At 38.6% G+C, this 144,179-nt stretch overlaps 1 protein-coding gene and 2 pseudogenes across 2 annotated transcripts; 1 reads left to right on the top strand and 2 right to left on the bottom strand.

Moving 5' to 3' along the window:
- Positions 1-42,326: 42,326 nt before the first annotated feature.
- Positions 42,327-114,343, bottom strand: LOC110288296 (vomeronasal type-2 receptor 116-like). Of its 2 annotated transcripts, none has more exons than XM_085842953.1 (6): positions 114,115-114,343; positions 64,991-65,282; positions 63,398-64,207; positions 61,564-61,791; positions 57,433-57,556; positions 42,327-46,149 (listed from the first exon to the last, which is right to left on the bottom strand). In XM_085842953.1, exons 1-6 carry the CDS (start codon positions 114,330-114,332, stop codon positions 45,221-45,223), a joined length of 2,601 nt encoding a protein of 866 aa, XP_085699079.1. In that variant the 5' UTR covers positions 114,333-114,343; the 3' UTR covers positions 42,327-45,220. The 2 variants fall into 2 exon arrangements, with proteins under 2 accessions (XP_085699079.1, XP_085699080.1); XM_085842954.1 differs by lacking the exon at positions 114,115-114,343 and adding an exon at positions 79,586-79,846.
- Positions 114,344-132,153: 17,810 nt separating this feature from the next.
- LOC110287996 (small ribosomal subunit protein eS6 pseudogene) lies at positions 132,154-132,900 on the bottom strand (annotated as a pseudogene).
- A 296-nt stretch (positions 132,901-133,196) lies between these two features.
- On the top strand, positions 133,197-133,961 carry LOC110287995 (TATA-box-binding protein pseudogene; annotated as a pseudogene).
- The last annotated feature ends 10,218 nt before the right edge of the window (positions 133,962-144,179 follow it).

The raw sequence follows: 144,179 nt of genomic DNA, 5'->3' as shown, positions 1-144,179 counted from the left end.
AACAAGAGCTTGCTGACAGGACCCTGATATAGTTGTCTCCTGAGAGACTCTGCCAGTGTCTGACTAATACAGAAATGAATGCTCACAGTCATCCACTAGACAGAGTACAGAGTCCCCCATGAAGGAGCCAGAGAAAGTACCCAAGGAGCTGAAGGGGTTTTCATCCCCCTAGGAGGAACAACAATATGAAGTAACCAGTAACCCCAGAGCTCCCTGGGACTAAACAACCAATCAAAGAAAACACACAGAGAGACTCATGGTTCTAGCTGCATATGTAGGTGAGGATAGTCTTGTCGGTCATCAATGGGAGGAGAGGGCCCTTTTTCTGTGAAGTTTCTATGCCAAAGTATGGGGGATTGCCTGGCCAGGAAGCAGGAGGGATTGGGTTGTGGAGCAGGGGTGAGAGGATAGGGGATTTTCAGAGGGGAAACAGGAAAGTGGATAACATTTGAAAGTAAATATAGAAAACATCTAAGTACAAAAAGATGTAGAAACTCATGTTTTAGTTAAGATCAGAAAAATACAGAATAATGAGAGAATAGTTGAGGTTTTAAGAGAAAATTGGTAAATCACTTCCAAAGGCATTGTCATGACAATAACGTGATTGTATGTTACAAATCTTAAAAGTTTGAGAGACCTAGGAAGATGCATTTGAATCAAGAGAAACCAGAAAATTTAACATGTACTAATATATTCTGCAAAGCTACTTTTTGAAAAAGAAGTAAGAATAAGTTTATGAATAGGCCTTGAATTCCTGATCTTTCCAAGACTTTCATCATGAATGGGTGTTGGATTTTGTTAAATGGTTATATATAAAGAACTCAAGAAGGTGGATTCCAGAAAATCAAATAACCCCATTAAAAAATGTGGCTCAGAGCTAAACAAAGAATTCTCACCTAAACAATACCGAATTGCTGAGAAGCACCTGAAAAAAATGTTCAGGATCCTTAATCATCAGGGAAATGCAAATAAAAACAACCCTGAGATTCCATCTCACATCAGACAGAATGGCTAAGATCAAAAATTCAGGTGACAGCAGGTGCTGGTGAGGATGTGGAGAAAGAGGAACACTCCTAAATTGTTGGTGGGATTGCAAGCTTATACAACCACTCTGGAAATCAGTCTGGTGATTCCTCAGAAAATTGGACATGGTTCTACCTGAGGATCCTGCAATACCTCTCCTGAGCATATATCCAGAAGATGTTCCAACTAGTATGAAAGAACCATGCTCCACTATGTTCATAGCAGCGTTATTTTTAATAGCCAGAAGCTGGAAAGTACCCAGATGCCCCTCAACAGAGGAATGTATACAAAAAACGTGGTACATTTACACAATGGAGTACTACTCAGCTATTAAAAAGAATGAATTTATTAAATTCCTAGGCAAATGTTTGGACCTGGAGGGCATTATCCTGCGTAAGGTAACCCAATCATAAAAGAACTTGCACAATATTTACTCACTGATAAGTGGACATCAGCCCAGAAATTTAGAATAACCAAGATCTACGATACAATTTGCTAAACGCATGAAACTCAAGAAGAACAAAGACCAAAGTGTGGACCCTTTGCCCCTTCTTAGAATTGGGAACAAAACACCCATGGAAGGAATTACAAAGACAAAGTTTGGAGCTGAGATGAAAGAATGGACCATCTAGAGACTGCCATATTCAGGGATCCATCCCATAATCAGCTTCCAAACACTGACACCATTGTATACACTTGCAAGATTTTGCTGAAAGGACCCTGATATAGCTGTCTCTTGTTATACTATGCCTGGGCCTAGCAAACGCATAAGTGGATGCTCACAGACAGCTATTGGATGGATCACAGGGCCCCTAATGGAGGAGCTAGAGAAAGTACCCAAGAGCTAAAGGGATCTGCAACCCTATAGGTGGAACAACATTATGAACTAACCAGTATCTCAGAGCTCTTGACTCTAGCTGCATATGTATCAAAAGATGGCCTAGTAGGCCATCACTGGAAAGAGAGGCCCACTGGACTTGCAAACTTTATATGCCCCAGTACAGGGGAATGCCAGAGCAAAAAAGTGGGAGTGGCTGGTTAGGGTGGTGGGCAGGAGGGTATGGGGGACTTTTGGGATAGCATTGGAAATGTAAGTGAGGTAAATACCTAATAAGAAAAGAATATATAAAGAACTCAAGAAGTTAAACTCCAAAAACCCAAATAACCTACATAAAAATGGGGTTCAGAACTAAGTAAAGAATTAAAAACAACGAAATCTAGAAAAGTAGAGAAGCATTTAAAAATGTTCAAAATTCTTAGTTGTCAGAGAAGTACTAATCAAAACATCATATTCCACCTCACATCAATCAGATGCTAAGATAAAAGTTTAATTATCAGCCGATGCTGGAAAGAATGTGGAGAAAGTGGAACTCTCCTCCATTGCTAGGATTGTGGGATTACAAAATGGTAAAACTACTGTGGAAATCATTCTGGCAGTTCGTCAGAAAATTGGAAATAGATCTACTGGAAGAACCGTCTATATGTCTATTGGGCATATACCTAAAAGATGCCCCACCAACTTTTCAGTCAGTGCCAGCTTTGGGCCACCTTGGGCACAAACTCGGTGGATGGTCCCAGCCCTAGCAGGCCCAGGATCTTAGGATCATTGGTGAGTATAACACAACATCTGTTCCAAACCAAATGTGTCTGGCCTGTGATAGGAGGAGCCTGCTTGAGCATTGGCTCAGCTTCCTTCTGATTGGTTATTGTATACCTTGGTTTTGAACACACCAGACAGACCCATGGACCCCAGAGCAGACACCATTTCCAGGCACTGTAACACACCCAGGATCTTAGGGTTCCAGGATCCAGGATAACAGGCAGTTGGTCACACCAGGTTCTCAGGGTCTCAGAGGAAGCTTGTCTGCCAAGAACTCTGACACACCCAGAATCTCAGGTTCACAGGAGTTTAGAATCACAGGATCACAGAGAAAGCTGGACACTGAGGAGTCCTGAATCAACCAGGGTTATAGGAAGGACAGGCTCCAATCAGATATATTGAGGGCAGCAAGCACTTAAGATAATCAGATGGCAGGAGGCAAGTGTAAGAACAGAAGCAACAGAAACCAAGGTTACTTGGCATCTTCAGAACCAAATTCTCCCACCATACCAAGTCCTGGATACACCATCATACCAGAAAAGCAAGATATAGATCTAAAGTCACTTCTCATGATGATGATTGGGGATGTTAAGAAGGAAATAATTAAATTGCTTTAAAAAATACAGGAAAACACAGGTAAACAGCTAGAAGCCCTTAAGGATGAAATACAAAAATCCCTTAAAGAGTTCCAGGAAATCACTGCCAAACAGGTGAAAGAATTGAAGAATGAAATCTAGGTTCTTAAAATGGGAGTACAAACAATAAAGAAATCACAAAGGGAGACAACTCTCAAAATAGAAATCCTAGGAAAGAAATCAGGAACCATAGATGCGAGCATCAGCAACAGAATACAAGAGATGGAAGAGAGAATCTCATGTGTAGAGGATTCCATAGAAAACATGGACACAACAATCAAAGAAAATGCAAAATGCAAAAAGATTCTAACTCAAAACATCCATGAATTCAGGACACAAGGAGAATACCAAACCTCAGGATAAAAGGTATACATGAGAATGAAGACTTTCAACTTAAAAGGTCAGATATATCTTCAACAAAATTATAGAAGAAAACGTCCCTAACCTAAGGAGAAAGAGATGCCCATGATCATACAGGAAGCTACAGAATTCCAAAAAGACTGGATCGAAAAGAAATTCCTCCAGACACATAATAATCAGAACAATAAATGCACTAAAGATAGAATATTAAAAGCAGTAATGGAAAAAGGTCAAGTAACATATAAAAGCAGACTTACCACAATTACACCAGACTTCTCACCAGACATTATGAAAGCGAGAAGATCCTGGACAGATATTATACAGACCCTAAGCGAACACAAATGCTAACCCAGGCTACTATACCCAGCAAGACTCTCAATTATCACAGATGGAGAAACCAAAGTATTCCATGACAAAACCACAAATCCAGCCCTTCAAAGGATAATAAAGGGGAAAAACCAGAACAAGGAGGGAAATGATGACCTAGAAAAAGTAAGAAAGCAATCCTTCAACAAAACTAATAGAAGACAGCCAAAAGAACAGAATCAAATCTCTAACAATAAAAATAACAGGAATTAATAATTACTTTTAAAGTATCTCTTAATATCAATGGACTCAATTCCCCAATAAAAATACATAGACTAACAGACTGACTACATAACCCCACCCAACATTTTGCTGCATACAGGAAACCCACCTCAGGGAAAAAGACAGACACTATTTCAGATTAAAAGGCTGGAAAACAGTCTTCCAAGCAAGTGGTCTGAAGAAACAAGGTGGAATAGCCATTCTAAAACCGAATAAAATTGACTTCCAACCCAAAGTTTTCAGAAAAGACAAGGAGGAGCACTTCATACCCATCAAAGATAACATCTTTCCAGATGAACTCTCAATTCTGAATATCTATGCCACAAATGTAATGGCAGTCACCTTCAATTAAAATTTTTTTAGTAAAGCTCAAAGCACACATTGCACCTCACTAATAATAGTGGGAGACTTCAACACCCCACTCTCACCAATGGACAGACATGGAAACAGAATCTAAACAGAGACACATGGACCCTAAGAAAAGTTATGAAACAATTGGATTTAACAGATATCTACAGAATATTTTACCCTAAAACAACAGGTATACCTTATTCTCAGCACCTCATGGAATCTTCTCCACAGTTGACCCTATAACTGGTCACAAAAAGGCCTCAACAGATAAAAAAAATATTGAAATTACCCCATGCATCCTATCAGGTCACCACAGACTAAGACTGATCTTCATTAACAACATAAATAAAATAAAGCCAACATTGATGTGGAAGCTGAACAATAATCTACTCAATGACAACTTGTTCAAGGAAGAAATAAAGAAATTAAAGACTTTTTAGAATTTCATGAAAAAGAAGCCACAACATACCTAAACTTATGGAACACAATGGAAGCAGCCCTAAGAGGAAAACTCATAGCTCCGAGAGCTGCCAAAAAGAAACTAGAGATAACACACAAGCATATTGAAAGCACACCTAAAAGCCGTAGAACAAAAGGAAGCAAATTCACCCAAGAGGAGGAGACAGCAGGAAATAATCAAACTCAGGGCTGAAATCAACCAAGTAAAAACAAAAAGAACTATGAAAAAAATTTAACCAATCCAGGAGCTGTTTTTTGAGAAAAATCAACAGCTAGATAAATCCTTAGCCAGACTAACTACAGGGCACATAGACAGCATGCTAATTTACAAAACCAGAAATGGAAAGGGAGAGCCTGAGAAAATATAAAGCATTGTCAGATCCTACTACTAAAAGCTGTGCTCAACAAAACTGGAAAACCAGGATGAAATGGACATTTTTCTAGAAAGTTACCAGGTATCAAAGTTAAATCAGGATCAGATTAATGATCTAAACAGCTCCATATCCCCTAAAGAAATAGAAGCAATCCTTAGTAGTCTCCAAACAAACAAACAAAAAAAAAAAAACCAGCCAAACAAACAAAACAACAACAACAAGAAAAACAAACCCTCCAGGACCAGATTGGTTTAGTGCACAGTTCTATCAGACCTTCAAAGAAGACCTAGTTAAAATTCTAAAAATATTTAACAAAATAGAAACAGAAGGTGCTCTATGCCATTCATTCTATGAAGCCACAATTATTCTGATACCTAAACCACATAAAGACCCAACAAAGAAAGAAAACTTCAGACCAGTTTTCCTTATGAATATCAATGCAAAGACACTCAGTCAAATTCTTGCAAACCAAATCCAAGAACACATCAAAATGATCATCCATCATGATCAAGTAGGCTTCATCCCAAGGATGTGGGGATGGTTTAATATACAGATATCCATCAATGTAATCCACAATTTTAGTAAACTAAAGACAAAACCACATGACCACCTCTTTAGATGCTGAGAAAGCATTTGCCAGTCTTGGAAAGACCGGGAACTCATGGCCCATAAGTAAACACAATAAAAGCAATATACAACAAACCAGTACCCAACATCAAACTAAATGGAGAGAAACTTGTAGCAATCCCACTAAAATCAGAAACTACACATGGCTGCCCACTTTCTCCCTAACTACTCAATATAGTAATTGATGTCCTAGCAAGATCAATTAGACAAATAAAGGAGAACAAGGGGATACAAATTGGAAAGGAGGAAGTCAAAAGTCAGTATTTGAAGATGATAGTATAAATAAGTGACCCTAAAAATTCCACCAGAGAACTCCTAAACCTGATAAACAGCTTTAGTGCAGTAGCTGGATATAAAATTAACTAAAACAAATCAGTGGACTTTATCTACACAAGGATGAACAGGCTGAGAAAGAAATTAGGGAAACAACACCCTTCAAAATAGTAACAAATAATACAAGATAGGTTGATTTAGTCTAACTAAGGAAGTGAAAGATCTGTATGATAAGAACTTCAAGTCTCTGAAGAAAGAAATTGAAGAAGATCTCAGAAGATGGAAAGATCATCCATTCTCATGGATTGGCAGGGTTAATATAGTAAAAATGGATATCCTGCCTAAAGGAACCGACAGAGTCTATGCAATCCCCATCAAAATTACAACTCAAGTCTTCACAGAGTTAGAAAGGGCATTTTACAAATTCATCCGGAATAACAAAAATCTAGGATAGCAAAAACTATTCTCAACAATAAAAGATGTGGGAAGCCACATGTGCCGTTGCAGAATGGCGCTGGCTACCACTGGCCACTGCCCATGATTATGGGTAAACAACTAATGTGCGCATGTGCATAAGAGGTTTTTGCCGAGTCACTGCCTCACCCGATGCATATTAATGAGGTACTGGTAGCATAACCAATCAGGTATGGACACGTCACTCCTAGGCCTATATAAGCAGCACCATTTCTGGGCTCAGGGTCTTTCGCCTATGCAATCAATTCTCTCCCAATAAACGTGTGCAGAAGGATGCTGTTGTGGCGTCATTCTTGCTGGCGAGACAGGCGCTCACAAAAAGAACCTCTGGTGGAATCACCATGTCTGACCTCAATCAGTACTACAGAGAAAGTGTGATAAAAACTGCATGGTACTGGTACAATGACAGACAGGTTGATCAATGGAATAGAACTGAAGACCCAGAAATGAATCCACACGCCTATGGTCACTTGATCTTTCACAAGACAGCTAAAGCCATTCAGTGGAAAAAAGACTGCATTTTCAACAAATAATGCTGGCACAATTGGCAGTTATCATGTAGAAGAGTCTTAATTGATCCAGTCCTATCTCCTTGTACAAAGCTCAAGTCTAAGTGGATCAAGGAACTCCACATAAAACCAGAGACACTGAAACTTATAGAAGAGAAAGTGGGGAAAAGCCTCAAAGATATGGTCACAAGGGAAAAAATCATGAACAGAACATCAGTGGCTTATGGTGTAAGATCTTGAGTCAACAAATGGGCCCTCATAAAATTGCAAAGCTTCTGTAAGGCAAAAGACACTGTCAATAAGATAAAAAGACCACCAACAGACTGGGAAAGGATCTTTACCAATCCTAAGTCAGATAGGGGCCTAATATCCAATATATACAAATAAATCAAGAAGGTGAACTCAGGAAAAGCAAATAACCCTATTAAAAATGGGGAACAGAACTAAACTAAGAATTCTCAACTAAGGAATACTGAATGACTGAGAAGCACTAGAAAAAATGTACAACATCCTTAACCATCAGGGAAATGCAAATCAAAACAAACCTGAGATTCCACCTCATACTAGTCAGAATGGCTAAGATAAAAAATCCAGCTGTCAGCAGATGATGGCGAGGATGTGGAGAAAGAGGAACATTGCTACATTGTTGGTAGGATTGCAAGCTGGTACAACCACTATGGAAATCAGTCTGGTAGTTCCTCAGACAATTGGACATAGTACTACAGGAACATCCAGCAATACCACTCCTGGGCATATATACCCAGAAGATGTTCCAATTTGTAATAAGGACACATGCTCCACTATGTTCATAGCAGCCTTATTTATAATAGACGGAAGCTGTAAAGAACCCAGATTTCCCTTAACAGAGCAATGGATACACAATGGAGTACTACTCAGCAATTAAATACAATGACTTCATGAAATTCTTAGGCAAATGGATGGATCTGGAGGATATCATCCTGAGTGAGGTAACCCAATCACAAAAAAGATGTCATTAGATATGCACTCACTGATAAGTGGATATTAGCCCAGAAAGTTAGAATATCCAAGATACAATTTGCAAAAGCATGAAACTCAAGAAGAAGGTTGACCAAAGTGTGGATACTTCACTTCTTCTTAAAATGGGCAACAAAATACCCATGGAAGGAGGTACAGAGACAAAGTGTGGAGCTGAGATGAAAGAAAGACCATACAGAGACTGTCCCACCTGGGGATCCATCCCATATACAACCACCAAACCAATACACTCTTGCATATGCCACAAAGATTTTGCTGACAGGTCCATGAAATAGCTATCTCTTGTGAGGCTATGTTAGTGCCTGGCAAACACAGAAGTGGATGCTCACAGTCAGCTATTGAATGGAACACAGGTTCCCCAATGTCCCAGAAGTAACATAGCTTCTGGGACAGGGCCCATTCCAGGGTGTCTTATTCAGACAGAAAGCAGATCTGAGCTCCAGACCCCTGAACTCCTTCTCTGCCAGAGAAGAGGTGACCTGCAGAGAGTACTCTGACCACTGAGACTCAGGAGAGAGTTGGAGTCCCAGGAGTACTGACAGAGGCTAACAGAATCACAGGTGTAAAAAGGTCCAGCCAGCAACTGCTATAACCACTAATGCCAGGGATTACCAGATGGCTAAAGGCAAATGTAAGAATCTTACTAACAGAAACCAAGACAGCTCACCATCATCGGAACCCAGCACTCCACCTCAGCAAGCCCTGGATACCCCAACACACCTGAAAGCAAGGAGCTAGAGAAAGTACACAATGAGCTAAAGGGGTTTGGAACCCTATTGGTGGAAAACCAATATGAACTAACTAGTACCCCCAGAGCTCCTGTCTCTAGCTGCATATGTAGCAGAAGATGGCCTAGTCAGCCATCATTGTGAAGAGAGGCCCCTTGGTTTTGCAAACGTTTTATGCCTCAGTACAGGGGAACACCAGGGCCAAGAAGTGGGAGTGGGTGGGTCGGGGAGTGGGGGTGGGGAAGGCTGTGGGGGACTTTTGGGATAGCATTTGAAATTTAAAATAAGAAAATACCTAATAAAATTATTTTAAAAATGCAACCTTAGTTTAGGTACAACAGCCAGAATTGGGCAGAAGTCCAAAACACCTCTCCCTTCAAAGAATTTTATGGAAGCTTAGCCAGTCACAATATACCATCAGAGTTAAAATACAGCAGACCAATGAGTTAGAGACATGTAGAACACATGTAGAAAAAGCCTGGCCTAAGAAATATATTCAGTACAGGAACCTCTGCTGATTATATAAAACTACTTGAACAGGACAGTCTAAAATTTGAAATGACGATCTTGTATCCCATGTCCTTCAGAGACCAGTCTGTGCAGGAGAGCATGCGGACTGCAGAAGCAACATAGCTTCTGGGACAAGCCCTGTTTCGGGCCCTCATCTTCAGCCAGGAAGCATATCTGAGCCCCAGACCCCTACATTTCTTCCCCACCAGAGGAGAGGTGGCCCTCAGGGATGGCTCTAACCTCTGGAGAAGGTGAGAGAGACATCTTGTGCTTATGTCCCTCAGAGACCAGTCTGTGTTGGATACCCTGAAGACTGCAGAAGTAACATAGCTTCTGGGACAGGGCCCATTCCAGGGTGTCTTATTCAGACAGAAAGCAGATCTGAGCTCCAGACCCCTGAACTCCTTCTCTGCCAGAGAAGAGGTGACCTGCAGAGAGTACTCTGACCACTGAGACTCAGGAGAGAGTTGGAGTCCCAGGAGTACTGACAGAGGCTAACAGAATCACAGGTGTAAAAAGGTCCAGCCAGCAACTGCTATAACCACTAATGCCAGGGATTACCAGATGGCTAAAGGCAAATGTAAGAATCTTACTAACAGAAACCAAGACAGCTCACCATCATCGGAACCCAGCACTCCACCTCAGCAAGCCCTGGATACCCCAACACACCTGAAAAGCAAGACTTGGATTTAAAATCATATCTCGTGATGGTGGTAGAGAATTTTAAGAAGGGTATTAATAACCCACTTAAATGCAGAAGAACACTCTGAAACAGGTGGAAACCCTTAAATAATTACAGGAAAACATTGCTAAACAAGTAGAAGCCCTTAAAGAAGATACACAAAAATCACTTCAACAAAATCCCTTCAAAATAGTAACACATAATACAAGATAGGTTGATTTAGTCTAACTAAGGAAGTGAAAGATCTGTATGATAAGAACTTCAAGTCTCTGAAGAAAGAAATTGAAGAAGATCTCAGAAGATGGAAAGATCATCCATTCTCATGGATTGGCAGGGTTAATATAGTAAAAATGGATATCCTGCCTAAAGGAACCGACAGAGTCTATGCAATCCCCATCAAAATTACAACTCAAGTCTTCACAGAGTTAGAAAGGGCATATTACAAATTCATCCAGAATAACAAAAATCCTAGGATAGCAAAAACTCTTCTCATGGATAGAAGAACCTCATGCCTGACGTAAAGCTTTACTACAGAGCAATTGTGATAAAAACTCCATGGTACTGGTATAGCAATAGACAAGTAGACCAATGGAATAGAATTTAAGACCCAGAAATGAACCCACACACCTATGGTCACTTGATCTTTGACAAGGGAGCAAAAAACATCCAGTGGAAAAAAGACAGCATTTTCACCAAAGGGTGCTGGCACAACTGGTGGGTATCATATAGAAGAATGTGAATTGATCCATTCCTATCTCCTTGTACTAAGGTCAAATCTAAGTGTATTAAAGAAATCCACAAAAAACCAGAGACACTGAAACTTATAGAGGAGAAAGTAGGGAAAACCCTCAAAGATATGGGTACAGGGGAAAAATTCCTGAATTGAACAACAAAGTCTTGTGCTGCAAGATTGAGACTTGATAACGGTACCTCATAAAATTGCAAAGCAAGGCAAAAGACACTGTCAATAAGACAAAAATGCCACCAACATATTGGGAAAGGATCTTTACCTATCCTAAATCAGATAGGGGACTAATATCCAATATATAAAGAACTCAAGAAGGTGGACTCCAGAAAATCAAATAACCCCATTAAAAATGGGGCTCAGAGCTAAACAAAGAATTCTCACCTGAGGAATGTTGAATGGCTGAGAAGCATCCGAATAAATGTTCAAAATCCTTAATCATCAGGAAAATGCAAACCAAAACAACCTTGAGATTCCACCTCACACCAGTGAGATTGGCTAAGATCAAAAATTCAGGTGACAGCAGATGCTGGTGAGGATGTGGAGAAAGAGGAACACTCTTCCATTGCTGGTGGGTTTGCAAGCTTGTACAGCCACTGTGGAAATCTGTCTGGCGGTTCCTCAGAAAATTAGACATTGTTCTACTGGAAAATTCAGGACTACCTCTGCAGGGCATATACCCAGAAGGTGTTTCAACTTGTCATAAGGACACATGCCCCGCTATATGTATAGCAGCTTTATTTATAATAGTCAGAAGCTGGAAAGAACCCAGATGTCTCTCAACAGAAGAATGGATACAGAAAATGTGGTACATTTACACAATGGAGTACTACCCAGCTATTAAAAAGAATGAATTTATGAAATTCCTATGTAAATGGATGGACCTGGAGGGCATCATCCTGTGTGAGGTAACCCAGTCATAAAAGAACTTGCACAATATTTACTCACTGATAAGTGGATATTAGCCCAGAAATTTAGAAAACCCAAGATCTAAGATACAATTTGCTAAACACATGAAACTCAAGAAGAATGAAGACCAAAGTGTGAACCCTTTGCCCTTTAGAATTGGGAACAAAACACCCATGGAAGGAGTTACAGAGACAAATTTTGGAGCTGAGATGAAAGGATGGACCATCTAGAGACTGCCATATTCAGGGATCCATCCCATAATCAGCTTCCAAACGCTGACACCATTGCATACACTAGCAAAGATTTTGCTGAAAGGACCCTGATATAGCTGTCTCTTGTGAGACTATGCCAGGGCCTGGTAAACACAAATGTGGATGCTCACAGTCAGCTATTGGATGGATCACAGGGTCCCCAATGGAGGAGCTAGAGAAAGTACCCAAGTAGCTGAAGAGTTCTACAATCCTATAGGTGGAACAACAATATGAACTAACCAATACCCCCCCCCCCGAGCTCATGTCTCTATCTGCATATGAATCAGAAGATGGCCTAGTTGGCCATCAGTGGAAAGAGAGGCCCATTGGTCCTGCAAACTTTATATTCCTCAGTAGAGGGGAACACCAGGGCCAAGAAGTGGGAGTGGGTAGAGGATCGTGTGGGGGACTTTTGGGATAGTATTGGAAATGTAAATGAAATAAATACCCAATTAAAAAAAAAAGACATAGACTAATAGATTGGCTACACAAACAGGACCCAACATTTTCCTGCTCACAGGAAACCCACCTCAGGGAAAAAGACAAACACTACCTGAGAGAGAAAGGCTGGAAAACAATTTTCCAAGCAAATGGTCTGAAGAAACAAGCTGGAGTAGCCATTCTAATATCTAATAAAATCAACTTCCAACCCAAAGTTATAAAAAACAACAACAACCACCACCAAAAAAACCCGAAAAACCAAACCAAACCAAACCAAACCAAACCAAACCAAACCAAACCAAACCAAACGAAACGAAACGAAACCAAACCAAACCAAACCAAACCAAACCAAACCAAACCAAACCAAACCAAACCAAACAAAACAAAACAAAACAAAACAAAACAAAACAAAACAAAACAAAACAATGAGAGGTACTTCATACTCATCAAAGGAAAAATCTACCCAGATGAACTCTCAGTTCTGAATATATATGCTCCAAATGCAAGGGCAGCCACATTCATTAAAGAAACTTTAGTAAAGCTCAAAGCACACATTGCACCTCATACAATAATATTGGGAGACTTCAACACCCCACTCTCATCAATGGACAGATCCTGAAAACAGAAACAAAACAGAGACACATGGACACTATGAGAAGTTATGAAACAAATTGTTTTAACAGATATCTACAGAACATTTTATCCTAAACCAAAAGGATATACCTTCTTGTCAGCACCACATGAAACCTCCTCCAAAATTGACCATGTAATTGGTCACAAAACAGCCTTCAACAGATACAAAAATATTGAAATTATCCCATTTATCCTATCAGATCACCACGGTCTATAGCTGATTTTCAATAATAGCATAAATTATAGAACACCAACTATCACGTGGAAACTGAACAACACTCTACTCAGTGATGTCATGGTCACGGATGATATATACAAAGAAATTAAAGACTTTTTAGAGTTTAATGCAAATGAAGCCAAAACATACCCAAACTTATGGGATATAATGTAGGCAATACTAAGAGGAAAACTCATAGCCCTGAGCGCCTCCAAAAAGAAACTAGAGAGAGCATACATCAGCAGCCTGACAGCAGCACACTTAGAAGCTCTAGAACTGAATGAAGCAAATTCACCCAAGATGAGTAGACAGCAGGAAATAATTGAACTCAGGGTTGAAATCAAACAAGTGGAAACAAAAACTATTCAAAGAATCAACAAAACCAGGAGCTGGTTCTTTGAGAAAATCAACAAGATAGATCAACCCTTAGCAAGACTAACTAGAGGGCACAGGGACAGTATCCTAATTAACAAAATCAGAAATGAAAAAAATATATATATATAACAACAGAACCTAAGGAAATCCAAAACATCATGATATCCTACTCCAAAAGGGTATACTAAACAAAACTGGAAAACCTTGATGAAATGGACAACTTCCTAGAAAGATACCAGGTACCAAAGTTAAATCAGGATCAGATTAATGATCTAAATAATCCCATTTCCTCCAAAGAAATAGAAGCAGTCATCAATAATCTACCAACCAAAAAAAAAACCCAGGACCAGATGTGTTTAGTGCAGAGTTCTATCAGACCTTCAAAGAACCTAATTCCAACTCTTCTCAAACTATTCCACAAAATAGAAACAGAGGGTACTCTACCCAATTCATTCTATGAAGCCATAATTACTCTGAAACCTAAACCACACAAAGATCCAACAAAGAGAACTTCAAACCTACTTCCCTTATGAATATCGATGCAAAAATACTCAATAAAATTTTTGCAAATCAAATTCAAGAACACATCAAATCATCATCCATCATGACCAAGTAGGCTTCTTCCCAGGGATGGTTTAATATACGGAAATCCATCAAAGAATTCTACTATATAAACAAACTCAAAGATGAAAAACACATAATCATCTCCTTAGATGCTGAGAAAACATTTGACAAAATCCAACACCCCTTCAGGATAAAAGTCATGGAAAGATCAGGAATTAAAGTTCCATACCTAAACATAATAAAAACAATATACAGCAAACCAGTAGTCAACATCAAACTAAATGGAGAGAAACTGGAAGAAATCCCACTAAAATCAGCGACAAGACAAGGCTGCCCACTTTCTCCCTACCTATTCAATATAGAACTTGTAGTCTTATCAAGAGCAATTAGACAACAAAAGGAGATCCAGGGGATACAAATTGGAAAGGAGGAAGTCAAAATATCACTATTTGCAAATGATATGATAGTATGTATGAGTGACCCCAAAAATTTCCCCAGAAAAATTCCTAATCCTGATAAACAGCTTCAGTGCAGTAGCTGGATATAAAATTAATGCAAACAAATCAATGGCTTTTCTCTACACAAAGGATAAGTAGGCTGAGAAAGAAATTAGGGAAACAACACCCTTCACAATAGTCACAAATAATATAAAATACCTTGGTGTGACTCTAAGAAAGTGAAAGATTTGTATGATAAGAACTTCAAGTCTCTGAAGAAAGAAATTGAAGAAGATCTTAGAAGGTGGAAAGATCTCCCATGCTCATGAATTGGCAGGATCAATATAGTCAAATTCTGTATCCTGCCGAAAGCAATCTACAGATTCAATGCAATCCCCATCAAAATTCCAACTCAATTCTTCATTGAGTTAGAAAGGGCAATTTGCAAATTCATCTGGAAAAATAAAAAACATAGGATAGCAAAAACTATTCTCAACAATAAAAGAACCTCTGGTGGAATCACCATGCCTGACCTCAAGCTGTACTACAGTGCAATTGTGATAAAAAAAAAAAAAAAAAAAAAAAAAAAAAAAAAAAAAAACTGCATGATACTAGTACAGCAATAGACAGGAAGATCAATGGAATAGAATTGATGACCCAGAAATGAGTCCACTCAGCTATGGTCACTTGATGTTTGACAAGGGAGCTAAAACAATCCAGTGGAAAGAAGACAGCATTTTCAACAAATGATGCTGGCAAAACTGGCAGTTGTCATGTAGAAGAATGCGAATTGATCCATTCTTATCTTCTTCTACAAAACTCAAGTCTAAGTGGATCAAAGAACTCCAAATAAAACCAGAGACACTGAAATTTAAAGAGGAGAAATTGGGAAAAGCCTAAAAGATATGCGTACAGGGAAAATATTTCTAAACAAAATAGCAATCGCTTGGGCTGTAAAGTCAAGAATTGACAAATGGGTCCTCATAAAATTGCAAAGCTTTTGTAAGGCAAAAGACACTGTCAATAAGAAAAAAAAAGCCACCAACAGATTGGGAAAGGATTTTTACCAATTCTAAATATGATAGGGGATTAATATCCAATCTATAGAAAGAGCTCAAGAAGCTGGATTCCAAAAATTCAAATAACCCCATTAAAAAATGGAGTACAGAGCTAAACAAAGAATTTTCAACTGAGGAACGTTGAATGGCTGAGAAGCACCTGAATAAATGTTCAAAATCCTTAATCATCAGGAAAATGCAAACCAAAACAACCTTGAGATTCCACCTCACACCAGTGAGAATGGCTAAGATCAAAAATTCCGGTTACAGCAGATCCTGGTGAGGATGTGGAGAAAGAGGAACACTCGTATATTGCTGGTGGGACTGCAAGCTTGTACAACGACTGTGGAAGTCAGTCTGTTGATTCCTCAGAAAATTGGACATTGTTCTACCGGAAGATCCAGGACTACCTCTCCTGAGCATATACACAGAAGGTATTCCAACTTGTAATAAGGACATATGCCCCACTATGTGCATAGCAGCTTTATAATAGTCAGAGGCTGGAAAGAACCCAGATGTCTCTCAGCAGAAGGATGGATACAGAAAATGTGCTACATTTAAACAATGGAATACTACTCAGCTATTTAAAAAATGAATTTATGAATTTCCTAGGGAAAAGCATGGATCTGGAGGGTATCATCCTGAGTGACGTAACACAATCACAAAAGAACTCACATGATATGTACTCACTGATAAGTGGATATTAGCCCAGAAATTTAGAACACTCAAGTGATGATTTGCAAAACACATGAAACTCAAGAAGAATAAAGACCAAAGTGTGGATACTTTGCCCCTTCTTAAAATTGGGAAGAAAACACCCATGGAAGGAGTTACAGAAACAAAGTTTGGAGCTGAGACGAAATGATGGACCATCTAGAGACTGCTGCACCTGGGGATCCATCCCATAATCAGCCTCCAAACGAAGACATCATTGCATATGCCACCAATATTTTCCTGAAAGGACCCTGATATAGCTGTCTGCTGTGACGCTATGACAGTGCCTGGCAAACACAGAAGTGGATGCTCACAGTCAGCTATTGAATGGAACACAGGTTCCCCAATGGAGGAGATAGAGAAAGTACCCAATGAGCCAAAGGGGTCTGCAACCCTATAGGTGGAACAACAATATGAACGAATCAGTACCCCCCAGAGCTCATGTCTCTAGATGCATATGTCATTGGGCCTAGCTGGCCGTCATTGGGAAGAGAGGTCCCTTGGTGGTGCAAAATTTATATGCCCCAGTACAGGGGAATATCAGGACCTAGAAGTAGGAGTTGGAAGGTAGGGGAGCAGGGTAGGAAGAGGGTATTGGGGAGTTTGGGGAAAGCATTTGAAATGTAAATGAAGAAAATACCTAATTAAAAATTGGAAAAAGTTTTTAAAAAACTGAGTAGTAACTGAAGAAAAAAAAAAAGAAAGAAAGAAAAGTAGGCTAGCAAGAACTATTCTCAATTTCTTGTGGAATTATCATCCCTAACCTCAAGCTATACTCCTGAGCAATAGTGATAAAATCTGCATGGTACTGGTACAGAGACAGTTAGGTGGATGAATAAAATAGAATTGAAGATACAGAAATGAATCTACACACCTATAGACATTTAATGTTTAAGAGAGAAGCTAAAACCATCTAGTAGAAAACACACAGCATTTTCAACATATGGTGCTGGTTCAGTTCACCATCAGCATGTAGAAGAATGAAATTCCACCCATTTTATCTCCTTCTTCAAAGGTCAAATTTAAGTAAATCAAGGACCTCCCAATAAAACCTGATACACTAAAACTAATAGAAGAGAAAGTGGGGAAAACCTCAACACATGGGCTCAGGGGAAAATCTCCTGAACAGAACACCAATGGCTTATGTTCTAATATCAACAATTGACAAATGGCACCCCATAAAATTGAAGTCCCTGCAAGGTGAAGGATACTGTCAATAAGACAAAATGGCAACTAACAGATTGAGAAAAATCTTTACCAATAATATATTCGCCGGAGGACTAATATCAAAAATATATAAAGAACCCAAGGGAACCAAATTACCCTATTTAAAAATGGGTACAGTGCTAAACAAAGAATTCTCAACTGAGGAATCTCAAATGGGCAAGAATCACCTAATGAAATATCAAACATCCTTAGTCATCAGGGAAATTCAAATCAAAACAACCCAGAGATTCTACCTTACACCAGTCTGAACTGCTAAGATTAAGAACTCAGATGATAGGAGATGCTGGTGAGAATATGGAGAAAGAGGAACACTCCTCCATTAGTGGTGAGATTGCAAACATGCAAACCCTCTATGGAAATGAGTTTGGCTGTTCCTAAGAAGGTTGGATGTAGTACTACCTGAGGACTTAGATATAAATCTCCTGGGCACGTACTCAAAAGGTGTTCCAACATATAAGAAGGACACATGCTCCTCTATGTTCATAGCAGCTGTATTTATAATAGAAGTTGGAAAGGACCAAGATGTCCCTCAACAGATAACTGATACAGGATATGTGGTACAATTATACAATGTAGGACTACTCAACTATTAAAAATATGACTTCGTGAAATTCAGAGAGAAATGGATGGAACTAGAAAATATCCCTCAACAGAAGAATGGATACAAAAAATGTGGTACATTACAGAATGGAGTACTAATCAGTTATTAAAAACAACGGATTTATGAAATTCTTGGACAAATGGATGTATCTGGAGGATATCATCCTTAGTGAGGTAACCCAACCACAAAAGAATCCATTAGATATGCACTCACTGATAATTGGCTATTAGCACAGAAACATAGAACAGCCAAAATACAATTTTCAAAACACAAGAAAATCAAGACGAGGGAAGACAAATGGGTAGATACTTCATTCCTCCTTAAAATAGGGAACAAAATACCCATGAAAGGAGTTACAGAGACAAAGTTTGGAGCTAAGACAAAGATGGATTACCCAGAGACTACCCCACCCAGGGATCCCTCCCATAATCAGCCACCAAACCCAGACACTATTGCATATGCCAGCAAGATTTTGCTGAAGGGACCCTGTTATAGCTGTCTCATATGAGGCTATGCCAGTGCCTGGCAAATACAGAAGTGGTTGCTCAAGTCATTTATAAGATGGAACACAGGGTTCGCAATATAGGAGCTAGAGAAAGCACCTAAGGAGCTGAAGGGGTCTTCAACCCAATAGGTGGAACAACAATATGAACTAACCAGTACCCCCAGAGCTCATATCTCTAGCTTCATATGTAGCAGAAGATGGCCTAGTTGGCCATCACTGGGAAGCGAGGCCCGTTGGTATTGCAAACTGTATATGCCCCAGTACTGGGGAATTCCAGGGCCAAGAAGCAGGAGTGGGTGGGTAGGTGAGCAGGGCAGAGGGAGGGTATAGGGAACTTTTGGGATAGCATTTGAAATGTATATAAAGAAAATATCTAATAAAATATTGAAAAATAAATAAATAGAAGAAAATATCATCCTGAGTGAGGAACCCAAGTCACAAAAGGACTCACATGGAATGTACTCAATAATAAGTTGAGAGTAGGCAAAAATCTCAGAATACCAACAATATATCTCAAAGACCATATAATGGCTCAAGAAGAACCAAGACCAAGTGTGGTCCTGGTTCAGTCCTTCTTAGAAAGGGGAACAAAAGACTCACAGGGGTTAGAGGTTGGGTGGTTCTTTAGAGGAAGAAATGAGGGGGTGGGGAAAAAGGAAGCAGGATGAGGTATGGGAATACAATACCAAACAGAGGGGAGGGAGAACCTGTGGAGACCATATCTACATGTTAAGCAAGGCCCTCATTTGAGGGCTGGGGCCACCCATTCATCTCCAAATTTTTATCCCTGATTTTCTTCTTTGTGAAGGAAATACATAGACAAATTGTGGAGCAGAGACTGAAGGGAAGGCCAACCAGATAATACCCTCTTGGGGATCTATCCCATATACAAACACCAAACCCAGACCCTATTGCTGACACCAAGAGATGCTTGCTGAAAAGAACCTGATATAGCTGTCTCCTGAGAGCTCTGCCAGAGCCAGACAATGGACGCACATAGCCAAACATTAGACTGCATAGGGGGACCCCAAAAGAGTAGTTAAGGAAAGGACTGAAGGAGCTGAAGAAGTTTGCAACCCCAAAGGAGGAACAACAATACCAAACAACCAGATGCACCAGAGCTCCCAGGGTCTAAACCACCAACCTCCTAGTACACATGGAGGGACCTAACATTCCAGCTTCATATAGAGCAGAGGATGGCCTTATCTGGCATCAATGATAAGAGAGGCCCTTTTCCTTTGAAAGCTCAATGCCCCAGTGTTGAGGAATGCCAGGTTAGTGAGGTGAGAGTGGGTGGGTAAGTGGGGGGGTCACCCTCATAGAAGCACGGGGAGGGGGATACAAGTGGAGGCTTGGAGAGGAAACTAGAAAAGGGGAAAGCATTTGAAATGTAAATAAATAACATATCCAATAAAAATGATTTTTAAAATACACTAGAGATGAGTCACAGAACTTCAGGAGCCAGGAATCGGCACAGTTTTAGTAATAGAAAGGGGGTCAGGGATGTTCATGTTCTCACTAGACAACATTTTGTGCCATCTATCAGGTAAACATTGTTGGAAGAAAAAGTTAGTTGTAAATTTCATCATGTAGAGTGTTGGGAGCCGGCCTGTGGCTAACATGAACTGGGTTTTACCTGGGAGGCAAGCTGGAGCTGAAAAGAGAGGGGAAACTAGGCGGTCAACAAAAAAAAAAAAAAAAAAAAATGGAGCTAAGTCAAGATTCCTGATCAAAGCTCAAATGTTTAATAAAAGTCTGCGCTTATAAAGGGGGAAACCCATCCCCTGCAACGCCAAGTTTCATGATGTCGTGATGCCAAGTTGTCAGCACAGCCTTTTAGCAGTAAGTGACCAAATTCACAGGTTGTAGTTAACTCCAGAAAATCTCAGAGGACTCCTACCTGGAGTTATGGTGGCTGGCGGCCGCACCTGTCTTAAGAAATCTTTGATCTTCCCGAATCATCCAAATTCCATCAGTGAGGCTACATGCAGCTTGTTTGTGTTTATTTCACATAACACATGGCTGTTGATGTGTTATCAACAGCCACTGCCTTTTGGCATGAACCTCTGTCTTAGATTGGTATGGTTCTGAGATCTGGGTGCCCTACATTGACTTCCCGGCCCTCATTAGCACACCTTATTCCCAATTCAGACCAAAGCCACAATATGTACTTAGAATGCCTCCTCATGAAGGTTAATAACTGCTACCTGCTCTGTTGGAGGCAAGGCTGCATACCTGCTGCAGTCAGGCTGAAGGGCATTGACTGATGTTCTTGAAAAACAAAGTCAAGACAGTGAAAAGCAACAGTATGAAAGCTTCTTTGGGGAAGTCCAGGTACTCCATTCAATTGCAAATTAGCAATGATCAAGCTTAGACTTAGAGCTCCTGGTGTGGGGGAGGTTGGCTTTGAGAATTGAAGAAAGGCTGCAGCTTCTCTGGGAGTGGAGGCTGTGCTCCAAATTTACTTTGCTAGGTAATTAAGATTTTAGCTATCTTCCCTAGGAATTTATAGTACTGGAATTATTACTAGACCAGTCCAAGATTGAATTAGAATAACTGGTCACAATGAGGAAAGGAGAAGAATCACTATAACTCTTTCTTGTGACTAATCTTTCTAAGTCAGATTACAAGGTCTCTAATGTTCTATGTCCCATAAGTTTTAAAAAGCTTGAATCAAGGCAGCTTAGCTTGTCCAAACTGGGAAAATGGCAAACAAGGGTGGGTCAAAAACATATACCCAATTCAGCTTTCTTGTCACTATAGTCAGGGCACTCAGTGAACTCACCTGTCAGCTTGTCACACGAATTAGCCATCATCCTTCTGCAGCATTCTGTGAAGAGAACCTATGCTTTTCCCTTTCCCAATAAGGTAGCTGTTCAGGATCAAGCCATATGCCAATAAGTAGATCCTTTTCATCTCACCTAGACATGATTATGTCTGGTTTTAAGATACTATGAGGCATTTATTAAGTTCTTCACATCCAAATTTCAAAATTCTTAAAATAAAAGTATGAATAAAATAATGTGCATGGTGATATATTAAATAATGTGCACGGGATATAATTTCCCCCTTTCTTTGTTTTTTAAGAAGAAGAGTTTTTAAAGTTCCATAATACTTTGTCTTTGAGAATTATTAAATTGTTGACAAAACATCTCAAATATTTGACTGTTAATTCTGCTAATTGAGCTGAGAGGCCAGGAGTCTTTATGATTATCTGTTGATTATTTATAACATATCCAGCTCGCCCTTTTGATGAGCCACTGTAAACACCAGAACAGCATTGTGTATGGGTAGTAAAGAGGTCATATTAGGAAATATCACCTCATATACATTAAAAAATGTTATTAACCTATCTTGAGGGTCGTGGCTGTCTATAGTTACTTTAAATCCTATTTGAGCAAGCAACCCATCTGTACTGTGCTGTTTCAGCCAAGTGTCTTGACCTATGCTGTAAGACTGAACAATAATATCTGGCTCTTTGCCAAAATAAGTTAGTGCCTGCTTCCTTCCAAGGATAATCGTCTGAGTTACTGCTTCATAACATGGCAAGATATTACATTTAGGAGAAATCCTCGAATGTATCCACATTAGAGGAGACTTTTGCCATAACAATCCTGTAGGCATATGAATCATATTAAAAATTAACAGATGTAAAGGCAAAGAGTAATCTATATAAGTGACAAATTGTTCTTCAATTGCTTTTTCCACTTGTTGTAATGCCAGCAATCCTTCTGAGGTTAAATATCTAGAGGGGAGTGTAGGATCAGAACTCCCTTTAAGAATATCAAATAAAGGTTTCAACTCCCCTGTAGTAAGCTTTAAATAGCGGCAAAGCCAATTAATATCATCTAACAATCATTCATAGTCCTTAAGTTGTCTCTGAGAATAACTATCTTCTGGGGAAAAACAGTTCGATTAGTAAGTCTAAAACCCAAATAATTATAAGGATCCTGAGTTTGTATCTTTTTTGGAGCTATTTGTAATCCTTTATCAGCTAAAGCTTTATGTAAACCTCTATAACACAAAACCAAATCCTGGGGTTCTTTTCCAGGCAACCCAGGACAAATTCTTAACTGTCCAAAAACAGTCTTCTTAAAGGAACAGTATTTTTTTCTTATGAGTAGCATAAGCAATCACAAACTTGAGAATTAATAGTATCTGAGGGATGAACAATTTTAAGCAATTGTAAGCATATATATATATATATATATATATATATATATATATATATATATCTTTATATATATAAAGATACAAATTAAAGCTTGATTATTCAACATTTTAAAACACCATCTACAGCACACAATTTAATTATCTTTGCTGAAGCAGGAGGAAACTCAGAAGAATAAGCGTGTGATCCAATTCACATACACTTTTCTCCCGTAAAAGGGCTGTTTTTAAACACAGTAATTTGGATGCATGCATGCATGAATTTATAGAAGATACAAAAGCATGCATAAAAATATTTTTTAACTTATCTTTGGGATAATGGTTGTCAATTTTATTTAAAATGATGGTATGCAATAGATCAAATATTAATATTCTGTAATAACCAAATTAATTGCTGTTTTGAACAAGGAACAGACGCTTAGGTTCTTAAGACACATTTTTTGTTGTAGGTTTTCTAAATTATACGAATTTATCTTACAATTCTTTATTACCACAACAGCAGTCTTAATAGGATGTTAAAACTTTGCTGTGAGGTGAAGAAGGCTGATTTTACAACAACATTTTCTCTTGTCAGAGAAAACAGAAAATAAAGGGGGTAGGACATCACAGCAGGCAAAGTACATTGAAGTTACCTGACAGGAAACAAAGGAATGACTTCAAAAGGACTTGCAGGAACCAGGTAAATGTTTACAGTAAAGAAAAAGCAGCTCTGCTTAGGGTCAGCTTAATGACAGAGAAGAGTTTTACACCCTAGTGACAATTTGTGCTACCCCTTTGAGCCTTGTGAAAGCTAGCACCAGAGGGTTCTGCTCTATTTGATCTTCTCATGAATAATGTAATACCACAACCTCCCTCTTTCCCAGGCCTTGATAAATTCCTGTATGAGTGTAACTTTTTTTTTTAATTTTTAATATTTTTATTACATATTTTCCTCAATTACATTTCCAATGCTATCCCAAAAGTCCCCCATAGCGCCCCCCACTTCCCTACCCACCCATTCCCATTCTTTTGGCCCTGGCATTCCCCTATATTGGGGCATATAAAGTTTGCAAGTCCGATGGGCCTCTCTTTCCATTGATGGCCGACTAGGCCATCTTTCCATACATATGCCGCTAGAGACAAGAGCTCCGGGGTTCTGGTTAGTACATCATGTTGTTCCAACATAGGGTTGCAGATCCCTTTAGCTCCTTGGTTACTTTCACTAGCTTCTCCATTGGGAGCCCTGTGATACATCCAATAGCTGACTGTGAACATCCACTCCTGTGTTTGCTAGGCCCCGGCATCATCTCACAAGAGACAGCTATATTTGGGTCCTTTCAGCAAAATATTGCTAGTGTATGCAATGGTGTCAGCGTTTAGAAGCTGATTATGGGATGGATCCCTGGATACAGCAGTCTCTAAATGGTCCATCCTTTCATCACAGCTACGAACTTTGTTTCTGTAACTCCTTCCCTGGGTGTTTTGTTCCCAATTCTAAGAAGGTGCACAGTGTCCACACTTTGGTCTTCATTCTTCTTGAGTTTCATGCGTTTAGCAAATTGTATCTTATATCTTGGGTATCCTAAGTTTTGGGCTAATATCCACTTATCAGTGAATACATATTGTGTGAGTTCTTTTGTGATTGTGTTACTTCACTCAAGATGATGCCCTCCAGGTCCATCCATTTGGCTAGGAATTTCATAAATTCATTCTTTTTAATAGCTGAGTAGTACTCCATTGTGTAAATGTACCATAATTTCTGTATCCATTCCTCTGTTGAGGGACATCTGGGTTCTTTCCAGCTTCTGGCTATTATAAATAGGGCTGCTATGAACATAGTGGAGCATGTGTCCTTTTTACCGGTTGGGACATCTTCTGGATATATGCCCAGGAGAGGTATTGCTGGATCCTCTGGTAGTTCTATGTCCAATTTTCTGAGGAACCACCAGACTGATTTCCAGAGTGGTTGTACAAGCTTGCAATCCCACCAACAATGGAGGAGTGTTCCTCTTTCTCCACATCCTCGCCAGCATCTGCTGTCACCTGAATTTTTGATCTTAGCCATTCTGACTGGTGTGAGGTGGAATCTCAGGGTTGTTTTGATTTGCATTTCCCTGATGATTAAGGATGTTGAACATTTTTTCAGGTGTTTCTCTGCCATTCGGTATTCCTCAGGTGAGAATTCTTTGTTCAGTTCTGAGCCCCATTTTTTAATGGGGTTATTTGACTTTCTGGAGTCCACCTTCTTGAGTTCTTTATATATATTGGATATTAGTCCCTTATCTGATTTAGGATAGGTGAAGATCCTTTCCCAATCTGTTGGTGGTTTTTTTGTCTTATTGATGGTGTCTTTAGCCTTGCAGAAGCTTTGTAGTTTCATGAGGTCCCACTTGTCAATTCTCGATCTTACAGCACAAGCCATTACTGTTCTATTCAGGAATTTTTCCCCTGTGCCCATATCTTCAAGGCTTTTCCCCACTTTCTCCTCTATAAGTTTCAGTGTCTCTGGTTTTATGTGAAGATCCTTGATCCACTTAGACTTGACCTTAGTACAAGGAGATAGGAATGGATCGATTCGCATTCTTTTACATGTTAACAACCAGTTGTGCCAGCACCATTTGTTGAAAATGCTGTCTTTCTTCCACTGGATGTTTTTAGCTCCCTTGTCGAAGATCAAGTGACCGTAGGTGTGTGGGTTCATTTCTGGGTCTTCAATTCTATTCCATTGGTCTATTTGTCTGTCACTATACCAGTACCATGCAGTTTTTATCACAATTGCTCTGTAGTAGAGCTTTAGGTCCGGCATGGTGATTCCACCAGAGGTTCTTTTATCCTTGAGAAGAGTTTTTGCTATCCTAGGTTTTTTGTTATTCCAGATGAATTTGCAGATTGCACTTTCTAATTCGTTGAAGAATTGATTTGGAATTTTGATGGGGATTGCATTGAATCTGTAGATTGCTTTTGGCAAGATAGCCATTTTTACAATGTTGATCCTGCCAATCCATGAGCATGGGAGATCTTTCCATCTTCTGAGATCTTCTAGAATTTCTTTCTTCAGAGACTTGAAGTTTTTATTATACAGATCTTTCACTTCCTTAGTTAGAGTCACGCCAAGATATTTTATATTATTTGTGACTATTGAGAAGGGTGTTGTTTCCCTAATTTCTTTCTCAGCCTGTTTATTCTTTGTGTAGAGAAAGGCCATTGATTTGTTTGAGTTAATTTTATATCCAGCTACTTCACCGAAGCTGTTTATCAGGCTTAGGAGTTCTCTGGTGGAATTTTTAGGGTCACTTATATATACTATCATATCATCTGCAAAAAGTGATATTTTGACTTCATCTTTTCCAATTTGTATCCCTTTGATCTCCTTTTGTTGTCGAATTGCTCTGGCTAGGACTTCAAGTACAATGTTGAATAGGTATGGAGAAAGTGGACAGCCTTGTCTAGTCCCTGATTTTAGAGGGATTGCTTCAAGCTTCTCACCATTTACTTTGATGTTGGCTACTGGTTTGCTGTAGATTGCTTTTATCATGTTTAGGTATGGGCCTTGAATTCCTGATCTTTCCAAGACTTTTATCATGAATGGGTGTTGGATCTTGTCAAATGCTTTTTCCGCATCTAACGAGATGACCATGTGGTTTTTGTCTTTGAGTTTGTTTACATACTGGATTACGTTGATGGATTTCCGTATATTGAACCATCCCTGCATCCCTGGGATGAAACCTACTTGGTCAGGATGGATGATTGTTTTGATGTGTTCTTGGATTCGGTTAGCAAGAACTTTATTGAGGATTTTTGCATCAATATTCATAAGGGATATTGGTCTGAAGTTTTCTATCTTTGTTGGGTCTTTTTGTGGTTTAGGTATCAGAGTAATTGTGGCTTCATAGAATGAGTTGGGTAGAGTACCTTCTGTTTCTATTTTGTGGAATAGTTTGTGAAGAACTGGGATTAGATCTTCTTTGAAGGTCTGATAGAACTCTGCACTAAACCCATCTGGTCCTGGGCTTTTTTTAGTTGGGAGACTATTAATGACTGCTTCTATTTCTTTGGGGGATATAGGGCTGTTTAGATCATTAACCTGATCTTGATTCAACTTTGGTACCTGGTATCTGTCTAGGAACTTCTCCATTTCATCCAGGTTCTCCAGTTTTGTTGAGTATAGCCTTTGGTAGAAGGATCTGATGGTGTTTTGGATGTCTTCAGGATCTGTTGTTATGTCTCCTTTTTCATTTCTGATTTTGTTAATTAGGATGCTTTCCCTGTGCCCTCTAGTGAGTCTGGCTAAGGGTTTATCTATCTTGTTGATTTTCTCAAAGAACCAGCTCCTTGATTGGTTGATTCTTTGAATAGTTTTTCTTGTTTCCACTTGGTTGATTTCACCCCTGAGTTTGATTATTTCCTGCCGTCTACTCCTCTTGGGTGAATTTGCTTCCTTTTGTTCTAGTGCTTTTAGGTGTGTTGTCAAGCTGCTAATGTGTGCTCTCTCTAGTTTCCTCTTGGAGGCACTCATAGCTATGAGTTTTCCTCTTAGAAATGCTTTCATTGCGTCCCATAAGTTTGGGTATGTTGTGGCTTCATTTTCATTGAACTCTAAAAAGTCCTTAATTTCTTTCTTTATTCCTTCCTTGACCAAGGTATCATTGAGAAGAGTGTTGTTCAGTTTCCACGTGAAGGTTGGCTTTCTATTATTTATTTTGTTATTGAAGATCAGCCTTAGTCCATGGTGATCTGATAGGATGCATGGGACAATTTCAATATTTTTGTATCTGTTGAGGCCTGTTTTGTGACCAATTATGTGGTCAATTTTGGAGAAGGTACCATGAGGTGCTGAGAAGAAGGTATATCCTTTTGTTTTAGGATAGAATGTTCTGTAGATATCTGCCAGATCCATTTGATTCATAATTTCTGTTAGTTTCACTGTGTCCCTGTTTAGTTTCTGTTTCCATGATCTGTCCATTGGTGAAAGTGGTGTGTTGAAGTCTCCCACTATTATTGTATGAGGTGCAATGTGTGCTTTGAGATTTACTAAAGTTTCTTTAATGAATGTGGCTGCCTTTGTATTTGGAGCATAGATATTCAGGATTGATAGTTCCTCTTGGAGGATTTTACCTTTGATGAGTATGAAGTGTCCCTCCCTGTCTTTTTTAATGACTTTGGGTTGGAAGTCAATCTTATCAGATATTAGAATGGCTACTCCAGCTTGTTTCTTCATGCCATTTGCTTGGAAAATTGTTTTCCAGCCTTTCATTCTGAGGTAGTGTCTATCCTTTTCTCTGAGATGAGTTTCCTGTAAGCAGCAAAATGTTGGGTCTTGTTTGTGTAGCCAGTTTGTTAGTCTATGTCTTTTTATCGGGGAGTTGAGTCCATTGATATTAAGAGATATTAAGGAAAAGTAATTGTTGTTTCCTGTTATTTTTGTTGTTAAAGTTGGCATTTTGTTCTTGTGGCTGTCTTCTTTTAGGTTTGTTGAGGGATTACCTTCTTGTTGTTTCTAGGGCGTGGTTCCTGTCCTTGTATTGGTTTTTTTCTGTTATTATCCTTTGAAGGGCTGGATTCGTGGAGAGATAATGTGTGAATTTGGTTTTGTCGTGGAATACTTTGGTTTCTCCATCTATGTTAATTGAGAGTTTGGCTGGGTATAGTAGCCTGGGCTGGAATTTGTGTTCTTTTAGTGTCTGTATAACATCCGTCCAGGATCTTCTGGCTTTCATAGTCTCTGGTGAAAAATCTGGTGTAATTCTGATAGGCTTGCCTTTATATGTTACTTGGCCTTTTTCTCTTACTGCTTTTAGTATTCTATCTTTATTTAGAGCATTTGTTGTTCTGATTATAATGTGTCGGGAGGTATTTCTTTTCTGGTCCAGTCTATTTGGAGTTCTGTAGGCTTCTTGTATGTTCATGGGCATCTCTTTCTTTAGATTTGGGAAGTTTTCTTCTATAATCTTGTTGAAGATGTTTGCTGGTCCTTTGAGTTGAAAATCTTCATTCTCATCCACTCCTATTATCCGTAGGTTTGGTCTTCTCATTGCGTCCTGTATTTCTTGGATGTTTTGAGTTAGGATCTTTTTGCATTTTACATTTTCCTTGATTGTTGTGCCGATGTTCTCTATGGAATCTTCTGCACCTGAGATTCTCTCTTCCATCTCTTGTATTCTGTTGCTGATGCTCGTATCTATGGTTCCAGATTTCTTTCCTAGGGTTTCTATCTCCAGCGTTGCCTCATTTTGGGTTTTCTTTGTTGTGTCTACTTCCCTTTTTATGTCTAGTATGGTTTTGTTCATTTCCATCATCTGTTTGGATGTGTTTTCCTGTTTTTCTGTAAGGACTTCTACCTGTTTGATTATGTTATCGTGTTTTTCTTTAAGGATTTGTAACTCTTTAGCTGTGTTCTCCTGCAATTCTTTAAGGGATTTTTGTGCTTCCTCTTTATTGTCTTCTGCCTGTTTAGCAGTGTTCTCCTGCATTTCTTTAAGTGTGTTATTAAAGTCCTTCTTGAAGTCCTCTATCATCATCAGGAGATATGCTTTTAAATCTGTGTCTAGCTTTTCCGGTGTGTTGGGGTGCCCTGGACTGGGCGAAGTGGGGGTGCTGGGTTCTGATGATGGTGAGTGGTCTTGGTTTCTGTTAGTAAGATTATTACGTTTACCTTTCGCCATCTGGTAATCTCTGGGGTTAGTTGTTATCGTTGTCACTGTTTAAAGATTGGAGCAGAAGCTGTGTTCCACTCACCAGCAGTCCCAAAATCCTGCGGCGGGCGTCGTGGGTAGCTGGCGGGTGTCAGGCAACCCTGCGCTCCCGCTACCCCGGTGCTGATCTGGCCGGATGAGGCCTGTGGCCCTACTCAGGCCGGTTTCTGCTTCCCTAACTAATGCAGTCTCAGGTCCCGAGCACTTGGATTGGAGCAGAAGCTGTGCTCCACTCACCAGAAGTCTTAAGATCCTGTGGCGGGTGTTGTGGGTAGCTGGCGAGTGTCAGCAGACCCTGCGCCCCAGCTGCCCCGGTGCTTTTCTGACCGGAAGAGGGTTGTGGCCCTATGTAGGCCGGATTCCTCTCTCCCCAACCAGAGCAGTCTCAGGTCCCGCGTGATTGGACTGGAGCAGAAGCTGTGTTCCACTCACCAGCAGTCCCAAAATCCTGCGGCGGGGGTCGTGGGTAGCTGGCGGGTGTCAGGCAACCCTGCGCTCCCGCTACCCCGGCGCTTATCTGGCCGGATGAGGCCTGTGGCCCTACTCAGGCCGGTTTCTGCTTCCCTAACTAATGCAGTCTCAGGTCCCGTGCAATTGGATTGGAGCAGAAGCTGTGCTCCTCTCACCAGAAGTCTTAAGATCCTGTGGCGGGTGTTGTGGGTAGCTGGCGAGTGTCAGCCGACCCTGCGCCCCAGCTGCCCTGGTGCTTTTCTGACCGGAAGAGGGTTGTGGCCCTGTGTAGGCCGGATTTCTCTCTCCCCAAGCAGAGCAGTCTCAGGTCCCGCGTGATTGGACTGGATCAGAAGCTGTGTTCCACTCACCAGCAGTCCCAAAATCCTGCGGCGGGGGTCGTGGGTAGCTGGCGGGTGTCAGGCAACCCTGCGCTCCAGCTACCCTGGTGCTGATCCGGCCAGATGAGGCCTGTGGCCCTACTCAGGCTGGTTTCTGCTTCCCTAACTAATGCAGTCTCAGGTCCCGAGCACTTGGATTGGAGCAAAAGCTGTGCTCCACTCACCAGATGTCTTAAGATCCTGTGGCGGGTGTTGTGGGTAGCGGGCGAGTGTCAGCAGACCCTGCGCCCCAGCTGCCCCTGAGTGTAACTTTTAAGTATCTGTGGAGAATCTCTATTTGTCAGAAGAATTCACCAACTTGCTTCTAATATGCAATGCAGGCTGCTAAAGAATTGCTGTGGGCACATTTAATAACCATTAACTAACATAGGCAGCCAATATTTAATTACCATTGATTATAATTGATAACATTTATAAAAGCTTTCTTTATTTTCTGCAAAGCCTTTTGTGCTTTGCCAGTTAATTTGAGTCTCACTTAATAGCACCTAACAAAGGCTTAAGTTCTCCTGTGATGAGTTTAAGGTGAGGTCTTAGCCAATTAACATCTCCTGGAAGCTTTCGAAAATAAAATTTTGAAGCAAATCAATTTTTCATTCTTAGATTTTCTGTACCACAATTTTATAGTATAACTAAAACCCTAAGTATTCAAAAGATAATGCCTCTGACTCTTTTCTGGAGCAACAGCTACTCCCCAAAACTAAAAAGCTCCTTGTGTGAGAGCAAGGATTTAAAGTAAACTTCCCATGAGAGGCATTAGCTAATAAAATACTTTCCACTTAGGAAACAATATACACTGAAAGATTCAAACTCTTAGCTTCTTATATTGAAGCAGAGACACTAAGAATTTTTCTTACATGAGGTAAGGCTATATAAGCCATACCTAGAGGCAAAACTTTCCAGTGATTACAAGCTCACTAGAAGCAAGCTCTTTACAATTTTCCAGATGCAAAGGAAAAGAAAAACTCTTAACTCTATAATAAATTTACATGAAGTAGGCAAGTCAAATCGCAATGTCCTGATAAATTCTACAGCCTGATTGACCTTTTATAAACTTAGAATTTAAACTTTATTTAGAACAATATCTGTATAGAACTGCAAAGGTGCTCTTTTAGATAAAATGAATTTTCCCTGAAGGCAAGGAGAGGCAAGTTTGGAGAGCTTCCTTATGCACTGTTTGCAAGACAAAAGAAAGTCACCCCCCCCCCCGCCCCCCGCAATAAGCTGCTCTGAGCTTAGTTCCTCTTGATGTGAGGACAGATTTCAGAATATTTAAGTTTCTTCTGCAATATTAGACTATAACTACAACCTTGGGAAAGCAAAACCCAATTTCAAAACAATTTATCACCTTAGAATAAACATCAAAACTTCACTATCACGTTGCAAAATTTGGCTGCCAATTAATACTTATGAATGCATGACAGTGCAAGTTTTAATACTTCATTAAGGAGATATTGCTTTAAATCTTATCTTTAATTCTACTTTCTAGGATAAGAATCACATTAAATATTATCTCAACTAGAAGTATCCTTAGAGGCCCAGCCTCTTGGCCTTCCTTATGCCACATGTTTGAAAGACTCCAAACCTGAGTGATCAATTTAAAGCTAACTTTCTAGTAACCAGTGTCATACCTTTTTGATCATACCCACTAACTTATCAGCTAATACTCTTGTGATGAAGACACACAGAGCATATTACACCTCTAAGACCAGTAAAAAAAAACAAAAAAAAAACAAAAAAAAAACAAATGAAGTGGCTACATGAGTCTAATAAATTTAGACCAATCAAAGAATTTCAAATTTTCTAGCTATAATTAAAAGACAAAAAGCACCTTGTCATTAGCTAAACACAATAATCACGATTGCAGAGAACCCTCCAGGAAAAAAAAAAAAAATCTATCAGCTTTTTTTGCCCCAAAACTAAGAGGCTGCAGACTCCCTCTCTTTGAGAGGACCTTTTCCAGCAGTGGCTCTCCTGCTGTGCCTGATACTGGCTAAAACATGTTGCCACTCTCTTGCTGAACCAGCAGATAAAGTTTTAGCCATCTTTATTTACCAACATGAAACACAGAACATTCAGTTATTCAGACAACTAAACAGGAACACACATGGATTGACACATGAATGGACCGGTGCACCATGCATTAGACTAGACATTAGACAACACAACGAAGGCAGAGAACTTCTGCTGTAAGGGCCAGAGAGAAAAAGGCAGGGTGTTCCTCGAATTTTTCTCTGGCTCTGGGAGAGTTTCAATATCCATTTTCCTCTATTTTATTTTGTTATTACAAATGCTGTTTCTGCCGCCTGATGCAGCTCCTGACTGTGGACATCTGCCTGATTATTTAATTTAAACTCTTTTTCCTCTCGCCTAAAGCAGATTTAAAAAACTGTGGACAATCGCCTGATCAGTTCCTAGTTCCGATAATTCGCTGCTGACCTAAGTGAATCCAGCGCTGGGTTAGCACTGATTCAAGCTTAGCCCATATCTTTCCTCACCTCCAGCAAAACTTTACCTGTTGCTCACTGTGTACCTGATACGATTCTCTTCTTTTTCTTCTCATGGAGCTCCATACCAGGCAGTGTTCCTCCAGCATTTTTCTGCCATTCCCAAGGCCCCACGTTTGGATGCCAAACTGTTGGAAGCCACCCTGTGGCTAACATGAACCGTGTTTCACTTGGGAGGCAAGCTGGGGCTGAAAAGAGAGGGGAAACTAGGCAGTCGATAGAATAATGGAGCTAAGTCAAGATTCCTGATCAAAGCTCAAATGTTTAATAAATGTCTGCGCTTAAAAGGGGGAAACCGGTTCATCCCCTGCCATGCCAAGTTTCTTGATATCATGATGCCAAGTTGTCAACAAATCCTTTTAGCAGTGTCCAAATTCACAGGTTGCAGTTAACTCCAGAGAATTACAGAGGACTGGTTTGGCCTCACGGCAGGTGGTAGGCAGTGTCACATCAAAGGAAACTAGCTGAGTCAGAGGAGCTACACCACAGGTGGCCTCACTTCAGTGGCCTAAGGTCTGAACCAGCCTGCCTTAGGCTGGAGGAGGTTACAGTAGAGCAAGAATCAACATAATGACACTGACATAGAAGAACATTTGATTACTGAAGGCCAGTAGAGACACTCATATTAAATGCTGTTGTCTTGTCTAAAACATTGTCAAGTTGAGTGTTTTATGTCAGTGTTGAGTGTCCTTACCCACTCAGTGAACCTTCTTTCTGCTACAATGGCTCCTGCTGTTCCTTCATCTCTCATTGCCCAGAAAAAAGGAAATACGATCTTGAACTAAAGACCAATCTTTGTTCATAAGACCCAGATACCAACAAATACCTACTTACTCTCAGATATATAAACATTTTAAAATATTTTATTCTTTATTTTATTTATTTATACTTCAAATATAATCCCCTTTCCCAGTTTCCCCTACACCAATGCCCAACTCCACCCCTCTCCCCTTGCTTCTATGAGGGAGCTCCCCACCCACCCACCTGTCAGAGACCATCCCATGAGAAAGTGAGCCCTTCACAATCTCCCTGACAGGCCAAATGGCCTCATGTTAGGAGCTGGTTATCTCTCCTTCCTCCCTGTTCCCTTCCTGGCACCTGAGGCTGTAAAAGCTGAACTATAGTCCTCTCTTCCATGTCTCTTCCTGACTCTCATGACTTCCAATGACATGAGTTACACCTAACTCTGGCCTGATACCCCAAGGCTGCTGAGGAGGATATTTGTTCCGGAGATAAGATGCAGAATGCTCGCTACCTAGAGCGTGACTTTGGCCCCCATTCAGCAGATGCCTGCTTCTTTGTTCTTTGTAAAATTCCCCCTTAACCCCTCCCTATTTCCCGGGTCAGTATAAGTGGTGCTTGACGTGAGGGGGAGGTTCAGATCATATTTCCTTCCAGTGGAGGTTCCAGAGAAGTTCGTCACGACCCCAAGAATTTAGAAGTAGTGAAGGACCACTTCTGCCACTAATGGGAATAAGAAGTCCTTGGTGAGTTGATTCATCTCCACTCCAGGAAATGGGAAATAAGCTAACTAAAGAGGCATCCTTCGTTAAAGGCTTAAAGATAGTAATCAGGGAAAGAGGAGTTAGAGTTAAATAGAAAGATTTGATAAACTTTTATTTTCATAGACCAAGTATGTCCATGGTTTATTATAGATGAGGGTCCCAATGCAGTCCCTGCAACCATCTTTTCTTATTGAGGAGTAACTATCAGAAGCTGTCACTGTGCCTCCTCTCCCTTCTCTGGCAGAATTCCCAGAAGAAGGAGATAAAGAATTAGAGTCTGAACATGAGAGAGAGAAAATAAGTTTCAGAAAAGCAGTTATCCCCTGTTTAGGACCTTTTATCAAAAAAGAAGGAAAATGAAAATAAGCTATTTCAGAGCTCTCCTAGGGACAGAAGGAAAACGGGAGACGTCCTGTTTCCTCTCTGTTCCTATGGAGATATTCTTAGCTCTGGTTAGGATATCTGGGTCCCTTTGAGACATCAAGTTCTATTCCCTGTCTGTCTATTGTCTGTTTTTGGTAAACCAAATTGTCCATATGTCTGTCTATTTATGTTTGCTTTTGTTTTGTTGTTTGAATGATTGTTGTTCTGTGTTTCATGTTGAAAAATATAATTGGTTAAACCTTTATCTGCTGGCTATCCATCCTTTGATTTAGTTTAACTTGTTTAAAAAGCAGTCTCAATTTGCACAGCAGAAACTGATAAGTAATGCTGCACTGTGGCTGGGAGGCAAGTACAGCTGGAAAAGCCCTGCTGAGATCTGATTGCAAACAGAGCTCTTAAAGGGGCAGGCAGCCTTTTGCTTATAACAGAAAGTTAGCTTAAAATTGGTAACTCAGTGTTGGAGTCATGAACCCAAGAAAACAGGTCTTTAAAGATACTTCAAAATAGGGATAATCTTTGGGCCAAGATTCTGTCAGAGTGTTCAGATTGAGAAAAGTTTGTGTTTGTGTTGACTCTGAGCTCAGAGGGGAGCAGCCTCAGTGAGGCTTGTGTGGCACTTCTTTTGTTTTGCAAACTGTGACTAGGGAATCCTGGGACTTCAGCACAGATAATTAAATTGTGTGTTGTAGATGGCGTTTTAAAATGTTGAACAATCAAACTTTAAGTTGTATATTAATAGTCAACATTATATCTAAGAGCTTGCAATTGCTTAAAATTGTTCATCCATTAGATGCTATTAATTCTCAAGCTTGCAATTGCTTATACAACTTATAAGAAAAAATACTGTTCCTTTAAGAAGACTGTTTTTGGGCAGTTAAGAAATTGTCCTAGGTTGCCTGGAAAAGACCACCAAGATTTGCTTTTGTGCTATAGAGGTTTACATAATGCTTTAACTGATAAAGATTACAGATAGCTCTTGAAAGGATACAAACTCAGGATCCTTATAATTATTTGACTTCTCTTCAAGAGAAACAATTGAAGTGTAATTAGTCACTGCCCATGTTATATTAAAACCGACTATAACAGTCCAGTGTTTAAGATGTTTTGTCAACAATTTAATAATTCTCAAAGACAAGGTATTGTGGAACTTTGAAAACTCTATCTTCTTCAAAACAAAAAAGGGGAGAAATTATACCCCCGTGCACATTATTGAAATCATACTATTTTAAAAAAGAATTTTTGAAATTTGGATGTCAAAGAAGTTAATGAATGCCTTATAGTATCTTAAAACTAGACATAATCATGTCTAGGTGAGATGAAAAGGATCCATTTATTGGCACATGGCATGAGCCTGAACAGAAAGTTAATATGGGTAAAGGGGGGTGGTGTTTCTGTTTCTTCCACAGAATACTACAGAAGCATACTAGCTTCCAGAATGATTTGTGTGACAGGCTGACCTGTGAGTTCCTGAGTGCCCTGGCAGTGATGACAAGTAAACTGTGTTGAGTGCACAGAGAAAAAGGAATCAGAGAGAGCAGCCACTTACAAAGTAGATGAAGAAACTTCCTATTTCCGCCATGGACTAAAGCAAGGAGAGCTGACCTGGTGTCAATTTGAGGACAACAATAAATGATGACCCGTGAGGCAGAGAGACGGTTACAGTGTATTTAATAAGATTTCATCAGAGACACTGGTTTGGCCATTCAGGCCAACTACCCTATAGTTGTGAAAGTACTTATATGCTATATTGTTAGACAATTTTAAGAGTTAAGACCACCAATCTTGACAAGTCTTTTCATATTCATTGTAATTGTTGTCAATTAATTAATGGTGTAGATCCTAATTTAGATAAGGAATCTGCTATTATGATTTTGTTAAAGGGACCTGCTTATCCAGAAGATGTTCCAACCGGTAAGAAGGACACATGTTCCTATGTTCCACTATGTTCCACATGCTCCACTATGTTCATAGCAGCCTTATTTATAATAGCCAGAAGCTGGAAAGAACCCAGATGCCCCACAACAGAGGAATGGATGCAGAAAATGTGGTACATTTACACAATGGAGTACTACTCAGCTATTAAAAGGAATGAATTTATGAAATTCCTAGGCAAATGGATGGACCTGGAGGGCATCATCCTGAGTGAGGTAACACAATCACAAAGGAACTCACACAATATGTACTCACTGATAAGTGGATATTAGCCCAAATGTAGGCAGCCACACGCCCAAAAGATGGCGCCAACCTCTAGTACACCGGCGCCATAAACAACGCCATTGCACAGGCGCCAGCCCCAATCTGGCACCAGCCCCTCCCGAGCGGGTGTTACATATCAAAGTGCCGACAGACTGATGAATCCCAGGATGACACGTAGCTCTCTCCAGTGCTAGGGTGGATATAAGCAGTCCTTCCGGGGTTTCCTGAGTTCCCCCTTAGCATGGAGGTGTTCCTGAAATAAAGAAAGCCTGTTGAGAAGAATCCAACCGTGTTGCTTCTTTTGTTGCTGGACAAGGTGAGCGCAACACCCAAAAACTTAGGATACCCAAGATGTAAGATACAATTTGTTAAATGCATGAAACTCAAGAAGAACAAAGACCAAAGTGTGGACACTGTGACCCTTCTTAGAATTGGGAACAAAGCACCCATGGAAAGAGTTACAGAGATAAAGTTTGGAGCTGTGATGAAAGGATGGACCATCTAAAGACTGCCATATCCAGTGATCCATCCCATAATCAGCTTCCAAACGCTGACACCATTGCATACACTAGCAAGATTTTGCTGAAAGGACCCAGATATAGCTGTCTCTTGTGAGACAATGCCGGGGCCTAGCTAGCAAACACAGAAGTGGATGCTCACAGTCAGCTATTGGATGGAACACAGGGCCCCCAATGCAGGAGCTAGAGAAAGTACCCAAGGAGCTAAAGGGATCTGCAACACTATAGGTGGAACAACATTATGAACTAACCAGTACCCCAGAGCTCTTGACTCTAGCTGCATATGTATCAAAAGATGGCCTAGTCGGCCATCACTGCAAAGAGAGGCCCATTGGACTTGCAAACTTTACATGCCCCAGTACAGGGGAACGCCAGGGCCAAAGAGTGGGAGTGGGTGTGTAGGGGTTGGAGGCAGGGAGTGTATTGGGGCCTTTTTGGATAGCATTGGAAATTTAAATGAGGAAAATACCTAATAAAAAAAATTCTAAAAAAAAAAAAAAGGAGACCTGCTTATGTTTTGCTGCCTGTTAGAGTTAGGAAATGATTCTTGGTTTAAAAATCCGGGAATGCAAACTTGGAAAAGGTCAAATGAGCAATTTTTAAGATTTACTGCTTTAATTGCAATTTTAACTTCAATATTTACTACTTCTTTAGATCAACAGCTTCATACTGCTCATTTTTGTTAATGATATGTATAAAAATATTAGCAACTCATTGTAGATAAAAATTGGAGGCAAAGGTTAATGTCTTAAAAGTAGTGGTCTCAACAATGAGGCAGGATATAACAAATATTAAGGCTACAAAGACAGAAATTTCAGATATTAAAAGAATGTTGTTTTTATTCTGGTAAGACTGCCTTAGTTCAAGATAGCATAGACAAAGTTAGAACTAGTTTAGAAGAGAGAAAACATAACAGAGAGAAACAAGAATATTGGTATAAAAATTGGTTTTCTACTTCTCCCTGGCTCACTACCCTACTTCCCATCCTTTTGGGACCTTTCATGGGTATTCATGGGTATTTTACTGCTTTTGTCTTTTGTCCCTTGGGCCTTTAAAAGATTAACCAGTTTTGTTAAGTCACAGATTGAAGCTGCTTTAAGTAAGCCAGTTGCAGTCCACTACCATCAGCTGGATATCCAGGACTCAGACGAAGAAGATCCTCCTCCCACCGAGGCCGAAAGGGCTACCGACCGGTCTCCAGTTTTCCAATCTTGCTGCTAATGCACGGTCCCCTTGATTCCTCAGGCTTTGGAGACAATAGAGACGAGAAAGGGTGACCTCCAGCTCCTAATATAGTTTAAGAGCCACAAATTGTGGTGTTACAATTGGCGTAATTCTTGTAGAGACCGTACTAAACCTGAGGTTGACAATTCTCCTTTAGGAGCTGCACAAAACTTAGAACTGTGCATGCTGGTTTGTAATAATGCGAATCCAGTATGGGCACAAGCATGGATGCAAGCTAAGCATTGCAGGGGAAGGTCCAAATAGACTGTTTCTGAGTTCCCTGAGAGACACACCTGGTTTGGATGGCGGTTGGTATCTAGTTTCAGTAGCAAATAAAGAATTTTTCTAAGGCTCTGCCTCCCCTTCTGAAAAGATACCAAGAGCCACAAGTGTGGGTCTGTGACAATACCCACGGTTGGAATCGGGTCAATGTCCCCCCAGCCGTGGTTAAAGCCCACTCATCCAAGGATGAGAAGATTATTTGATCACCTCAGTTAAGAGTGGCCTTATTAAACTTAATTCAAAAGGGGGAGATGTCAGAGACCATCCCGTGAGAAAGTGAGCCCTTCACAATCTCCCTGACAGGCCAAATGGCCTTGTGCTAGGTGCTGGTTATCAATCCCTCCTCCCTGTTCCCTTCCTGGTACCTGAGGCTGTAAAAGCTCAATTTTAGTCCCCTCTTCCCTATCTCTTTCTGACTCTCATGACTTTCAAGGACATGAGTTAAGCCTGAGCCCGGCCTGATACCCCAAAGCTGTTGAGGAGGACCTTTGTTCCAGGGATAAGACACAGAGCTTGCCGCCTAGAGCCTGACTTCAGCCCCCATGTCAGCAGATGCCTGCTTCTTTGTTCTTTGTAAAATTCCCCCTCGACCCCTCCCTATTCCCCGCAATGTATGCTTTAAAACAAGGCACCTCAACATAATAAACGGAGACATTGATAGGCACCCTTCTTGGTCATCCACTTCTCTTTTCTCTTCCAATCCCATTTCCTTACAGGTTTGCGGTCCCCCTGGCACCCACGAATAACTCAATCCCACGGGATGGGATACCCACCTACTCCTGATTCACCTCCCTGGAATTCCCCTATGTTGTGACATAGAGCTTTCACAGGACCAAGGGCCTCCCCTCCCAATAGTGCTAGATAAAAACATCCTCTGCTACATATGCACCTGCTGCTATGGGTGACTCTATGTATACTCTTTGGTTGGTGGTTTAATCCCTGAGAGTTTTGGCACATCTTGTTGTTTGGGATTGTTGTTCTTTCTTTGGGGATGTAAAGCCATTCAGCTCCTAGAATCTTTGCTCTAACTTCTTCTTTGGACTCCCCATCCTGAGGCCCATATTTGGCTGTGTGCATCTGCATCTGTATTGGTCAGTCTCTGGCAGAGACTCTCAGGGGACAGGTTTCTGTCAGCAAGTGCTTCTTGGCATCAGCCTAGTATCTGACTTTGGTGGCTGCATATGGGATGGATCTATAGGTGGTCTGTCCTTTGATGGCCTGTCCTTCAGCCTCTCCTCTTCTCTTAGAGCATGCATTACATTTAGAGATGAGCAACTCTGGGTTAAAGTTTTTGAGATGGGTGGGTGGTTCCTCCCTTAAGGGGAGGTCATGCCTATCCTCTGGATATGGACTTTAAAGGTTCTTTCTACCCTTTAATAGGTATTTCAGCTAATGCCATCCCTGTTGTGTCAATGGATCCTCTTGCTTTCATGGTATCTAGGAATTTTTGGTGGCTATACCTCACCTTTGTTCATGAGAACCAGACAGCAACAAATATATACAAAATCATCCTTTGGCATGTGGACTGAGTGTTAAGGAGGGAAGGACAAGGCACATATACAGATAATGGTAAATGTGTTAGGATTTGGTTCATTCTTTTTACATTGTGGTTTTTAAGATTAGCATAATGTATGTAGACTTGGTTGCAAGAATCTTTACTCATTGAGCTGCCGTTCATACAATGCAGAACCTGGAATTCTACCTATTTCTATCACTTATCATGGATGTATGGAACCCTCCCAGTGGTGGAATGTGGTTAGTCATTACATGGCCTGTCATTGAGTTACAATTTTTGCCCACTAAAGCAAACAATCCTATTATATGAAATGTATGGTACTTTATTTGGCAAGGACTGGTGATGGAACAATCTTCACTGTGTTCCTTCTGGAATTAGTAACTCTTAAGAATGTCTTCACCACAGTGACCCGCTATTGCATTTATTTGACAAGTGAAGTCCTTTTTGCCAGAACTCCTAAAAGTGAGAGCTTAAGCACTGAAAGAACAATTACAATACACAGCCTCACAAAAAGATTAGCCTAGATCATATATATGTATTGATTCAGACACTATTTTGTCTAGAGCCCATATAGTGTTCTTTCACCCCCCCCCTTTTTTTTTTTTTTTTTTGGTTTTTTGATACAGGGTTTCTCTGTCTATCTCTGGCTATCCTGGTACTCACTCTGTAGACCAGGCTGGCCTCGAATTCAGAAATCCTCCTGCCTCTGCCTCCCAAGTTCTGGTAGTAAAGGCTTGTGCCACCACTGAATGGCCTATATATAGTGTTCTGATTAACAATGATCCATTTGGTGACAATGGGAGGGTTTTCTCAGTTGTTCAATACCAGGTCTATAAACAACAATTTCTAATGGAGTATCATGTTGAAGAATAGCTTTTTTTTCCCTTTCTTTTTGAGACAGGTTTTCTCTGTGTAGCCCTGGCTGTACTGGAATTGTAGACCAGGCTGGCTTTGAACTCAGAAATCCACCTGCCTCTGCCTCCCAGGTTCTGGAATTAAAGGCTTGCGACACCACACTCCAGCTGAAGAATAGCTTTTAACTGACCAATAACAATATGATATTGGAATATAAGTAAATGTCTTTCATTTCTATAAACAGGGCACAGGATGTATGAAAGTCTCATTGTTGTAGCCTGTTTGATGTGGTGAAGTGATACACATGAAATTCTACATAAGGCAATTGAAGAGTATGCATTAGTCCTTGGACATTATATTTCATTTTATTAAGAAGCTTTAGGATCAAATAATTGTACATATGCTGTACACCTTAATATAAACTTTTAGATCTATTCAAAGAAATTCTTCTCATAATGGGTCAATCCTCTTTGTAGTTTTATGGCAAGTGAAGAGTTCTTTAACATAGAGCTTATCCATCCAACAGAAAATTTCACATCTACCTGTGAAATGGATGTCTATTGTTGTCAAGTGTAAAAAGCCACATATGTACAAAAGTTATCTGGGGAAATTCTTTGATGAGAGCTTCTTTGACAACTTAAAAATAAAGGCACACACTGAAGTTCAATGTCCACAGAAGATGAGTATAGATTATCAAAGTTATCAAGCAATATGGGAGCAGACACTTTACATTCATCATAGAAAATAATCTACCAAGAGAAAGTCTAAGTCTGAACACCTATGCCCCAAATTGAAGGGCATAAATACTCATAAAACAAAATTTATTGAATCTCCAAACACACATTGAACACCAGACAATAACAGTGGGATAAATCAACAGAGACACAGTAAAACTAGCAGAGGTTATGAACAAATGGATTTAACAGGTATCTACAAAACATTTTACCTTGAAACAAAAGAACATACTATCGTCTCAGCATCTCATGGTATCTTTTCCAAAATTGACAATATAAGGGGTTATATAACAAACCTCAACAAAGACAAGATGATTGAAATAATCCCAAGCATCCTATCAGATCACCACAGATTAAGGCTAGATTTCAAAAAGAACAAAAACAAAAGAAAGCCCACTTAAATGGAAACAGAACATATCAGAGCAGAAATCAAGAAAATAAAAACAAAGAGAACTGTACAATGATTCAACAAAACTAGAAACTAGTTCTTTGAGAAAATCAACATGAGAGATAAATTCCTATCCAAACTATCTAAAAGACTCAGCGACATTATGCAAATTAACAAATCAGAAATGAAAAGAAAAACATAACTACAGAAATTGAGGGAATTAAAAAATCATCAGGTGCTATTACAAAAGCATATACTCAACAAAACTGGAAAATCTAGATTAAATGGGTGATTTGGTAAACAGATAACACACATGAAAGTTAAATCAAGAGCAGGTAAACTATCAAAATATACACATATTACCTAATGAAATAGATGTCATTATAAATCGGCACCTCCCATCCATCCCAAGAACAAATAAACAAACAAACAACCCAGGGCTTTTGTGCAGAATTCTACCAGACCTTCAAAGAAAACTTAATTCTTTAAACTATTCCTTAAAACAGAAACAGAAGAAACACGACATAATTCATTCTATGAAGCTAAAATTACTCTGATAACTAAACCAAAGAAGAACACAACAACAGCAAGAACAACAACAAAACACATCAAACTAAATAGCTTCAGATCAATTTTGCTTCTGAATAACGATGGAAAAATTCTCAACAAAATTCTAGGAAAACTGAATAAAAGGACACAGCAAAACAATCATTAAACACTGTCAAGAAGGCTTCATCATATTGTTTAGGGTTGGTTTAATATATGAAAATCCATTTATGTGACTCACTAAATAAACAAACTCAAAGTAAAAACAAAAATTACATAAAAAGTATTTGATAAAATACAACACCGCTAAATTATAAACATATTGAGGAGATCAGGAATTCAAGGCCCATACTTAAGCTTAGTAAAAGAAATTTACCGCCAACCAACAGCCAATATCAAATTAAGTGGTGAGATAGTTGAAGCAATCCCACTAAAATCAGAAACAAGATCAGGATGCACACTCTCCCCATATCTATTCAATATATTACTCCAAGTTCTACCTAGAACTATAAGACAACCAAGAGAAATCAATGGGATAGAAATTGGCAAAGAAAAAGCAAAAGAATCACTATTTGAAGATAATATGATAGTATACATAAGTAATCCTAAAAATTCTTCTAGACAACATCTTCAGCTGATAAATAACTTCAGCAAAGTAGCTGGATATAAAATTAACACAAATAAATCAGTAGCCTTCCTGTATACAAATGATAAGCAAGCTGAGAAGGAAATTAGGGAAACAATTCTCATCACAATAGCCACAAATACTATAAAAGATCTTGGGGTAACTGTAAACAAACAAGTGAAAATCTGTCAGAAGATAACTTGAGGTCTCTTAAGATAGAAATCAAAGAAGATCTCAGAGAATGGAGAGATACCCATGGTCATAGGAATAGGGCCAAAGCCCTGAGGGTCAGCAAAAAGAATAAAAACAGGCAACCAAGGGAGGTAGGATGTGGGGGGATCCTCTAGAATGCATATTAAGCCAGGGAGGTTGAGACTCTCAGGTCTGAAAGGGAGGGACCTTAGATGAAATGTCCAACATCCGGGAATGGGAACTTGTAAATTCCACCTTCAGAGGACAGACAGGAGGTCAACTGGATGGATGGGGCTGCTATCTCACAATGATATACTCTGAACAAACTGCTGGGACAAAATTGGAGAAGATCCTGAGAATAAGGATGTCCGGAGACAGGCCCAAATTGAGATTAAGTTCAAGTGGATGCTCCAAGGCTTGACACTATGAGATCATGTTGTGCTCACAAAATGGGGTCTATCATGGTTCCCCTCTGAATCACCCAATAGGCTGATGAAAGAGTCAGATCCAGATATTTATACACAACCAATTGAAACAAGCTCCTGACCCCTGTGGTGGAATTAGAGAAAAGCTGGAAGAAATTGAGGAGGAGGGTGTCCCTGTTGGAGAACCAGCAATCTCTACTAACCTTGACTCCAGAGATCTCAGACACTGGGCTACAAACCAGGCAGCATACACTAGCTAATATGAGACCCTCAACACATATACAGTAGAAGACTGTTGGGGATGGACTCTGAAGATATACGTAGCCCTCAAAGAACAGGAGGATCCAGAGAGTGTGCAGGTTTGTTGGGGTGGAGGATTGTGGGGTGGAGACTTCCTCATGGAGACAGGGAAGGAGGTGTGGAATGTGGAACAGACAGAGAATGGAATATGAGGGGTATAAAATCTGTACTGACAAAAAAAAAAGATTTAAAATTAAAATAAAAGATTTGAAAATATGAAATGTTATGAGGAATATTGTGGTATGACGATTAACGTGGCAGTCATAGTGTGTGAAGTTTGTTACTTATTTCATCATGGGGTTCTAGGGAATCAAGCTACAGATAGAATATTTGGTGAGAATGTATATCCACAAAGCTATCATAAGAACAACATGCCATAACTTTACATTTGATAGTCAAACTTGTTGAGATATTGAAAAATTCAATTTAGTTGAAGAATCATGTGAGCTATGTTTTAAGTAAAGTTTTGCTCCTGTGGTGTCTTTTATCCCTGTTGTGAGTAAGTGTGTTCAACTCTGGCCTAAACAAAACGATGTAGCACTTAGGAGCAAAGACTATGATAAGAATGCTTGCACTGGAAGCCAAGATAGAGAACATTTCCATAGCCACCATGACCTTCCCAGAGGTGCTGTGGCAGACAGGGAGGAACATGACCCATACACTGCAGAACACAAGCATGCTGAAAGCCAGGGACTTAGATTCATTAAATCTGTCAGGCAGTCTCCTGGATAAGAAAGCCAAGAGGTAACTCCCAAAGGCCATGACTCCCAGGTAAGCCAGAGTGCAGTAGAAGTAAATATATGAGCCCTTGTTGCAAAGAATGATGATGTGTCCATGTTCAGAGTGATAATCCTTGTCAATAAATGGAGGAGATGTCCCCAGCCATATACACGACAGAAGTACTTGTATCAGTGTGCAAACTGGAATGGCAAATTTAGGAACCTGTGATGTCAGCAACCATCTTATCTTTCTTCCTGGAGCAGTAATCTTGAAGGCCATAACTACAGTGATGGTTTTGGCCAACACTGTGGATAGGGCCACAGTGAACAGAAGTCCAAACATGTACTGTTGCATTATACATGTTGCTGTATTTGGAAGGCCAATGAAGAGCAATGGACAGAGGAAACAGAGGATGAGAGTGATGAGCAGGATGTAACTGAGAGATCTATTATTGGCCTTTATAATTGGAGTGCCTCTGTGTTCTACAAATACCCAAATAACAAGAGCTGTGAGTGTTGAGAATCCAATGGAAAGAAGTGTGATTCCCTTCCCCAGAGGATCATTATAGGACAGAAAAGTTACTCTTTTCTTCAGGCAGTGTCTCTTCTCTCCATTTGCATAATGAGTTTCTGGACAGTGCACACACTGATCCAAACCTGGTATAAATAAAATTGGTTATGAATCCATGGTCAAGTTTTCCCTTTATATTAATATATTTTAGAGTTCAAACTCATTGCATTGTTATTACAACCATGTTCTATTGTCTCTTTTGGTGTAGAGAAACATGTATTCTAAAGTGAATAATCCTACAAGTTAAGGTTTATACTCCTTTCAAAAAAAACACATGAGGAAATGCCCCTTCTGGAGATATGGGTGTTTTTCACATTACCCATTATGAATATATCACTGAGCAAACAATGAAGGAACTGAAGATATGATAAGGAGGTAAGAATTCAGTCTGAATACATTGGGGTGTGGTTTGCCTGCCCTGCCTCTACCATATTCCTCAACCTGATTTGTTAAGTAGCTCATGGTCACCTCCTCAAAAATCACAACAGCCCAGTGTGGCTGTCTAGCCCACACAATCACTAAATACAATGTGTGCAAGAGTTTTGCCTACAATCCAGCCCTTGAAAAGATTTTTAATATTGGTTTTCTTTTATTCCATAAATATTGATTGTGTCAAACAGACAATGAAAATATGCAGGAAACCATATCACTAAAGCCCATTTATTTAACTCTATATTGAACTGTCCTTAAGTTTTATCTTTCATTTTTATTAGATATTTTCTTCATTTACATTTTAAATGCTATACCCCAAATCCCCTATATCCCCCCTCACCCTCCTTCTCCAACCCACCCACCCCCACGTTCTGTTCCTGGTATACCTCTGTACTGGGGCGTATTATCATGATGGTAAGACCAAGGACCACTCCTTCCATTGTTGGCCAACTAGGCCATCCTCTGCTACATATCCAACTAGAGGCATAACTCTGCTGGGTACTGGTTAGTTCATATTCTTGTTCCTCCTATAGGGTTGTAGATCCGTTTAGCTCCTTGGATACTTTTTCTCGTTCCTTCATTAGGGGCCCTGTGCTCCATCAAATAGATGACTGTGAGCATCCCATTCTGTATTTGTAAGGCCATGGCATAGCCTTAGAACAGAGAGCTATATCAGGGTCCTGTCCACAAAATCTTTGTGGCATATGCTATAGTGTCTGGGGTTCGTGGCTGATTATGGGATGGATCTCCGGAGGGAGCATTCTTTGGATGGTCCTTCCTTCTGTTTGAGCTCCCATCTTTGTCTCTGTATTTCCTTCCATAGATATTTTGTTCCCCATTCTAAGAAGAAATAAAGTATCCACACTTTGGTCTTCGTTCTTCTTGAGTTTCATGTATTTTGCAAATTGTATCTTGAGTATTATAAGTTTCTGGTCTAATATCTGCTTATCAATGAGTGCATAGCATGTGTGTTCTTTGTGATTTGGTTACCTCATTGACCTTTCTTTATACAAAGGATAAAGAGGATGAGATAGAAATCAGGGAAAGAACATCCTTCACAATGGCCACAAATAATATAAAATACTTTGGTGTGACTCTAACTAAGGAAGTGAAAGATCTATATGATAAGAACTTCACGACTCTGAAGAAAGATTTCGAAGATTTCAGAAAATGGAAAGATCTTCCACACTCATGGATTGCAAGGATCAATATAGTAAAAATGGCTATCTTAATAAAATCAATCTAGAGACTTAATGCAATCCCCATCAAAATTCCAACTAAATTCTTCAATGAGTTAGAAAGGGCAATTTACAAATTCATCTGAAATAAAAAAAAATCAAAAACAACCTAAAATAGCAAAAACTCTTCTCAACAATAAAAGAACCTTTGATGGAATAACCATGCCTGACTCAAGCTGTACTCCAGAACAATTATGATAAAAACTGCATGATATTGGTACAGCGACAGACAGTTGGATCCATGGATTAGAATTGAAGACCCAGAAATGAACCTACAAATGTATGGTCACTTCATTTTTCACAAGGGAGCTAAAACCATCCAGTGGAAAACAGACAGCATTTCCACAAATGGTGCTAGCAGAACTGGCTGTTATCATGTAGAAGAGTGCAAATTGACCCTTTCTTACCTCTTTGTTCAAAGCTCAGGTCTAAGTGGATTAAGGAACTCCACATAAAACCAGAAACCCTGAAACTTATAGAGGAGAAAGTGGGGAAAAGCCTCAAAGATATGGGACCAGGGGGAAAATTTCTGAATAGAACAGCAATGGCTTGTGGTGTAAGATCAAGAATCGACAAATGGGACCTCATAAAATTGCAAAGCTTCTGTAAGGAAAAAGACACCTTCAATAAGACAAAAAGGCCACCAACAGATTGGGAAAGGATCTTTACCTATCCTAAATCAGATAGGGGACTAATATCCAATGTGTATAAAGAATTCAAGAAGGTGGACTCCAGAAAATTAAATAACCCCATTCAACATGTGGAACAGAACTAAACTAAGAATTCTCAACTGAGGAATACTGAATAACTGACAAGCACTAGAAAAAATGTTCAACATCCTTAACCATCAGGGAAATGCAAATCAAAACAACCCTGAGATTCCACCTCATACAAGCCAGGATGGCTAAGATAAAAAATCCAGCTGTCAGCAGATGATGGCGAGGATGTGGAGAAAGAGGAACACTCCTCCATTGTTGGTAGGATTGCAAGCTGGTACAACCACTATGGAAATCAGTCTGGTAGTTCCTCAGACAATTGGACATAGTACTACAGGAACATCCAGCAATACCACTCCTGGGCATATACCCAGAAGATGTTCCAATTTGTAATAAGGACACATGTTCCACTATGTTCATAGCAGCCTTATTTATAATAGACAGAAGCTGTAAAGAACCCAGATGTCCCTCAACAGAGCAATGGATACACAATGGAGTACTACTCAGCAATTAAATAGAATGACTTCATGAAATTCTTAGGCAAATGGATGGATCTGGAGGATGTCATCCTGAGTGAGGTAACCCAATCACAAAAGATGTCATTAGATATGCACTCACTGATAAGTGGATATTATTACAGAAACCTAGAATATCCAAAATACAATTTGCAAAAGCATGAAACTCAAGAAGAAGGTTGACCAAAGTGTGGATACTTTGCTTCTTCTTAAAATGGGCAACAAAATACCCATAGAAGGAGTTATAGAGACAAAGTGTGGAGCTGAGATGAAAGAAAGACCATCCAGAGACTGTCCCACCTGGGTATCTATCCCATATACAACCACCAAACACAGACACTCTTGCATAAGCCACAAAAATTTTGCTGACAGGTCCCTGAAATAGCTATCTTTTGTGAGGCTATGTTAGTGCCTGGCAAACAGAGAAGTAGATGCTCACAGTCAGCTATTGGATAGAACACAGGGCCCCCAATGGAGGAGCTAGAAAAAGTACCCAAGGACCTAAAGGGGTCTGCAACCCTATTGGTGGAAAAACAATATGAACTAACCAGTACCCCCAGAGCTCCTGTCTCTAGCTGCATATGTAGCAGAAGATGGCCTAGTCAGGGGAAGAGAGGCCCCTTGGTTTTGCAAACTTTATATGCCCCAGTACAGGGGAACGCCAGGGCCAAGCAGTGGGAGTGGGTGGGAGAGGATGTGGGGGACTTTTGGGATAGCATTGGAAATGTAAATGAAATAAATACCTAATAAAAAGCATTTAAAAAAAAGATTGAGAATTCACAAATGGGTCTTATAAAACTGCAAAGCTTCTGTAAGGCAAAAGACACTGTCAATAAGACAAATGGCCAACAACAGATTGGGAAATTATTTTTACCATTCCTAAATCAGATAGGCGACTAATATCTAATACAGATAAAGAACTCAAGAAGATGGACTCCAAAAAAATCAAATAACCCTATTAAAAAAATGGGGCTCAGAGCAAAACAAAGAATTCTCACCTGAGGAATACCGAATGTGTGAGAAGCACCTGAAAAAAATGTTCAATCATCCTTAATCTTTCAGGAAATGTAAATCAAACCAACCCTGAGATTCTACCTCACACCAGTCAAAATGGCTATGATCAAAAATTCAGGTGACAGCAGATGCTGGCAAGGATGTAGAGAAAGAACAGTCCACCATTGGTGGGATTGCCATCTGGTACAACCACTCTTGATATCAGTCTGAAGGTTCCTCAGAAAATTGAACATAGTACTATGGTAAGATCCAGCAATACCTCTCCTGGGCATAAACCCAGAAGATGTTCCAGCTTGTAATAAGGGCACATGCTCCACTATGGTCATAGCAGCCTTCTTTATAAAGCCAGAAGCTGGAAAGTACCCAGATGTCCCTCAACAGAAGAATGGATACAGAAAATGTGGTACATTTTAACAATGGAATACTACTCAGCAATTAAAAACGACAAATTTATGAAACTCTTAGGCAAATGGATGGAAATGTAGGATATTTTTTCTTTTCTTAACATTTTAGCTATATTTTGTAATATAGTTGAAAATTACATTTAGATTTTGAGAATACAAACTTATACTGCAGAAAATAATTTACTACTTACACCAATTCACAAACAAAATGTTTCTTAATTTCCAATTGTTTGTGTGAATTCAATTTTCAAGAAATATTGTTCATTGCATTTATTGTATAAATCATGATAGTCTTAGATGTATGAAATGTTTTCTTTTCATGTGATTTTGTCTGGATACCACCGAATATTTGTTCAAAATATTTCTTGTCTTTTTCACCCCTCTCATTTTTTGTTAAAAGGCAAATCTCACAGATGTTATTGTTAATATGTAGATGTTCGAGAAAAGTTATTGGGACTTAACTCTCTAATCATATCTGTGTTCTTTGATGATATTCAGGTTAGTATGGGGGATATAAACTCCTTTATATATCGAGAGAATTTTGTGGCTATTAGTTCATGGAAGTTTTGATAAACTTAGTGATAGTTTTTCAGTAAAACACCTACATAATAATAAAATTTATGTTTTCTTTGTTCCTCCAGAACAGATTTTAAGAACTAAATCTCTGTGAATCAAACGTAGTGGAAGAAAAATATATGACTTATTTCCTGACATGTTTAACTTTCCACATTTTTTTCAATGTTTCATTTCAAGAATGATTTTGTTTCATTTTTTCCTAAATCATATCGAAAGAACATACATTTAAATCCTTTTTCCCTCTATTCTCTATTTGTGTATGTTTCTTATGCTTTTAAAACTCTCCTGTCACAATAGTTAACATTTTCTCAACGCCAATCTAAGGAACTACACCCAGAAAAATTCTCAATAAATATAGATGGAGAATACAATGATATTTCAAGAAAACTCTGAATATAAACAGTATCTATCCACAAATCCAGTCATACAAAAAAAATTAATTGAAGGAGGACTCCAACAGAAAGAGGATAACTACTTTCAAGAAAATATAGGAAACAAATAATTCCATAGCAGAAAAATAAAATTGAATACTCACAATAACACATACACACTAACACTACAAGCATCAAAATAACAGGGGTAAACAATAACTGGCTGATAATGTCTCTCAACTTTCCAATAAAAAAGAAACAGGCGAACAGAACAAATGCAAAAATAGGAACCAAACTTTTGCTGCAAAAAGGAAACAGCTCAGCAATACAGATAGCTATTACCTCAGAGTAAATGCTATAATTTTGTTTTGGGCCACAGGACCCTCGAAGCAAGTTGAAATAACTATTCTTATATGTATTAAAATAGACTTTCAACTAGAATTAAACAAAGCAAATGGGAAAAACGCTACATACTCATTAAAGAAAAATCCACTAAAATGATATCTCAATTCTCAACATGTATGCTCCTAATTAAGGACACCCATGTTTGTAAAAGAATCATTCCTAAATTTGGAAACACACATCAAACTCCACATATTAAAACTGGTTGATGCTATACTCCAGTCTCACCAACTGACATGTTATGTAGTCAAAAAGTAGAGAGAAATAACAAAACTGGAAGACAGTATGAATCAAATGGGCCTAAAAGTTATCTAGATAATATTCCACACAAACACAAAACAATATACTATTTTCTCATCACTCAAGTCTTCCCCCAAAATTTAGCATTCTTCACAGATACAAGAAAATTGAAATAACACCATTTCCTCTATGAGGCATCTGTGTAGGAAATCTGGACTTCAACAACAACAGAAACACAAGAAAGAAGACACATTCATGGACATTGAAAAGTCTCTACTCAATGATCTCTGGTCCAGGGAAGAAAGAAAGAAAGAAAGAAAGAAAGAAAGAAAGAAAGAAAGAAAGAAAGAAAGAAAGGAAGGAAGGAAGGAAGGAAGGAAGGAAGGAAGGAAGGAAGGAAGGAAGGAAGGAAGGAAGAAAGAAAGAAAGAAAGAAAGAAAGAAAGAAAGAAAGAGAAAGAAAAAGAAAGAAAGAAAGAATATTTTAAAATTCAATAAAATAAAGGCACAGCATATGCAAATTCTTGGAAACAGTAAAAATAGTTCTAAGAGGAAAGTCCATTACATTGAGTATTTCAATAAAGGAATTTATTTGAAAATATTCATATTAAGATTTAAAATGTACATTTAAGAGGTCTAGAAAAAAAGAAGAAAACACAGTTAAGAGGTGTTGAGGGCAGAAAATAATCTGATTTCAATAATCTGAAATCAAAAAATTAGGAAAAAATGGACCAATGAAGCCAAGAATTAGCTCTTAGAGAAAATCAACAAGATAGACCCACCCTTGCCAAACTAACTAAAATATGTGGAGATGTTATCAAAATAAATAAAATCCAAAAAGAAAAGATTGAGAAAAAAGAGAGAAAGAAAGTAGAAATAAAGTACTAGGTCTTTCTTCAAAGCCCGGAGTCTACAAAACTGGAAAATCTTAATAAAGAGGATGGTTTTCTCAGCAAGTATCACACTTAGAAAGGTTAAATTCAGATCAGGAAACCTATATAAATAGCCCTAAAACCCTAAGAAAAGAGATGCAGTCATGAAATATCTCTTGACCAAAGATGCCCAGAGTCAGATGGTTTTATTGCAGAATCCTACCAGACTTTCAAAGAAGAGCTAATAGCAATACTCTAAAAAATTACTCCACCCAATAGAAGCAGAGGAACACTGTGGAACTCGTTCTATGTGGCTCCCATCATACTGATACCCAGATTACACAAAGACTCAACAAAGAAGAGAATTTTAGTTCTATTTCCCTTATGAATATTGATGAAGAAATGAACACACACACACACACTATATATATATATATATGTACCTCACAAACCAAATGCAAGTACACATCAAAAGCATCTTAAGTAGTAAATTAATAAGCCTCATATTTGGGATACAGGCATAGTTTAATACATGAAAATCCATTTGTGTAATTCACTATAAAAATAAATAAAAAAAAAACTCATGGTCATCCCATTAGTTGCAGAAAAATAACTTTAACAAAATGTGACACCAAGTCTTTTTAAAAATCTTGGAACAATCAGGGATACAAGGCATATATCTCAATGCTATAAAACCAGCATACAGCAAACCAACAGCCAACATCTGATTACATGGAAAGAAACTTAGGCAATTCCACTAAAATCAGGGATAAGACAACGCTACTCATTCTTGTTAATCTATTCAATACAGTACTTGAAGTTCTAGCTTGAGCTATCAGAGAACTAAAAGAAATCAAGTCGATGCAAATTGAAACGAAAGAAGTAAAAGGATTTCTATTCACAGATGATATAATAAATAAAAATAACCCCCAAAATTTTACCAGAGAACACCTTCAGCAAAGTGGTTAGATTCAAAATTAACTAAAAATAAAAATTGTCCTCCTTTATACAAACGATAAATTAACTGAGAAAGAAATAAGGGAAATAAAACACTTTACAATTTTTAAAAATAATACAAATATCTCCATGTAACTCTAACCATACAATTTTAACACCTATATAACAAGAAGTTGAAATCACTGTAGAAAAAAATTAAGGAAGATATCAGAATATGGAAAGATCTACAATGCTCTTGAAATGGTAGGGTTAACATAATGTACATGCCTATCTTACCAAAGCCAATCTACATATTTAGTGTGATTCTCATAAAAATTCCCATATAATTCATTACATACCTTGAAATAACAATTCTTAACTTCAAATGGGAAAAAAACGACAAAGAAACAAACAAACAAATAACCCAACATTGCTATAACAAGCCTAAACTATAATTAAACCCTTGGAGGTACACACCTCCCAGAACTCTAGGTATATTACCAAGTAATAGTAATAAAATCTCCATGGTAATAGTCTAGGAATAAATTGGTTGATCCATGGCATCAGTCTTCAAATATTGCCACATACCTATAGACACAAAACCATAGAATGTGAAAAATAAAGCATCTTAAAGAATTAGTGCTGAATTAATGGGATGTCTGCATGTAGAAGAACGAAAAAATATTTATATCTATTTTCCTACACAAAACTTCAATGAAGTGGACTAAAGATCTTAACATAAAGACAAATAAAATAAATCTAGTAGAAGGAAACTGAGGAATAGCCTGTAATGCATTGGTACTAGAGAAAACTTCCTGTACAGAAGAGCAATGGATCAGGCCTAAGATAAAGAATTCATAAATGGTATCTAATGAAACTAAAAACCTTCTATTAGGCAAGGACACTCTGGAAATCAATTTGCTGAATTGTCAGAAAAGTGGCAATATTTCTGCCTCAAGACCTAGCTATATCTCTTCTGGTCATAAATCCAAAGATGGCACATTATTCCACAGTGACACTGGCTCAACTATGTTCATATCAGTTTTCTTCCTAATAACCAGAAACTGGAAACAACCTACATATCCCTTAACTGAAGAATGGATAGATAAAGAGTAATTGGTGTGCATACAGAATGGAGTACTATTTAGCCAGTAAAAACAAGGACATCATGAATTTTGCAGGGAAATTGATGGAACTTGAGACTATCATCCAGAGATTGGTAACCCCAAAGGATTATCATGGTATGTTTACAATATGTGGATATTAGCCATACGTACAGGATACACACAATACACACTAAAGACCCAAAGCTAAACTAAAAGTAGCATCTAAGTGAGGGTAGTTGATTCTCACTTAGAAGGTAGAATATAATAGTTATAGGAGGCAGATGGAATGAGGAATCTGGGTGGCAGAGGGGACAAGGAGGTGACTTGGAGTGTTCCTGGTCAATGTACAGAGAGAAACACAGCAGAGGGATAGAATGTCAGGAGAGAGAATAGAGATTCATAGTGTGAGGTATAGGATGGCAATCATTTTGAGGATATGCTAAAGATCTGGGATATGGGACCCCCAGCAATCAAAGAGGGTAACCTTAGCTCAGAGACATAATAGTGGTTCTTTGGAACCTGAAAAGTCTACCTCCGTTACTCAGGAAGCTCCTATTGAAGCAATAGGGAAACCAACTCACACACACAATTTTTGACTCCAAGTTCATCCTTTCTACAAGAGATGTAAAAATAGGGGCTGGGCTAGAGACTGAGGGTAAGGACATCCAATATTCCCAGTAGAACCAATAGAGACAATGGTCCCACTTCAGTTTTATCCCATTGGAAAATACCAATCCCTGAAATTATTAATGATAGTCTCTTCTGCTGAATGAAACAGATGCAGACACTCTCAGACAAAACCTGCCCCTCCCTACATATGGAGCAGATGAGCAGCAAAGAAATGAGAATATAGCTATCTATATAGTGCTTGATTGTCTGTCAAATATTTTTCTAACTTGACTGTCTTCTCTGGCCTCAGTAGAAGAGGACTTGATTAGCAATGTAGAGAAATACTATGCTCCTGGCTCTGATTGGAGAATGAGAATGTGGATAGGAGAGGGACTTTCTGAGGATGAGATCAGGAGGTGAGGCATGGATTGGGATGTAGAATAAATAATAAAAACAAAATTATCATGCCCCTGTCAGAAATGAGATGTTTTATACAATGTACATATAGAAAATGGAATTAATTTCACGAAAAATTCCGAAAGAACCAACAAATAGCCTTGTTTTTCACATCAATGTTATTAACCGCAAGTCCCTTCTACTTATGTTTACTATTCAACCTGGAGTGACACAATGCTTATTATAGACTTGCAGATTGCAGTCACCTTGTGACTCTCTCATGCTTGTTGTTCTTACTTTGACATAGTTTAACATTTCCCCCAAATTTTCTGCAACTAATTATTCTTCACTTCAGGTGTGTGCAGTGTTCAGTAGATCTTGGCATATTCACTTCAGCAACATAACATGCACCCATCTACCAGTGCATCAAAACGTGGTCATGTGCCAAGTTTTCATTTTAAAGGATGTCACATAACCTTTCTACACATTTATATTTGTTTCCAGTAGTTCTAATGAGAACATACATACACTTTTGATATTTGGGTGTTAATGAGTTAATGAGTGACACAACATATTATAAACTTTGAGGACACCTAGACTGTTGTGTCAATTACAATAATATTTTCAAATGGTACATATCTATAGTTTCAACTTCATTAGTAGATATGGAAATATTAAATATATATAAAATAATTACACTTCTTGAAAAATGTGAATTAATTTATAAAATTCTATACAAAATGTGTATTTAGTTTTTTTTAATTGCATCTCTGACTGTCTGTCTTTCAGCCTGTTCACAATAACTTAATTTCTTTGTCTAACCTATTGTTTCAGATGCATTAACTGGGTTGAAGAAAACATGGCAATAAAATGTTGTAATTAAATTAATTTAGAAACTTTCTTATGCCATAAAACAGGTCAAACACAGAAATTGCAACTGGGAAAATGAAATAGCTTTCTGGGTCCACGGTATGAAATAAGACAATTATGGAACTACTATAGTAAAGCTAAATTATTCACATTTAAATGTGATGCAAGTGTAATTAAAGTATGCTTTCAAGATTACTTTTTAGTTTTTTGTTTTGTTTTGTTTTGGTTAATTTTTTTTTTTTTGAGACAGGGTTTTTCTGTGTAGTCCTGGCTTTCCTGGAACTCACTCTGTAAACCAGGCTAGCCTCATATTCAGAAAATCCACCTGCCACTGCCGTCAAAGTGCTGGGAATAAGGGCATGTGCCACCACCACCTGGCCAAGATTACAAAGACTTAATACTCAGAATATTATTGATTAAATTCTATGCTGAAATTGCACATTTGTCTCTGCTGTGAGGAAGTGAATTCTTGATGCCACAATGCCTACAATGACTAAAAAGGTGAATCATTCCTGTGTGTTATTTTAATAGAACATACAAATAAAAGATTCAGTTGTTAAACTGAAGTAACATAATGGCAATGTCGTTCCCTTGTCTCATTTTTTCCCTTTACTTAGGTTTGTGAGAGCACTGTAGAAAGAATGGAAAATCCTCTGAGAAACTTGTCCTTCACCTGTTTCATTGGAAATCTCATTGTCTGGGCAAGGAGTGCAGTCAAAGCAACAGGTAGGCTTGCTCTCCAGGACAACTTTCCTGAATCCAGGATTGCAGCTCTCACTGCATACAGAGTGAGGAATCTGAAAAATATTAAATACAAGATACAAAAACACTTAGTTCTTAATTAGTGTACAAGTAAAGTATGTATTTTATAATACAGAAAGTATATTAATTAAAATTAATATCTAAATATGTTGGTTTTTGCTGTTTTACTCCATTGGCCATTGAATGAAAGTGGAAATGACCTTTGGTCAGCAGCAGCCTTCACATTCCTTTCCTGATTTAATGAAATCTGCACAGTGTCCTACAAGCAGCACTGTCATAATCTTCTGCCTTAGGGAACTTCACCCTCAAACTGTGATGTTACAAATAAAATTTTTCTATCCTCATATTAATTTTGTTGCCTACATGTTTCCAACAATACAGTTAAGTATAAACGGGAAATACTCACTTTGTTCTTTATTTGTCAAAGGCTTAAAATCAAAGGCCAACTGAAAACTGACTGTGACTGTCTAAGTTAATTGTCTTAGTTAGGGTTCCTATTGTGATAAAACAGGATGACCATAGCAAATTGTGGACAGAAAGGTTTATCATCAGTTGAAATAAGGACTGGATTTGAAGCAGAATATTTGAGAATGTAATGGAAATGGAGAACATGTACTACTTATGTTTACTGTCATGCTAATTGTGTCTTTCTCACCTTAGATTCTTAAACAACATAGGACCACCTGCCACCACCCAAATGTTTTATAGGCCATTTGTGATGTTAGTTATTTTTTCTATTAATTAATATTTTATTCCATTTATATATCAAACACTGCCCCTCCTGGTTCACTCCCAAAGAGTTCCCCTTACCTTTTCTGCTGGAAGGATGTGCAACCAGTGTATATCCTGCCATCCTAGCACATCAAGATTCTCCAGGATTAAACTCATCCTCTCCCACTCTGGCCAAAGAGGGTAGCTCATTTGTGGAATGAATTCTCTAGAGAAGTATCAGCTTAAGGACAGTATCCACTTCAGCTTTTGAGGAACTCACATGGATATTGAGCTACACATATGCTACATATATTGGGGGTGGGTTAGGTTAAGTACAACCCACGTACACTCTTTGATTTGTGACTGAATCTGTGAGATTCCCCAAGTGTCGAGTTTATAGGACTCTTGATTTTCCTGTGTAGTTCTTAAACATTTCTGGGCTCCAATACTTCCATAATTGTCCTGTAACTCTGCCCCATGTTAGGCTGTGTGTCTCTTCATTTGTTTTAGTTAGCTGCTAGGTGGATCCTCTGGAAGGACAGTTAAAACAGGTTCTTTTTTTGCAAGCATAACAGGTATCATTATTTGTGTCAGGGATTGATATACTTGCCCCTGTCGTGCTCCTGAAGTTGGGCCAGTTATTGGTTGGCAATTCTCTCAGTCTCTGCAACATCTCTGCATTTCTTGTAGTTAGAACTATTTTTGGGTCAAAAATTTGGTGCCTATGTGTTGTCCTTATCCCTCCTTTACTGGAAATGCTTGGCTATTGGAGGTGTTCTCTTCATGTTCACTGCAGTGCTATTGGTCTTAGTTATCATCACATGCACTAACTACTGTTGGTCTTCCTAATGCCATGTCTGACTCTTCCTTGACATTTCCCCAACTCCTGCACTCCTGGAACATACAGGTCACCTTTTGTTCTCCTGACTATCTGAACATCTTTTCTGACTCTTCCAAGACCTGATAAACCACCATTCCCTACCACATTCCCTATCACAGAAAGTTACCTCCCTCCATCTATCCCTTATGACTATTTTATGCCCCTTCTAAGTGAGATTCAAGTATCCTCGATTTGGCTTTCCTTCTTCGTTTAGTTTCTTTGGGTCTATGGATTGTAAAATGTATATCATGTTCTTAGTCACTAATATTTCTTATAAGAAAATACATACTATTCATGTCTTTGAGTCTGGATTATCTCTTTGAGGATGATATTTTCTAGTTCCATCCAATTTCTTGGAAATTTTAATGTCCTCATTTTTATAGCTGCGTAGTAAAACATTGAGTGAATGAATCACATTTTCTTTTATCCTTTTTTTGGGAGGGGGGTTGAGGGACATCTGGTTGTTTTTAGTTTCTGTCTATAATGAATCAGGCTACTATAAACAGCAGAGCACATGTCCTAATATGGTGGAACAGTATATCTGTATCTTCATGCAGTACTATTTCCAGGTTTCTGAGCAACTACCAGATTGCTTTCCTCTGTGTCTGCACAAGTTTGCAATCTCAACAGCAACAGACTAGTGTTCCCATGTCTCTATGTCCTCATTAACAGAAGCTATCTGTTCAGTTTTTATCTTGGCCATTTTTGTTGTGTCAGACTGATTCTTAGAGTCATTTTTATTTACATTTCCCTGATTGGTAAGGTTGTTGAACATATCTTCAACCACTTCTAATACATTTGAGACTCCTCCTTTGAAAATTCTCTGTGTAGCTTTTATCACATTTTTTAATTGGGCTATTCACTTTTTAAGTTTTAGAATCTAACTTCTTGAGTACCTTATTATTTGGAATATTAGACCACTGTTGGATGTAGGATTAGTGAAGACCTTTTTCTGATTACTAGCTCCCATGTTTGTCCTTTTGATACTGTTCTAGGCCTTATGGAAGCTTTCCAGTGTCATGAGGTCCCATCTATTAATTGTTCCATGATCCACCCAGGATATTGTCTTCTGCACCAATGGGTTCAAGGCTATTCACCAATTTCTCTTCAATTAGATTCAGTGTATCTGGTATCATGGTGAGGTCTTTGACCCACTTCGACTTGGGTGTTTTGAGGAGTGATGAATATGGATCTATTTGCATTGTTCTACAAAGCAGATATTCAATAGAATGAGAATCATTTGCTGAAGGTGCTTTCTTTTTTCATTGTATGTTTTTTTAACTTTTTGTCAAAAGTCAAGTGCCTATAAGTGTACTTCTGGGAATGGATTTCATTCCACTGATTAACAACCTTGTTTCTATTCCAAAACCATGCAGTTTTTATGCCAATTCTCTGTAGTTCAACTTGAGACCAATGATGGTAATTCCTCCAGAGATTATTTTATTGGTAAGTTTCGTTTTTGCATCCTGGCTTGTTGTTCTTCCATATGATTTTGATAATCGCTCTTTCAAAGTCTGTAAATGATTGTGTGGTACTTTTGATAGGAATTGCATTGTATTTGTATATCCCTTTGTTAAGTATGTGGAAATTTGGTAACAGTCAAAAATACAGTTCATTGTCACTAGGTTAATCCAACTAATTTATGAGTATGGAAGATCTTTCTTCTGAAATCTTCAGTTTCTTTATTCGGGAACTTGAGGTTAATTTCATTCACATCCTTTGATTTGCTTGAGTATTGATGTGGTCCATAATAGCAATCAAGGGTTATTAGTTTCAGAAACATAGTATTTATTTATAATAGAGACATACCCACCTCTGGGCCAATTAATCATATATTCAGATATGGACAATTGTTCTTCAGCACTGTGAGCATATGTACCCAGTTTCACTAATAGTGAAGGACCTGTTGGCTATTCTAATCTGTTGTTTTACTAACTTCTTTCTCTTTTTTTCATAAATTAGTAAAATAAATCCACTCTCAGTATAATGGTCCCTCATGTGTAAGACCTTTTAAAGTACAATACTTGACAGGTTTTGCTTAATGAAAGGGGTTTGCAAATATTATTCCTACTAAGATTCCTCTTTTCAGGTTATTGCAATTTATGTTATTTTGAAAATAAATTTACCGATGACACAGTAAGTCAATATAAACATCCTGATATCTCTTTTATTACAATGTCCTCAGAAAGGACTAATTGATATCCTTTTTTATATTTTTGGTTGTGAGCCTAGCCTTTAACGGCTGAGCCATCTTTCCAGTCTGATATCATTTTTTAAAATGACAAAATGAATAGATAATTGGAAAATATGTAAAACACATCCACCAGAATAAGTCACCAGTAAAAATCTTAAGATTGATAGTTTTAGTGTATTGATGTGGTCAATAATACCAACCAAGAGTCATTACACCCAGAAACATATAATATTTACTTATATTAGAAACACACGCACCTCTGTAAATCCTATGGGCCAATTAATCATATATTCAGACATTGACAATTGTTCCCCTTTGGGAGCACTGGGAACAAATGTACCCACTTTCACTAATAGTGAAAGACCTGTTGGGAAATTCCAAATGTTGGTAATATCATACTCTGGATCTGCCTTCCTTCTCCAGTCCAGAACCACGTGGTCACCAACAGAATTTTTCACTTGAATCTTCTTCAGAAAAGGGTGAAGCTAAAACATATATGAATTCCTGTCATGAAATTGCAGTTATAGAATCATAACTGAACTACAAATAAGAAGTTAGTCCTGACTATAAATGTATCATGTATGTAATATATCATGTTAATGCTGTTTTAATTAATTACCTATGGGGTTGAACAAAGGAAATCTTAGCAGAATATACATATTTGTTTTTGTAAGTGTCAGTTTGCATAGAATATAATTTGTCAAGCAGTGCCAAACAATCAAGGATAAGAGAGAAAACAAGTTTCAACATTAAAAAAAAAAAAAGATTCTAAGTTCATCATTTCTATCTCTATTATCTAATGGAATAAGATATAATTCTAAGAATCAATACAATAATGGGAACGGAGTCTCATCTAGAATCATGCCAAATATTGAAAACTTATCAAGAACTATATAGTAAACTAATCAAAACTTCTCTGAAAACTAACTATTTCCTCATATTTTCTGACAATTTCTTAGCCTCAATATTTATGATGAGGTAATTTGAGTTTGGTGGATAATCAGGAGTGATTTTAGCACAAAAATTCTAATGGCATCCAGGAATATTGGATATATTTTGTATAAATTCAACATGAATACTTGATTTTCTTGTTTTGTTTTGTATCCAGACTGTTTAGTTTAAAAAAATCAGAAACTTAACAATGTAGAATACAATAGCAGTTTGCAAGTTAGACAGGGTTGTTCAATATGAATTTTTAGACAAGATCTACATATTTTGATAACTTCTATGGAATCCAGAGGGGGACAGTCGGCCTATATGTTTCACTACCTTAGAGAGTGCTTATGGTTCCTAAGAATAAAAAAGCACAGAAAATTCTCCAGGATCTGAAAATGAAAACACCCGTAACCTCATAACACATACCTCTCAAGCCAACTATACCATGGCAACTCTAGGAGACCCTACAGGCGGGCTTTTGGGTATTAGATGATTCCAGATTCAGTAAAATTGACAACTGTGAAAACCCACTATTACTAACTATGGGTCAGAATGAAGAAAAACAAATTAATCTTGTTTACCTCTAGTAATGTATTCTTTAAACAATATTTTCATTTTCTTTACCCTCTAATCACCTTTCTTCTGATAATTATTATTTTATTTCCTAAATCCCCTCGATAAGGTGGATCTAGAGAATTATTTTTCTATTATCCATATTATTTTAAGTTTAGTTATCCAATTCCATCCTGATTGCAGCTCTTCTTTCCAGGCTATCCCTCAGACAACCGATATCCCTGTTGCCCATCACCTTCTTCTCTGAGATGGTAGAGCATGTTACCCACCCTGAGACATCAAACCTCTTTAGGGCTAAGTGCATCATTGAAAACCTGGGTTTTGCTTCTGAGAAATTGCAAAGAGAAATATCCATATTTTTTCTACAAAAATAAGAATTATTCTATTAAATGCAATCTTCCACAAGTACACTTATCAATCATATTTATAGATATACATGTACATTGATATCTAGGCACTGAAATATATGCTACCTCTTATAGATTATTGAATGGAAAAAGTAATCTAGCATAACTAGTTTGAGAGCTTTTAAAGCATCTGATGACATATTGGGGAGTTTAAAATACAAGGAATTTACATTACCTTCCAGGGGAATAACAGAGTCCTATCAATATTTGCCTGTGGTTGAAATTGTATTTGACTGAGTGTCTCCTCATGCAGACTGTGGGCCACTGCATACACAGCATTATACACATTGTAACTCTCTTCAGTCATGGCCATTGTAAAAATATTCCCTGGCAACAATTCCAAAGAGGCATTCTGCAGACAGTTTTTAAATATTTTACATTCAGAATGCAAAAATGAGCATTTGAAATACCAGTACCACAATAAATGAAGCAAAAGATCTTCTGGGTACTTATTGGGGGTGGCTTCTTGCATAAACTTTTTGAAACCAGCAATCTCCTCATAATGGGGTGAAAAAATGAGAGCCCCATGGGATAATTCTAACATATTATATAGTTCCAAATTTGGGCAAAACCATTTTGTATTCATAACCCAAATTTTTTTCAGGTTGTACTTTCTATATGTGCTTTCTATTAAAGTTAATAGAATAGAAGTGGGTCCATAAATTACAATCACTTCTGCTGTTGATGATTCTAGAATGTGGATATGATCTTGTGATAGCAAACGAAGTAGTGTTTCCCCCAGGTATAATACTGTTTGCACAAAAGCTATGCAGATTCTAGTTTTGTCTAGTTCCTTTCTAAAGTCTGATAGAAACTGAGCACCTCTGTGGTCATCTGGGATGAGAAGTCCCACCCAGTTCCAGTTGAAATGAAGCATCAAAGAGGCAATACCAGACAACAGAGCTGTGTCTTTGGGGGCCACCTGGTAGAGAGATTGAAACTGGTTTCTACCAATCTGAACAGGATCAAAAGGCCCAAAAGTAAGCTGAAAGAAATACAGAATGTTAAAATGGAGAACAAGAATTGCCATTCAAAATGTCTTAGTCTTAAAAGACAAAATGAAATTATTAAACATTCCACATTGTTGTTGATCACCAAAGGAAGTCAGTACTGGAACTCAAGCAGGTCAGGAATCAGGATCTGATACAAAGGCCGTGGAGGGATGTTCCTGGCTTGCTTCCCCTGGCTTGCTCAGGTTGCTTTCTTTTTTTTTTTTTTTTTTTTTTTGGTTTTTCGAGACAGGGTTTCTCTGTGTAGCCCTGGCTGTCCTGGCACTCACTTTGTAGACCAGGCTGGCCTCGAACTCAGAAATCCGCCTGCCTCTGCCTCCCGAGTGCTGGGATTAAAAGCATGTGCCACCACGCCCGGCTTCAGGTTGCTTTCTTATAGAACCCAAGACTACCAACCCAGGGATGGCACCACCCACAATGGGCCCTCCCCTCTCAATCACTAATTGTGAAAATGCGTTGCAGCAGTGTCTCCTGGAGGCATTTTCTAAACTGAAGCTCCTTTCTCTGTGATAAATCCAGCCTGGGTCAAGTTGACAGAAAATCAACCAGTATACTATATTTAAAAGTAAAACTAACAAACAAATAAATAAATAAATAAATAAAGAAACAAACAAAAAACCCTCAAAAACCAATTTGTCTTTGTCTTTGTAGATGATTTTTCAACTTAAATAATCAAACTGTGTCCCTTTCATTTAACAAACAGCTAAAATCAGAGTAAAGACTCCTGGCTGCTCATCACGCACGTCACTTGCACTCACCTGAGGAAATTTGTAAAGATCTAATATGGTCCAAATTGTTTCAGATATTTTCCATGATAGCCCAGTAAGTGTAGCAGCTGATTTGCTTTCTTTTTTACATGTATAATTAGGGATCAATCTACTCAAACCTGTGAGCCAAGCGAACACACCCCTAAAAATGTTCTTTCCAATAGCTGGCAGATTATAAATCTCAAGTCCAAGAGAGGTGTTTGGTAAAATATGGGAGTTCAAGTTGATCTCATTGACAGCAAATAACATGGCCAAAACGAGTTGGTAGTTTCGTGTACTCATCCTGCAGAGAAGAATCACAGCATTCACATGGAGGAACTCATAATAATATACATACAAATTTAGTGCACTAGGTCTATACTTTGAATGGTTGTGTTTGCTTAGAACACGCACTTTTATGTCAGCCAATGAATTTTTTCTATTAAAATGGTATGCTATGACAATTACAGCCAATGAGATACTGAAAGGGGGTCCTTGTTAATTATAGACCCAAGAGAGCTTGCTTTCTCTGATTTGCAGATGTGGAAATATAACATAATTCAACCATAAAATCAAGTATATTTCTTCAAAGTTATCCACTCCTCTTCCAATATTGAAAATTATGCAAAATAATTGATTCTTCATAAAGCCACCAGATTCCTGTGATATATTATTGTGAAAGAACTTACTTATCTATTTCAATCTATCTGTGGCAAGATTTTGATTTTGAACAAACTGTTTATTGTTTGTACATCTTGGTAAATAGGTGCATACCACATTCTCAGCATGGACTAGAGATTAAATACATTTTGTAAGAAATAATGTCCAGGAAGGCAATCTTATTGGGTAAAACCTCAGGGACTCTGCATTCCTCATTAGCATAAAGAACTTTAGTTTTCTACACGTGATCACAGGTGATTTTTCCTTTTGTGGAAATATGGCACATGTGTCAGTTAATGAATCAAGTAGGGTATAGGGAGATGCCTACCATCTCAGGTGGGTACATGGCTGTTGGGTTCTCAGAACCACTCAAGCTTATTATGCTTTCTGGCATGGTGTATTATCCCACAAAAGAGTTCTTAATAAAACACTGAAAAGTATAGGCATGATGGCAAGTCTCTATGTAGGGGTACTTTGTGTGACATTTTTTCACTATATTATTTTGTTGACTGCCAAACTTGTTGAGTGCAAAGTTCTATCTTAGTTGTCAGTTCATGGAATTGCTATTTCTATAGCCCATCACTGGTCTAATATTTTGTGAACATACATCCTTCCTCACATGTCTTTTGGATGTAATATATATCTGACCACTAATAGCTAAGCAGAATGTGGGATAGCAAAACTTCCAGGAGATATGGGGATTCTTCAAAGCAGAGAGCAAAAGGGAGAGATGTTCTAGCAAGACACCACCATTATTGTTTGGATGTGAAGATGAGGAGAGAAGTAGAGCTGTCTGTATCCAGGACATAGTGCCAGGTTTGGAATTAGTGAGGTTGAAATTTGTCTGGTAATCTGCTCAGCTAAAACTCCTAAGTTTTAAAATATGAAAAAGTGTCTATGTCATTGTTTTTACCACCAGCAGATAAAAGCATCCTACTACCTTGCTACAATATTATCATAAAGAAGCAGAAGCGGGCATATCTGGAAATTTCAAGCCAGTTTGTGCTATATTTTTGGATCTCAACAGCCCTGGATATACAATGATCCTACCAAAAAGAAAATCAAAGAGTAGAATAAATCCACTGTAAAGTCTTGAATATTCTTAGAAGTTACTAATTAAGTTTGCATCCAGTCTGGGGCAGTGCCTAGTGCAGACCTTAGGTGTCAACTCCTTAGCCAGTCTCCACACAGTGCAAGATCCACTCCCAGGTGATTTAACACACCCAGGATCATTGGATCAGAGGTGCAAACAACATGACATCTGTCCCAACATGGGAAGTAATTGGGACCAGCAGGACCGGGGCACTAAGGAACCACACCCGACTAGTGTCACAGACTCCTATCAGTCTGAGCTGATGCCCTGAGCAGATCTTGGTCCTCATCTCCACAGCCAGTACCACAACACCCAGAAGAAGCTCCACTCCCAGGAGCTCTGACACCAAGGATCTCAGGATCCCAGAATCCCAGAATGACAGGATCACAGAGAGAGCTGAACTCTGAGGAGTTCTGACACAACCAGAACCACAAGAAGGATAGATCCAGTCAGATATAGTGAGGACAGCTAACACTAGAAATAATCAGATGGCAGGAGACAGTAATAGAACAGAAGCAGCCAAAACCATGGTTACTTAGCATCATCAGAATCCAGTTCTCCTACCATGGCAAGTACTGGATGTAGGATCACACCAGAAAAGCAAGTTTCCAATCAAGAATCACTTATAATGATGGTGATAGAGGACTTAGGGAAGGACATGAATGGCTCCCTTATGTAAATACTGGGAAACACAGGTAAGCAGCTGGAGGTCCTTAAAGAGGAAACATCAAAATACATTAAAGAAATACAGAAAATACAGTCAAACAGGAGAAGGAAATGAACAAAACCATCCGGGATCCAAAAATGGAAATAGAAACAACAGGGAAATCACAAGGGGAGACAACCCTGGAGTTAGAATAAGCTTATTAAACCTTAGGGGAGTGTTATGGGAAGGACTGAAGGCATGGATGAGAAGGCCACCTAAAAGGAAGACCAATAGAGTCAACTAACCTGGAACACTCATAAATCCCAGAGTCATATGCACGAACAAAAGAGCATATATGAGCATATATGAGCTTCTCTGTTCATATGGCACATGAGTAGCAGAGGACTGCCCCGTCTAGCCTCATGGGAGAAGATGTGCCTAATCCTACAGTGCCTGGTTGCTCCACTGAGGGAGGATACCAGGAGGACATTCTCTTATAGGCAAAGAGGAGGGAGGGCACACGTGGTGAAAATATCTGCAAGGTGAGGAGGGGAAGGGAGTTACCATTTTGTATATAAAAATAATAAAAAATTATTTAAGTAAAAAAGAAAAATTTGAGATAATTACAATATCTACTGATCATCATTTTAAGGGACATTATAGATTATGAAATTATTATTTATAATGTATCAGAAATAAAAGTGAAGAATGCAAATCTCCAAACACAGAGCACTATATGGATATGGAAAATAAAACAATCAGACTTTGACATTATATATAAATTCCTGCTTAGGAAAAAAGTCATATATCATACATATGTACAATTATAAAAGAAAGGAAAGTTTAAAAAGAAGATAGTTCTTAAATGTCATAATTTCATCATTGCAAATATTTCATTCTGCTGGATTATCATTCATCTTCATCTAAATAAGTAAAAATATCAAAATGTTAAGTTTATTTGAAATTTGCTTAACTTTTTAAGAAAATGTACACTTCTTTCATTGTGGAATTCTAATATTGAGTCGTAACCCTTCATGGAGCATATGAAGAATATGTTTTTTTAATCAAAACGTTTAATATTTTATAATTTACTAGATTATTTGAAATAAAGAACAATATAGGTATCCAAATGGATAGATCAATTAAGATAAAAAGAGTAAAGTAAATGTACACTTTGTGTCTCTTAATGTTTTCTTCATGAAAGCATTTTCCTTGAAATTTTGCAGTCAGTTATATTTCTTTTTATAGAAAGATAAGGCTTATATGCATTGTTGTAAATTAATCAGAAAGTATATATTTTTCTTTATATTTCATGTATACTAAATTTAAATTTGTCCTTTCCTAAAAGGAATGGAGGAAAACAATTTAACCCCGATCTTCCCTTCTCTCTTTATCTCCATATTGAAGCCCACACTTCTGGAAGAAAACTTCTACCCAACTAGATGTCAGACTAGTTTCCTGAACCCCAGGTAAGATAGCTTTTCCACCGTGCCCATACACAGACAGTAAATCCCCCATCACCATTGCTTTACTTATCACCATGTCACGCTCCACAATTCTGACAGAAACTTCCTATCAATTCTGGTGGCTGGCCATCTCACTTTAAAGCAGATGAGCTACCATCTGTCCTGCTTGCATGAATCAGAAGTCATTGAGGCCACCAGAAGTGCAACAGCCAACTAGAACAGAGACAATAGCAGCGATTTAAGTTAGGCACATGACACTTCATCCAGAAGACCAGAGATGATCCAGAAACCAAGGAAGAAAAATTAAAAGATATAGAAAGTCCAAGGAAGACAAACCAAAGTTAGTATCTATATGTATAATTGGTACAAATCCAGATGACTAGACATCAGTATAGACACAGTGAATAATAGTCCAAGCACCATGACAGCACTACTTCCTTGCAATCTCTTTATAATATGTATTTATAAACCCTTAATATCCCAACACAAATGAATCACAGGAAATGACCTTTACAACAACTTTGTGAAAATGACAGAGGTTCATAAAGAAAAAAATGATTAAATCCCTTAAAGAATTTGAAAAAAAAATGGAAAGGAATTTTTAAATCCAGTAAAAAAATGTCAAGAAAGTGAAGGTGATAGAAATACATACGGAGGTGAAGGCAATGAATATGTGTATTTAATCCAGAAAATCAACGTAGAAGCAACAAAGAGTATACAAAATGAGGGGATTCTGGTAATGGATAATCAAGGTAAGTGAACAGGAATTACAGGTACAAGCATTGCCAAACAGAATACAAGAGACAGAAAAAAGAATCCCAGTCATACAAGACAGCATAGATAAAATGAAATCCTTCAAAGAAGATGTCAACTTTTAAAAATTTCAGACCAAAAAAGAATCCAGGAAATTTGGGACAATATAAAAAAAACAAATATTAAACCAACAGAAATAATAGAAGTTTAAAATGCCCAAGTCAAATATACAGGATATATTTTATCAAATTCTTAAAATAAAAATTTGCTAAACTAAAAAAAAGTGATGCGTAAAAACATTCAAGCAGCTTACAGAATACAAAAAGACAAGGAAAGAAAACTTTCGTGCTATATAATAATCAAAACACTAAATAAAAAAGAAGAGACAACAACATCTACGAAAATATTAAATCTTTTTCATAACTGAGTAGTACTCCATTGTGTAAATGTACTACATTTTCTGTATCTATTCCTCTGTTGAGGGACATCTGGGTTCTTTCCAGCTTCTGGATATTATAAATAGGGCTGCTATGAACATAGTGGAGCATGTGTCCATGCAAGCTTGTAAACCACTCTGGAAATCAGTCTGGGGGTTCCTCAGAAAATTGAATATAGTACTACCAGAGGATCCCACAATACCTCTCCTGGGCATATATCCAGAAGATGTTCCAACTGGTAAGAAGGACAACCCCCCCCCTCCCAAGATATAAGATACAATTTGCAAAACACATGAAAATCAAGAAGAACAACGACCAAAGTGTGGACACTTTGCCCCTTCTTAGAATTGGGAACAAAACATCCATGGAAGAGTTACAGAGAAAAAGTTTGGAGCTGAGACAAAAGGATGGACCATCTAGAAATTGCCATATCCGGGGATCCATCCCATAATCAGCTTCCAAACGCTGACACCATTGCATACACTAGCAAGATTTTGCTGAAAGGACCCAGATATAGCTGTCTCTTGTGAGACTATGCTGGCACCTAGCAAACACAGAATAGATGCTCGCAGTCAGCTATTGGATGGATCACAGGGCCTCCAATTGAGGAGCTAGAGAAAGTAACCAAGGAGCTAAAGGGATCTGCAACCCTATAGGTGGAACAACCAGTACCCCCTGGAGCTCGTGTCTCTAGCTGAATATGTATCAGAAAATGGCCTAGTCAGCCATCAGTGGAAACAGAAGCCCATTGGTCATGCAAACTTTATATGCGTCAGTACAGGGGAATGCCAGGGCTAAGAAGTGGGAGTGGGTGGGTGGGGGAGTGTGTGGGGGAGCTTGTTGGGGACTTTTGGGATAGCATTGGAAATGTAAATGAAATAAATATATAATTTAAAAAATTCTGAACCTAAAAATAAGAATATAATTTTTTAAAAGTCAAATGAATTAAAACGTGAAAAATTTACACTGAGTTGTATTACTCAACTCTTTCTTTCTTTCTTTCTTTCTTTCTTTCTTTCTTTCTTTCTTTCTTTCTTTACTCAACTCTTTTTTTTTAATTGTTCACCAGATGTATTCTTAAAAAATCTGTGTATATTCAGTTATATACAATAATCTCATTATTTAAAATACTAAATTTTCCCAAGAACTCCAAATACATTACAGATGTTATAAGAATTCTCACAGCAATATCCAGTAGCAGGACATTGATAATGGCCAGGTACTAACCTGGCCAAAATGCTGATGATGCCAGGCCTAGTAGTGCAGGCACCTAGGAGGCCAACCTAGGAGGAGAGCAAGCTGGAGTCCAGCCTGAGTAACATAGCAAGACCAAAAGCAAGCTCCAAAACAAAACAGAACAGGGCCCAGGGCTATTGTTATCAGATTATGTACCTAACATGTATGAGATCTCGGCAACACAAGAAATGATCCTAACTCCAAAACAATATATCTATATATCTATATATCTATATATCTATATATCTATATATCTATATATCTATATATCTATATATCTATATATCTATATATCTATATATCTATATATCTATATATCTATATATCTATATATCTATATATCTATATATCTATATATCTATATATCTATATATCTATATATCTATATATCTATATATCTATATATCTATATATCTATATATCTATATATCTATATATCTATATATCTATATATCTATATATCTATATATCTATATATCTATATATCTATATATCTATATATCTATATATCTATATATCTATATATCTTTATATCTTTATATCTTTATATCTATATATCTATATATCTATATATCTATCTATCTATCTATATCTATATCTATATCTATATCTATATCTATATCTATATCTATATCTATATCTATATCTATATCTATATCTATATCTATATCTATATCTATATCTATATCTATATCTATATCTATATCTAATCTATTTCTAGATATGCAAGTTAATCCATCCTTAACTCCTTTTTTTTCCATTTTCTTAAAATTTTTTTATTACGTATTTTCCTCAATTACATTTCCAATGCTATCCCAAAGTCCCCCATACCCTCCCGCCCACTTCCCTACCCACCCATTCCCACATTTTGGCCCTGGTGTTCCCCTGTACTGGGGCATATAAAGTTTGCATGTCCAATGGGCCTCTCTTTCCAGTGATGGTCGACTAGGCCATCTTTTGATACATATGCAGCTAGAGTCAAGAGCTCCAGGTTACTGGTTAGTTCATAATATTGCTGCACCTACAGGGTTGCAGATCTCGATACCTCCTTGGATACTTTCTCTAGCTCCTCCATTGGGGGTCCTGTGATCCATCCAATAGCTGACTGTGAGCATCCACTTCTATGTTTGCTAGGCCCCGGCCTAGTCTCACAAGAGACAGCTATATCAGGGTCCTTTCAGCAAAATCTTGCTAGTGTATGCAATGATGTCATCGTTTGGAGGCTAATTATGGGATGGATCCCTGGATATGGCAGTCTCTAGATGTTCCATCCTTTTGTTTCAGCTCCAAACTTTGTCTCTGTAACTCCTTCCATGGGTGATTGTTTCCAATTCTAAGAAGGGGCAAAGTGTCAACACTTTGGTCTTCGTTCTTCTTCAGTTTCATGTGTTTTACAAATTGTCTCTTATATCTAGGGTATACTAAGTTTCTGGGCTAATATCCACTTATTAGTGAGTACATATCATTTGAGTTTTCATTAAAGAAACTTTAGTAAAGCTCAAAGCACACATTGCACCTCACACAATAATAGTGGGAGACTTCAACACACCACTTTCATCAATGGACAGATCGTGGAAACAGAAACAAAACAGGGACACAGTGAAACTAACAGAAGTTATGAAACAAATGGACTTAACAAATATCTACAGAACATTTTAAAACATTTTAAAACAAAAGGATATACCTTCTTCTCAGCACCTCACGGGACCTTCTCCTAAATTGACCATATAATTGGTCACAAAACAGGCCTCAACAGATACAAAAATATTGAAATTGTCCCATGCATCCGATCAGACTACCATGGACTAAGGCTGATCTTCAATAACAACATAAATAATGGAAAGACAACATTCACGTGGAAACTGAACACCACTCTTCTCAATGATACCTTGGTCAAGGAAGGAATAAAGAAAGAAATTAAAGATTTTTTAGAGTTTAATGAAAATGAAGCCACAACATACCAAAACCTATGGGACACAATGAAAGCATTTCTAAGAGGGAAACTCATAGTTCTGAGTGCCTCCAAAAAGAAACTGGAGAGAGCACACACTAGCAGCTTGACAACACATCTAAAAGCTCTAGAAAAAAAGGAAGAAAATTCACGCAATAGGAGTAGACGGCAGGAAATAATCAAACTCAGGGGTGAAATCAACCAAGTGGAAACAAGAGGAACTATTCAAAGAATTAACCAAATGAGGAGTTGATTCTTTGAGAAAATCAACAAGATAGATAAACCCTTAGCTAGACTCACTAGAGGACACAGGGACAAAATCCCAATTAACAAAATTAGAAAGGAAAAGGGAGACATAACAACAGATCCTGAAGAAATACAAAACACCATCGGATCCTTCTACAAAAGGCTATACTCAACAAAACTGGAAAACCTGGACGAAATGGACAAATTTCTAGACAGATACCAGGTACCAGAGTTAAATCAGGATCAAGTTAACGATCTAAACAGTCCCATATACCCAAGAAATAGAAGCAGTCATTAATAGTCTCCCAGCCAAAAAAACCCCAGGACTAGGTAGACAGGTTTCGTGCAGAGTTCTACCAGACCTTCAAAGAAGATCTAATTCCAGTTCTGCACAAGCTATTCCACAAAATAGAAGTAGAGGGAACTCTACCCAACTCATTCTATGAAGCCACAATTACTCTAATACCTAAACCACAGAAAGATCCAACAATGATTAGAGAACTTCAGACCAATTTCGCTTACGAATATAGATGCAAAAATCCTCAATAAAATTCTCGCTAACCGAATCCTTAACTCCTTATACAAAGCTCAAATCCAAGTGAATCAAGGGCCTCCACATAACACCAGGTATGTTGAATCACATACGAGAGAAATTAAGAAAGAACCTTGAACACACTGGCACAGAGGAAAATTTCATGAACAGTACACCAATTGCTAATGCTTCAAGATCAAACCATGACAAATTGAACCTCATAAAATGGAAAAGGTCCTGTAAGGCAAAGGACGATATCAATAGGACAAATGGCAACCCAGGAGTTAAGGATGGATTAACTTGCATTCTTCTACATGCCAACTACCAGTTGAACAACCACCATTTTTTGAAAATTCTGTTTTTTTCCCACTGAATGATTTTGGCTTCTTTGTCAAAGATCAAGTGGCCATAGGTGTATGGGCTCATTTCTGGGTCTTCAGTTTTTTTCCTTTGATCTACCTGCCTGTCCGTATCAATAACATGTATTTTTTATCCCTATTCCTCCGTTGTACAGCTTGAAGTCCAGGATGATGATTCCACCTAGAAGTTCTTCTATTTTTGAGAATGAGTTTTTGTTGTGCTGTTTTGTTGTTGTTTATTTTTTGTTTATTTTAATCCAGATGAATTTGAGAATTACTTTTTCTATGTGTGTGAAGATTTGAATTGGAATTTTGATGTGTGTTGAATTTATAATTTGCCTTGGGTAAGATGCCCATTTTTACTTATTAATTCTACCAATACATGAGCATGGGAGTTCTTTCCATCTTCTGTAGTCTTCATTGATTTCTTTCTTCAGAGATTTGAATTTTGTGTCATACAGATCTTTCACTTGCTTGGTCAGAGTCACATCAAGACATTTTATATTATTTGTGAATTTTGTGAAGGGTGTCTTCTCCATCATTTCTTTTTCAGCCCATTTGTCCTTTGAGTAGAGGGAGGCTACTAATGTGAGTTAATATTATATCCAGCCTCTTTGTTGAAGCTGTTTATTTGCTACAAAGGCCATCTTGTGGATTTTTAGGGATGATTATGTATACTATCGTATCATGTGTAAATAGTGATACCATGACTTTCTTCTTTCCAATTCATACCCCTTTGATTATCTTTTGTTGCCTAATTGCTCTGGCTAGAACACTGAGTAATATATTGAATAGACATCGGAAGACTGGGCAGCCTTGTCTTGTCCCTGATATAAGTGGGATTGTTTCAAGGTTCTCTCCATTTACTTTGATATTGGCTACTGGTTTTCTGTATATTGCACTTATTATATTTAGATCTAGACATTGAATTCCTGATCTCTCCAATCCTTTAACATGAAGGGGTGTTGTATTTTAACAAAGGGTTTTTTAGCATCTGATAGGGTGGTCTTGTGTTTTTTCCCTTTGAGTTTGTTTACATAATTAAGTTGATGGATTTCCTTATATTAAACCATCCCTGCATCACTGGGATGAAGCCCACTCAGTCATGGGGGATGATGGTATTGATGTCTTCTTTGATTCAAATTGTGAGATTTTATTGAGCATTTTTGCATTAATATTAATATGCTAAATTGGTCTGAAAGTTTCATACTTTATTGGGTCTTTGTGTGATTTAGGTATCAGTGTAAATGTGGCTTCATAGCACATATTGGGTAATATTCATTCTATTTCTATTTTATGAAATAGTTTTAGAAGTATTGGATTAGGTATTCTTTGAAGGTCTGATAGAATTCTGCAATAAACCAAATTGGTCCTTTTTGTTGTTGTTGGTGGTGGTGGTGGTAGTGTTTTTTTTCCCCTGGGAGACATTTAATGGTTGCTTCTTTTTCTTTATATTTATGGTACCATTTAAGTGTTTTATCTGATGCTAATTTAACTTTGGTATCTGTGTAGAAAATCATCCCTTTTTTTTTCTAGATATTCCAGTTTCATTGAGCACAGACTTTTGTAGTAAGATCTGCTTCACTGTGATTATATCAGTCTTATTTATTATATTCAGAAGCTTGAAACAACCCAGATATCCCCCAACCAAAGAATGGATACAGAAATTGTGGTACATTTACACAAACAGATTACTATCCAGCTATTAGAAACAAAGACTTCATGGAATTCTCAGGCAAATGGATATCCTGTGTGAAGTAACCCAGGAACAAAAGAATATCCATAATATGTATACACTGGTAATTGGAATTTAGCCTGAAAACTCAGAATACCCATGATATACCCCACAAATCACATCAACTTAAGAAGTAGGAAGAGGAGTGTGCAGATGCTTCAATCTTTCATTGAAGTGGGAACAAAATAATCACATGAGCTAGACTGAGAGAGGAACCACCGAGGGAGAGAGGAGAGAAAGGAAAAGGGGGGCAGGAACAGGTACAACACAGAAGTACAGAGGATCAGGAAATTGCATAGAAACATATAGTGGAGGAGGATGCGGAACTGAGGTAGTCACTAGAAAGTCCCAGATTCTAGGGTATCAAGAGGTTCTCAGGAGCTAATGATGATGACTTTAGCTAAAATACACAACAAAGGGAGATTCAAAGTGTAGCAACAAACCTCCCGGAGAGAGGCACAACACCCAGTTGAGAGATGGTGCCACCTATTCATCTCAAAATTTAAACCACAAATGTTCCTGCCCAAAAAGGGCAGGGAAAAAAATTGAAGCTGAGACTGAAGGATAGGCCATTCAGAGACCACCTCACCTAGGGAACCATCTCATCTGCAGCCACCAAACTTCCACAGTATTGCTGATGCCAAGAAGTGCTTGCTGACAGGAGCCAGATATGGTTGTTTCCTGGGATGTTCTACCAGCACATGACCAACACAGATACAGATACTTATACCCAACTGTCAGACTTAGTCTTGGGACCTCAGTGGAAGAGATAAGTGAAGGAATGAAGTAAGCAAAGGGGATTGTAAACCAATAATAAGAGCAATATCAACTAACTGGACCACAGAGCTCTTCTAAGGGCTAAACCACCAACCAAAGTGTGTATATGGAGAGAATCAAATATACATATACATATGAAGCAGAAGATGGTTTTATCTGACATCAGTGAGAAGGGAGGGAGGCTTCATGTTCCAGCATAGTGTGATGCTAGAGGGGTGAGGTGGACATGGGTGAATGGGTGGATGAGCACCCTCATAGTCACAAAGGTGAGGGGATGATTACGGATAGGATGTGGTGTTGGTAGAGAGGTAACCAAGAAGGGGGAGATCATGTGAAAATGCAATCAAATAAAATGATTTAAAAATGACAGAATAGAATTTGGAACTAGAAAAACTTATCCCTAGCATGGTTTCCCAGGCCCAGAAAGATGAACATGCCATGTTGCCACTTGTAAGTGGAAATGAGCTGTGACGTACAGATTTTAACGAAGCAAATAGGAGGACGAAAGAGAGGATGCAAGGATGCTCACAATGTAACAAATATTAATGTCATATTTATATAAAGAACTTGCTTTTTTGTTTATTAGCATGTATTTTCACTTCCACTGTCCTATTGGAATGTTATTTTGTGAATTTACATGATCTTAAATCAAAACCACTGTACTGTTGTAATTAGGATATTTTTGGTTGTTTAATATTTACCCAATATCCATGTAACTGGTAACTTAACTAACAATATTTCACTAAAAATGTTATAGTTTTAAAATTCCACTATATAAAATAAATTAAATAATCAGAATTTGTTTTCTGTATAAAACACTTTAGCTTGACGTTCCAATGCTTGTCTTACTGTCGTTTATGCTTCCAAAGAATTATAAAAACACATAAAATAAGACCAAAAAAACCCACATCTTGTCTTAAATTATTGCAAAATGAATTAATAAAAAATCAGAAAATCAATTACACACAGGTAAATTGAAATAGCAATGTTGACGTATATAGTTCTAGCCACGCTAAAGCACATCATCATTTGTGTTCATTATAATCATTATGCTTGTGCTTGTGCTTGTGCACAATGACTCATAGTGTGCAGAAAATGCACTGATCACTGTCAGAAATAGCCATGTCAAATGGCTATGCACTCCTTCCCTGTATTATAAAGGTTTAGTCAGGGGTTTGAATGAAGATTAGTAGATATTAATGTATGTCTCTTCATATACCTTATTTGCATAAAACTAAATATTGTTAAAATAAGTTAAATAGGGCGAATAAATATATTTATCATACATGGTAAATAAAACAACCTGCAAATTCTATTTCCATATTTTATATCATGTTAAATAATCTGACAAGTCGTTTGCAACTATTCGATTTTGATGAGCTGAGCACTTAAATCTGTTTACTTCACATGTTTATTTTGCAGTCAAATTGCTATCACTATACTGTCTGGAGAGACATGGGACATAGTGAAAAGTTGTGCCTGGTACTGAGATACTGAGCAAGAAAAGAAAGGGGAATCAAATATAGTGTTATTTCTTTCAAAACCAAAAAAAAAAATTATTCTTGAAATATGCACTTGAAATATTTCACCTAGCTGTGAACTTTTCAATTACTCCGGTCACTATTAAATCTTATGACAAAATATGAAAAGATGTCTTCTCTACCTAAAAATGTTTTATTTCAGAATTACATCCCTTCTGCACTATCTTGACCTAACTAACACATTATCATCATACCAATTTTTTAGCAAAGAGTAGCAACGTATCATTGCTAAGAATCTACTTAGTCTTTCAGGAATTTTCTAGCAACTAACCACAAGCTGGACACTCATTGCCCATGTTTATTCCCCCATGTTGAGTTCAGGGTTGAATACATGCTTTGGTTTTCCATTTCAGTTCTTTAGTTTATGTGTATTCTACAGTGATAGAAATTTCAGCATGATACAAAATACACTTTATTTCTTTGAAAAATATTTCACATGGTTATCTCTGAGTTCACCAAGGAAATTGAAATAAACTGTCTAGATCTGCTGTTCCTGCAGACTAAAAACTAATGAAGAGTTATCAGTGCACATAATATCATTGAATATTATTTTATGAATAAGTACTCAAAGTCAAATAATGTATAATGGAAACATATAGTTTAAGTACGTTATAATCGGAAATCAAATGATGTGGAAATATTAGCTTTCAATACAATACAAAATGTTAATGATACAAAATAACAGTGAAGATGGGTAAATTTCTTATTCTGGCATTATTTAACTAAAATCAGAATTATCTGACACAAGCAACACCAATCACTCTAGAACATTTTTAGGGCTGCAAAAGTCACAGACTTCAAAGGCAGACTTCAAATCTGCTCTAAGACAATCAGGACTGGCATTCCCCAATTCTCTGAAGTGTTGTGTCAGGCTACTGCCAATACCCTTTCTAGTACAGACCTGGAATGGTATATGCTCTGAGTCTGAGGAATGACAGGCAGCATGGGAAAAGGAGAACAAACTGCAGCAATCAAATATTAAACATAAAACTATGCATGTGACAAATTTTTCTTCTTACTTGAGAGGACAGAAAGAGGCACTAAGAAACCAAAATTAGAGAACTTGGTAGGGAATGTGTGGAGCCCCACGATGAGAAATACTTGGTAAAATGCTAGAATACATATTAAAAGCAGGAGACAAGAATATGTAAAATTAGTTAATAAAAAGCACTTACCCAAAATAATTATCTGAGTCCATAGGAAAGTATTTCCAATCTATTGTTTTACCTACATGTGAATTATGTAAAATAGGAAAAAATGCACCAATGACAACAGTTCCATCAGAGTGTATTAGGTATTTTGTGTCAGTTGGGCAGATATGAGTTGCAATGATCCAAGTGAAAGTTGGCATCTGTAAAAACCAAATGATAAGAAGCCAAGAGAACAGCATATTAAGTGATATTTCTGTTAAGATCTAAGTCATGGGGTGGTAAAACCCAGGGTGAGTAACATATATATTTTGAGTTACTGTGCTTGTATATTTGCATTGTTGTTGACATTATGACTGAATATGTCACTCTAATCAACCAGAGATGTTTGCCAGGTTCCTTTCATCCACCCCTTGAGAGTTCTATGGTGCTTGATCCTTCAGGCTTTCCACCTGAGGCACCACACTCAGTGAAAAACAGATTACTGCTTAATAGGACATACTTTCTTTTCTAGTCAAAATCACAATTTTTATTCCAAGACTGAAAAATCCCAGGGTTGCTTTCTGCTTCTCTGGTTTTGGCCACAGGGGTGTATCAAGATAGATTTTTTTTTTCAGAGTCCTTCAAGTTAATGTCCAGATATGTCATTAAAATAAACATTATTAGAAATATGGGAACAGAGAAGAAAAAATACATACCACAATTTGATGGTTTAATTAAAGGGACACCAGAGTCCATAAAATTAATACTTTTGACTTTCCTATGTGTCTCAGGATCCTGAGAGCATTCTGTCTTCGATACATGCAGGTCTATATACAAATAATTGGCCAGTTCACTGCTCCTGACCTTTTGGGTCTCATTCTTATGTAGCCTAATGTGAAGGTGAACTTATCACTTCAGATGCATAACTTAATTTCACTGTAGAAATCATACTAATTTGATCTTACGTTTGATCTTCTTGGCTATTTTTCTCTATTTATATCCATGTTGGATCACTGAATTTATATATCCTCATTTTCCTCCTTACCACTTCTCCCCCTTTTTGACATGAGCATATTAGAGAAATACCCCCCCACACACACCAATTTCTCCAAATTACATATTATGTGCTGAGGATCTCTATGTACATTTCATGGAATTACTCTACAGATAAAACAAGAACAAGTATTCTGTGCATAAATCTACTGTGAGGCTACATGGAGGGTGATGCCTGGTTGTGGTATTGCATGGTGTATTGCGTGGTGTGGATGTGGGAGTAGTGTATGTGGGGAACACCATCTGAGAGGAAAACAAGAGGAAGTTTGGGTTGAAGAACTCAGAGAATAGGGGACTTGTGGTAGGATCAAAATTTGGAACATAAATACATAAAATAATTCACTAACAATAAACACCACGTTGGATTCCTTCTTCTACATGAATAGATACAGAGAAACAAACACTGCTATAAAGAAGGTAATCAGGATTTGGTTGGGAAGAAGCAGCTGTTTATTATCTAACATCTAGTGGTCAGGAATAAAGCATGTATATACCAGCAACCTTATCAACTGGTACATAAAGCCCATGGACTTCATCAAGCAAAATTAAAGTAATTATTTGTATTATGTCTTCTAAATTGCTTATGAACTCTTTAGGAATGGATATCTTGTAAGTATTGCCTGAAAATATTTTTGATGTAATAAAGTAAGAATAACATCATTTTGGCTGATACAGATATGAGTATAATTCTATAATACATATAGTAATTAAGAACATGGCTGAGATACTGAATGTCCAATTTTCTGAGGAGCCACCAGACTGATACCCAAGATACATGATACAATTTGCAAAACACATGAAACTCAAGAAGAACGAAAACCAAAGTGTGGGCCCTTTGCACCTTCTTAGAATTGGGAACAAAACACCCATGGACGGAGTTACAGAGACAAAGTTTGGAGCTGAGATGAAAGGATGGACCATTTAGAAACTGCCAGACCTGGATATCCATCCCATAATCAGCCTCCAAATGGTAACACCATTGCATATGCCAGCAAGATTTTGCTGAAAGGACCCTGATATTGCTGTCTCTTGTGAGATTATGCTGGGGCCTAGCAAACACTGAAGTAGATGCTCACAGTCAGCTATTGGATGGATCACAGGACCCCCAATGGAGGAACTAGAGAAAGTACCCAAGGAGCTAAAGGGGTCTGCAACCCTATAGGTGGAACAACAATATGAGCTAACCAATACCCCTGGAGCTTGTGTCTCTAGCTGCATATGGAGCAGAGGATGGCCTAGTTGGCCATCATTGGGAAGAGAGGACCCTTGGTCTTTCAAACTTTATATGCCTCTGTACAGGGTAACACCAGGGCTAAGAAGTGGGAGTGGGTGGGTAGGGGAATGTTGGGGGGAGCATATGGTGGACTTTTGGGATAGCATTTGAAATGTAAATAAAGAAAATACAGAGTCCAATCACGCGGGACCTGAGACTGCTCTGGTTGGGGAGAGAGAAATCCGGCCTACATAGGGCCACAACCCTCTTCCGGTCAGAAAAGCACCTGGGCAGCTGGGGCGCAGGGTCTGCTGACACTCGCCAGCTACCCACAACACCCGCCACAGGATCTTAAGACTTCTGGATCTTAAGACTTCTGGAGAGTGGAACACAGCTTCTGCTCCAATCCAATTGCACGCGGGACCAGAGACTGCATTAGTTAGGGAAGCAGAAAAACGGCCTGAGTAGGACCACAGGCCTCTTCCAGCTGTACCAGCACCGGGGTACCGTCAGCTACCCACGACCCCCGCCGCAGGATTTAGAGACTGCTGGTGAGTGGAACACAGCTTCTGCTCCAATCTTTAAATAGTGACAACGATAACAACTAACCCCAGAGATTACCAGATGGCGAAAGGTAAACGTAATAATCTTACTAACAGGAACCAAGACCACTCACCATCATCAGAACCCAGCACCCCCACTTCGCCCAGTCCAGGGCACCCCAACACACCGGAAAAGCTAGACACGGATTTAAAAGCATATCTCCTGATGATGATAGAGGACTTCAAGAAGGACTTTAATAACACACTTAAAGAAATGCAGGAGAACACTGATAAAAAGGCAGAAGACAATAAAGAGGAAGCACAAAAATCCCTTAAAGAATTGCAGGAGAACACTGCTAAAGAGTTACAAATCCTTAAAGAAAAACATGATAACATAATCAAACAGGTAGAAGTCCTTACAGAAAAACAGGAAAACACATCCAAACAGATGATGGAAATGAACAAAACCATACTAGACCTAAAAAGGGAAGTAGACACAATAAAGAAAACCCAAAATGAGGCAACACTGGAGATAGAAACCCTAGGAAAGAAATCTGGAACCATAGATACGAGCATCCGCAACAGAATACAAGAGATGGAAGAGAGAATCTCAGGTGCAGAAGATTCCATAGAGAACATCGGCACAACAATCAAGGAAAATGTAAAATGCAAAAAGATCCTAACTCAAAACATCCAAGAAATACAGGACATAATGAGAAGACCAAACCTACGGATAATAGGAGTGGATGAGAATGAAGATTTTCAACTCAAAGGACCAGCAAACATCTTCAACAAAATTATAGAAGAAAACTTCCCAAATCTAAAGAAAGAGATGCCCATGAACATACAAGAAGCCTACAGAACTCCAAATAGACTGGACCAGAAAAGAAATACCTCCCGACACATAATAATCAGAGCAACAAATGCTCTAAATAAAGATAGAATACTAAAAGCAGTAAGAGAAAAAGGCCAAGTAACATATAAAGGCAAGCCTATCAGAATTACACCAGACTTTTCACCAGAGACTATGAAAGCCAGAAGATCCTGGACGGATGTTATACAGACACTAAAAGAACACAAATTCCAGCCCAGGCTACTATACCCAGCCAAACTCTCAATTAACATAGATGGAGAAACCAAAGTATTCCACGACAAAACCAAATTCACACATTATCTCTCCACGAATCCAGCCCTTCAAAGGATAATAACAGAAAAAAACCAATACAAGGACAGGAACCACGCCCTAGAAACAACAAGAAGGTAATCCCTCAACAAACCTAAAAGAAGACAGCCACAAGAACAAAATGCCAACTTTAACATCAAAAATAACAGGAAACAACAATTACTTTTCCTTAATATCTCTTAATATCAATGGACTCAACTCCCCGATAAAAAGACATAGACTAACAAACTGGCTACATAAACAAGACCCAACATTTTGCTGCTTACAGGAAACTCATCTCAGAGAAAAGGATAGACACTACCTCAGAATGAAAGGCTGGAAAACAATTTTCCAAGCAAATGGCATGAAGAAACAAGCTGGAGTAGCCATTCTAATATCTGATAAGATTGACTTCCAACCCAAAGTCATTAAAAAAGACAGGGAGGGACACTTCATACTCATCAAAGGTAAAATCCTCCAAGAGGAACTATCAATCCTGAATATCTATGCTCCAAATACAAAGGCAGCCACATTCATTAAAGAAACTTTAGTAAAGCTCAAAGCACACATTGCACCTCATACAATAATAGTGGGAGACTTCAACAACCACTTTCACCAATGGACAGATCATGGAAACAGAAACTAAACAGGGACACAGTGAAACTAACAGAAATTATGAATCAAATGGATCTGGCAGATATCTACAGAACATTCTATCCTAAAACAAAAGGATATACCTTCTTCTCAGCACCTCATGGTACCTTCTCCAAAATTGACCACATAATTGGTCACAAAACAGGCCTCAACAGATACAAAAATATTGAAATTGTCCCATGCATCCTATCAGATCACCATGGACTAAGGCTGATCTTCAATAACAAAATAAATAATAGAAAGCCAACCTTCACGTGGAAACTGAACAACACTCTTCTCAATGATACCTTGGTCAAGGAAGGAATAAAGAAAGAAATTAAGGACTTTTTAGAGTTCAATGAAAATGAAGCCACAACATACCCAAACTTATGGGACGCAATGAAAGCATTTCTAAGAGGAAAACTCATAGCTCTGAGTGCCTCCAAAAGGAAACTAGAGAGAGCACACATTAGCAGCTTGACAACACACCTAAAAGCACTAGAACAAAAGGAAGCAAATTCACCCAAGAGGAGTAGACGGCAGGAAATAATCAAACTCAGGGGTGAAATCAACCAAGTGGAAACAAGAAAAACTATTCAAAGAATCAACCAATCAAGGAGCTGGTTCTTTGAGAAAATCAACAAGATAGATAAACCCTTAGCCAGACTCACTAGAGGGCACAGGGAAAGCATCCTAATTAACAAAATCAGAAATGAAAAAGGAGACATAACAACAGATCCTGAAGACATCCAAAACACCATCAGATCCTTCTACCAAAGGCTATACTCAACAAAACTGGAGAACCTGGATGAAATGGACAAGTTCCTAGACAGATACCAGGTACCAAAGCTGAATCAAGATCAGGTTAATGATCTAAACAGCCCTATATCCCCCAAAGAAATAGAAGCAGTCATTAATAGTCTCCCAACTAAAAAAAGCCCAGGACCAGATGGGTTTAGTGCAGAGTTCTATCAGACCTTCAAAGAAGATCTAATCCCAGTTCTTCACAAACTATTCCACAAAATAGAAACAGAAGGTACTCTACCCAACTCATTCTATGAAGCCACAATTACTCTGATACCTAAACCACAAAAAGACCCAACAAAGATAGAAAACTTCAGACCAATATCCCTTATGAATATTGATGCAAAAATCCTCAATAAAGTTCTTGCTAACCGAATCCAAGAACACATCAAAACAATCATCCATCCTGACCAAGTAGGTTTCATCCCAGGGATGCAGGGATGGTTCAATATACGGAAATCCATCAACGTAATCCAGTATATAAACAAACTCAAAGACAAAAACCACATGGTCATCTCGTTAGATGCGGAAAAAGCATTTGACAAGATCCAACACCCATTCATGATAAAAGTCTTGGAAAGATCAGGAATTCAAGGCCCATACCTAAACATGATAAAAGCAATCTACAGCAAACCAGTAGCCAACATCAAAGTAAATGGTGAGAAGCTTGAAGCAATCCCTCTAAAATCAGGGACTAGACAAGGCTGTCCACTTTCTCCATACCTATTCAACATTGTACTTGAAGTCCTAGCCAGAGCAATTCGACAACAAAAGGAGATCAAAGGGATACAAATTGGAAAAGATGAAGTCAAAATATCACTTTTTGCAGATGATATGATAGTATATATAAGTGACCCTAAAAATTCCACCAGAGAACTCCTAAGCCTGATAAACAGCTTCGGTGAAGTAGCTGGATATAAAATTAACTCAAACAAATCAATGGCCTTTCTCTACACAAAGAATAAACAGGCTGAGAAAGAAATTAGGGAAACAACACCCTTCTCAGTAGTCACAAATAATATAAAATATCTTGGCGTGACTCTAACTAAGGAAGTGAAAGATCTGTATAATAAAAACTTCAAGTCTCTGAAGAAAGAAATTCTAGAAGATCTCAGAAGATGGAAAGATCTCCCATGCTCATGGATTGGCAGGATCAACATTGTAAAAATGGCTATCTTGCCAAAAGCAATCTACAGATTCAATGCAATCCCCATCAAAATTCCAAATCAATTCTTCAACGAATTAGAAAGTGCAATCTGCAAATTCATCTGGAATAACAAAAAACCTAGGATAGCAAAAACTCTTCTCAAGGATAAAAGAACCTCTGGTGGAATCACCATGCCGGACCTAAAGCTCTACTACAGAGCAATTGTGATAAAAACTGCATGGTACTGGTATAGTGACAGACAAATAGACCAATGGAATAGAATTGAAGACCCAGAAATGAACCCACACACCTACGGTCACTTGATCTTCGACAAGGGAGCTAAAAACATCCAGTGGAAGAAAGACAGCATTTTCAACAAATGGTGCTGGCACAACTGGTTGTTAACATGTAGAAGAATGTGAATCGATCCATTCCTATCTCCTTGTACTAAGGTCAAGTCTAAGTGGATCAAGGAACTTCACATAAAACCAGAGACACTGAAACTTATAGAGGAGAAAGTGGGGAAAAGCCTTGAAGATATGGGCACAGGGGAAAAATTCCTGAATCGAACAGTAATGGCTTGTGCTGTAAGATCGAGAATTGACAAGTGGGACCTCATGAAACTACAAAGCTTCTGCAAGGCTAAAGACACCATCAATAAGACAAAAAAACCACCAACAGATTGGGAAAGGATCTTCACCTATCCTAAATCAGATAAGGGACTAATATCCATTATATATAAAGAACTCAAGAAGGTGGACTCCAGAAAGTCAAATAACCCCATTAAAAAATGGGGCTCAGAACTGAACAAAGAATTCTCACCTGAGGAATACCGAATGGCAGAGAAGCACCTGAAAAAATGTTCAACATCCTTAATCATCAGGGAAATGCAAATCAAAACAACCCTGAGATTCCACCTCACACCAGTCAGAATGGCTAAGATCAAAAATTCAGGTGACAGCAGATGCTGGCGAGGATGTGGAGAAAGAGGAACACTCCTCCATTGTTGGTGGGATTGCAAGCTTGTACAACCACTCTGGAAATCAGTCTGGCGGTTCCTCAGAAAATTGGACATAGTACTACCGGAGGATCCAGCAATACCTCTCCTGGGCATATATCCAGAAGATGTCCCAACCGGTAAAAAGGACACATGCTCCACTATGTTCATAGCAGCCCTATTTATAATAGCCAGAAGCTGGAAAGAACCCAGATGTCCCTCAACAGAGGAATGGATACAGAAATTATGGTACATTTACACAATGGAGTACTACTCAGCTATTAAAAAGAATGAATTTATGAAATTCCTAGCCAAATGGATGGACCTGGAGGGCATCATCTTGAGTGAAGTAACACAATCACAAAAGATCTCACACAATATGTATTCATTGATAAGTGGATATTAGCCCAAAACTTAGGATACCCAAGATATAAGATACAATTTGATAAACGCATGAAACTCAAGAAGAATGAAGACCAAAGTGTGGACATTGTGCACCTTCTTAGAATTGGGAACAAAACACCCAGGGAAGGAGTTACAGAGACAAAGTTCGTAGCTGTGATGAAAGGATGGACCATTTAGAGACTGCTGTATCCAGGGATCCGTCCCATAATCAGCTTCTAAACGCTGACACCATTGCATACACTAGTAAGATCTTGCTGAAAGGACCCAAATATAGCTGTCTCTTGTGAGACGATGCCGGGGCCTAGCAAACACAGGAATGGATGTTCACAGTAAGCTATTGGATGTATCACAGGGCTCCCAATGGAGAAGCTAGAGAAAGTACCCAAGGAGCTAAAGGGATCTGCAACCCTATTGTTGGAACAACATGATGTACTAACCAGAACCCTGGAGCTCTTGTCTCTAGCTGCATATGTATCGAAAGATGGCCTAGTCGGCCATCAATGGAAAGAGAGGCCCATTGGACTTGCAAACTTTATATGCCCCAATATAGGGGAATGCCAGGGCCAAAAGAATGGGAATGGGTGGGTAGGGAAGTGGGGGGCGCTATGGGGGACTTTTGGGATAGTATTGGAAATGTAATTGAGGAAAATATGTAATAAAAATATTAAAAAAAAAAAAAGAAAATACATAATAAAAACGTAAAACAAGAACTAAAAAAAAATAAACTTCCACGTACTGAAAATTGTTTTTCATTTTAAAAGTGCTTTTTATAATTTGTGATTATTATGTAGTACACATATTTTTTTCTTCCTTTTCCTTACCATTCTTTTTGCCCAACACATTCTTGCTTTCATTTAAATTAACAGGCTTCATTTCATGAAATTTTGTTACATGCAAATGCTGAGTAGAAACTTTAGGCATGCTTTATTTTTCAATAAACAGATGCTTACAACATATTTTTGAATTTTATGTTAAGAATTGAAGTTTATTTATAAGATTTATTTGTAATTGTGTGAGTATGTGTGTGCCCTCATGACTGTAAACATTAACATAATTGCAGTTATCTCTGAAGGAGAGAGGATCCTGCTCCTTTGAGCTAGAATGACATTTGTGACCCTGTAAACAGGAGACAGAGCTCTACAGGGAACTTACCATCAGAAATAAGGGCCTACTCTCATCAGGCCTGGATGGTGAAATCTCAGAAGCTGTCAGGCAGCTTGTTTGTAAAAATGTTATTCCCATTTATCGTGGTTTGATTTCTGGGCAACAGCTCTATAGATTTCATTTGTTTGACTGCTTTTCAGTTGTACTTGGTGTGCATAATCATTCCATTAAATCTTACTTTCCCTTTTCTTTCTTCTGCTCTGATGAATTCTGTGAAAGTAGATGTTCCTTCATATAATGATTCTTAAACAATCAAATCTGAGGCATAGGGGAACAGCTCATCATAACCCTAATGGCCCAGGTGTATGCAGAAACAGTGTTTCTGGAAAAATAATCTAACAGCCCAGTAGGTGCTCCTATTTTAGGAACAATGTAATAGCTACACCCTGGCAGTTCTAGATTAATGTTTGGCTATTGGTGAAAGTTTGAATAAATTATGTTCAGAATTAAATTAAGAAAATTAAACAGTCCTGCACTGCTAAATTCATACAGAGTCCACCACCAGAAAGTGAAGAAATTTACTGGAATTTGAAAAATCTTTAGTATGAGTGACACAAAATGGAGTAAGGTAACACAAAGACAGGATACTTTAATTAAGAAAGAAAAAAGCTATTGAGCCATTGTGTGCAACATGCAGAAGAAGAAAGTAGTGGAATTCCTGATTTAGGTATTAATTTGGTTCTTTCTAACCACTGCCTGGCAGTTTTCCCCATGTCATTTATCATTTATTTATTAAGTTCATTTGCTGCTATATTTATTTAGCAGCAGTTTGCCCTTTAGGAACATGGCCTCTCTAATTGTTTTGGATTAGAGCTTAAACCTTTTGGATCGTATCAGACACTTGTTCCAATTCAGAGTCTGGGCTTCAAATTTAATTGTAAAATAATGTTGGTTACTACTCTCCTAATATTTGTGCCACTTCTATAACAGTGTATCACTGTTATAGTGTCAGGACACTCTTCTAGTTACTATGGTTCCTGGTAGGGTGCCACTAATAACTAATTTTATCCTCTGGTAGCATGTGCAGTACTTGTTATTACAATAAAAACTAATTATGAGGGGTCTGCAACCCTATAGGTGGAACAATAATATGAACTAACCAGTACCCCCGGAGCTCCTGTCTCTACCTGCATATGTAGCAGAAGATGGCCTGGTTGGCCATCATTGGGAAAAGAGGTCCCTTGGTCTCACAAACTTTATATGCCTCAGTACAGGCGAATGCCAGGGCCAAGAAATGGGAGTGGGTGGGTAGGGGAGTGGGGTGGGGAGGGTCTGGGGGACTTTTGGGATACCATTTGAATTGCAAATGAAGAAAATACTTAATAAAAAAACCTAATTATGAGGGATAAAGCTGATATAAGGGACTTAGGCCATGGTCAACATTGTGTATTATTCATTATTATTATGAGAGATTTTATTTTGTCTTACAAGATGTCTAGTGCACCTTATTGCCTAAATTTAATGCTGACCCCATTTTAATATTTATATATATGCAAGATTTTACAGTGGTAGGTTTCTATATGGCTTTTCTAAAGATCTTTATTGCTAGTTGCACTTGCCATAGTCCCACCTTTATATTTTCTTGCCACCCAAATTTGATCCTCCAATTGTAGTCATATTTGCATTGATGCCAAGTTCCATTCATAGCAAGCATACTTACTGGCAACTTCATACTTGTGATTTTTGTGACCAAAAAAAACCCAATACTGAATGTTTAAAATCTAAATTCCTGTAACAAGTGAAAATGTAAAATATTTGTCTTTTTATGAAGGCGTTACTTCACATAGGATTGGTATTTCATGATCCATGATTTTTTTGAAAACTTTTAGGTTTTTAATATCTATAAATGATCATAATATGTAAATATGACACAGTTTCTGCCGCAGACCCTCTGGGTCCCTGTGTCTGCATGGAACGGGGTCTCTCAACGCGGGTGGGCAAAGCGTAGATGAGCGACAAACAGAAACACACAGGAGAGTTCGTGTGGAATCTGAGTGTAATTTTGCAACTCGAGCATCAGAGTTTTTATGCAGAGGACAATAAGGAAGTTAGGTGACATATTCGCAAGGTACAATTGAGGTAACCGGAATCTTACATAAAACAGAGGAACACAAACACAAAAGGTCTAACAGGAACCACCTGGGATAAAATTCATTGATAACAGCTGGGATCAACAAGGGCTCCACCTAAGATTAGAAGCTCCACTAATCTTAGAAGCCAGGGTCAAGGGCTTCGCGTCCTTGCCATAGTTCCTATTTTAGTCTCTTGAATAGTCCACCTTCCCCTTAGGCCATTGTAAATACGTGTGTATGAGTGTAGCTCTGCTATATTATCTATTCTGGTTTCTCCTTTGGTCTGAAACTTCCTTCTTCCTTAGTGATGGTAAATTCCTGTGTAAGGGAGTGACTTAGCTTTTACAATCTTGCTGAATTCTAAGCCCATGATCTTGCTCAAGGACATTTCTAGGACTGTTGGAACACTGGTGGAAGGCTTAAGCCATGTCAGAATTCAATTTTAAAAAGCACTTATAATAGGAAAATACTGAAAGAGAGCACGTGGATCCATACACTAGGCTAACGCGGGAATGGAACTCGGGAATGAGAAATTACTGTATGGGTAGGGAACGCTAGACTCCAGGAGGAGAGCTTTTTTGAAACTCTTTTGCCTCATGAGTGACTTTTAAGCCTCTTGGCTTGTCCAGTTGACTCGACCGGGGCGTAGCAGATTAGGGCTGGTCTTAAATATCAACAAAAACAACAGAAAGCACACATATACATCAGTGTTAACCATGCTTTACTCAATGATGACTTGGTCAAGGAAGAAATAAAGAAATTAAAGGCTTTTTAGAATTTAAAGAAAATGAACCACATTATACCAAAACATATGGGACACAATGAAAGCAGTGATAAGAGGAAAACTCATAGCTCTAAGTGCCTCCAAATAGAAATTGAAGAGAGCTTACACTATCAGCTTGACCTGAAAGCTCTAGAACAAAAAGAAGGAAATGCACACAAGAGGATTAGACTGTAGGCAATAATCAAACTCAGGGATGAAATAAACCAAATAGAAACAAAAAGAACTATACAAAGAATCAGCCAAACCAGGAGTTGGTTCTTTGAGAAAATCAACAAGATAGATCAACCCTTAGCCAAACTAACCAAAGGGTACAGAGACAGTATCCAAATTAATAAAATCAGAAATGAAAATATAGACATAACAATGAAATATATCTTAAAATAAACTTTCTATTCATTGAATATTAACAGTTGAAAATATTGAAATCGTGTTCTACAAAAAAAAAAAGAAAAAATATACATTCAACTAAATTGGTTAAAAGAAAAAAGGAGATAAATATTATTAACATACTTGAATGGAATAAACTTTGTATTCAGAATCAAGATGACTTGGGCTCAGTTTCCTAATACCCCTGTTAAAGCCAGAGGGAGTAGTGAATGTGTATAACCCATGCTGAGCAAATAAAGATAAGTGCCCCCCCTCAAAAAACTAAGTTTAATGCATGCCACTAAATAAATCTAAAATGCAGGATAAAGAAAAGAGTCAACATAGCAAGACTTCACTGGTAAAGAACAGTCAGATCTGAAAGTCAGGATAAAGTAGGAACATCTAACTCCAACATTAGAACCAATGGACTCTACTAAGGCATGAAGAGCATACATGTTAAGAGCACCATTTTGATGAAATGCTGTGTAATACAAAAAGTTGCACATGTACATCTAATATTTTTAATCTTTTTCTCACCTGATGATATCATCATAAATTTTATCAAGTACCTAAAAAAAAGCATCAAGCATCACAACACATGCATGTGCTTTTTGGTGGCATAGATTAATATAATCCACAGAATAAGCAAGAACAATACTGGATACATTGTGATTCTGAAACCTAAAACCCTTGTGTACATGGACAGAAAGAAATAACAGAGAGAAGATAAGACATAATGGATAAGAAAGGCCATTGTACACTTTTCAGCTAGTAAATAGTTAGCACATCAGAATCCCCTAATAATGCAAACAGAATCTAAGAGAGTGTATTATGAAAGAACAAAGCAAGTCTTTCTTTTGTATGTAAGGACAAATTCCATGGAAAGACGAACAGAATGGAAATGTTTTATTTCATCTTAGAGTTTTCCCTTAATGTCTGAGGAAAATATAATCAACTACTCAAAGGAATAACATGGGGGCAGTAAGTGATGTAGATAGCACAGCATAATCATGGATTCTAGCTTGCTTTCCATGGTTTATACAGGTTGCATTCTCACACATTTCCAGACCATATACCAAGAATTGGTACCATCCAGAGTAGGCTCTTTCTCAGTTGAGTTTTCAATCAACTTTTTGTGAGTATGACAGAAACAAAAAGACAGTTGTGTAATAAAAGGAAAACTCCACTGGTCAAACTATTTATGACAGAAACAAAAAGAACAGTTCTGTAATAAAAGGAAAACTCCACTGGTCAAACTATTTTGAGAATAGTTGCTCAATTTCATTATTCATAGGGGAATTGCATTACTTAACCATACAGAGCAGTCATTTCTCCAGAGATAGAATGCTAATTTTCAATGGATCAGTTGGCAGGTACTGGTAATAGTGTAGAGGAGAGTGAATCTCCTGTAGTGCTGATAGTAATATAGATCATTAAAACCTCTACCAAGATCTAAGTATGTCTGTGACAGGTGGACATACAAAAATATCAGTGTGTCCATTTCTCTGGCAATATCAAAGAAATGATGTGGACATAGCATCTGTCTCTCGTTCAACATAATCTATGCAAATATAATTTAAATACAGCAGCCTAATGACTCATAACTTCTAGATTCTAGATGGGGGACCATGACTGAGAAGCTGGAAGGTGAAAACCTAGACTGTAGAGTTGTGACTCAAAACAATTTTAAGGACAATATTTGAGCAGAGACTGAAGAAATGGACAACCAATAACCTGCCCAACTTGATGTCCATCCCGTTGGTGGGCAACAGTCCCAGGCCCTAATAGTGATGCTGTGTTGTGCTTGAAGAAAAAAAGCCCAGTATGACCATCCTCTGAGAGGTTCTGATCCAGCCATTGAATCAGACAGATGCAGATACTTATAACTAAGGACTGGAATAAGCTTGTGAAACCCTAAGGAAGAGTTATGGGAAGGACTGAAAGAATGGATGAGATGGACATCTCATAGGAAGATCAATAGTGTCAACTAACCTGGAACCCTCATAAATCTCAGAGTTTTACCCATGGAGAAAAAGAGCATATATGAGCTGTTCTGACTCATACAGTACATGAGTAGCAGAGGACTGCCCTATCTGGCCTCATGGGAGAAGATGTGCGTAATCCTACAGTGTCTTGTTTCCCCAGGGTCGGAGGATATCAGGGGAACACTCTCTCAGAGGCAAAGAGGAGGGCATATGAGGTGAAAATATCTGCAAGGTGGGGCCAGGAAGGGAGTCATCATTTGGTATATAAAAATAATAAAAGATGAGTTAACTATACAAGAAAAACTTGAGAGAATTACAATATCTACTGATCATCATGGTAAGGGACATTGAAGATTATGAAATTGTTATTGATAATGTATCAGAAATAAAAGCAAATAATGCAAATCTCCAAACACAGAGAACTATATGGATTTGGAAAATAAACCAATAAGACTTTGAAATTATATATAAATTCCTGCTTAGGAAAAGAGCATGTCATACATATGTACAATTATAAAAGAAAGGAAAGTTTTCTTTAAAAGGAAGATATTTGTTAAATGTTGTAATTTCATCATTGTAAAACTTTTATTTTGCTGGATTATTCTTCATCATCATCTAAATAAGTAAAAATATCAAAATGTTAAGTTTATTTAAACTTTGCTTAACTTTTAAAGAAAACGTACATTTCTTTCTTTGTGGAACTTTAATATTGAGTGAAAACAGGTCATGGAGCATATGAAGAATATGAGTTTTCAGACAAAAAATGTGAATATTTTAAAATATACTAGATTATTTGAAATATAGATCAATATAGGTATCCAAATGGATAGATCAATTGAAATTAAAAAAAAAAAGAGTAGAGTAAACGTATACTTTGTGTTTCTTAGTGTTTTCTTCATGTCAACATATCCCTTGAAAATTTGCAGTCAATTACATTACTTTTTACAGAAAGATAAGGCTAGTATGCATTGTTGTAAATTAAGCAGAAAGTATATATTTTTCTTTATATTTCATGTATATTAAATTTAAATTTGTCTTTTCCTAAAAGGGAAGGAGGAAAACAATTTAACCCCAATCTTCCCTTCTCTCTTTAGCTCCATATTGAAGCCCATACTTCTGGAAGAAAACTTCTACCCAACTAGATGTCAGACTAGTTTCCTGAACTCCAGGTAAGATAGCTTTTCCACCCTGCCCATCCACAGACAGTAAATCCCTCATCACTGTTGCTTTACTTGTCGCCATATCATGTGCCACACTTCTGACAAAAGCCTCCTATCAATTCAGGTGGCTGGCCATCTTACTTTAAAGCAGATGAGCTACCATCTGTCCTGCTTGCATGAATCAGAAGTCATTGAGGCCATCAGAAGTGGAACAGCCAACTAGAACAGAGACAATAAGCAGTGATTTAAGTTAGGCACATGATGCTCTGACCAGAAAACAAGAGATGAGCCAGAACCAAGGAAGAAAAATAAAAATATATAGAAAATCCAAGAAAGACAAAGCCAGAAGTCAGTAACTAGATATATAATCAGTTCAAATCCAGATGCCTAGACATCAGTATAAGAACACAGTGACTAATAGTCTAAGCACCATGACAGCACTAGTTCCCTGCGATCTCTTTATAGTATGTATTTATAAACACTAAATACCCTAACACAACTGAATCACAGGAAACTACTACAACCCAATTTAGTGAAGATGACAGAGGTTCATAAAGAGAAAATGATTAAGTCCCTTAAAGAATTTGAAAAGAAAAATCAATTTAAAACAGGAAGAGAAAAAACCAAAAGGAAAAAAAAAGAAAAAAAAAAAAACAAAAAACAAAAAAAAAAAAAAAAGAAAAAAAAAAAACAGGAAGAAATTTATAAACCTAGTTCAAAAAAATATCAAGAAGATGAAGGGGGCAGAAATACATAAGGAGGTGAAGGAAATGAGTCTGTTCAATCCAGAAAACCAACATAGAAGCAACAAAGAATATACAAAATGTGGGAATTCTGGTAATGGATAATCAAGGTAAGTGAAGAGGAATTATAGGTACAAGCATTGCCAGGCAGAATACAAGAGACAGAAGAAAGAATCTCAATCATAGGAAATAGCATACATAAAATAGATACATCCTTCAAAGAAGATGTTAAGTTTAAAAAAATGCCAGACCAAAAAAATATCCAGGAAATCTTGGACAATATAAAAGAACCAAATATTAAACCAACAGAAATAGAAGAAGTTGAGAATGCCCAGGTCAAAAATCCAGGATATATTTTATCAAATTCTTCTAATAAAAAGGTCCTAACCTAAAGAAAGAGATGCCTACAAACATGCAAGAAGCTTACAGAATACCAAAAAGACAAGGAAAGAAAACCTCCCTGATATCTAATAATCAAAACACTAAGTGTAAAAAAGAAAACAACAACTACAAAAAGATTAAAACTGCAAGGGAAAAAATGCCAAGTAATATATAAAGTCATGCCAAACACAATTGTATGGGACTTCTCAACAAAGACTTCAAAAGCTACATGGGTGTGGCCTGACTTAAGTATATTCTAAGAGACCAAAGATATCCATGAAGAGTATTATACCCAGCAAAACTTCCAATCACCATGGAAGAAGAAAACAAGATACTCCATGAGAACACAAAGGACAAAAATGTACAATTAGAAAATCTCTAACCCAAGGAAGTCAGATGTACTCCTGAAACTTCAGGAAATAAAAAATATCATACCAGCATAATAAATAGAGGAGAGCAAAAACACACCCATCACTACCACCACCATTAATACCTACAACAAAATTACAAGAGTTAACAATCATTAATTATTGATATCTCTCATTATCATTGTACTTAATTCCTTGTAAAACAACCACCAAACAAAATGCTGACAAAAACAAGATGTCTACTTTGCTGCATAACGCAAACACTCCTCAACATCAAGGATAGACAATATCTCAGAGTAAAGGCCTAGAAGCAATTTTCAAACAATTATCCAAGAAGATAGCTAAGGTAGACATGTTAATGTCTAACAAAATAGACTTAAAACTAACATACATATAAAAAGATGGGGAAGTGGACTTCATAATTATCAAAGAAAATCTACCAATATTATATTTCCTTTCTCAAAAACTATACCTTAAATTCAAGGGTACCAAGACTTGAAAAGAAACATTACTAAAGCTTAAATTACACACCATCCGTCACACACTTGTAGATTGATACTTCAATATCCCACTCTCACCAATGGTCTGTTCATCCCAGACAAAAACTAACAATAGAAATCATAGAGGTTTCAGGCAATATGAACCAAATGTATATAACAGATAACTAAATGTGTTTTACCCAAACACAAAAGAAAATACTGTCTTCTGAGCACCTCATAGAATACTCTTAGAAAATTACCACATACTTTTTCTCAAAGCATATCTAAATACATAAAAATTGAAATAAAGCATTATATATGATCAACAAATACTAAATATAGTAGGATATCAAAAGTGCAAGGAACAACATACAGCTTACAGACTTATAGAAACTGAACAACTATCTACTGGATGAATAATATATCAATGTATAAATAAAGGAAGAAATAAAATCTTTGTACAATTGAGTGAAAATAAATGTACATCACACTCAAAGTTATAATACTCAATAAAATTTTTGCTAAGAGGAATTTTTAAAGCACTAAGTATTTGCATCAAAAATTGCAGATCTCCTATATTTAAATTAACAGCACATCAGAATGTTCTAGGAAAAAGAAGCAAACACATGCTAGATGACTGTGTGGCAGGAAATAATCAAACTCATTGCTCAATTTATTAAAACAGAACTTAAAGAGAGCAAAACAAAGAATACCTTAAACAAGAGTTGTTTCTCTAAGAAAAACAACAAGATAGGAAAACAATTGTTCAAACTGCCTAAAAGACACAAAGAAAATACTCAAGTCACCAAAGTCAGAAACAAAAAGAGGCAAACAACCACATTTATGAAAGAAAGTCCAAATAATCATCAGTTTTTACTTTAAAGATTCATATTCCACCCAGTGGTAAAAGAAAGGTACAATTTCCCTCATAAATACTACTTACCAAAGTTAAATCAAAATCAGATAAGCAATGTAAATTGTTCTATAGCCTTGAAGGAAATAGAAGTAGTCATTAAGATCATCCAACTAAAACAAAAGCAAAAACAAAAACTGAAGGTCAGATGGTTCTAGAGCAGAATTCAACCAGACTCTCAAAGAAGAACTAAGGCTAATCCTCGTCGAAATATACCCAGAAGAAACATTTCCCAATTCATTTTACTATGCCACTGGCACTTTAATGACCAAAGTCACAAAGAATAAAGATAGTCAATTATATGCAAATTTCCCTGCTGGCCATTGATGCAAAAATACTCAATAAAGTACTTGATAAGGAATTGAAGGAAAAGGCAAAATGTCATCCACTATGATCATGTGGGTTTAGTCTCTGAGATTCAGCCATTGTTGAATAAAAAAAAAAAAAAAAACTCTCAATGTAATCCACAATATGAAAAATCTGAAACAAAGTACAGGATCATGTCATTAGATGCTGTATGATCATTTGACCAAATTGAGGACCTCTTTATGATAAATTCTCATACAGATTGGGGATACAAAGGTCATACACATAATAAAGGCAGTTTATACCAAGCCTGTATCCAAGAAAGCAATTTCCCAAAAATCAGGAACAGGATAAATCTGTACACTATCTCTAGAATTATTCAATATAGTATGTACAGTTGGAGATAAAACAATAATACAGTAGAGGATTTTAAGGGATTTAAAATTGAAGAGGAAGCAATCAAAATATCACTAATTGCAGATGACATGATAATATAGATAAGTAACCAACAATTCTATCATGAAATTCTTACTCCAAAGTTGAAGGACAAAAAAAAAAAAAAAAACCTAAAGTGTGTGTGTGTGTGTGTGTGTGTGTGTGTGTATGTGTATGTGTGTGTATCACTAAACATATTATATTGCAACAATTAACAGGCTGAGGAAGAAATTAGGAATATAACACACTTCACAACAGCCACAAATTATATAAAAAATGTGTGGTAATGAAAGAGGAAAATTACTGAACTTTTCAACTCGGAGTCCTACCCCTCCCATCTAGAGGTTGTTCCCGGAACACACCTGAACTTTTTACCTCAGAGTACATTCTTGAACTCTTCACCCCAGGGTCCGACCCCTCCCAAGTGAGAACGGTTCCAGGAGCATTTCTGAGATAAGGGTCTCCTGGAGCGAACTCAGTCCAACCCCTCCCAACTAAAGACTATGCCAAGAACATTTTTGAGATAGGGGCCTCCTGGTACTACCCCAGAATGTTCCAATAGATCGAGTACATTGCCAAAATATAGGACACGACCCCTTGGTGACGTAAAACTTGTACTTTTCCCCTTACCCTTCTCCTATAAAGGCCTGTGACAAGTCTGGGCCAATTGCCGAATCTCCTCTGCACCTTGCTGGCTGCATGAGTTTCGGCCCCAGATATCTGGTATATGTGCTTTTTATGTGCTTTCTTGTCATTGCTGTATTAAATCTTACTCTCTATACATCTTAAGTTCGGTCTCAGTGTCTTCTTGGGTGCGCGGCTGTCCCGAGGCTTGAGTGAGTGTCTCCCTTTGGGAGTCTTAGAGACTCTTAGAGTCTTTCATTTGGTGCATTGGCCGGGAATCAGCGCGACCACCCAGAAGTCCTGAACCCACTCAGAGGTAAGATTTTCTGTTCTGTCTTGGTCTGGTGTCTGTGTTGTCTGTGTTCTGTTTCTGGAGGCTAGGTAGGCCGTTCTGTATCTGGTGCGATCGCAGTTCTGGTTTTGCGTGACGCTCTGTGCTCAGTACGAGCACCAGAGACCGCACTCCGGGAGGGAGTGCGGGGTGGATAAGAGCAGACGTGCCCAGGTGTCCACCGTCCGATCTGCCCCTGGGAGACGTCCCAGGTGAGATAGGGGAGGACCAAGGACGCTTGGTGGACCCCTCTGGAGACCAGGAAGGTCTCAATCTGTCGGCCTTGGAGAGGCCATCTGATTCTGTAAGTTGCCTGTGGGCGACGCGAGGTCGCCGCTGTTTTTGGTTCCTTTTTTTGTCTAAGTCTCGTATCTGCTCTTGTTGTGTCTGCTATTATTCTGGAAATGAGACAATCTGCCAGAATGGGAGTAAATGTAAAATCTCGCCCCCGTCAGGACAGTGTTCTTTCTGCCGGGGCGGGAGTGAATGTGGAGTCCCACCCCCGTCAGGAAAGGGAGTCGATGTGGAATCCGACCCCGTCAAAAAGTGGCGTTTGGCTGGTTGTGTCACGTGACAAGACTGTGTGTGTGTGTGTGTGTGTGTGTGTGTGTGTGTGTGTTAACCCTTTGTCGACTGTAGACTTGGACTGACGTCAGGACAGAATTTGTCAGCAATAGTTTTAAAAAAAGAAAAAAAAAAAAAACTCAGTGCTGGTGAGTCCCAGACTGCTCAAAAGAGCTCTGAAATGCAGAGCTGGGCTAAAAATTTCCGGCTATGGCGGCACAGTTGGGGCTTTGATAGCAGCAGTGGCGCTGAGGTTCTGAGTTCTGCAGACACAGCAGCAGCAGAGGCTGTCTGTGCCCTGCGAGTGAGTTGTGAGAAGCTGGTGGTGAGTGCGGCGGCCTGCCGGTCCCGGAGTGGCCGTGAAGCCTGCCACACCTGGGGAGGGGCCGACTACAGCCGCCGTCCCTCCTTTGGCCCCCCCAGAGTCTACCCGCACTCCCTTGTGCCTGCCTGGCTGCGTGCTCCCTCCCCAAAGACAGTGCAGAGAGCACCGGGTGTCTATCAGGTAGTTAAATAGTTAAATTGCTGCCTCTGCCTGCCAGTGTTTGTTTGCCACTCCCAGGAGTTTACTGCGCGACACGGAGACTCTTCACATCAAAGGATCTGTTTTCAGCCTTTGCCTGCCTCCTGGGTGGGAGAAAGGCTCATTCTCCTGTCCCCTGTATCCTGTCTCTTGTAAACAGAAAAAAATTGTGTTCATTTTGAGATATCAGTGGTCTGGTGCAGCCAGATGATGTGAGAGCTGCACTCCCTTCTCTGCCCCGTGTGTTTTCTCTTCTCAGGCATCGCCCTGAGCTGCTAGCAGTGAATCTGTTTTAAGCTCCGGTGAGGGAGATATACAAGGTAAGGAGCACCTACGAGTCTAACTGCCAGGCTCTGATGAAGGATAGAGGTCTGCAAAGAAGAACTGAGAGCAAAGCTTCAGCAGACTCAAAAGAAATAGGTTAACAGTAAAAAGAGGTAAACTATGAAAAAAGTTAAGTGACAGAATATAGATGTAATAATTAGATAACATTCAAAGTAAGCAAAGACAAGAAAGAGATATATATAGATAGAAAGAGAGACATTATATGAGATCTCCATTGCAGTTAAGAAACAGGAGCAAAGAGAGATAAATGACAAAGACTAGAACCTAGCAAAGTGACACTTACTAATGATGCTGGCCACAAAAGTCAGGGAGACTAGAAAACTTAGTACCTGGCAACAGAAAAAAAAAGCTTTTGGCTAAAGATTAAAGTCTTCCCTAACAAAAAGAAGAAGAGGAGCCCCCCTCATGACCAAACCCTTCACCTGTTCGTGGCTAAAAGTAAAGAGACTGGTGGCCTACCTGTTGATGCAGCTAAAAAGAGACTGTGTTTCATATTCCTCCACTGACCAATGCAAAGCAAGTTTAAAAGGTTCCTGGACACTGCGGGTCTTTGTAGACTGTAGATTCCAAAAAGATAAACAGCCTTTCGTATAAGAAATAAAGAACAACCTTGGATGGCCTTAGATGCTATTGAGACTGCCCAAATAAATCGACTCTGAGACAAAACTTGGTACATGATCCAATTGTTTCCCTGACTGATGGACACATTATTAGAGCTTTTTGTTGACAGAACAAGTGACCTTTGCTTCCCCTGCTAACCTGCTGAGTCTTCACCTACTCATCACTGCTCTGACATTCTGGCAGAAGAAACTTCGGCTCAGAAGGCTGAACTCTTGGCACTAACCCAAGCCCTGCGGTTGGCTGAAGGCAGAGACATCAAAGACAAAGAAAAAATTCTGGCCCTCCTAGAAGCTCCTGAATGAGCCAGGTGAGTTGGGGTACCGGGTATCGGCTAAGAAAGCTCAGCTATGTCGCACCGAGGTGACCTACCTAGGGTACACCCTCCGGGAAGGAAAGCGGTGGCTCACCGAGGCCAGAAAAAAGACTGTGATGCTGATCCCAACCCCCACCACCCCGCGCCAAGTACGTGAGTTTCTGGGGACGGTGGGCTTTTGCAGACTCTGGACTAAAGAAAAGTCCCATTCACCTGGACTGAGGAACACCAAAAAGCCTTTGACAGCATAAAGGCAGCCTTGCTTGCAGCCCCCGCCCTGGCCTTGCCAGATTTGACTGAGCCTTTTATGAGCGGGCTGGAGTAGCCCGCGAGGTTTTGACTCAGACTCTGGGGCCCTGACAAGCTTACTCTGGGTCAGCATGTGACTATACCCACTACCAGAATTTGTTGCTGAATGATTGAGTAACTTTTGCTCCACCTGCCATCCTCAATCCTGCCACCTCCCCTTGGCGGATGACTCCACTCCTGTACATCAATGTGCTGATGAAACTGGAACAAGGAGAGATCTGACTGATCCGCCTTGGCCAGGTGTGCCTGCCTGGTACACGGATGGCAGCAGCTTTGTCACAGGATCAGCAGTAGCAGATGGAAAGCAGCTCATATCCATGGGGCCACCTACCAACAGAGGGGGCTACTTACCTCAGCAGGTAAAGATCAAATCAGCCTTGGCCTGAAAGTTTAAACTGGTACACGGATGGCAGTAGCCTCATGGTTAAAGGTAAGCGGAAGGCGGGGACAGCAGTGCAGCGGTGGACAAAAAGCAGGTGATCTAGGCCAGCAGCCTCCCTAAAGGGACTTCAGCCCAGAAAGCTGAACTTGTGGTTTTGATACAAGCTTTATAAATGACACTGACAGCAGGTATGCTTTTGCCACTGTATGGAACAATATACAAACAAAGAAAGCTGTTGACATCTGCAGAAAAAGACGTTCTCAATATGGATAAATGAGACTGCTCACATAGTCATCAAGAAGATTATTAAAGAAAATTTTTCCAAGGTTCAGAGTGCCAAAAGCAATAGTTGCCCAGGTAAGTCAGGGTGTGGCCAAGCATTTAGAGGTCAAATAAAAATTACATTGTGTGTATAGACCTCAGAGCTCAGGATAGATAAAAATTAGTTTAAAACTCTAAAACAGACCTTGACAAAATTAATCGTGGAGACTGGCACAGACTTGGTGTTCCTTCCCTATGCCCTATTTCTTGATTCAGTTTTACTCTGTTTAAGATCCTTTATGAAACTCCTATGCCCATTACTGTTTTAAATAATGTGTTTAAACCTATGTTGTTAATAATGCTCTGTATGCTAAGTTAAAAGGGCTTGCAGGTGGTACAGAAAAAAGTCTGGTCACAACTGGTTACAGTGAACGAGCTGGATACCCCAAGGACATCTTACCAGTTCCAGCCAGAGATCTGATCTACGTGCACCTGCATCATGCCCAGACCCTAACTAAATTAGTTATTGAAACTGGCGGTAAAGACTGGGTGACCCTCCTTCCTTTTGTGCTTCTCAGAGTCCGAAACACACCTGGACGTTTCGGTCTTACTTCTTTGACTGAGTCTAGCAGGATATTGGATCCCTGTGTTGACTCTTCCTCACCCTCTGCTCTGTTTACCCATTTAAAGGCCTTGGAGGTTGTCAGAACACAGATCTGGGACCAGATCAAAGAAGCTTATGCACCGGGGACTACAACAGTGCCCCACGGGTTCCAGGTTGGAGATTCGGTCCTCGTCAGACGACATTGAGCCGGCACTCTTGAGCCTCGGTGGAAAGGACCATATCTGGTACTGTTAACAACCTCAACGGCAGCAAGAAGGCTCCTAGCCAGGGTAGAGGCAACCATGAGGACAACTGGACGATGGCAACTACTGACAATCCTCTTGAACTTCGCTTGTGTCGCGGGTGCCACCCTAAGCTTGGAGAACCACAACCCTCATGCCCCAATTCAACAGTCCTGGGAGGTGCTTAATGGGGAGGGAAACGTTGTATGGGCAATCACGGCAGTCCTTCCCCCTTGGACTTGGTGGCCTGATCTCACCCCTGACATTTGTAAGTTAGCAGCAGGATCTCCCAATTGGGACCTCCCCGACCATACTGATCTTAGTAACCCACCCCCTGAACAGCGGTGTGTTCCAGGTGGAATAGGGAACACGTATGGGTGTTCAGGGCAGTTCTACCGAGCTAATCTTAGAGCTGCACAGTTTTATGTTTGCCCTGGTCAGGGTCAAAACAAAGAGCTTCAACAAAAATGTGGGGGGGCATCAGATTATTTTTGTGGTAAATGGACATGTGAAACAACAGGGGAGGCCTACTGGAAGCCTTCCTCTGCCTGGGACCTAATCACGGTTAAGCGAGGTAGTGGTTATGATAAGCCATATCAAGGAGAAAGAGATCCCCATAAATACCCAAACGATGGCGACCTCCATTATGTCCTGGATTCAGATGAGGCCGCCGTAGGAGCTTATGGGTGTGCTACTGAAAACAGCCCCCCAGGACCATGCAAAGGTAAATACTGCAACCCCCTACTTATAAAATTCACTGAAAAAGGGAAACAAAACCGCTTAAGTTGGCTTAAAGGAAATAAGTGGGGTTGGCGTGTATCCAGTCCACCGAGAGACCCTGGGTTCATTTTTACAATCAGGCTGACTGTGACAGAACAGGGTCCCCCAATAGTACCAGCTCCCCCACAAGTCCCGGCTGTACCAGCTCCACCAACTCCACAGCCCAGAACAGTGAGACCTTCCCTACCGACCTTAGTTTCCCCACCGCCCCTAGATACAGAAAGCCGTCTGGTCAGTCTAGTTCAAGGAGCTTTTTTGGTGTTGAATAGGACTAATCCTAATATGACTCAATCATGTTGGTTATGCTATGCCTCTAGGCCCCCTTATTATGAAGGAATTGCTCAGATCAGGACTTATAATACTACTTCAGATCATTCTCAATGCCTTTGGGGAGAAAACAGAAAGCTGACTCTGGAAGCAGTTTCAGGAAGTGGACTCTGTTTAGGCCAGGCGCCTCAGGATAAACGGCACCTTTGTAATCAGACCCAGAACATCCAGCCTAGCAAAAGTGGTCAGTATCTGGTGCCCCCCATAGACACAGTATGGGCTTGTAATACCGGTCTCACTCCTTGTGTATCTATATCTGTTTTTAATAGTTCCAAAGACTTCTGCATTTTAGTTCAGCTTATTCCTAGACTCCTGTATCATGATGATAGCTCCTTTTTAGACAAGTTTGATCATCGGGTCCGCTGGAAAAGAGAGCCCATTACCTTAACTCTGGCAGTACTTTTGGGATTGGGAGTAGCAGCGGGAGTAGGTACAGGGACCGCTGCCTTAATTCAGACCCCCCAATACTATGAAGAATTACGTACAGCTATGGATATTGATCTTAGAACTATAGAACAGTCTATAACTAAATTAGAAGAATCTTTAACTTCCCTGTCTGAAGTAGTGCTGCAAAATAGGAGGGGATTAGACTTATTATTCCTTAAAGATGGAGGACTTTGTGCTGCCCTAAAAGAAGAATGTTGTTTTTATGTTGATCATTCAGGAGTAATCAAAGACTCTATGGCCAGACTTAGAGAACGCCTAGATATGCGTAAAAGAGAGAGAGAAAGCCAACAAGGATGGTTCGAAAGCTGGTTTAATAAGTCCCCTTGGCTTACCACTCTCCTCTCCTCCATAGCAGGACCCTTAATTACACTTATGCTTTTGCTCACTTTCGGCCCCTGCATTCTTAATAAGTTAGTGGCTTTTATCAGAGAAAGAATAAATGCAGTGCAAGTTATGGTATTAAGGCAACAATATCAGGTCCTTCAGGAAGCCGGTACCCCGCTCTAAGATTAGAGCTTGTTACTAAAAGAAGGGGGGAATGAAAGAGGAAAATTACTGAACTTTTCAACTCGGAGTCCTACCCCTCCCATCTAGAGGTTGTTCCCGGAACACACCTGAACTTTTTACCTCAGAGTACATTCTTGAACTCTTCACCCCAGGGTCCGACCCCTCCCAAGTGAGAACGGTTCCAGGAGCATTTCTGAGATAAGGGTCTCCTGGAGCGAACTCAGTCCAACCCCTCCCAACTAAAGACTATGCCAAGAACATTTTTGAGATAGGGGCCTCCTGGTACTACCCCAGAATGTTCCAATAGATCGAGTACATTGCCAAAATATAGGACACGACCCCTTGGTGACGTAAAACTTGTACTTTTCCCCTTACCCTTCTCCTATAAAGGCCTGTGACAAGTCTGGGCCAATTGCCGAATCTCCTCTGCACCTTGCTGGCTGCATGAGTTTCGGCCCCAGATATCTGGTATATGTGCTTTTTATGTGCTTTCTTGTCATTGCTGTATTAAATCTTACTCTCTATACATCTTAAGTTCGGTCTCAGTGTCTTCTTGGGTGCGCGGCTGTCCCGAGGCTTGAGTGAGTGTCTCCCTTTGGGAGTCTTAGAGACTCTTAGAGTCTTTCAGTAACACTTACCAAGCAATTGAAAACATTTATAATAAAAACATTAATTATTTCAAGAAAGAAATTGAAAAAGATATAAGAAGACGGAAGGACATCATGTGCTGTTATATCAGTAGGATCAACATAATGAGAAGGCTGTTAAGCCAAAAGCAATCTCAAGTTTCAATGTAATCTTTAGCAAAATTCCAACAGAATACTTTACACGACTTAGAAGAATGCTCAACTTCATATGTAGAAATAAAAACCCAGTTAGATAAAACAAATTCTGTACAATAAAAGAAAATCCCTGGAACAACATTATGAACTAACCAGTACCCCGGAGCTCTTGACTCTAGCTGCATATGTATCAAAAGATGGTCTAGTCGGCCATCACTGGAAAGAGAGGCCCATTGAACTTGCAAACTTTATATGCCCCAGTACAGGGGAACACCAGGGCCAAAAAGTAGCAGTGGGTGGGAAGGGGAGTGGGGGGGAGGAGGGTATGGGGGACTTTTGGGTTAGCATTGGAAATGTAAATGAAGAAAATACCTAATAAAAAATATTTTAAAAAAAGAAAACCCCATTGTATTACTCGCCATGATTTCAATCTGTACTATAAAGCAATAATAACAAAAATACATTGTATTAGCTTAAGACAGGTTGGTTAATAGAGTTAAACAGAATACCCTGACTTATATATGTACACCTATGTACACCAGATTCCAGATAAAGACTTCAAAAATGTACAATTGTAAAACAGAAAGCATTTTCAACAAATGGTGACATCTCACTAATGCCAGTAATTATAAAATGCAAAAATTTGCATATCTACCATATAACATAAACCTCAGTTTCAGTTGGATCAAATATATTTCCATAAAACCAGAACCACTGAATCTATTAGGAGAGAAAGTTGGTCATAGCCTTGAATGCATTGAAACAGTAAACAACGTTCTGAACAGAACACCAATAACACTGTCACTGTACATTATCACAGTTAATAAAAGGAAACTCATGAAAATAAAAAGGTCTTGTAAGACAAAGGAAACATCAATATATCAAAACTGTAGTCTTCAGAATGCAAAAACTATTTTCACCAACTCTATGTCTTCCACATAACTGATATGCAAAATATTTAAAATACTTGAGAAAGTAGACATTAACAAACCAAATATTTCAGTTAAAATGCTGTATAGATTCAAACATAATTCTCACCAAAAATCTCCGATGTCTGTGAAACTTAAATAAATGTTCAACAATCAACAGGTTAATGCAAACCAAAATGAATCTGTGACTTCATCTTACCCATGTCTTTATGGCTAAGATCAGAAACAAGTTGACAGTTGATGTTGTTGAGGACCTGAAGAAAAGGGTACCTTCCTCCATTCATGGAAAACTTTTATAGTCACTTTGATTATAAAGGCCTCAACGACCAGTCATAACACTCCTGAACATATATCAAAAGTATTCACAAGTACCATAAGGACATTTGCTCAACTATGTTCTTTGCAAATTAATGCATAACAGCTAGAATCCAGAAGAAATCTAGATACCTCTCAATAAAAAAATGAATAAAAAAGTGAAAATTTTACACCGAGTTGTATTACTCAACTGTGTATAAATGACATAAAGGAGGAACATTTGTGTAAAGGCCCAGAAGTGGTATAGATTGCTTTTAAAATAGAACTATTTCCATTTTTTTCAAGGAACCACCAGATTGAGTTCCAAAGTGGTTTTACCAGCTAGCCGTCCCTCCAGCAATGGAGGAGTGTTTGTCTTTCTCCAAGCTCTAGCCAGCATCTGCTGTAGCCTGAGTATTTGATCTTGGCAATTCTGATTGGTGAGAGGTGGAATCTCAGGGTTGTTTTGATTTGCATTTCCCTGTTGACTAAGAATGTTGAACACCCTCAGGTGAATAGCTTTGTTTAGCTCTGTAACCCATTTTTAATAGGGTTATTTGGTTCTCTGGAGTCTAACTTGTTGTACTCTATATATTTTGGATATCAGCCTTCTATCTGATGAAGGATTGAGAAAGGTTTTTTCACAATCTGTGGTTTGCCATTTGTCTTATTGATATTGTTCTTTGCCTTACAGAAACTTTTCCATTTTGTGAGGTTCAATTTGTCAATTTTTGATCTTGAAGCATTAGCCATTAGTGTCATGTTCATGAAATTTTCCTCTGTGCCAGTGTGTTCAAGGTTCTTTCCTAATTTCTCTTGTATTTGATTCATACCTGGCTTTATGTGGAGGCCCTTGATCCACTTGGATTTGAGCTTTGTACAGGAGATAATGAGGGATCAACATGCATTCTTTTACATGCCAACCACCAGTTGAACAACCACCATTTGTTGAAAATTCTGTGTTTTTTTTTTTTCCACTGAATGATTTCGGCTTCTTTGTCAAAGATCAAGTGACCATAGGTGTATGGGCTCACTTCTGAGTCTGCAGGGTTTTTTTTTTTTCCTTTGATCTACCTGCCTATCCACATCAATATCATGTACTTTTTATCACTATTCCTCTGTTGTACAGCTTGAAGTCCAGGATGATGATTCCACCCAGAAGTTCTTCTATTGTTGAGAATGATTTTTGTTGTGCTGTTTTGTTGTTGTTGTTTACTTTTGTTTTCTTTTTAATCCAGATGAATTTGAGAATTGATCTTTCTATGTGTATGAAGAATTGAATTGGAATTTTGGTGGGGGTTGAATTTGCCTTGAGTAAGATGCCCATTTTTACTTACTAATCCTACCAATCCATGAGCATGGGAGATCTTTCCATCTTCTGTGGTCTTCTTCGATTTCTTTCTTCAGAGACTTGAATTTCGTGTTATAAAGATCTTTCACTTGCTTGGTTAGAGTCACATCAAGATATTTTATATTAGTTGTGACTGTTGTGAAGGATGTCTTCTCCATTATTCCTTTTTCAGCCCTTTTATCCTTTGAGTAGAGGGAGGCTACTGATGTGAGTTAATTTTATATCAAGCATATTTGTTGAAGTTGTTTATTTGCTACAAAAGTCATCTTGTGGATTTGTGGGCATGCTTATTCATACTATCATATCATCTGCAAATAGTGATACCTTGACTTCCTTCTTTCTAATTTGTATCCCTTTGATTATCATTTGTTGTCTAATTGCTCTGGCTAGAACTTTGAGTACTATATTGAATAGACAGCGGGAGACTGGGCAGCCTTGTCTTGTCCCTGATTTTTGTAGTATTGTTTCAAGATTCTCTCCATTTATTTTGATGTGGGCTGATGGTTTTCTGTATATTGCACTTATTGTATTTATGTATGCACATTGAATTCCTGATCCCTCCAACACTTTTAATGTGAAGGGGTGTTGTATTATAACAAAGGCTTTTTAAGCATCTGATGAGATGATCATGTGGGTTTTTTTCCCTTTGAGTTTGTTTACATAATGAATTATATTGATGGATTTCCTTATATTGAAACATCCCTGCATTTCTGGAATGAAGCCAACTTAATCTTGGGGAATTATGGTTTTGATGTGTTCTTGGATTCAGTTTGCAAGAATTTTATTGAGTATTTTTGCATTGATATTAATATGGGAAATTGATTTGAAATTTTCTTTCTTTATTGGGTCTTTGTGTGATTTAGGTATCAGTGTAACTGTGGCTTCAAAGAACATATTGGGTAAAATTCCTTCTATTTTATGGAATAGTTTTAGAAGTATTGGATAAGGTATTCTTTGAAGGTCTGATAGAATTCTGCACTAAACCTACTTGTTCCTGTTTTTGTTGTTGTTGTTGCTGTTGTTGTTGGGAGGCTTTTAAAGACTCCTTCTATTTCTTTAGAAACTATGGTACTGTTTAGATGCTTTATCTGATCTTGATTTAACTTTGGTACTTGGTATATGTGTAGAAAATCACCTCTTTTTTTTCTTTCTAGATATTCCAGTTTTGTCGAGTACAGGCTTTTGGAGTCAGATCTGCTTCACTATATTTATAGCAGTCTTATTTATAATAGTCAGAAGCTTGAAACAACCCAGATGTCCCCCAACAGAAGAATGGATACAGAAATCGTGGTACATTTATAAAAATGTAGTACAATCCAGCTATTAGAAACAAAGACTTTGTGATATTCTCATGCAAATGGATATCTTATGTGAGGTAAACCAAACACAAAAGAATATCCATAGTATGTATTCACTGATAATTGAGTTTTAGCCTGAAAACTCAGAATACCCATGATACACCCCAAAAATCATATGCAACTTAAGAATTAGAAAGAGCAGAGTGCAGATGCTTCAGTACATAATCACATGAGCGAGAAGGAGAGAGGGACCATGGATGGAGAGAGGGATTATGGAGGGAGAAAGGGGGCAGGAACAGGTATTGGAAGAGATAACACAGATGTACAGAGAATCAGGAAATTACACAGAAACATATAGCAGAGGAAGATGGGGATGCGGGGTAGCCACTAGAAAGTCATAGACTCTAAGGAAGTGAGAGATTCTTAGGAGCTAGTGATAATGAACTTAGCCAAAATACTCAAAAAAAAGGGAGATACAAACTGTAGAGACAATCTCCAGTAGAGAGGCACAACACCCAGTTGAGAGATGGTGCCACCTATGCATCTCAAAATTTAAACTTAGGAATACTCCTGTCCAAAGGAAATGCAGGGAAAAATTGGAACAGAGACTGAACAATAGGCCATCCAGAGACCACCTCACCTAGGGATACATCCCATCTGCAGCCATCAAACTTCCACAGTATTGCTGATGCCAAGAAGTACTTGCTGACAGGAGCCAGATATGGCTGTTTTCTGGGAGGTTCTCCCATCACATGACCAACACAGATACAGATACAGATACTTATACCCAACTGTCAGACTTAGCCATGGGACCTCATTGGAAAAGATAAGGAAAGGACTGAAAGAAGTGAAGGAGATTGCAACCCAATTATAAGAACAATATCAACTAACTGGACCACCGAGATTTCTGATAGGCTAAATCACCAACCAAAGTGTGGTCATGGAGGGAGTCAAATATACATATACATATATATATATATATATATATATATATATATATATATATATATATAATGTATGTATGTATATATATGTATATATATATATGAAGCAGAGGATGGTCATATCTAACATCACTGAGAAGGAAGGGAGGCTTCATGTTACAGTATAGGGTGATGCTAGAGGGGTGATGTGGGCATGGGTGAATGGGTGGATGAACACCCTCCTAGACACAAAGGTGGGGGGATGATTGGGGATGGGTTGGGGTGTTGGTGGAGGGGTAACCAGGAAGGGGGAGATCATTTGGAATGCGATCAAACAAAATGATTACAGAATGACAGAATGGAATTTGGAACTAGAAAAACTTATCCCTAGCATGGTTTCCCAGCCTCAGAAAGATGAACATGGCATGTTCCCACTTATAAGTGGACATGAGCTTTGAAGTACAGATTTTGACAAAGGAAGTAAGAAGGAGGACTAAATGAAAGATGCAAGGATGTTCACAATGTAACAAATATTAATGTCATATTTATATAAAGAACTTGCTTTTTTGTTTATTAGCATGTATTTTCACTTCCACTGTCCTGTTGGAATGTTATTTTGTGAATTTACATGATCTTAAACCAAAAACACTATACTTGTGTAATTAGGATATTTTTGGTTGTTTAATATTTACCCAATATCCGTGTAACTGGTAACATAACTAACAATATTTCACTGAAAAAGTTATAATTTAAAAATACCACTATATAATATAAATCAAATATTCAGACTTTGTTTTCTGTGTAAAACACTTTAGCTTGAAGTTCCAATGCTTGTCTTACTGTCGTTTATGCCTCCAAAGAATTAAAAAACACATAAATTAAGAACAAAAAACCATCTTGCCTTGAATTATTGCAAAATGAATTAATAAAAAAATCAGAGAATAAATTCAATTACACAAAGGTAAATTGAAACAGCAATGTTGATGTATATAGTTCTAGCCACACTAAAGCACACGATCATTTGTGTTCATTTTAATCATGATGCTTGTGCTTGTGCACAATGAATCACAGTGTGGAGAAAATTCACTGACCACTGTCAGAAATATCCATGTCAAATGGCTATGCACTCCTCCACTGTATTATAAAGGTTTAGTCAGGGGTTTGAACGAAGATTAGTAGATATTAATGTATGTCTGATCATATATCCTATCTGATCATATATCCTACAAAACTAAATATTGTTAAAATATGTTAAGTAAGGCAAATATATTTATCATACATGGTAAATAAAACAATCTGCAAATTCCATTTCCTTATTTCATATCGTGTTAAATAATCTGACAAGCCATTTCCAACTGTTTGCTTTTGATGTTCTGGGCACTTAAATCTGTTCTACTTCACGTGTGTTTTTGCAGTCAGATTGCTATCACTCATTATAGTGTCTGGAGAGACATGGGGCATAGGGCAAAGTGGTGCCTGGCATTGAGATACTGCACAAGAAAAGAAATGGGGAATCAAATACAGTGTCATTTCTTGCAAAACTGAAAATAATGAGTCCTTGAAATATGAACATGAAATATTTCACCTAGCTGTGAACTTTTGAATTATTCTGGACAGTATTAAATCTTATGACAAACTATGAAAAGATGTCTTCTCTACTTAAAATGTCTCATTTTTGAATTAGTTCCCTTCTGCACTGTCTTGACCTAATGCATTATCACCATACCAATTTGTTAGCAAAGTGTAGCAATGTATCATTCCTAAGAATCTACTTAGTCTTTCAGCAATTTTCTAGCAACTAACCACAAGCTGGACACTCATTGCCCATGTTTATTCCCCCACGGTAAGTTCAGAGTTCAATATGTGTTTTGTTTGTCCATTTCAGTTCTTTAGTTTATGTGTATACTACAGAGATAGAAATTTCAGCATGATACAAAATACACTTTATTTCTTTGAAAAAGTATTGTACATGGTTTTCTCTGAGTTCACCAAGGAAATTGAAATAAAATGTCTATTTAGATATTCTGTTCCTGCAGACTAAAAACTAAGGAGGAGCTCTCAGTGAACACAGTCTCATTGAATATTATTTTATGAATAAATCCTTGAAGTCAAGTTATGTATAATGGAATCATGTGGTTTAAATAGGTTATCTTTTAAAATCAAGTGATGTGAAAAATATTAGCTTTCAATTCCCTAGAAAATGTTAAGGATCCAAAATAAAAGTAAAGATATGTAGATTTCTAATTCTGCCATTATTGAACTCAAATTAGAGTCAGCTGACACAAGCAACACTGATCACTCTAGAACCTTTGCAGGGCTTCCAAAGTCACAGACTTCAAAGGCATTATCTGCTTTAACACAATCAGGTCTGGCATTCCCTAATTCTTTGAAGTGTGTGTCAGGCCACTACCAACAACCTTTCTAGTACATAACTGGCATGGTGTGCTCTCTGAGTCTGAGGAATGACAGGCAGCATGGGGAAAGGAGAACAAACTGCAACAATCAAATATTAAACATAAAACTATGCAATGTCACATTTTTCTTCTCACTTGAGAGGACAGAAAGAGGCACTAAGAAACCAAAATTAGAGAACTTGGTAGGGAATATATGGAGCCTCGTGATGAGAAATACTTGGGAAAATGTTAGAATACATATTTAAAGCAGGAGACAAGAATATGTAAAATTAGTTAATAGAAAGCACTTACCCCAAATAATTATCTGTGTCCATAGGAAAGTCTTTCCATTCTGTTGTTGGACTTATAAGTGAATTATGTAATATAGGAAAAAATGCACCAATGACCACAGTCCCATCATAATAGTGTATTGGGTATTTTGTATCAGTTGGGCAGATATCAGTTGCAATGATCCAGGTGAAAGTTGGCATGTTTAAAAACCAAAAGAAAATAAACTGAGAGAACAGCATATTAAGAGATGTTTCTGCCTATCTCTACACAAAGAATAAACAGGTTGAGAAAGAAATTAGGGAAACAACACCCTTCTCAATAGTCACGAATAATATAAAATATCTTGGCGTGACTCTAACTAAGGAAGTGAAAGATCTGTATAATAAAAACTTCAAGTCTCTGAAGAAAGAAATTCTAGAAGATCTCAGAAGATGGAAAGATCTCCCATGCTCATGGATTGGCAGGATCAGCATTGTAAAAATGGCTATCTTGCCAAAAGCAATCTACAGATTCAATGCAATCCCCATCAAAATTCCAAATCAATTCTTCAACGAATTAGAAAGTGCAATCTGCAAATTCATCTGGAATAACAAAAAACCTAGGATAGCAAAAACTCTTCTCAAGGATAAAAGAACCTCTGGTGGAATCACCATGCCGGACCTAAAGCTCTACTACAGAGCAATTGTGATAAAAACTGCATGGTACTGGTATAGTGACAGACAAATAGACCAATGGAATAGAATTGAAGACCCAGAAATGAACCCACACACCTACGGTCACTTGATCTTCGACAAGGGAGCTAAAAACATCCAGTGGAAGAAAGACAGCATTTTCAACAAATGGTGCTGGCACAACTGGTTGTTAACATGTAGAAGAATGCGAATCGATCCATTCCTATCTCCTTGTACTAAGGTCAAGTCTAAGTGGATCAAGGAACTTCACATAAAACCAGAGACACTGAAACTTATAGAGGAGAAAGTGGGGAAAAGCCTTGAAGATATGGGCACAGGGGAAAAATTCCTGAATCGAACAGTAATGGCTTGTGCTGTAAGATCGAGAATTGACAAGTGGGACCTCATGAAACTACAAAGCTTCTGCAAGGCTAAAGACACCATCAAAAAGACAAAAAAACCACCAACAGATTGGGAAAGGATCTTCACCTATCCTAAATCAGATAAGGGACTAATATCCAATATATATAAAGAACTCAAGAAGGTGGACTCCAGAAAGTCAAATAACCCCATTAAAAAATGGGGCTCAGAACTGAACAAAGAATTCTCACCTGAGGAATACCGAATGGCAGAGAAACACCTGAAAAAATGTTCAACATCCTTAATCATCAGGGAAATGCAAATCAAAACAACCCTGAGATTCCACCTCACACCAGTCAGAATGGCTAAGATCAAAAATTCAGGTGACAGCAGATGCTGGCGAGGATGTGGAGAAAGAGGAACACTCCTCCATTGTTGGTGGGATTGCAAGCTTGTACAACCACTCTGGAAATCAGTCTGGCGGTTCCTCAGAAAATTGGACATAGTACTACTGGAGGATCCAGTAATACCTCTCCTGGGCATATATCCAGAAGATGTCCCAACCGGTAAGAAGGACACATGCTCCACTATGTTCATAGCAGCCCTATTTATAATAGCCAGAAGCTGGAAAGAACCCAGATGTCCCTCAACAGAGGAATGGATACATAAATTATGGTACATTTACACAATGGAGTACTACTCAGCTATTAAAAAGAATGAATTTATGAAATTCCTAGCCAAATGGATGGACCTGGAGGGCATCATCTTGAGTGAAGTAACACAATCACAAAAGAACTCACACAATATGTATTCACTGATAAGTGGATATTAGCCCAAAACTTAGGATACCCAAGATATAAGATACAATCTGATAAACGCATGAAACTCAAGAAGAATGAAGACCAAAGTGTGGACACTGTGCACCTTCTTAGAATTGGGAACAAAACACCCAGGGAAGGAGTTACAGAGACAAAGTTCGTAGCTGTGATGAAAGGATGGACCATTTAGAGACTGCTGTATCCAGGGATCCATCCCATAATCAGCTTCTAAACGCTGACACCATTGCATACACTAGCAAGATTTTGCTGAAAGGACCCAAATATAGCTGTCTCTTGTGAGATGATGCCGGGGCCTAGCAAACACAGGAGTGGATGTTCACAGTCAGCTATTGGATGTATCACAGGGCTCCCAATGGAGAAGCTAGAGAAAGTACCCAAGGAGCTAAAGGGATCTGCAACCCTATTGTTGGAACAACATGATGTACTAACCAGAACCCCGGAGCTCTTGTCTCTAGCTGCATATGTATCGAAAGATGGCCTAGTCGGCCATCAATGGAAAGAGAGGCCCATTGGACTTGCAAACTTTATATGCCCCAATATAGGGGAATGCCAGGGCCAAAAGAATGGGAATGGGTGGGTAGGGAAGTGGGGGGCGCTATGGGGGACTTTTGGGATAGCATTGGAAATGTAATTGAGGAAAATATGTAATAAAAATATTAAAAATCAAAAAAAAAAGAGATGTTTCTGTTAAGATCTAAGTCATGAGGTGGTTAAAACCCATGGCGTGTAACATATATATTTTGAGTTACTGTGCTTGTATATTTGCATTGTTGTTGACATTATGACTGAATATGTCACCCCAATCAACCAGAGATGTTTGCAAGGATCCTTTCATCCACCTCTTGAGAGTTCTATGGCACTTGATCCTTCAGGCTCTCCACCTGAGGCACCACATTCTGTGAAAAACAGATTACTGCTTAATAGGACATATTTTCTTTTCTAATCAGAATCACAATTATTTACTCCAAGACTGAAAAATTTCAGTGTTGCTTTCCACTTCTCTGGTTTTGGCCACAGGGGTGTACAAAGACAGATTTTTTTTTACAGAGTTTATCAAGATAATGCCCAAATATTTCATGAAAGATAATCATCATTGAAAATAAGGGAACAGAGAAGAAAAAAGACAAACCACGAATTGATGGTTTAATTAAAGGGACATCAGAGTCCATCAAAATTAATGCTTTTTACTTTCCTATGTGTCTCAGGATTCTGAGACCATTCTGTCTTTGATACATGCATGTCTATATACAAATAATTGGCCAGTTCACTGCTCCTGACCTTTTGGGTCTCATTCTTATATAGCCTAATGTGAAGGTGAACTTATCACTTCAGATGCATAACTTCATTTCACTGTAGAAATCATACTTGTCTGATCTTAATTTTGATCTTCTTTGCTACTGTTCTCTATTTTTTATCCATATTGAATCATTGAGTCGATATATCCTCATTGTCTTCCTTACCACTCATTTCCCGTTTTTTGACATGAGCATATTAGAGAAATACCGCCCCACCCAATTTCTCCAAATGACATATTATGTGCTGAGGATCTCTATGTGCATTTTGTGGTATTACTCTACAGATAAAACAAGAGCAAGTATTATTTTCTAGCACTAAAACAATTTTAGTTCAGTGAAAATACATTGTGCTGTAGTGTAGACATGATTACATTTTCCTGTTAGTTTGATAGCCATGACAGCTGGATAACATAAAGGCTAAAGGGATATATAGGCAATGACATTCTTCAACAAAGTATGGTACATTATTGTGACTCCTGCACCTGAAATGCAATGTGTGAACACAGGGAATATAGTAATGGAAATTTTGTTTTTATGGGCACATAACTGACTGCAATGTTTTCTCTTCACATTTACTTTAATTCTGACTGTGCCATATGAACATACCTGTTAAATTTAGGAGTCAATTCCATTATCATTATGAATGCTTTAATACCATGAGAGAAGTGAATACCTATAATGTGTCTGTTCTTAAGAGTCAATGTGCTAAGTAGAATCTCTAGTATTTATTTGTCTTATTTTCTAGTACTATATCAATCATACATTTTTATTTGTTTCATGACAAGAATCTAGAATTAATTGTATATCATATATCATGTGTGTGTGTGTGTGTGTGTGTGTGTGTGTGTGTGTGTGTGTGCATGAGCTCAGGGATATCTCTTGGACAGACGATCATGATCCTTTGAGCTACAGTTTAAGGTGTCTTTGTGACTACTTAACTATATAATATTAGGCACTTCATCAGGTTGTCTGCAATGCAGCATGAACACACTTAAATACTCAAATAACTCTTCAGTGCTAGACCCAAGAATTTTTTTTTAATTGTTTAATAGGGAAGTAGGAATGGAAAAGTGGCCAAGATCAGGTATAGTGGGAGACAAGAGAGAAGGAAAAACCATTCAGTAACCAGCGGAACTTCGGTCAGTCCCATGGGCAGGCTTCAAGTCCTGTCCCTGACACTATTATTGATGCTATGTTGTACTTGCAGAGAGCAGCCTAGCAGAGGTGTCCTCTGAGAGGATCTACCTTCAGCTGACTGAGGCATATGCAGACACTTTCCACCAACCACTGAACTGAGGCGGGGTCCCCTATGTAAGAGGTAGGGGAAGGATTGAAGAAGCTGAAGGGGATGACACCCTGATAGGAAGGTCAACAGTGTCAAGTTACCTGGAACCCAGAGACTAAACCACCAACCAAAGGGCATTCATCTACTGGTTCATGGCATCTAGTACTTTACGTGGCAGAGGACTGCCTTATCTGGGTTCAGTGGGAGCAGATGTGCCTGAACCTACTGTGATTTGAGGCTCCATGGAAGGGTGATACCTGGTGGTGGTGTTGATGTGGGTGAGGGGGTATTGTATGTGGGGAACACCCTCTGAGAGGAATATGGGAGATGATTTGGGTTGAAGAACTTAGGCTGGGAGGAACTTGGGTAAGGTCAAAATTTGGAATATAAATACACAAAATAATTCACTAATAATAAAAACAATGTTGAACCAGCCTGGTCTACAAAGTGAGTTCCAGGACAGCCAGGACTACAGAGAAAAACCCTGTTTCGAAAAAACCAAAACAACAACAACAAAAAACAAAACAAAAAACAAACAAACAAACAACCCCCCCCCCAAAAAAACAAAAAACAAAAATACAATGTTGAAGTCTCCACTTCTACATGAATAGATACAGAGAAGCAAGTACTGCTGCTGTAAAGAAGGTAATCGGGATTTGGTTGGGAAGAAAGAACTGTTTATTATCTAACATCTAGTGGTCAGGAATAAAGCATGTATACACCAGCAACCTTATCAACTGGTACATAAAGCCCATGGATTTCACAAAGCAAAATTAAAGGAATTATTTGTATTATGTCTTCTAAATTGTATATGAACTATTTAGGAATTGATATCTTGGAATTTTTGTCAGAAAATCTTTTTTGATAAAATCAAATTAAAATAACATAATTTTTGCTGATACAGATATGAGTATAATTCTATTATACATATATCAATACAAAACATGGCTGAGATACTGAATGAAAAATGCTGTAGCTGCTGTGAGGAGGGCAAATATGGCTGACATCTCAGTGTTTTTTAAAACTTCCATTTACAGAAAATTATTTTTTTCTTTTCTTTAATGATTAGGTATTTTCTTCCTTTTTTCTTTTTTCTTATTAGGTATTTTCTTCATTTACATTTCAAATGCTATCCTGAAAGTCCCCTATAACCCTCCCCTGGCCCTGCTCCCCAACCAACACACTCCAGCTTCCTGGCCCTGGCATTCCCCTGTACTGGGGCATATAATCTTCACAAAATCAAGGGCCTCTCCTCCCAATGATGGCCAACTAGGCCATCCACTGCTACATATGCAACTAGAGACATGAGCTCTGGGGGTACTAGTTAGTTCATATTGTTGTTCCTCCTATAGGGTTGCAGACTCCTTCAGCCCCTTGGGTCCTTTCTCTAGATCTTCATTGGGGAACCTGTGCTTTGTCCAATGGATGATTGTGCACATCCATTTCTGTATTTGACAGGCACTGGCAGAGCCTATTAGGAGACCGCTATATCAGGCTTCAAGGCAGTTAAGAATAGAAATCTTGTCAGTTTCAAGGACTTCCCAGAGATGTGTTGAAGAGTTTAATTTCTATATTATCATATTCTCTTCAGTATGAAATATTGCAATCTCCGAAAACATGCTAAGCAACAGTATATTCTTCAGTTTTCTCCATTTTGCATACATTATGTAGTATTTGATGTCTAAAAAGTAAAGTGTACTGTACTGGCTAGTTTTGTGTCAATTTGACACAGCTGGAGTTATCACAGAAAAGGGAGCTTCAGTTGAGGAAATGCCGCCATGAGATCCAACTGTAAGGCATTTTCTCAATTAGTGATCAAGGGGGAAAGGGACCATCTCTGGGCTGATAGTCTTGGGTTCTATAAGAGAGCAGGCTGAGCAAGCCAGGGGAAGCAAGCCAGTAAAGAACATCCCTCCATGGCCTCTGCATCAGCTCCTGCTTCCTGACCTACTTGAGTTCCAGTCCTGACTTCCTTGGTCATGAACAGCAGTGTGGAAATGTAAACTGAATAAACCCTTTCCTCCCCAACTTGCTTCTTGGTCATGATGTTTGTGCAGGAATAGAAACCCTGACTAAGACATGTACTAATAAAATTTTCCTACAATGTCACATACAGATTTTTCCTTGGAGGAAAATATTAATGTTTTTTAAGACTTGACAATTTAATAAAGGCTTTCTGAGGTTTTTCATGTTCATAATGATTTTGTCGTTTGAACCTAGCAAGAACAGGCTTGTATAAAACAGATGCAGAATCATTTACAATGGAGTCTTTTTGCCCTAGTATAAATTCTGAGTGATTCTTATGTGGCTAAAGCATTAGCAACATTTGATAATGTTTCTCACTGTATGGATTGTCTGATGATTTTTAAGGTATGATCTACATGTAAAGAATCTCTCACATTCAATATGGTTGTAAGGTTTCATTCCTGTATGAATTTGCTGATGTATCCTAATCTGAAATATGTTTAAAGTATTTCTCACATTCTGTACATTTATAAGGTTTTCTTCCTATATGAATTTCTGATGGTTTCTAAGGTTTGAGCTTCAGTTAAATGATCTCCCACATTCACCACACTTGTAAGGTTTCTTTCCTGTGTGAGTTCTCTAATGTCATTTATGATGTAAGCAATATGTAATAAAATTTCTCACATTCTATATTTGTATCGGTTTGCTCCTGTTTTGAATTCTCTGATGTTTTTGTAAAGTTGAGCCACGTCCAGAGGATTTCTAACATTTGCTATATTTGTATCATTTTTCTCCTGTATAAGTTTTCTGATTTCTTCAGAGTTGAGTTACACTGAACATTTTTCTCCCATTTATATTTGTAAGGTTTCTCTCCTGTGTGAGTTCTCTGATGTCTTCTGAGTTTTGAGACATATGTAAAAAAAAAAAAATGGACATTTGTAAGGGCTCTCTTCTGCCTGAATTCTTTGACTGCTTTTTAGATTTTTGAGGTGGCTAAAGCATTTGTCAAATTTGCTGCATTTTTTGAGGTTTCTTTCCTGTATGAATTCTCTGAAAAATTCTAAGACATGAGCCTCTGGTAAAGGATTTCTTAGTCACCACACTTGTAAAGTCTCTTTGCAGTCAAGGTTATGTTATGGCCTTTACCTTGATACAACTGATTAAACACTTACTAGTTGCTTTACATTTCCGTAGTTTCACTCCATAATGAGTTATCTGATGTATGCTGAAGTTCAAGTATATTTGGTAGCATTGGGTGGGATTCTAACAGGCTGCCTTTTATATGTTATTATTTTGTACTAAAGTATATTCTGGATCTTTGAGCTGTGATTATTATATGTCTTCTATTCCAGTTATTTTTAGATTTTGACTTTGCATAGTGTCACAAATTTCCTAGATGCTTTTTGTCAGGAATTTTATAGACTTAACATTTTCTTTGACCTATGTCATCTGTTTCTTTTATCATATCATAATATTCATTTCCTTCAAGCTTTTTTTTATTTTTAAAAGGGACTTATTTTTTCTTTATGTGTGAGTTTTGTTTTGTCTTTCTTCATCCTTTAAGGGATTTATTTATGCTTTAAGGACCTCTTCATAAAGTGGGTTTTAATGTCTTTTTGTGCTTCATTTGGTTTGGGATATTCAGGGCTTTCTGTAATAGGATAGTTGGGCTGTGGAAGTGGCATAATACCTTGACTGCAGTTGCTTTTGTTCTTATGTTGGCATCAAGTTACCTGGAATTATGAAATTTAAATGTTTAGGTGCCCATTTTTGAAATTATCTTTGTTGGATGAGGTGTTTTGTTCCTTGGTTTCTTTTTCATCTCTGCTCTTACTGATATGGTCTGTCATTTGGAAGGAATCCCCATCTGGGTTGGGGAACTAGACTTCTTTTAGACAGAGTGGTCTCTTCTCAATCAGGTTTGTTTTTGCCTAAGTTGCGGTTTAGGACATGGTGATGAGGTATGGTGGGGGGAATTGCAATGGTGGTTACTAGGATTATGAGGGATCTGATGGTGTGAAACCTACCTGTTCTTCTAGTGTTTAGCCGGTGTCTCTGCTTAAGCTAGGGCCTGGGTCATATACAGGAATAGGGGAGGCTGGCATTGAGAGACTGAGGAAGGTCTATGGGTATGTGCCCTACCTAGAGTGCCCAAATTGTCTCCTCATTCAGGGGGCTCCTGTCCATTTCAGGGGCTGAGATAGATTTTTAATACCTGAAATATATTCATCTCAGAAGATTTCCTGATCATATCATTCATTCTCTTGATTTCAATATTTAGTGGTAAGATCTCAATAGATCCATAATTTCTCTCTCCCTTTCCTTTTATTTTTCCAACACAGTAGTATAATACCATGTATAAACTAAGCAGACTCCATACCTGTATTGTGCCACATGAAATCTATAATAAGTGTTTTCTAGAAAGTGTTGTCCTGGAGCTATGCATAAACCATCAATTTTCTAGCATCAATAGATAAGTCTCCTAATGTGTTTGCTCTCTTCCTTTGTGGGGAGAACAAAGGTTTTCAAACTATGGTGGTTTTCGTTCTGAGAAGTTCCTATTTTACATATGTAAAGATTCTGAAGTGAAGTTGCAATGAACAGGTTTTCATTTCTTTCTTTTAAATAGAATATATTTAAATATATGAACGGTTATCTACATGTTCTTATGTGTACTGCATGTTAAGTTTGGAGCCATGAGGCCGGCACAAAACACTTGGTACTAGAGTTAGGCATTGCTGTGAACAGAAATGTGTATAAATAACATTAAGCTGAGTTTCCTTGCAAGAAAAACAAGTATTTTTATTACTGAACTATCGCTGATGGAAATTTATGAAGAAGTCTCATTTACTTTCTCAAATATAATAGAAGAATCATAAATGATACTTGTTCATGCAATGTCAATTGTTTTTAAATGGTTGAGTTCAAATTTGAAGAAAAATTACATGATTCACAATTTCAATTGAGCCAATTTCATAAGCAATCATATGTTCAGTATTCATGAACATTTAGTACATTTATGGCCAGCTTTGTACATATTTGCAGATCACAGAAGATCTTTCTAATTGGAATGCATTGTCACATATATCTAATTATTTATAGAAAAAATTCAAACTCTTCAGTAGTGACTCATACATGTAATTTCACTATTACTATTCATGTGAAATCTGTATTGGATTGAGATCAATCATTACCTTATGTTGATTTTTCTACTAATGTCATGTCAGTCAAAATATTTTCATATGAGAAAATCACAAATGATTTGATTTTATGTGTATTTCAGAACATGTGATACATGTTTACTTGTTATCCTCCTTATCATTAAAAAGCAAAATGTGTTGACCTTTAATTCATCCCTCAATTCTGCCTTCCACATTCAATCTTTTGTTCTCCAAAAGGTATATCTGCTAACCTGGATGGTGATGCCAGGCATCCTGAAGGCACTGTTTGACAAAGTTCCAGTGCTTGGAAGACCTGGAATGATCTTATTGAGCATTTACTATACTCTTTTTGTTTGTTTTTCTGACATTTTAATATTTGAAATCCTTACCCTCACTGAAGGGTAGTGCTGGGATAATGTAACAATTATTATAAAAGCTGGTGTTGGTCAGAATAAAGTTAGTGGTAGTTCCTTGGAAAAAACAGCTATACAAGAAAATGAGTCTTCCATAGAACCTATTATTTAATTAGTATTAATAAGCATGAGACACAGGATTTGAGAAAAAACTTAAAAACAAACTAAGGAAGATTCCAGGAGCTGATAAACCATACGGAATCATTTGGTTTTCATGTCCCTCTTTTTATGTATGTCCAGTCTCAGAAACATAGAAGAGAAAAATGGGAAAATATTTTTATTGTACAATTAATGACAAGCTGTGGTACACCCATGAAAGCAAAGTCAGCAAGCTTAGAAATCCTGATGTTCTTCCAACTTGTTCATCCCAACTAGGATTGGGATGAATTAGGGATTAGGATTTCTTCTAAGAGTTGAGTTACACTGAACATTTTTCTCCCATTTATATTTGTAAGGTTTCTCTCCTGTGTGAGTTCTCTGATGTCTTCTGAGTTTTGAGACATATGTAAAAAAAAAAAAAAAATTGGACATTTGTAAGGGCTCTCTTCTGCCTGGCTACTAATTGTTTCTTAAATTTTTTTGTCCACCAGAAAATTTATATTAGAGAGAGTACATTTTTCACAGTTATATTAGATCATTACCTCATTATGAGGATTTCATTTATTTAATGTAACTTATAAAATCTATTCTAGAGAGCCTCAAGAAATGCACTGTGTTTCTCAAGAACTTAACTAGTGCTAAATGTATAGACTCATATCAAAAGCCATCCTAAATAGCCCTCCCACCAATGCTATAGTAAATATTTATTGTCCACCTTCAAAATATGAATGTCTGGAGTGAATACCTACCCAAAAAATGTAATAAGCATGCTCATGTAGAAATAGGAAATCCCCAAAAGTATGAAGGGAATTAGTTTACGAGTACTGAATGCATTTAAAAAGTACTAATCAACTTAATTAGCACAGTAATTATAGAAGGTTCATACAGGAAACACTAGCACAATTAGGTTTGTAGACATCAGACAAGCCAGTGTAAGGCAATTATGAAATAAATGAATATATGAACCTCTCTTGCTTTTCCATGGGTAAGAATTCATGATTTTGAGTGTCTATAGAACCTTTTTTTGGAAACAATGTACTGTCTTATTGGAGTGCTGGCATGCCGATATACTTGCAAACTTAACCTCTAATATAATCGATATACTTGCAAACTTAACCTCCAATATAATCGACATACTTGCAAAGTTAATCTCCAATATAATCCTGCTGATTAGGCTGCAAGTGATTACAAGATTGTAGTTGTATAGTTATCAGGGGAATTTATCCAAACAGTGGAGTTCTATGAATACCACAAAGTTATACTTCAAAATGAACCTCACGAGATTTATTTGAAGGGAAGAACCCAGGATGTTAGATTTCTTATTCTGAGCTTGGACTTTTTACTCTGAATTGTGGAGACTAGAACCAGTCATTGGGACAATTTGAGTGTTCTGTAGGTAGAAACAGGCTGTTGGATATCCTCAGAGCAGGAAACTTCACTTGTGTGTCAAAGAGCTCATACCCCCTCTTTTTTCTTGTTGATTATTAGAGGCCTAAGGGGATGTCATCATTTTAATATTTCCTGCTGGGTGGGAGCATCAACTTGACCTGTCCCATCAAGGTATATTCTGCAGTCCAATGTCTTTGGCTTAGTAGGTAGGGTATATTAATTCTGTAGTATCAACTAATTAAAAGTCCCCATGGAACATCAATGAGAGGAAAGGCCCTTGGCCTTATGAAGGCTCAATGACCCAATGTAGGGAAATGCTAGGACAGGGAAGTGGGAGTGGGTAGGTTAGTGAGCTGGGGAGGAGGAATGGGATAGCAGGGTTTTCAGGGAGGAAATGAAGAAAGGGGATAACATTTGAAATGTAAATAAAGAAAATATATAATAAAAATTATGGATTCAGAAAATGTGGTACATTTACACAATGGAGTACTACTCAGCTATTAAAAAGAATGAATTTATGAAATTCCTAGGCAAATGGATGGACCTGGAGGGCATCATCCTGAGTGAGGTAACCCAATCACAAAGGAACTCACATAATATGTATTCACTGATAAGTGGATATTAGCCCAGAAACTTAGGATACCCAAGATATAAGATACAATTTGCTAAACGCATGAAACTCAAGAAGAACAAAGACCAAAGTGTGGACACTTTGCCCCTTCTTAGAATTGGGAACAAAACACCCATGGAAGGAGTTACAGAGACAAAGTTTGGAGCTGTGACAAAAGGATGGACCATCTAGAGACTGCCATATCCGGGGATCCATCCCATAATCAGCTTCCAAACACTGACACCATTGCATACACTAGCAAGATTTTGCTGAAAGGACCCTGATATAGCTGTCTCTTATGACGAGGCCTAGCAAATACAGAAGTGGATGCTCACAGTCAGCTATTGGATGGATCCCAGGGCTCCCAATGGAGGAGCTAGAGAAAGTACCCAAGGAGCTAAAGGGATCTGTAACCCTATAGGTGGAACAACATTATGAACTAACCAGTACCCCGGAGCTCTTGACTCTAGCTGCATATGTATCAAAAGATGGCCTAGTCGGCCATCAGTGGAAAGAGATGTCCATTGGACTTGCAAACTTTATATGCCCCAGTACAAGGGAACGCCAGGGCCAAAAAGTGGGAATGTGTGGGTAGGGAAGTTGGGGGGGGAGGGTATGGGGGACTTTTGGGATAGCATTGGAAATGTAAATGAGGAAAATACCTAATAAAAATATTTTTAAAAAAGCTAAAAAAAATGTCTGCTTAGAAATCTTTTGGATCTATTATTGAAGAACTCTTTAGACAAGAAGTTTATATGGCAAGTTGTGCCTAGTGGGATTAAGAAAAGGAGGAGAAATTGTTTATATATGTTGGTATCCAATTCCCTGTTAGACTGTCAGTGATCCCCTTGCCAGGGGAATTAAGCTATTTTTTGTGTTTTTGGAGATCTCTCAGGAGTTGTAGGATCTAGTCTTTTGTCATACCTGATGGCATGACACAGAAGCAACATTCCTCCCTGATGATTAGACAAAACCCACCACTCTCTAATGTTAGTCTAATCACCAATTTTCTAGGACTAAAGTAGCCAGTAGGCCCTGGAAGGTAAACATGATCTGAGGCACCCTTTGGAGATCCAGGATGAACTTAGATGAAAACTGATAGTAATGACAGGTGAAGTAAGAGGTTCTAATATTTCAATGTCTGAGGCTACAAATGATAGTCATGAGTTTGATCTGGGAGGTACACACAACCAAAAGTCTCTAAAGCAGTCATAAAGAGCATTATTTGGTAGCTGATATGCAGCTGGGATGATCCAGATCTGTTTCATGTCATCTGTAGGATGATTATGAATAGTGTCTTTATGTTTCTGTCCACTCTTTGCAGTAATCTTATTTTTAATCATAGAGAGGAATAGGGTGTATGCCCTTATGAAGGAGAGATGGATAAGGAGTTAAAGGTGATTGGATTGCATTTAACAGTCTAATATAGAAACCACTGATTTCTTACAAATATTAGTGTCAGCCATGTACAAAATGATTTCAGACCCCACTGCAAGAGAGGTGGTGATAGAGACCTTGGCATTAGAAAATGTGAATACTAATATTGTAAAAAAGATTATTGTTGAGGAACTTAGTCTGCACAGGTGAGAGTGTGCACCACAGAGGCAGACAGCTTCTGGGACTGGCGAGAGCCACAGAGCCGCTGAGGCAGCACCCTTTTGGGGCCGCAGACATCCGGCACCCTCCCAGCCAGAGGACAGTGGCCCGCCCTGCACAGGAGCCCTCTGCCTCAAGAGCAGTGAGCACCATCTTGGATCTGGGACTCCAATGAACTTAGGAACTTAGTCTGCACAGGTGAGAGTGTGCACCACAGAAGCTGACAGCTTCTGTGACCTGCCAAAGCAACACAGCATCTGGGAAAGGTCCTGTTTTGGACCTTCTTCTTCGGCCAGGAGGAGGTCCAAACACCAGATATCTGTGCACCTTCCCTGTAAGAGGAGAGCATGCCTGCAGAGAGTGCTCTAACCACTGAAACTCAGAGGACAGAGCCTGTCTCCCAGGTCTGCTGATAGATGGTAATCAGAATCACCACAAGAACAATCTCTAAACAGAGACAACTATAACAACTAACTCCAGAGATTACCAGATGGCGAAAGGTAACTGTAAGAATCTTACTAACAGAAACCAAGACCACTCACCATCATCAGAACCCAGCACTCCCATTTCGCCCAGTCCAGGGCACCCCAACACACCTGAAAAGCTAGACCTGGATTTAAAAGCATATCTCATGATGATGGTAGAGGACATCAAGAAGGACTTTAATAACTCACTTAAAGAAATACAGGAGAACATTGCTAAAGAGTTACAAGTCCTTAAAGAAAAACAGGATAACACAATCAAACAGGTAGAAGTCCTTAAAGAAAAACAGGAAAACACATCCAAACAGATGATGGAAATGAACAAAACCATACTAGACCTAAAAAAGGAAGTAGACACAATAAAGAAAACCCAAAATGAGGCAACACTGGAGATAGAAACCCTAGGAAAGAAATCTGGAACCATAGATGCGAGCATCAGCAACAGAAAACAAGAGATGGAAGAGAGAATCTCAGGAGCAGAAGATTCCATAGAGAATATCGGCACAACAATCAAAGAAAATGGAAAATGCAAAAAGATCCTAACTCAAAACATCCAGGAAATACAGGACACAATGAGAAGACCAAACCTATGGATAATAGGAGTGGATGAGAATGAAGATTTTTCAACTCCAAGGACCAGCAAACATCTTGAACAGAATTATAGATGAAAACTTCCCAAATCTAAAGAAAGAGATGCCCATGAACATACAAGAAGCCTACAGAACTCCAAATAGACTGGACCAGAAAAAAAATACCTCCCGACACATAATAATCAGGACAACAAATGCACTAAATAAAGATAGAATACTAAAAGCAGTAAGAGAAAAAGGCCAAGTAACATATAAAGGCAAGCCTATCAGAATTACACCAGATTTTTCACCAGAGACTGTGAAAGCCAGAAGATCCTGGACAGATGTTATACAGACACTAAAAGAACACAAATTCCAGCCCAGGCTACTATACCCAGCCAAACTCTCAATTAACATAGATGGAAAAACCAAAGTATTCCACGACAAAACCAGATTCACACATTATCTCTCCACGAATCCAGCCCTTCAAAGGATAATAACAGAAAAAAACCAATACAAGGACAGGAACCACGCCCTAGAAACAACAAGAAGGTAATCCCTCAACAAACCTAAAAGAAGACAGCCACAAGAACAAAATGCCAACTTTAACAACAATAATAACAGGAAACAACAATTACTTTTCCTTAATATCTCTTAATATCAATGGACTCAACTCCCCAATAAAAAGACATAGACTAACAAACTAGCTACACAAACAAGACCCAACATTTTGCTGCTTACAGGAAACTCATCTCAGAGAAAAAGATAGACACTACCTCAGAATGAAAGGCTGGAAAACAATTTTCCAAGCAAATGGTATGAAGAAACAAGCTGGAGTACCCATTCTAATATCTGATAAAATTGATTTCCAACCCAAAGTCATCAAAAAAGACAGGGAGGGGCACTTCATACTCATCAAAGGTAAAATCCTCCAAGAGGAACTATCAATTCTGAATATCTATGCTCCAAATACAAAGGCAGCCACATTCATTAAAGAAACTTTAATAAATCTCAAAGAACACATTGCACCTCATACAATAATAGTGGGAGACTTCAACACACCACTTTCACCAATAGACATATCATGGAAACAGATTCTAAACAGGGACACAGTGAAACTAACAGAAGTTATGAATCAACTGGATCTGGCCGATATCTACAGAACATTTTATCTTAAAGCAAAAGGATATACCTTCTTCTCAGCACCTCATGGTACCTTCTCCAAAATTGACCACATAATTGGTCACAAAACAGGCCTCAACAGATACAAAAATATTGAAATTGTCCCATGCATCCTATCAGATCATCACAGACTAAGGCTGATCTTCAATAACAACATAAATAATAGAAAGCCAACATTCACGTGGAAACTGAACAACATTCTTCTCAATGATACCTTGGTCAAGGAAGGAATAAAGAAAGAAATTAAGGACTTTTTAGAGTTCAATGAAAATGAAGCCACAACATACCCAAACTTATGGGACACAATGAAAGCATATCTAAGAGGAAAACTCATAGCTCTCAGTGCCTCCAAAAAGAAACTAGAGAGAGCACACATTAGCAGCTTGACAAGACACCTAAAAGCACTAGAACAAAAGGAAGCAAATTCACCCAAGAGGAGTAGATGGCAGGAAATAATCAAACTCAGGGGCGAAGTCAACCAAGTGCAAACAAGAAGAACTATTCAAAGAATCAACCAATCAAGGAGCTGGTTCTTTGAGAAAATCAACAAGATAGATAAACCCTTAGCCAGACTCACTAGAGGGCACAGGGAAAGCATTCTAATTAACAAAATCAGAAATGAAAAAGGAGACATAACAACAGATCCTGAAGACATCCAAAACACCATCAGATCCTTCTACAAAAAGCTATACTCAACAAAACTGGAGAACCTGGATGAAATGGAGAAGTTTCTAGACAGATACCAGGTACGAAAGTTGAATTAAGATCAGATTAATGATCTAAACAGCCCTATATCCCCCAAAGAAATAGAAGCAGTCATTAGTAGTTTTCCAACCAAAACAAGCCCAGGACCCGATGGGTTTAGTGCAGAGTTCTATCAGACCTTCAAAGAAGATCTAATCCCAGTTCTTCACAAACTATTCCACAAAATAGAAACAGAAGGTACTCTACCCAACTCATTCTATGAAGCCACAATTACTCTGATACCTAAACCACAAAAAGACCCAACAAAGATAGAAAACTTCAGACCAATATCCCTTATGAATATTGATGCAAAAATCCTCAATAAAGTTCTTGCTAACCGAATCCAAGAACACACCAAAACAATCATCAAATGAAAAATTATGATACATAAAGCAAAGTGTGTGATGGATGAAATTTATCAGACTGAAAGGTTAAGTAGGAAAGTTATGGAATTATGTGGTGGACAAACATACAATTATGGGGAAGTAACCTGTTACAACAGTGGGTTATTCAGATATTTCTGTCGTCCCAGAGACAGCATCATGAAATACAGGGTAAAATGATAAAATATAACCCCAAGCTGTCCAAAACCAGGATATAACAGGGACTGAGTTTCCAAATTTATAAGGGGAGCAACTGCTGAAATACCAATACCTCTACCATTAAAATGGTTGGCTGACAAGCTTGTGTGGATAAATCTGTAGCCCTTATCTAAAGAAAATTTATAGTCATTTTACCAATTGGTAGAACTTCTGCTGGAGGCTAAACATATAGGAGAGTTTACCAGCCCATGGAATTCCCCTTTATTTGTTATAAAAAAAAAAAAAAAGAATTAGGGAAAGTGGAGAATGTTAAAAAGTTTAAGAGCAGTGAATAGAGTAACTCAGTCAAAGGGACCATTACAGCCTGGTTGTCCCTTCTATGTTAAGTCAGGTATGGCATATGATAGTAGTTGACTTAAAAGATTGCTTTTTTTTCTATCCCCTTGTATGAGCAGGTTAGGAAAAGGTTTACTCGCACAATAAGTACTTATAATAATGCTCAATTTGTAAAAAGATGTCAGTGGAAAGTTCCACCACAGAGAATGTTAAACAGTCCAACTTTATGCCAATATTTTGTACAACAACAGCTAGACATAGCTTGTAGGCATGAGCTATCATTATGTGGCTAATATTTTCTTGAGTGATTCTGATGCAGTTACTTTAGAGAATTTAAGGAAACAAAGAATTCTGCCATTCTGGTGGTTACAAATTGCTGCAGAAAATAGGAAATGTGTTAGAAGTCTCAAATTTTTATCAAAACAACCCTTGAACAATAAATGTGAAATAAAATTTTTCTATTACCTGGCAACAAACCAAGGAATTTTTTAAGGTCATTATTTATTTGTTACTCTTAGAGACTTATTTTTGACTGGACTCAGATTTAGAAGTAGAAGCTCTCAGCGAGGACAGCCTATGTCTCTTGGCAATCTGTTCCTGGTGCTTTTCTTTGGCTTCCTTCATTCTCTTGGCCAAAAGTTTAGCATATTCTGCAGCCTCCTCTTTGTTTTTCTTAGTGCATTATTTCTTCAAAATACATCGGCATTTGTGTTACAGGACACATGTCGTGACAAGACACTGAATCTTGGGTGCTTTGATCCTCGGTTTCTTACCTTCTTTGTTTAAGGGCTTCCTGACAAAATATTGGCGGACATCATCTTCTTTGGAGAGATTAAAAAACTTTCAGAATCTACAAGCTCATTTAGGTCCCAACCGATGAGGGACTGTAGTATCTGTCAGTCTAGGAATATCCTTCTCTCCTTTCTTTACAATAACCAAGTTGAGAACACTTAGATTAGCATCCACAATGCATCTGCAAACAGACTTGCACTTCCTCTCTCTAGTTCTCCTTTGTCTATAATAAGACTGCCCTTTACTCAACAGCAAGCACACTTTGCCATAGATTAAAACACTTTGCTTCATGGGAAAACCTTGTTTGTCATGCCCACCGCTGATCTGGACCAAATAATCCTTCCACTCTTCACCAAGAACAGATGCAGATACTTCTGTGGCCATGCGCTTCTCAAAGAATGTGTGAAGCTTACGTTTGTCATCACCTTCAATGAGTTTCTGACAGCCAGTGGTAGGAAAGGAGATATTCAGCTTCATCTTGAGACACAAACCAAAAAATTTATAAGAAAATATCATACGGTTCGGTGGGGTCGAGTCTAGTGCTGGCGGCGGGTATCTGCTGGTGGTTTGGCTAGGTTTCTGTGGTGGCATCATTTTCTCCACAGTACCCAGCATCACTATTTCATCGTGTATGAAGATAACCCAGAACATTGAAGAAATGTCTAAGGAGATATTCAGAGGATGCTCTAGGGAAAATTTGAGTGCTGAAGAAAGAATCATGGACCAGAACAACAGCCACGTTATGCTCAGGGCTTGGCCTCCCACAGGGCTCCATGACTCCTGGAATTCTCATCTTTAGTCCAATGATTCCTTATGGCACAGGACTTACTCCACAGCCTATTTAGAACACCAACAGTCTATCTATTTTGGAAGAGCAACAAAGACAGCAGCAGCAGCAGCAGCAACAACAACAACAGGAGCAACAACAGGCAGTAACAACTGCAGCAGCCTCAGTACAGCAATCAACATCTCAGCAACCCACACAAGGTGCCTCAGGCCAGACCCCACAACTCTTCCATTCTCAAACTGACCACTGCACCATTGCCAGGCACCACACCCTTGTACCCTTCACCAATGACTCCTATGACCCCTATCACTCCTGTCACACCAGCCTCAGAGAGCTCTGGGATTGTACCACAGCTTCAAAATATTGTATCCACCATGAATCTTGGCTGTAAACTTGACCTAAAGACCATTGCACTTCGTGCGAGAAATGCTGAATATAATCCCAAGCAGTCTGCTGCAGTCATTATGAGAATAAGAGAGCCATAAACAACTGCGTTGAGTTCTGGAAAAATGGTGTGTACAGGAGCCAAGAACTATAAGCCAGAGTATTTCCTGGATTAATCTACAGAATGATCAACCCCAGAATTGTTCTCCTTATTTTTATTTCTGGAAAAGTTGTATTAACAGGTGCTAAAGTTAGAGCAGAGATTTATGAAGCACTTGAAAACATCTACCCCATCTTAAATAGATTCAGGAAGACGACAGAGTTGTCTGCCTTGTACTCCTACCTCCCCTACCCACGTGCTTTTTAAAACCAGTCAGTTTTGGTACCACTGATGGTAGTTGTGAGGACACTCAATTACAGGCGGCAGCATGAAGTGACATTGTGTGTCCTACTGCAGGATACTGGAAAGGTTCCCTCCTCTGCATTGAGATCACCCTGCAGCATTACTGGGAGTTGCTTGCTTTGTGCTGCTACTTGGGCAGCACTGCCCGTTTATTTATATTTATATTTTAAACACTGCTGTTAGTGATTGTTGGTTTAAGAGACAGAACTTTAAGTGTTCAAGCCACCTGTACAATTGGACTTTTCATTTTAACCTTTCCCCACACAAGCCAGTTTTTATATTTCTACCAGAAAAGTAAAAAATCGTTTTTAAAAGTGTTGTGTTTCTAGTTTGTAACTCTTAGGAGTTATTTTTGTGCCAGATACATTCTGCCTTCCCAGTATTGCAGGACTGAATAGTTATATTAATTAAAACAAATGATTGTACCTATTTTTCTTTCTACATAGTATCCTGCACAAAGATGCAGCTTGTAAATTGTTAGATTTTTGTTACAAATGATACCTTGCGAGTCATGTGATCACACTGTCATCTACCAAGTGTGTGTGTGTGTGTGTGTGTGTGTGTGTGTGTGTGTGTGTGTTCCTCCTCTTTCGGCAATCTCAAAGAGTTTTTTTCCAGCCCCAAGGAGCCTTTAGGTGTACCTTAGAATCAAGTTTTATTTGCACAGAGAAAAATCTGCTGTGTGACTGTACTGGCTGGTTTTGTGTGTCAACTTGACATAAGCTGGAGTTATCACAGAGAAGGAGCCTCACTTGAGGAAATGCCTCCATAAGATCCAGCTGTAAAGCATTTCCCCAATCAGTGATCAAGTGGGGAGAGGGTCTAGTCCATTATGGGTGGTGTTATCCCTTTACTGGTAGACCTGGGTTCTATAGGAAAGCAAGATGAGAAAGCCAGGGGAAGTAAGCCAGTAAGTAACCTCCCTCCATGGCCTCTACATCAGCTCCTGTTTCCTGACCTGCTTGAGTTCCAATCCTGAGTTCCTTTGGTGATGAACAGCAATGTGGAAATATAAGCTGATTAATTCCTTTCCTCCCCAACTTGCTTCTTAGTCACGATGTTTGTGTAGGAATGGAAATCCTGACTAAGACAGTATGACTAATTGCAGATTCTATGTTCCAGCTCAGTATCCATTTCATATTGTATCTGGCTTAAAATTAGATTTGATTAAGAACCTATTATAAAAGCTATCCTTCCAAGTATTTGGTTATACGTATTTATCTAATAATTGGGAATAAGATAGTAATATTGGCTATCTGTTATTGATCTATAATATCTATCTATCAGTACTAGGAAGTATATATATATAAAACCTTCCCATCAGGAATAAAGAAATTGGATGTATATGAAATGGAAAAAAAAAAACCTTACCTTACATATCATGTAGCACTATATGATATTCTCTGATTCTGTAGTATGTATATCACATTATACAGTACTTCATTTCTAAGTAAGAATTATAAATTCCTCCTCTTCTATATTAACCATATTTACAGGGACTGAAGCCTCTCTCATGGAGCTTGTATGCTTTGGTACTAGATACTCTGGAAATATCTTGTGGGTTTTTGTTTTTAAATTTTAAAATGTTATTTAAATGACTAAAATTTGTATAACAATAACTGGAAATCATCAAAATCAAAATAAAAACTAAGATTCATTGAGATAACTATATGACGAACTGGCAGGCCTGAATATGCCTGAGAATGCAGCACTGGTCCAAATATTACATTACAGTGTTAACCAACCACTTGAAGGCTTGATTTAACTTGTTTTTATCGTTAACAACCCATGCTTTCTGGCCAAGAGTCACAAACCTGAACCTACTCATATTAATCAGATAAGACAAGCATGCACATCTCTATATAGAATTCATATCTCTATATCCATATTCTAGGGCATCTCTCAGACTTCATCAGAAAATTTTATGTGTTCGTTGAGACTAACACCAAAGACTCATAGCTTCTCATAGTGCAGAGAAGAGTCAGTAGCATGCTTACTCTCAAATGAGACATCAGTACTACCCCACAGTAAAGGTTCAGATATCATAACAGAGCAGAAGAAACAACCAGAAAACTCAGGGGTCAGGGTTTACCTGACCCAAATAATTTCTTCTGGACAAAACCTGACTTCTGTAAGCATGAACTCATACCAAGTGTTTGCCAGCACAAAACATGCTGATGACCAATCATATCAACAGCATAGAGTAGGTATGAAAGGGGTTCATCAGCCTCTATCCCCAAGCAACTAGGGGTGAGTATAGATTGGCTCCAATATAAAACAGTCAGTCCGTTTTCATTAAGACTGTTTCTCATAGTGACTCATATTCTAATGGATGACAGTGCAATTATTAGCATATGGGTAGTTAAATATGGCCAGTACTGTTATTTTACAAAATGGATAAAACTCCTGGGATCTGCCTAGGTTGAGTCTGAATCTGGAAGGCTGATTATGATGAAAATATGTTTGAGAACATTCTGAAATGATTAATTAAAATATTACATTATAATTAAAATACATTAGAACACATAGAGATGTGCAAATATTTTCTCAGAAAACACCACTGTAAAGAGCATATATTGTGTTAATTAAAAATAGTATGGCCGTTCTGCTCCAGTCCAATCACGCGGGACCTGAGACTGCTCTGGTTGGGGAGAGAGAAATCCAGCCTACATAGGGCCACAAACCTCTTCCGATCAGAAAAGCACCGGGGTAGCTAGGGCGCAGGGTCTGCTGACACTCGCCAGCTACCCACGACACCCGCCACAGGATCTTAAGACTTCTGGTGAGTGGAACACAGCTTCTGCTCCAATCCAATTGCACGCGGGACCTGAGACTGCATTAGTTAGGGAAGCAGAAACCAGCCAGAGTAGGGCCACAGGCCTCATCCGGCCGGATCAGCACTGGGGTAGCAAGAGCCCAGGGTCGGCTGACACCCGCCAGCTACCCACGACCCCCGCCACAGGATTTTGAGACTGCTGGTGAGTGGAACACAGCTTCTGCTCCAGTCCAATCACGCGGGACCTGAGACTGCTCTGGTTGGGGAGAGAGAAATCCGGCCTACATAGGGCCACAAACCTCTTCCGGTCAGAAAAGCACCTGGGTAACTAGGGCGCAGGGTTGGCTGACACTCGCCAGCTACCCACAACACCTGCCACAGGATCTTAAGACTTCTGGTGAGTGGAACACAGCTTCTGCTCCAATCCAATTGCGCAGGACCTGAGACTGCTCTGGTTGGGGAGAGAGAAATCCGGCCTACAAAGGGCCACAAACCTCTTTCGCCAGCTACCCACAACACCCGCCACAGGATCTTAAGACTTCTGGTGAGTGGAACACAGCTTCTGCTCCAATTCAATCACGCAGGACCTGAGACTGCATTAGTTAGGGAAGCAGAAACCGGCCTGAGTAGGGCCACAGGCCTCATCCGGCTGGATCAGCACCTTGGTAGCTAGAGCGCAGGGTCGGCTGACACCCGCCAGCTACCCACGACCCCCGCCACAGGATTTTGAGACTGCTGGTGAGTGGAACACAGCTTCTGCTCCAGTCCAATCACGCGGGACCTGAGTCTGCTTTGGTTGGGGAGGGAGAAATTCGGCCTACATAGGGCCACAAGCCTCTTCCGGTCAGATAAGCACCAGGGTAGCGAGGGCGCAGGGTCGGCTGACACTCGCCAGCTACCCACAACACCCGCCACAGGATCTTAAGACTTCTGGAGAGTGGAACACAGCTTCTGCTCCAATCCAATTGGGCGCGGGACCTGAGACTGCATTAGTTAGGGAAGCAGAAAACCGGCCTGAGTAGGACCACAGGCCTCTTCCGGCTGGACCAGCACCGGGGTACTGCCAGCTACCCACGACCCCCGCCACAGGATTTTGAGACTGCTGGTGAGTGGAACACAGCCTCTGCTCCAATCTTTAAACAGTGACAACAACAACAACTAACCCCAGAGATTACCAGATGGCGAAAGGTAAACGTAATAATCTTACTAACAGAAACCAAGACCACTCACCATCATCAGAACCCAGCACTCCCACTTCGCCCAGTCCAGGGCACCCCAACACACTGGAAAAGCTAGACACGGATCTAAAAGCATATCTCCTGATGATGGTAGAGGACTTCAAGAAGGACTTTAATAACACACTTAAAGAAATACAAAGGAACACTGGTAAACAGGTAGAAGACAATAAAGAGGAAGCACAAAAATCCCTTAAAGAATTGCAGGAGAACACTGCTAAAGATTTACAAATCCTTAAAGAAAAACAGGATAACCTAATCAAACAGGTAGAAGTCCTTAATGAAAAACAGGAAAACACATCCAAACAGATGATGGAAATGAACAAAACCATACTAGACCTAAAAAGGGAAGTAGACACAATAAAGAAAACCCAAAATGAGGCAACACTGGAGATAGAAACCCTAGGAAAGAAATCTGGAACCATAGATACCAGCATCAGCAACAGAATACAAGAGATGGAAGAGAGAATCTCAGGTGCAGAAGATTCCATAGAGAACATCAGCACAACAATCAAGTAAAATGTAAAATGCAAAAAGATCCTAACTCAAAACATCCAAGAAATACAGGACACAATGAGAACACCAAACCTACGGATAATAGGAGTGGATGAAAATGAAGATTTTCAACTCAAAGGACCAGCAAACATCTTCAACAAAATTATAGAAGAAAACATCCCAAATCTAAAGAAAGAGATGCCCATGAACATACAAGAAGCCTACAGAACTCCAAATAGACTGGACCAGAAAAGAAATACCTCCCGACACATAATAATCAGAACAACAAATGCTCTAAATAAAGATAGAATACTAAAAGCAGTAAGAGAAAAAGGCCAAGTAACATATAAAGGCAAGCCTATCAGAATTACACCAGATTTTTCACCAGAGACTATGAAAGCCAGAAGATCCTGGACAGATGTTATACAGAAACTAAGAGAACACAAATTCCAGCCCAGGCTACTATACCCAGCCAAACTCTCAATTAACATAGATGGAGAAACCAAAGTATTCCACGACAAAACCAAATTCACACATTATCTCTCCACGAATCCAGCCCTTCAAAGGATAATAACAGAAAAAAACCAATACAAGGACAGGTACCACGCCCTAGAAACAACAAGAAGGTAAAACCTCAACAAACCTAAAAGAAGACAGCCACAAGAACAAAATGCCAACTTTAACAACAAAAATAACAGGAAACAGCAGACGGCTTCTGGGACAGGTGGGAGCCACAGAGCTGCTGAGGCAGCACCCTTTTGGGGCCGCAGACATCCGGCACCCTCCCAGCCGGAGGACAGTGACCTGCCCTGCAGGGAGCGCCATCTTGGCTCCAGGACTCCGCCGAACTTAGTCGGTACAGGTTAGAGTGAGGACCACAGAGGCAGACAGCTTCTGGGACAGGCGGGAGCCACAGAGCCGCTGAGGCAGCACCCTTTTGGGGCCGCAGACATCCGGCACCCTCCCAGCTGGAGGACAGTGACCTGCCCTGCAGGGAGCGCCATCCGCAGAACTTAGTCTGTACAGGTCAGAGTGAGGACCACAGAGGCAGACAGCTTCTGGGACAGGCGGGAGCCACAGAGCCGCTGAGGCAGCACCCTTTTGGGGCCACAGACATCCGGCACCCTCCTAGCTGGAAGACAGTGGTCTGCCCTGCACAGGAGCCCTCTGCCTCAGGAGCAGGGAGCACATCTTGGATCCAGGACTCCACTGAACTTAGGAACTTAGTCTGCACAGCTGAGAGTGTGCACCACAGAAGCCTACAGCTTCTGTGACCTGCCAAAGCAACACAGCATCTGGGAAAGGTCCTGTTTTCCGCCTTCTTCTTCGGCCAGGAGGAGGTCCAAACGCCAGATATCTGTACACCTTCCCTTTAAGAGGAAAGCTTGTCAGCAGGGAGTGCTCTAACCACTGAAACTCAGAGGAGAGAGCCTGTCTCCCAGGTCTGCTGACAGAGGATACTCAGAATCACCAGAAGAACAACCTCTGAACAGAGACAACTATAACAACTCCAGAGATTACCAGATGGTGAGAGGTAAAGGTAAGAATCTTACTAACAGAAACCAAGACCACTCACCATCATCAGGACCCAGCACTCCCACTTCGCCCAGTCCAGGGCACCCCAACACACCTGAAAAACTAGACCTGGATTTAAAAGCATATCTCATGATGATGGTAGAGGACATCAAGAAGGACTTTAAAGAACTACAGGAGAACATGGCTAAAGAGTTACAAGTCCTTAAAGAAAAACAGGAAAACACAACCAAACTGGTAGAAGTCCTTAAAGAGAAACAGGAAAACACATCCAATCAGATGATGGAAATGAACAAAACCATACTAGACCTCAAAAGGGAAGTAGACACAATAAAGAAAACCCAAAATGAGGCAACACTGGAGATAGAAACCCTAGGAAAGAAATCTGGAACCATAGATGCAAGCATCAGCAACAGAATACAAGAGATGGAAGAGAGAATCTCAGGTGCAGAAGATTCCATACAGAACATCGGCACAACAATCAAGGAAAATGGAAAATGCAAAAAGATCCTAACTCAAAACATCCAGGAAATACAGGACACAATGAGAAGACCAAACCTACGGATAATAGGAGTGGATGAAAATGAAGATTTTCAACTCAAAGGACCAGCAAACATCTTCAACAAAATTATAGAAGAAAACTTCCCAAATCTAAAGAAAGAGATGCCCATGAACATACAAGAAGCCTACAGAACTCCAAATAGACTGGACCAGAAAAGAAATACCTCCCGACACATAATAATCAGAACAACAAATGCTCTAAATAAAGATAGAATACTAAAAGCAGTAAGAGAAAAAGGCCAAGTAACATATAAAGGCAAGCCTATCAGAATTACACCAGATTTTTCACCAGAGACTATGAAAGCCAGAAGATCCTGGACAGATGTTATACAGGCATTAAAAGAACACAAATTCGAGCCCAGGCTACTATACCCAGCCAAACTCTCAATTAACATAGATGGAGAAACCAAAGTATTCCACGACAAAACCAAATTCACACATTATCTCTCCACGAATCCAGCCCTTCAAAGGATAATAACAGAAAAAAACCAATACAAGGAAAGGAACCACGCCCTAGAAACAAGAAGAAGGTAAAACCTCAACAAACCGAAAAGAAGACAGCCACAAGAACAGAATGCCAACTTTAACAACAAAAATAACAGGAAACAACAATTACTTTTCCTTAATATCTCTTAATATCAATGGACTCAACTCCCCGATAAAAAGACATAGACTAACAAACTGGCTACACAATCAAGACCCAACAATTTGCTGCTTACAAGAAACTCATCTCAGAGAAAAAGATAGACACTACCTCAGAATGAAAGGCTGGAAAACAATTTTCCAAGCAAATGGTATGAAGAAACAAGCTGGAGTAGCCATTCTAATATCAGATAAGATTGACTTCCAACCCAAAGTCATCAAAAAAGACAGGGAGGGGCACTTCATACTCATCAAAGGTAAAATCCTCCAAGAGGAACTATCAATCCTGAATATCTATGCTCCAAATACAAAGGCAGCCTCATTCATTAAAGAAACTTTAGTAAATCTCAAAGCACACATTGCACCTCATACAATAATAGTGGGAGACTTCAACACACCACTTTCACCAATGGACAGATCATGGAAACAGAAACTAAACAGGGACACAGTGAAACTAACAGAAGTTATGGATCAAATGGATCTGGCAGATATCTACAGAACATTTTACCCTAAAACAAAAGGATACACCTTCTTCTCAGCACCTCATGGTACCTTCTCGAAAATTGACCACGTAATTGGGCACAAAACAGGACTCAACAGATACAAAAACATTGAAATTGTCCCATGCATCCTATCAGATCACCATGGACTAAGGCTGATCATCAATAACAAAATAAATAATAGAAAGCCAACATTCACGTGGAAACTGAACAACACTCTTCTCAATGATACCTTGGTCAAGGAAGGAATAAAGAAAGAAATCAAGGACTTTTTAGAGTTCAATGAAAATGTAGCCACAACATACCCAAACTTATGGAACGCAATGAAAGCATTTCTAAGAGGAAAACTCATAGCTCTGAGCGCCTCCAAAAAGTAACTAGAAAGAGCACACATTAGCAGCTTGACAACACACCTAAAAGCACTAGAACAAAAGGAAGCAAATTCAACCAAGAGGAGTAGACGGCAGGAAATAATCAAACTCAGGGGCGAAATCAATCAAGTGGAAACAAGAAGAACTATTCAAAGAATCAACCAATCAAGGAGCTGGTTCTTTGAGAAAATCAACAAGATAGATAAACCCTTAGCCAGATTAACTAGAGGGCACAGGGAAAGCATCCTAATTAACAAAATCAGAAATGAAAAAGGAGACATAACAACAGATCCTGAAGACATCCAAAACACCATCAGATCCTTCTACAAAAGGCTATACTCAACAAAACTGGAGAACCTGGATGAAATGGAGAAGTTCCTAGACAGATACCAGGTACCAAAGTTGAACCAAGATCAGGTTAATGATCTAAACAACCCTATATCCCCCAAAGAAATAGAAGCAGTCATTAATAGTCTCCCAACCAAAAAAAGCCCAGGACCAGATGGGTTTAGTGCAGAGTTCTATCAGACCTTCAAAGAAGATCTAATCCCAGTTCTTCACAAACTATTCCACAAAATAGAAACAGAAGGTACTCTACCCAACTCATTCTATGAAGCCACAATTACTCTGATACCTAAACCACAAAAAGACCCAACAAAGATAGAAAACTTCAGACCAATATCCCTTATGAATATTGATGCAAAAATCCTCAATAAAGTTCTTGCTAACCGAATCCAAGAACACATCAAAACAATCATCCATCCTGACCAAGTAGGTTTCATCCCAGGGATGCAGGGATGGTTCAATATACGGAAATCCATCAACGTAATCCAGTATATAAACAAACTCAAAGACAAAAACCACATGGTCATCTCGTTAGATGCGGAAAAAGCATTTGACAAGATCCAACACCCATTCATGATAAAAGTCTTGAAAAGATCAGGATTTCAAGGCCCATACCTAAACATGATAAAAGCAATCTACAGCAAACCAGTAGCCAACATCAAAGTAAATGGTGAGAAGCTTGAAGCAATCCCTCTAAAATCAGGGACTAGACAAGGCTGTCCACTTTCTCCATACCTATTCAACATTGTACTTGAAGTCCTAGCCAGAGCAAGTCGACAACAAAAGGAGATCAAAGGGATACAAATTGGAAAAGATGAAGTCAAAATATCACTTTTTGCAGATGATATGATAGTATATATAAGTGACCCTAAAAATTCCACCAGAGAACTCCTAAACCTGATAAACAGCTTCGGTGATGTAGCTGGATATAAAATTAACTCAAACAAATCAATGGCCTTTCTCTACACAAAGAATAAACAGGTTGAGAAAGAAATTAGGGAAACAACACCCTTCTCAATAGTCACAAATAATATAAAATATCTTGGCGTGACTCTAACTAAGGAAGTGAAAGATCTGTATAATAAAAACTTCAAGTCTCTGAAGAAAGAAATTCTAGAAGATCTCAGAAGATGGAAAGATCTCCCATGCTCATGGATTGGCAGGATCAACATTGTAAAAATGTCTATCTTGCCAAAAGCAATCTACAGATTCAATGCAATCCCCATCAAAATTCCAAATCAATTCTTCAACGAATTAGAAAGTGCAATCTGCAAATTCATCTGGAATAACAAAAAACCTAGGATAGCAAAAACTCTTCTCAAGGATAAAAGAACCTCTGGTGGAATCACCATGCCGGACCTAAAGCTCTACTACAGAGCAATTGTGATAAAAACTGCATGGTACTGGTATAGTGACAGACAAATAGACCAATGGAATAGAATTGAAGACCCAGAAATGAACCCACACACCTACGGTCACTTGATCTTCGACAAGGGAGCTAAAAACATCCAGTGGAAGAAAGACAGCATTTTCAACAAATGGTGCTGGCACAACTGGTTGTTAACATGTAGAAGAATGCGAATCGATCCATTCCTATCTCCTTGTACTAAGTTCAAGTCTAAGTGGATCAAGGAACTTCACATAAAACCAGAGACACTGAAACTTATAGAGGAGAAAGTGGGGAAAAGCCTTGAAGATATGGGCACAGGGGGAAAATTCCTTAA

The sequence above is a fragment of the Mus caroli genome, unplaced genomic scaffold (genome assembly GCF_978045245.1).
Source record: "Mus caroli unplaced genomic scaffold, Mus_caroli_1 scaffold_9, whole genome shotgun sequence".
Taxonomy (NCBI): domain Eukaryota; kingdom Metazoa; phylum Chordata; class Mammalia; order Rodentia; family Muridae; genus Mus; species Mus caroli.
This window is presented reverse-complemented; position numbering and strand designations above follow the sequence as displayed.

Bases quoted from the DNA above. Each gene is read 5' to 3' on its own strand.
- LOC110288296 (XM_085842953.1), bottom strand. From the start codon at position 114,332: ATGCTGTTCTCTCAGTTTATTTTCTTTTGGTTTTTAAACATGCCAACT. The intron at 64,208-64,990 runs GTGAGTGCAAGT...TATTTCTTTCAG, and splicing joins ATCTTTACAAATTTCCTCAG to CTTACTTTTGGGCCTTTTGA. The intron at 46,150-57,432 runs GTGAAGGACAAG...TATTTATACCAG, and splicing joins TGAGATTTCCAATGAAACAG to GTTTGGATCAGTGTGTGCAC.